The sequence below is a fragment of the Lepisma saccharinum genome, chromosome 5 (assembly GCF_977018435.1).
Source record: "Lepisma saccharinum chromosome 5, izLepSacc3.1, whole genome shotgun sequence".
Classification (NCBI taxonomy): domain Eukaryota; kingdom Metazoa; phylum Arthropoda; class Insecta; order Zygentoma; family Lepismatidae; genus Lepisma; species Lepisma saccharinum.
Window position 1 is genome coordinate 65,232,898 of NC_139233.1, and position 144,179 is coordinate 65,377,076.

Below are 144,179 nucleotides of genomic sequence, written 5' to 3' on the forward strand. Positions count from 1 at the left end.
TTGGAACACTACTCATTTTTATCAATATGACCCAATATCATAGAATGTTGTAGACTTAAACTGAATTGTAGGAGTGATAACATTTAAGATTACAAGATAATATTTCGTTCTATATGACACAGATAACTGCAATATTCACAGTAACATTTAAGTGCTCATAATTACAAGTATAGCAAGAATTTACTGAGGTTGTAATTTGGATTTCACAATAACCACAAACAATTTGCTACTAAATTTGACATTTTGCATTCTAGGCTGAAAGTTGCAACAGAACTTTCTTCAGTGTTTTCGTAACATGATACTTTTCAACGGTTGAAATTAAGGGAGTCCATTATCATGGTAACTATTTGTGGCTACCTGCCACTACATGGTACAAGGTTGATGAATGCAGTGATATTAATGTTGTTTATACACAATCATTGATCATTTTCTACACAAACATTTTTCACTTTCACGAAAAAAAATAATAATAAAGAATCAAATAATATTGGCAGAATTACAAATATTAGATACATGTTATATACAGCAACAAACTGCCACATCGCTAAGTGACGTGAGTGTACAAGTTCTGCTGAGATATCACATCATACATAAAATGTATTGAAGACATTGGCACAGAATATTAATATGATGTGCTGTTTTCGTTTGCCTCAAAGTCTATTTGCTATATACATAGTAAAAAGCTTCATATATTATGGTGATGTATAGTAACAATGGTATAATCTGCTTATATAACATTTAACACATCTATCACAACATAGCAATGGAAAAATAGACATTCCTTTGGATAGAATTCCACCGAGGCAAGACCTGCAGCTGACATATTCTGTTGGCACAAAATTGCATGAGAAGTAAGAACCAGGTCACCCTATGATGTACACTATAGCGAGACAGCTTTCAGCCCGAATGCAACCTTTCGTATTGGTGTGACATCACAAGTTGCACATGTTGCTTGCATGTCACTCAGTTAGGACCACTTTTCCAATAACCCCCCGATCTGTTGGTTGTGTATGTGAAATTTGATTTGATGTTTTTTTTTATTTAGAATCGCTTTGCCACCACTTCTGACTAATTGTGATAAGGATAAGCGATGATATGGTGAAATTGATGAAAGAACACCCATGCCAAGGCTGGAATTTTATATATACACACTGGAGGGGTCCATGTTGCTTTGGTGTGAAATCCTCATGTGGCACATCATTTGACATTTGTGGCTTTGGTTTGTAAGCTCCCTAAGAAGGCATGCAACATGTGGCCAGTGGGTCTCCATGCAAGTGGCCAAACGTACCTTTCAGGGGACCATTTTTAAGTTTGTTTCCCACTTTTCCGAACACAATGCTTTCGTTGCCTCTGTGGAAGAACCTTCCTTCATTGACTAGGTTCCTGAGTTAGATCTAACAGAGGGTGATTCCGTAGCCTATCTATAGTGCATGGGTCTTACCTTGCTCATGCAACTGAAAATGTCACATACTACATGTTACAACTAATGACATTTCTGTTGATGTACTATAAAGATACACAGAGATTTACAAGTTTCTTATATTTGAGAAAAATAGAGTGGGATGAAATATTTGAAATCCTTGCTAGGAAAAAACGTAACATTTTTAGAATTTTTCCTAACAAAGAACCATATGCTACGACAGTGCATTAAAATAACAATGCCATCATTTATTAAACTTTCAAATATTTGTCACTGAGTATTGCAATATGTTTAAATGGATTGTTATCCATTCTGATATACCAATTGTGGCCATTATTCATGCATTGGAAAACCGCTTTGCCACTTCCACAATTTGCCACTTTATGTTTACTGTTGCTTCATTACATCCACTTTATGCTCAGATAGAGTAATAGGGTCCAACAGTTAAAATAGAATTCGAACCACTGTGCAATATGCCTCCACCAGGGATTGAACCCACGACCCATTGATTAAAAGACAAAAACAGCTGCTTCTGTGGAATTGTACCTATCTGCCAGGAAAGATGTCACAATTTTGAAATCTTTCTAAACTTTCTGAAAAGCATGGAGCTAATGATGTGATGAAGCACAAAATATAACAATTCCAACGTACTGACTGATAATTTTTTTTGGAACAAATATTTAACCAGTTTTAAACAAATATTTCCCCTTCAAGTGATTGTTTCTAAATTTCTGGAATAAAGACTGCCATTTACTGCAAATTTCACACATTTATAGTGCAGAAAAAATCGAGAATTAGTGCCTTTTAAACACTATCATTTGGAATTTTCCGACTGTTCAGAATCCCGAAAAAGTGGGAAATACTTTCTCAATGTCCAGAATCAGGAAGGGGATTTTTTTTTTTCGATCCTAGTACCAACTGTTCCAGATGCTGCATTACCAAAATGCTCAGTGATTTTACACTCAAAATAAGAATGAAGTATGTGATTTGAAAGCATTGGAAAGCACATTACTCGTAGGTTATTACCTTATAGCATAAAATACAACATTGTCCTGTATTAAAAATTAATGATATGACATATCAGGTTCTATCAGGTTTTCAAAGATACAAAATGAAGAATTGGATTCTTACTGGTTCCAATTTTATCATACATCAGAAATTGGCTTTGTCACTCTCTTGGAGAAACTGACAAGTTTTTCATGGAACACATACTGAACTTCAATTATACAATTATCAGGTTTTGTTGTTGGTGGACTTGTAATGCAAGAAATTACATTTTCGTAACATTTTCTGTGTCGGTACTAGGAAGATAAAATGAGAATCAGAGAACATAAAATCGGAGGTTCACCATAAATTAGATTTTACGTTTCAACAATTACATTTCTGTTTTGATAGTCCCATTTCTAAACTCGCTAGGAATAAACAGTAGCAGAAAATATGAGAAAAATTAGGGATGGGACGATATGAAATTTTGACCGATACCGATATAAAATTTACCGATACCGATAACCGATATTCTACTGATCCGATATCAAATTAGAAATGGTCCTGGAAGAACCTGAAAGGTTCATTGACCTCCTTAAAAAATGTGTGTTTCAAAGTGACTGCAGTGCAAGAGAAATTGCATACTTAGACATTTACTTTTTAAAAAGTAGGGCATGGAGATTATCCATAAAAATTACAACAAAAATGGCAGAAATTTGCACTAAACTATCAGATATTTATCGATATATCGGATCGGTAAAATAATCGGTAATTTTACCGATAAACCGATATGCCTATATTGGCCGATACCAATAGAGTACCGATTAATCGGTCCCATCCCTAAGAAAAATATTTTCATGAATATGATTTGTGCCAATTAAAAAAGGCAGTGTATTTCCACATTCAAGTTACAAAAAAATATTTTTTTCTTAGGTTTTTAAATTTTTTATTGCCTCAAACTATCTTTTAAATAGATATAGGTAGTAATTCAAAAGATAATGAATGGTGTAATAATTGTGACGTGTTTCAAATTATACTTGAACACAATATTTTATTTTGCAACACTTTATGTTACCAGTTGGCAGACTTATAGCAGATACTAATTGGGTGAAACTTTCAGTTATAAGTCCACTTTATGCACAGATAGTTTAGTGGGATGCAAACACGGGGGTTTCAAACTGCAACCTCCTGATTACAAGGCGATGACGTTACCAGTATGTCATTGGGAAGACATTAACTGGGTCCCAAGATTTAATACATATTAGGGATACGACAGATTAATCGGTACTCTATCGGAAAAATTAGATTATTTTACCGATTTAATATATCTATAAATATATTATAATTTAGTGCCAAATTCTGCCATTTTGTTAAAATTTTTATGGATCATCTTCATGCCCTCTTTTTTTTAAAAAAAAGTGTGTGTGGGGAAAATGTGTACAACTTCTTTCACATTGCATTCACCTAGAAACACATTTACTAAGGAGATCTATGAACCATTCAGGTTCTTCATGAAACATTTAGGATTTTATATCGGATCAGTAGAATATCAGTTATCGATACCGGGCAAAATTTCATCCTGGCTCATTTCTAATACGTATAACAAATATCAAGCAAATGTCTCAAAACATTGTCACAGTCTAATTACCTCAGCAAATATGTAAAATACAAAAGGTTTCTTAAATGTTCACCAACACTGTATGATAAAATTGGATTTTACTAAATGACTGTTGTATTATTCTGATTCAAAGTAACATGGCTACATTAGAATACTTATATTCTGAACAACTACAATGGTCAAGTATCTGCAATTGTGGGAATGGGTAATTGTTATGGTACTGGTGACAGTTCAAACTGATATTGTCTTAGGCCTAATAAAGGATCACTGGAAAAAAGTATACCGGGATTATAAATTGTACTGCTCAAACACCGGCATGCAATCTCTGACTCAGTGCCAGTCACAATATGAACAAGTGCAGACTTGGCACAAGATCAAACAGTTTCCAGGTCTGCTGTGTAACCTACTAAGATATGATGAAAATTTCACAAATTTCGTTATGTATTAAGTATTCACAAATTAATTAATTGCACAAATATAAAGTTCCAAAAAACAAATCACAAATGATTTCCCATTTACCAGAAAATGCCAACATTTGTTGTTTGACTAAATGTCTGCCTTGTTTTGATGACATGTACTCTAAACCAATTCTTGCAATACTTCATACAAATTAATTTATGAAGGTGATTATGATCTCTACGATTGAACATAACAGTAACCTGAAATTGTTGTGGTGGTTAGTGTTGAGTTGAGTTTTTAAGTCCACTTTATGCACAGGAAGGCTAATCGAGACTGGACCTACAGCTTAAAGTGGGATCCGAATCACTTGTGCCCCTCCCTTGATTACAAGGCGACAACATGTGGTGGTTAGTGAACAGTGTGGATATGAAAATGTGTATGTGTGTGAGGGGGATTTAGGAACATTTCAATTCATTCTTTTCGCCTGTCATAGCTGGAGTGAGACTAAAAAAACTAGCTATCTTGTGTATATTGAGAACTAGAGATACATATGTATATTATATATTAACGGTAAGTGACTAGAAAGTTATACATATGGGAAAACAAACTGTTGGGGGTATTCAAGAACCTGAGTTATATCCCAGGTATGGTAGAAGTTTTTTATGATTCTTCAAAATCAAACAGAAAAAATATTACTACTAATAGGCAAGATAGGGCAATAATACCTTAAATCATGGATACGTTTCAGCCTAAACAATCTATTTCATCACCACAGATAATAAATAACATACACAACATGAATTTAACAGAGGAATCTTATGGGCTAAAACATAAAAACTACAGCTTGACAATGGCAAATAAAACATATGTATGGCAAGCAATGTATGGGATACATTCTTGTGCACAGATATATTTTGCTGAACACAATTTGACAACTGAAACATATTCACAAATCTAGATACCATACATGAGAAATATAAAACTGGAATGGGAAAACTGATGACAAATTGCTAAGAAAAAGTAAAGTGTAAGGGTTAGCTGTGTAACTCTTGTGCAACAAATCATAAAACACTCACTGCAATCAGAATTCCTTGAATGCAACACAAATCTCTTAAAGTCAAATAATATATACTTTATAGCTTTTGTAGAATTTTAATGCTGCAGATTATCTAGTTCTCGTTTACACATTTCAAGATGTATTCATATGAAAATTGCAAATGAGTTCTTGATTTTTGTTATTTATCATTGCTTTTCTGCCACTTTTGGCTAATTGAGACGATGAGTACGAGTGATATGATGAAATTGATGAAGGGACACTCACAAAGAACATCCATTCACTGGCTGGAATTCAAACCCAGGACCCCTGGTGTCACAGCATGCTGTGCTAACCACTTTGCCAATGAGGTTGGCTGCAAGCTAGTTCTGAAACACAATGACACATCAGTGCCTTCCACATTATCTGAACTTAGGAACCTTGGCTAGTATCTATTTTGAGTGTGCCTGAGGTAACAGGTCTGGCACATTTGATGCAAAGCTAGGGCTGAACTCTTATCCCCCTTTCAACCAATACTAATGTTCATGCACTGGCTCCCACCAATACAAAATGCTTGAAACTTATTACAATTATGCATTTTGCATGGATTCCAGGATATGTAGATTCCGAAAAGTGAAACATTCCATTTTGTGGGTCAGGCATATGTAATTCAAACAGTTACACTGGTATTGATCAGGATATTTTTAGCTGAACATGAAGATGGCCATTCATTCAGAAGCCAGGGAGTATAATGTCACCAGATTTACAACTACTGAAGATTTGAAACTGCTGGATGTACCATTAGTGTCCGAATTTTGTACAGTACTTTCTCATTTTATGCCACTTTTCTTCCTCTCTACACTTCTCACGATGATGAAATGAAATTGATTTAGGGACACTTAAAAAGGAACAAATACCAGGACTCGAACCTAAGACTATCAGTGGCAAGATTGTGACTCCAACACTCAGCATACTGTAACGAAATGTAAGTCTGTGTGAGTATATATGTTCTCAGTATGAGAACAAATATAAAAGAAATTCTTGAATTCACAAGTGCTGTCTACAATTTGTACTAACCGTGAATTTCCATTATGATCGACACTATAAGTCAGCTCAGGAATTTTAATCCGAGACCAAGAATTATTGTAAAAAATTGCTATAGCATTTGACTGTACAAGCGAAGTTTCCAGAAGTAAATGAAAAGCTCAAGTGCTGGGATCATAATTAATTAAAAATACCTTTGTCATAGAATAAAAAAAGCCTATAACAACCGTGTATAAAGTATTTTTAAAGTTTGGGTGATTCTTTATAAATGTACGAAGCCAATTAGGAGTTAAGATATGATAAGATAATTTTCCGGATGCAATTTCCATAATTATAAAATCAATACGTGCAATTATCTCTGACGCGTGCAGTAAAGCAAGTATGACTCTCTCCTTGTTGTAATCATAGCAAAACTTGGAAAGTAGTTCCTGTTTTAGATTCAAGACTGACTGTAAAAAAACACAATTTTGAAAATTTGCAACTGATTTTCTTTCATATTGAGAACTTCGGATTGAATCTGATGTTGACTGTCGGCCAAAGTTTTAACTGAAGATGTCAGATAACTGATGCGACATAGTATTAAAACTGACAGGCCTGCACTAAAAAGATTAAGTAGATTGAAAAATATTTGCCTTTTTCCCCTGCTGTGTACACTAGTTAAGTTCTGATAAGAATCTCTGCAGTTGGGTCTTACATTTCCTGTATTCAATTTGCATGGAAATATTGAGAAATATCCTTGAGATCCATAAATGCTGTTAATTATAGAGGACAGACACCGCTGCACCTGGCAGCAGCTTCCACCCATGGAGTGGAGTGCTTGGAGACCCTGATCAAGGAAGGGGCTGATGTGAATGTACAGACTTACGCTTCGTTATGATACCCTGTCACTAAGACAGGTTTTGCTGTCAGATAAACATGCTCACATTCTTATCTAGAAAGCAAGTGTATGAATGAACGGACAAGTCAAAATTTTGTTAGCATTGAGGTGGATACAACCTTCCCAGGCTCACTTTGTTTTGGGTTACCATCAGAGTGACCATTCCATCTCGGGCATGAGTGAACAAGAGTGCATCAGCACCAGAACTTACGTCCTCGTACCACCTGTAGGATAATCACAGGTATCCTCCTGTAAGTATGTCCTTAGCACCTTTGAATCGTTATTGTTTTGAACCTCAAAAAGAGGATCTTGGTAGCACAAAGTTACAAGTACGGATGGGACAAATTAATTGGTACTCTATTGGCCAAAGCAGGCATAGGTAAAATTACCGATAATTTTACCAGTGTGATATATCAATAAATAGCCTGTAATTTATGGTAAAAATCTGTAATTTTGCTGTAAGTCATGAATGGCTGTGTACACGTCTGTCATATTTTTTCCCCAGCATATTCACATTTTATAGCACGGTTGGTACAAATGTATTGGCAGGGTGAAATTATATTGAAGACGAACATTTAGATTTGCCCTCTTCATCTAATGCATTATTAGTTATGAACTCGTTTGAGGTTTTCATTTGGATCTGCCTCATATATCCAAAAGAGAATACTGAATCTGCATATTGACAATTCAGTCTTGGGAATAAAAGGAGGCGATAGGAAGTTTAGAAAGTTTTAAATTTTTTTCCCTTAAACTGTTGACCCCATTTGAACACACACTTTCACAATGTCAGTTCACATTAAACAAAACGACAGAATATACATGTACAATTTAGATAAATAGATAGAGATGGCACAAACGTATCCCTCCAGGCAAACTAATATCAAGTAAAGACAGTGAAACAAGAAAACACAAGTTGTTATATTCCTAGCAACTGTGTCATAAACAACAAATGATAAGAGTAGACAGAATGAAGCCAAAATTTTCCTCCTCTGTTCTTTAAGCTGTTTACTAAGTGTTGCAAACAGTGTACACTAAGAAATACGTATGCATGGTTGCACTGAGTATCATTGGCAAACACGTACGGCTAATGGGGATGATGGGTTCTGCAATATCACAACAAAAACACGCACACAAAACATTTCCAATATCACTGGGTACATGTTTTTCATCTCCCACAATAGCATGGTTAATGAAAAATATGTATATATATTTTTCCTGAATTCCATATTCTCAATCACTCATGTAAACTTACAGTTAGCGCCTTTCAAATCATAATCATCTACGCATAAACATGAGAAACCTGCTATAATTACGATAAAAGTGAAAATTTTACTCTGCAGGAGATAAACAATAGCTTTTTATCTTCCTCATATTTAACTGTCACATATGGCATTTCGATATATTGAATCTGTGATAATACGGTTATAATACTCTTGTAGGAAGCTCTGTTTCATCAACATATATATCTATACAAGAGTGTCATTTCCTGGTGGAACACCAGTCCATGATTACTACATAATACCTCCATTTTTAACTTAAACAACACAAAACACTTAACATTATTTTGAAAGCTTTCAGCTTAATCACATACACATTTCAGTCTCATAACTTACGCTGGTGTTACATAGGATATCTACAAACTTTGATCACATTACCATACTGGCATTGGAAGTTCGACATTGAAAAATCTCTGCATACAATGTTAACTTTTAAGTGTGGTTTACATTATGCTATTCACACCAACAAAAAAACATAATTCAGTCATAATTATGTTATTTAAAAAAAAACTTTTACAGGACTAGAGGGTTGTCGTGCAATCTGTGTCATATTACCTTGAATTCTGATCAACAGATGTCATCACATGGTCATGTTTTGAAAGTAAAGATATATCGGCATTCCTATTCTGTCCGTCGGAAAGCTCCTCGTGCATTGGTTCGTCAGTCAGGGTTTCATCGCACCCCATCGTGACAGATCCTTGGCGAGATGGTCCAGAAGACACCATGGATTTCTCGCCCATAGGCTGCGGTTGATCTGACATACTTACTGTTCGAACTGGAGAAGGGTCCGTAGCCATGCTGCCCGGGCTGTCCACCGGCCGGAATGTGAACCCTGGAGAATCGGCACTTGACAATGATTCCGGAGTGCCAACGGAACTTAGAGAGCCTGGGATAGGGCTTGGTGTGGTTTCAAGACTGGAAAGCACAAGATTTTATTCAGCATATTAGTGAGGTTATAATATAGAACTTACCAATAACAACATACAGTAAAACCTCGATTTCACATTTTTCAAGGTAAAAAGTTGAAAAACTTAAAATACATGAGAACGTAAAATCCGGGAAATTTTATATCATTATTCTATATTGGGAGTATGAAGATTGAATGTACAGTCATGGACATTTCTTGTTGTAATGATCAAACTGAAAGTTAATTGGATTGTTACAACCCAGTAGTGTCTGTGACTGTACCATACAGAAAAATGCAAATGTAAAATCAGGGTCCACCATATATACTTTCCAAACACATGCCTTACAATAAGCCATGCACCTGGATTTATTATATATATATATATATATATATATATATATATAAAACTAACTTTAGTCAATATCATTAAGAGTCCTGCACTGCACTCTGTCAGTGATTGTCAGAACTGGGTTGAAGGGAGTGGAAGCAGGGGGATGAAAAGCAATAAACACTACACAGTGAGAAACAACTGTAGCATAATTAAATTAGAATGCCTTGTTAGCAATTTTTCACTTGAAATAAATGCAAATTATAGAATGTGAGAAAATGTTATTCATGTTTTGTATTCTTTCCAAGAACATGTATCATGAGAGGACCCTTTACCCTGCATTCTGTCTTCAAAAAAACTTGACAAAGCATAATGATTGAATACCTATACACAGCCTGTAAGGGATGAGCCAATACTTCCAACTGAGGGGTTTCACTTGATGCTGGACAAGTTAAACATCTACAACTTCGCCACCAGTTGGTGCAACCATAAATGGCATGCCCTGTATTTCTTACATATTTGAGTCACTGTTAATTTGTATGTAATGCAATGTTGTTGCATGCTAATCCTGTAGATTGCAAACCTTGAGAAAATACAATAAATACAACATATTGTATTGCATTCTATTGCAATATCAACAACAACAATATAATAATAAAAAAAAAGGATCTAGAACACTCTCTTTTTAATGTTCCTTCAAATCCTGAAAGGTTGGCCATTAATAAATTCTACTCGTTCTTACAATAGGCATATATGCTCAAAATGTTATTTTTAAAATGTAATAATTATTTGCCAATGCTTTAAATTAAATGTTCTTATTATCCTAGTATTGTTTGTTTTATTTAAGTAGAATATATGAATCAATACCAGTGTACTTATAGACGTGAATGGAATTCAATTTATGTAGGAAACTCATGAGCATCATGATGATACTGGAATTACATTGCAATTGGAATCTCTCCCTGAATGGGATATGAAGTAGCCATGAACGTGAATTTACACAAAAGAATATCACTTTTGTTTGTCTATTAATAAATTTCAAATAAATATCTGGACACGAATTCAAATATGAAATATACATGCAATACTTTAGTCATTACTAATTGTGGGCACAAAATGTATGAGAATATGGAAACAATGCTATCTATATCTACAGTATACAAGAGTTTTCACAGACATTTACACATTTTTTTTTTGACTGTAAAGAAGAATAATCCAAGATTATTCTTGTGAAGCTTATTTATTGTAATTACATTTCTTATGCATTTCATGTTATTTAATTCACTTCACTTCCCTGCAAATAAAGATTAAATGCAGTTTCACACTTCGGTACAAATCAAAAAATCATTAGTGCACACAATGTGATTACAAAATTTTGCATCTTGTTTAAAATATGTAAATATTAAAGTTTCATCATCAAACTGGGAACAAATATAGTAAGTGTGGCTTTGCATTTTGGGTACAATAGTGTTGCAAAATACATGTAAATTTCCAAATTTAACGAAATTCACATGATAATGTCATGCAGAATTTTTGCATAAAATAAACAAACTCTGGATAAAGTACTGGTTGTATTGGTGAATAAATTCCAACAGATACTCCATGTATTGGCTCATAATGATATATCGGCACTGGTTCAACTCTACAATATACCCATGTAAGCTGCACACCCTTATTTTAAAACACCATATTTCTAATTTTAAAAAAAGGGGTAGAAGCAATTTGATTAAATACAGTATATTGATACAATGGAAAATGTATCCATCTTGTAACTTTTTCCTGTGCAAGAAATAAGTGTAACAATTTCACCAACCATACCTGTTTGCCAATGAATGTGGTATCAGAAGCCCTCCTCTTTCCAAGGAGTAGTAACTAGGCCTCTTCGCTGGAGGTGAGAGGTAACCATCCACCTTGTCATCTTCCAGTTCACACTTTCTCTTTACAGCACCCAATGAACTCGGCCTCATGGCAATGGGACTCAGACTTCTCCTTAAAACAAAGACGGCGAGTGAAAGAAAATACTGAGCTACTTGGTACTAAAAACACTGAATTTTTACATTTAAAATAAATGACAAAGATACTGAAAGCCATCGCCCAGCGTCAATTTAAATGTTCCGAAAAATGGACAACCATGAGAAACAATAATGGCGATTTCTGAAATTCAGAAGTAACAGTGTTGCAATAATGAGCAAAATGTCTTTTCCATGTAGAAGTTGCGATGATTTGGTGGCAACCAGATGTACTTATGCATTTTTCATGCCTGAAGAGTACCTGATTGTTGAAGTTTTACATTTTAAAAATGCATAGCGTTTTTATCTTGTCAAGTGTGTGGTACATGTGCTATGATGGCAGACATGCAAATGATAAACTTTAAATGAAAATGTCAATGAGAAAAACACTTGGAGATGTTTTGCAAAATTGTAGACACATTAGAAATTAATATGGAAAATTTACATCTATGATAAATTTTGTTCATTAAACTTGGAAGAAATTCGAGCATTTAATTATATAAAACAATTTGATGTGCAAATCAAGTTTTCATAGCATTGTTATTTCTGAATAGTGAACACTTCTGAATAACAGTTACTTTCACATTCCGCATTGGTGTCCCTTACAGAGATGTTCCACTGTGTAAGATTTTGCACTTTTATGATAGGAGGAGGGAGGGGAACATGAAAATATATATTAATAATATACTCACAAAAACAATAAAATGGAATGGGTGCATGATGACAGCTCATTTTTCGTAGTTCTCTGAAATTAACTTTTAAAAAATCATGGAAAATGCTTTTGAATATGGGTAACCACTGTCAAATGGGTGCTGAAAAATTGATCTCAAACCTAAATATGTTTTAAACTTACAAAATGTCCAACATTTTTGAAAGTGAAAACATAATTCGCAAACTTTGAAAATTTATAGGTTCAAACTGCATTTTTTAATTATCTTAGGCTTATTTTCAGATCAAAATTCCCATTAACTTGAAAATCCTGAAAATAACAGGAAAGTCAGGAAATTTAACCTATGTGTAAAAGCCATGGGGAAGCTGGGGATTTTGATGAAAAAACCTGGGAAAGTTTCTTCTAAAAATATAGTTTGGCAAGTTAAAAGATTCCAATGGTTTAAATTGGCAAAATGAGCAAGAATCTTGCAAAGTGCACTGCATCTACAAATGACCACCCTTCTTCAGGAGTGCTTTAACACTCAATGGTCACTTCTTCACACCATTCATGGTCAGAATGAACAATATGGCTGCCTTTTTGATAATGTATTCAACATGGTGTGAAAAGTACACCGCAGTTTTCATGTTTCCACAGATAAGTCACTCTTACTCCTTTAAATGAATTGTAAGGCAATTCATCCTCCATATTGAGGTTGAGTTATTGTGTTAAGTCCACTTTACGAACATATAGGCTATTTGGGACTGAAGCTATAGTCTAATGCAGGACCTGAACCACTATGTGCCTCCAACAGGTATCAAACCCAGGACCGCTTGTTATACAATGACAATGTTACCATTATACCATTGAGGAGGTGCCTTTCATCCATATTGGAATTAAATGCATATATGGAGGAATTATTATAACACTGGAACTATTGTCTGGTTTGAATGACACTTAAAATATTTTAAAGATATTTTATTTAGAGCATAACTCATGCAACATAACAGCACCTTAAAATACATGGTGAAATATAGGGTACCAAATTCTATGACGTTCGAAGTTTGCAGACAATTACAAGTTGGTTTACAATTAAAACTTTTAACCTCAACTATTAAGAATCCCAACAACCAATTGCAGCCATACAGCTCTACATAACACAAACATCTACTGTGGTACTCAATTGTGATTAAGATCTGAGGAAATTTGCTTTCTCAAATGAAGACTCAAAAATCTCACACATAAGCATGAACTAAGTATTTTACATTTTGAAGCTAAAATTAGACGGAAGCAACAATGACACAGACCCCTTCAGTCCATAAGAAAGCATTCCTATGCATGCACAAACAACAGACCAAAGCTATACGATGTATGTCACTGAGAAACGAGCCCATACAAGCAACACATGCAGCTTATTTATTTGCCTTAGTTCGAAAAGTCCCATTTATTTCTGATGGTTGGTTTCTAAGATATGTGTAAGCTTCCTGAGGGACGTAAGACATTGGCATAACAGCAAAGGCACCCTGAAAATACTACACCTGCACAATTCATGAAATAACAGGAATATCCACTGCACTAACCTTGTTGTGAAAGCCTTCCTTGTAGGACTTGGTGAAGGGCTGCTCCTCACGGCCATCTGCATGCTTGGTGAGAAGCATTGTCTGCCAACACTGCCACTTAAACTCCTGGTCGGCGAGGGTGAGGAACACTGAGGTGGGCATTGTGGAAGGTGAAGGTGCAATGGGTCAAGAACACTGCGTGACATTCGCCGACCATCTCCTTTAACATCCATGTCAGTCTGAAGAGAGAAAGAAAAAAGTTTAAATAAAATTTTACAAATTGGTTATCTTGTGTCACTGCCTCTACACATTATTCACTATAAAGAAAAAGGCTGTCCATTATCACTATAAACTGACCAACTTAAGAGGCTTACAATTCAGGGAACAGAAATATATATATCTACATAAACACTGCTTTGGAGCAGCAAGCTCTTAATTAAACTCATCTATTGGAAGCAATTTGACTCTTCTTAAACCACAAAATATGCACAATATAGGTATGATTTTATGAACGTAAGTTAAAAAAAAAAAAAAAAAAATTATATTCATTGATACTTGCCTACATGAACGATTTTTGTTGTATACACACAAGAAAGCCATACTTTGCTGACACAAGCCTATAAGGTTTGAAGAATTTAATAATGATATTAATATTAAAAGTGAATGAGACAAATCAATCAGCAGGCAATAAGAAAATCTACACTTCTTGTAAATTGAAACATTTCATGACATGAGCTACATGTCAATTAAAGATGATGTACATCCAGGACGAAATATTTAAATACACAGACAGGGTGTCACCACACACCAACAAACTTTTACAGTGCAGTGTTGATCAAAACAAACAACTTTTATTGGCAACATTTTGCTCCTTAAGAGCTAGTATCACCGCTGGTGATGATACCTAAAAAATAGGTTCTTGCGTCGACCGTCTGTGATCGAACAGTCAAGTGTGTGTCATTTAAATTTTACTGAGTTAAAGATCAAATATGAAATTAGTTATATCGTTAAGCCTTTTTTTAAATACATTACTTATTACGTAGTTTTCCTTATCTCAATTTCGTAAAATTCACTTGTTCGCTAATTGTATGTAATAACTTAAATCAACATTTTAAAGCACAAGAAAGCTTCAACTGTTCTTCTACAGCAAAGAAATGAAACTGATCTTATAGAATTTTCTTTAGAATGTCTGTAGCTTTTCGACGTACAGAGCAATGTACGTAAATGTTAACTTCAACTTTTCTAAGCTGGTCGTGCAGGCTGTTTCCCCCTCTGTACCGCTCATGCTCCTCATGAACCCCCCCTCCTCACTCCTCCACATTCCCTTTTTTCTTTCACAATCGGCCAGTCTTCCCTTCAAGTGGCAAGAAAACTGCATGCTGAGAGCTAGGAAAAGAAAAAAAGGCAGGAAAGGTTTTGGGGGAGAATCAATGGTTTGGGCGATGCTTGTAAACAGTTCTTCACTACGTGATATCCTAATACTAAACCATGATGGGGTTGTAGTGCAATGACAACAGCAAACGTTCATTGTCAGTTTGAGATATTTCTGAGGGTCAATGGTAAAAAATACTTGATGATCTGTTATGGAAATAGTGCTATATTTAAACATTTTGAATGTCCATTCAATTTAATTTCGAATTTGACTCTTTTCATGATTTGTAAGTAGGGGGATAAAATATATTTACTTAATACTTTACTATGTTATTTTTTCACCAATTACATATATATATTACAGTCAGACCCAAAGATAAATCACAACGTAAGATAGTTCTGTGTCATCATCCCAGCATCAAATAACATGGGTACCTGGGGAAAACCCTGGGGGTAAAGGCGGTCAGGGGCGTGATGCTGATCACATCACCCCCACTCACGACCAGATCAAGAAAGTGTGGGGCGTTACCCCCACACCGCCTATACGCCTTCATGGCATGGTGCTATACACAGGGGAGCACTTTACCTTTTTTTTTTACTTTTAAGCATAGGTCTTATGTAAAATAAAATACATTAATTATGTTGTTTTTTTCTTTCCCAAAGACATTATTTAGTGGAATAATATGACAGACTTACTATTGATAATGACCATACAAAACACACCATAAAACTTCTTTAACTTTCAACTTTCTGGGGCCGGCCACCGTAGGGGAGTGGCTAGCACATCGCGCTATGATGCCAGGGGTCCCGGGTTCGAATCCCAGCTTGGGCACGGATGTTTGTGAGTGTCCATTCATCCATTTCATCATATCATCACTCATCCCCATCTTCGCAAATTGGCCAAAAGTGGCACAAAAAGCAAAGTAAAATAAGCAAATCAATCAATCAACTTTCTGGATATACGACAAATAACACTATGTAATGTAAGACAAAAGCATTGACTATCAATATCATTGACATAAATCAATGGATACAGTTGCAGCTCTCACACTGGGCAGATGTGATTAGTAGTGAAAATAACTACAAATAGTTTTATACAGGGCTCGAAAAATCCCAGTCGCCAGGTCGCCATGGCGACTGTGATCTTTTGCTGTAATATTGCAGTTTTTTTTTTTTTAAGTTTGCATGTACGAAATTTTGAAGATTCTAAGTTCAAACTGCAGTACAGCTTAAGTTAGCAAATGATTGCTTTTCAATGTTGTGAACATTTCATAGAATCAGTACCTTACTCTTTGTCACCCAACCCCTAATTTTCTGCTTTCTCACATGATTTAGCTATGTTTTGAATACGGTGATGCTCAACTTCTTATAGTATGCACAATTGCTAGTACGGTGGAAGCTTGATAACTCAAACTTGAGGGGGAAAAGATAAAATTGGAGGTATCAAGGATTTTGACTTACCAAGGTTCGGGTTATTGAGGGCCAAAATCGCCGACTTTGAGTTATAGAGGTCTAAATGTTTACTGACCCTTCTGAACATCGGCACAACGTATGCCCAAAACGATTGCTGATCACCTGACATAGTACTTACACACCCTACACTTCGACTTATTGAGTTACTGAGCTCAAACGGCATTCCATAAACTGTACAAAAATTCGTCTTATCAAGGCTTTATTCGAGTTGTTCAGGTAAAATTAGTATTGAGTGTTATGGACAATTCAAGGGGATTACAAAAAAATCAACTTATCAAGAAATTCGAGATGTTAAGATTCCAGTTATCAAGGTTCCACTGTAGGTGGTTTCCTGGCACCTGATTTTCAGAGCTGGCGCCTAGCTCTGAAGAAGATTTTTCAAGCACTGGTTTTATGTGTGTTTCACATCTGATTCTTCTCCATGGAATAGAAATTGGCTATTCGGTATAAATTATTTTCCGTCATAAATAATAATTTATTAACATGTAGACCTAAGCTTACAAGGAATAAAACTGCCCAAGAGTTGCACAAAGGCTAATCGGGGCAAAACCTACAGCCTATAGTGGAATCCGAGCCACTTAATTAAATGTGCCTGACCGTGGATCGAACTCGTAACCCCTCTATTACAAAGCATCATTATTACCGCTAACCGAAGCGAGGATGTTAATTTATAATCTTTCTAATTCTTAACATTTAAGAGTTAGGTAGTTTCTGTAGTCTTTTAATTCCCTAATGTCGTATTTTTGCTCTTGGATGTTTTCAATAACAAAAACAGATGTAACGATGAAAGGATTGAGAAAACATCGCTGACAATTATGTTCATTGCAAATACTCGAATGAGAAACTACAATCAAAAAAGCTGCCTCCCAGGGCGGAGTGGTTAGCACATTGCGCTACGACACCAAAGGTCCTGGGTTCGAATCCCAGCTTGGGTATGGGTGTCCATTCCTCAATTTCATCATATCATCACTCATCCCCCCTCTTCGCTATTAGCCAAAAGTGACAGAAAAGCGATATAAAGTAAACTAAATCAATCAATCACTACAAACAGAAAACAAACTTGACGGTTCTTGAGACGTTGAACGTCCTCCAACTTTCAAAAATTCATTTTTGACACCTATTTCGGAAATTGGAAACACCATTTGCAGAGGATAATAATTGTACACATTTAACTGTATATATAACCTATAGAACCAAATAACGATCTCAGAGCCACTGAATAAATCCACCTACCAGGTAGACAGCAGGTATCATGTCAATTTCGTGAAAAGTTTGGCGACTTATGATTTTACAATTTCTTAGTATCAAATGATCAGTGGCCGTTGTTGATCCAAGCAGATAAGCAGTTGCCCTGCCCTTCACGATTTTAGAACACGTCGTAATAAGGTAACATCTTCCTGAAGTAGGAAATGTACTTGAGCATTGTAATGACCTTTTATGAATGAAAAAAAAAAAAACGTTTTTCTTTTGTTTTGCTCGAAATGCGTCTACTGTACAATAAAAATCTGGGGCTAAGAACTCTTTTCCAATCCTCACTACCCCCTTTATCGCCATTCCTAAAGTTCAAAAGTCCTCTTAGAATTTATTAAAGGAATATGAACCTTCCAAAGAACTGCATCACACACATACACATACAAACAGGTCTTCACTACTTATATGTACAATTATCTGCGGATGTTTGAAAAGTCCTGTAGTAAATTTGCAAATTCGTCATTCCGGTTCAATATGAGTAATATGCATTGGCTGTAAATAGTTTTAATTGTATCAAAAATGCTAAAAGTACACATTTTAGTAACTACACGACTTCCCCAATGATTCCAAATGGCTAACTATTGGAGTGATATTCAGGTGCATTAGCACTGACCTCCGTGATGGAGTGGTTAGCACATCCGGAAGTTCAAATCACGGCATGGATCATCTTTGTGAGTGTCCCTTCATCAGTTTCATCATATAATTCATCCTCATGATAATTTCATCAGGCGGAGCACAAAGCATGACGCCTTAGGGTGTAAGACACATTTTTATTATGTTAAGAAAAGAAAGAACATGAAAAATCATCTCACCTAGGATAATCCACCAACTGCAGAAAACACAAAACAATGTCTTCCGCCTGTTCTGCACATCTGTCGCAACAGGCTGAATAGCTATGCACTACTACAAAACATCGTCATTATTTCCCTAGTTTACAGCACCATACGAGGGTCACTATTTATATTTTGAACCTTGGCAACACTGATTGAAGTTAGGCGCGATTTGACGTTTGCACCGAATCGTCTGGCATTATTGACCATAACGTACTTCAAATGTTTTGTTAATAGCTTCATTTGTGTTGTTTATGTTGATTTGGAGATGGCGCGACAACAATAAAATGGAATTAACTCGTGAACATTTTCGTGCGATGATTTTTTTACGATTTTCGACGTGGATTATCAAGACAAGAGTGCATCGATCAACTTACTTCCACATTTGGCAATGAAGCCCCATTCCTTGCCACTGTGAAAGGCTGGTATAACGAATTTAATCGTGGCCGCCATTCGCTCACTGACGAGATTCACCAAGGTCGTCCAAAATCAGTTGTTGTTCAAGAAAACATTGATGCTGTGCAAAACCTAATACTGCAAGATCGTCATGTGACATACTGTGAGATTGAGGCAACCATAGGCATTAGTGCCACCAGCATATATAAAATATTACATGATCATTTAGCTGTGAGAAAGGTATGTTCTCGTTGGATCCCACACAATTTGACAAAAACTCAAAAAGACGCTCGCGTCAATTGGTGCAAACAAATGCTCAATAAATACAATCAAGGTGCTTCAAAAGACGTATATAAGATTGTAACAGGTGACGAATCATGGATATATTCATATGAGCCGGAACGTAAACAGCAGTCGACTGTATGGGTGTTTCAAGATGAACCCAATCCAACAAAAGTTGTTCGCGCTCGAAGCACATCGAAACAAATGGTCGCCTGTTTTTTCCGGAAAACTGGTCATGTGGCAACTGTGCCTTTAGAGGAATGTAGAACGGTCAACTCTGAATGGTACACAACAATTTGTTTGCCAGAGGTCTTTGGTCAAATACGGAAAACAAACAAACGCCGTCGGATCACTCTTCATCAAGACAATGCCAGCTGTCACACATCTCGTCTAACAACCGACTTTATGAACAGTCAAAAAATCGAATTGATGGGTCATCCGCCATTCAGTCCTGATTTGGCACCCAATGACTTCTTCTTGTTCCCGAATGCCAAGAATAAATTGCGTGGACAATGATTTTCGTCGGCGGAAGACGCCGTTGATGCGTTCAAAAACCATATTATGGAGGTGTCTCAAGAAGATTGGAAAAACAGCTTTGACAAATGGTTCGAACGAATGCAAAAGTGTATTGACCATAAAGGAGAATACTTCGAAAACCAATAAAGCAGTTTTCAATGCCAAATTCCTGTTTTTTCATTGTTAGGCTCAAAATATAAATAGTGACCCTCATACAGGAGAGATATCCTGCTACTCGATGTTATAAACTATTCCCTATATGTTGGTCATAGGCGTGCGCACGGGGGGGATTGCCCCCCCTAATCACGGACGTTCGCAGATTTTTCCACAAAGGGACAAGAAAGGTATTTTTCCATGGAGCATATTACCCCGATACTAGTGCTGTCCCCTCAAAAAACACCACCTGAATTTGAAATTATTGCATTCCTGCATCCCCATTACATAATAATTAATGAAAATTACTATGACTGAAATCTAATTATACGTGTGAAATATATACTTTTAGGTTGACCTTCGTTTTTGAGGTGTGTTCATCCTTGACCCCTTCCAGATGTTCCATGCCCTTATATTATTATACTTTCACCTAGAAATTTAGTGGAGAGGAATATTGTCGCTGTTATTAAACAATATTATACTCTAAAAGGAAATGGCGCAACCACAAGGGGACAGGGGGCATTGTCTTTTGCCTTTTTCCAACCTTGGAAGAAAATCAATTATAGGGGGGGGGGCATACATTGAAGTAAAGGAAAGCAAGACTAGCAGAATCTACTAGTAGCAGGACAAAAGGATGCTCAAGACGGAATTACTTTTCACGTCCATCTTGCATTATTTCTTCCAGACGGCCAGGATCACTTGCATGGAGGCACAGAGTGGCAATTGTCCCCTCGACTTTAAATTTTATACGTGTGAAATATATACTTTTAGGTTGACCTTCGTTTTTGAGGTGTGTTCATCCTTGACCCCTTCCAGATGTTCCATGCCCTTATATTATTATACTTTCACCTAGAAATTTAGTGGAGAGGAATATTGTCGCTGTTATTAAACAATATTATACTCTAAAAGGAAATGGCGCAACCACAAGGGGACAGGGGGCATTGTCTTTTGCCTTTTTCCAACCTTGGAAGAAAATCAATTATAGGGGGGGGGCATACATTGAAGTAAAGGAAAGCAAGACTAGCAGAATCTACTAGTAGCAGGACAAAAGGATGCTCAAGACGGAATTACTTTTCACGTCCATCTTGCATTATTTCTTCCAGACGGCCAGGATCACTTGCATGGAGGCACAGAGTGGCAATTGTCCCCTCGACTTTAAATTTTATACAAATAAAAATACATTTCGTAAAATTTTCTTTCTCGCTTCGCTCGCGGTATCTGCTTTTCTTGGAGTCTTGTCAACTTCCGAGCCGTAGCTGATTGAGAAAAATTGTAAAAGAGAATGCCATGGCGTCCCATGAAATTTTTTGCGCCCTATTAAATCAATACTGTTTCCAACTTTCAAAAATTTGGATCGAAAAATTTTCTTGCTCGCATCGCTCGCAGTTTCTTTTCTCCAATGTATTGTAAATTACCAGAGAGAAGTAAGAACAAATAAGTAATTCAGACAGTTGCTGCTATAACAGTTTAGTTTGGAGGAAAACGAGCGCTCACATTTCAGAGACAATTTATATATTTTTTTCTGTTGGTTTGTTAAGGGGCGGTTAAATAGATTACGTAATGTTTTTAAATAATATGTTAATACCTAGGTGTATATATATATAATATAGGCTACACACGCATATATATATATATTACATCAATGCAAAAAACTAAAACAGTGAGATAAAATGAGGTTCTTCTTTCCAGATCTCACTAAATTTTCAAGGCTTTTGCCCCCCTCCCTTCCCTTATCAGAGGGTCTGTGCACGCTTATGATGTTGGTACCTTCTTCTAATAATGAAAACAAATTAAAAAAACTGTAATATTAAATTAATAATATTAAAATATTAATTAATATTGTTATTACATGAATGAGAAAAAGACTGCATAAGAATAGGAATATAACAGCACGTATTCATTGTCTAGCTCATGAATAGTTAGGATCGATTCAATTTGTATAAAACCAATTGCCCTGGCAAGGTGATTGTGAAAGAGATAAGGAATTGAATATTTATTGAAAAACTAAAAAGGATGTTAGATCCATTTGACGAAAAGTAAAGCTCTTAATTTAACATTTAAACATATTACTTAAGTAGTGGTGTGCATAAATCTTCTTTTATACAGTCATCCAAAGTTGTATGATCCCAATGTAATCCTTCCCTTACAATATGTTTGATGGAAATACCCTCTCTCGATTATATGACAGATGCTAAACAAAACAAGCATATTTACATTATTTAATTTTAGTACTTTGTAAGTCTCTCGTGGAAGATTCGGACTCCCTGGAGACCCCGCCTCCCCATAATAGTCCTTGGCTCGATTAAATGTAAGTTGTATTGCGATGTTCGTCAATGTGTGTTTTTCTTCTTTCAGACACTCGGAAAAAGTGTTTTCTTGTCACAGAAACCTTGGGGGTTGTGAACGTGGGGGCTGCAAAAAAAGGTCTGTTATGGTCAGACTCACCTTCACGAGCAGGGGGGCAGGGGGGAGTAGCAGACAGGGAACCTTGTCATCTGCTTCTTTCGACAGAGCAACCCTCCCTCCAGCAAAGTCTCCTTGTTTGGATGTTAACAATACTCAAAAAACTATACTTTCTATTCTGCCTGTATGCATGCAGTGTAGATTCACAATTACTACTTGTGCTTATTTTTCTGGTGGATAACATCCTAAAAGCAATAATATGCAAGGAAACAGTATCCTAGTCATAGACTCCTGTTGACTGCATACTTGGTTTTACCAAATTCTCCTTAAATCAGATGTGTATGACAATTCATATCCTACATAGAGTTGGAAGTGGTCGGGGAAAAAACCAGGGTTCTTTTCCCATTTTTTTTTCAGAAAAGTGTCTCAAATCAATGAAAATACAGGAGTTGGCAGTATTTTTCCTGTTCCATGGTTTTTGCTTATCTCCCTACTGCAAATTTTGTTGTTCCAACCTTCTATAGCATGGCGCCTTTGGTTAGGCTAGGTCCTGATAGTCACAATTGTCCTACCATTAATTTGTAAGATAACCTTCACCATCAAAATCAATGCATTTGTCCGTAATTTTGGATTCATCGCAATTGTCCTAGATTCGATGTATTTTGGCTGCTTGTTGCAGTGGTTCTCAACCTTTGTGAGACCCCAGCCCAGTAAATTTATTTCTTACGAGTCTATGCCCTGAATCAAAAAATTTCACTATAAAATACATTTCTGATCTTTAAAGTTTATATGGAAATTAATATGCACCCTCAATTAATATCAATATATCAACTATGGCATAATCATAGTTCAATTATGTATAGACTTGCTGTCAAATATAAAATTAGATCTAAATTAGTCGTTAAGTCCTGGGTGCAATGGATCTTTTGCGACCCGGCGGTTGAAAAACACTGGCACTAAAACTGAAGCAGAAGTAAATAAGACTGACCACAAATGAAGAAAAAAAAAATTAAGAAATCTGGACTGGACCTACAATTTGAAATGACATCTGAAGCATTCTGCCTCCACTGAGGATTGAACCTCAGACCCCTTCTTATTACAAAGCAACAGCATTACTTTATGCAAATCCAGAGACCCATTCATGATTATAAAAGGAACCTTCTATCTATAATTTTTTCGGACAGTACTCACAATTTGTTTTCTGTGCTTTACAGACTAAATTAAATTTTAATCTGATGAAGTAACTAACAATCTTGTTAAATATGACAGTGTGGGTGTAACATTGAAGTGACAAGCAACATGGGCCCCTTCAGTCTATAAGCAAGCATTCACCACACATGCACAAACAAGACCGAGGGAGCTTTCAGGCTGAAGTCGCAGATGACAAGCGACGCAGTCTCCTTCAGTATAAAGCAAAGCATTCACTGTACATACAAGAACAACAGACCGTAGCAGCATGATCCACACCATTGAGAAAACAGTATGGTCCAAGCAACATGCAAGTGACATGTTTAGCTCATTGTCGCACTTCGGTTCAAAAGGTTGAATGGATTACTGAGGGTCTGCTTCCAAGTGACACATGTCACTTGTTGCTTCGATCTGAAAGTTCTCTGAGAAAACTGTACAGGCCAAGTGACAAGCAGCTTATGTTGTTTCGGTTTGAAAGGTTGCATTTACTTCTAACGGTTGGTTTCCAAGAGCCATGTGTCGCTTCCGTCTGAAAGCTCCGTTAAACAGGATATATACATACATTCACGTAATACGTATACTTTTGCATATGCATTCTGAACAGTAAAGATTTTTAATTGTCCCGAAACATCGAATATCTTGATATTAACATTTGTTTCATATTTAATGACATCAACATTTAAATTGATACACAAACATGTAAAAGCTTATATTTAATGACATCAACATTTAAATTGATACACAAACATGTAAAAACTTGTTTTAAGTCCATTTCATGATCAGATGTGCTCATCAGGACTATACGTTTAGTTTTAACCCTAGCTGCCCTGGGTCAAATCTAAATATTTTCCTAACGATCTTATTTTCAAACACACTGAATTTATGTTCCTCTTTCAATGAAAGGGACCAAGTTTCACACCCATATAATACTACAGGCAAAATTACTGTTTTGTATATTTTAACTTTTAGTTTCTTAGATATTAAACGAGAAGACAAAAGTTTATGAAGAGAGAAGTAACATGCATTTCTTTAATCAAGCCTACTTTTTATTTCCTGTTTAATATAATTTTCATTTGTTAATAATACTCCTAAGTATTTGAATTTGGAAACTGGTTCAAACGAGTTGTTATCAATAATTAGATTTTGATTATTACCTAACACTTGGTTTCGGCCTGTAAGCATATATTTAGTTTTCTCTTTGTTAACTTCCAAACCTATCTCTTTAGCAGTTTGAAAAAATATTTTTGCATTATTCTTGATTGTATTTATATCATCCCCTAATAAGTCTACATCATCTGCATATGCTAACAACTGAGTCACACCATTTAATTTACATTTCGGATAACGCTAATGTCAAAATCATCAACACAGACATTTCTATGTGGTGGCTTTTTTCTGTTCTTTCCGGAGGACACGAGTTTCCTCATCGGCGACCGAGCATTCCTCTCCCGCAATTCCTTTCGAATCTGCCTGATGGTCATCTCTGACAACCCTGTTGCTACAGACGCACGCTTTGTGCTCTGTGTGATTGGCACCAAATAGTTTCTCTCTTGATTCCCGATCACAGAAATCAATGACTTTGCTCACAATTTCACGCCCTTCACTGTGCACAGTGGCACCTCTCCTCCTCACACTCGTCATAAAACACCAAAATAAATAAAAAGCAAAAAAAAATAAAATAACTTCCAGGCGGTTCTCACGGACAATGACCCGCCAAGAAGAAAACAAGACTTCCTTCTCCACGGCCACCCCTAAATTCTGCAAATGAACCTGACCCTCCCTTTCCCTCTGTGCTCCGTCTCCCTTCATTCAGCGATCTTCTCGTCGGCTGTACATACATTGTTTTCATGTTATGTTTACCAATTTCAGAAGGCTTCATTGAGTTCAATGCAAATTGTATGACATGGTGATTTCACTCGAAAATTGAAGGATGGCACATTTTACTTTGTAATTAAAAAAATTACCAAAATGTCACTTACCATTCAGAATTCTAATATGAGTAACACTTATAACCAGTAAATAACCTTGACTTGGCATGTAAATTGTCTGTCAAAATTTTGTACCGTAATCGCTCAAAATGGCATTTTCGGATTATTTTTTTAGGGGGGGAGGCAGTTTGTTTAACACCTTTTTTTTTTTTTTGCCACTACTTGTGTACCAATAGTGTCCTAATTATTTGAATCTTGAGACTTGAGTAGTTCCAGAAACTTGACACTTAAGAGGATGAGCCTTAACGTTTTGCATTAAAGTTCTCATTATTACAAAACTGGTTAGCCATATTTTTTTGTGTACTACATAAAGACAGCTTCCAGGCAGAATGCTGAAGGGAAAAGATGTTACAACTCCACACGATATATTAGCATACAAGGAAACACAGTATGTAAAAATGAAACATTACCAGAGATAAATCCTCCCAGGATTGTGATATGGTCATGGCAGAATGCAATTCTCTTTCTAGTGCTGCCTCCCTGCCCACAGCATCCAAGCATTCTTCTTGCCTCAGCTGGCTCACACGTGGTGTCATTCTAGGACTACTGGAACTCTGAATCCAAGAAATCAAATATCCATTGAAAGTACATGATTAAAGAAATATGCACGTGTAAAAATTACATTTGAGTCAGTACCAGTGAGAATCAATACAAATTTAATATCTAATCCTGGCAGATATCTGTGCTGTTTGTGTAGTGGTAGCATCGTTGCCTTGTAATCAAGGGGTCCCAGGTTCAATACACTGTGAAGGGACATAGTGGATCTGATCCAACTTTAAACTGTAGGTCCAGTCCCAATTAGCCTTTTTCTGCATAAACTGGACTTACATACAAACTCAAAATCTGGCAACTTGGGTACTCTGTTTGGTATGTAAGTTCCACAACTTCAGCAGAAAAATATATGGATAGTGTCCAATTAACATTGCATGCTAATGTAGAACAATTGTCACTAATATTGAGAGAACTATCAAAAATATAAATGTCTAAACTGAATAAATTCACATTTTACCTTTCAATAAGTAAACATATGCAAATCTCGAACCATATCAGGTGAAAACAAACAGGAAGAACTATCATGTGAGATAACCGCAACACCACAATTATTTTGACGATCAAAAAATATTGAATGTCCAAAAACTATATGCATCAGGCAACTTCAGAATTTATCATCATAGCACAAGCACTGTACATTGTTCAAACCTTGGTAATGATATCAGTGGGAATTAATAACAGTACAGGTACCAATTCGATGCAGCATTGGCTCAACCTTGGAAATAACCTGGGTCCAGAATTTTACTAAAATAAAAATATTTTCTGCATGTAAATATTAGTTTGCAACTGACTTATAAATTCTGACCATGGTAACTAGGGCTTGAAAACAGATTTATATTTTCCATAAAAATACATACAATGTTTTAAGTACGTGCAAAAAAGCTTATAGGCTCATAAAACACAAAAGTCTCAAATTATTACAATATTAATATCCTGGTAAGGATTGTGGCAACAATCTTCAGGGACATTCCAGTTTGTCTGATAGTCTAATCCAACATGAAGTGAACCAATCATAGTTCAGAAACTTGTAAACTTCCAAACTTTACAAAATAATTCTCCTACAAATACATTCAATATGTTGAAAAAGTCAGTAAGCATAATCAAGAAGTTTGTCAAAGTCCATTTATGATCTGAAAGGGATCTGAACTACTGTGTACCTCCACCGGGAATTGAACATGGGATTACTTGATTACAAGGCAACAGCCTTAACATTACACAAATGAGGAGGCCCTTAAGCATAGATGAAACTTGACTCTTAAGTGTAAATATGTGAGCATGTAAGATAATTTTAAAATTTTTGATACACATTAAAAAAAAGAAAAAGCACAAAAAAAATTAACATTATTCACACATTTTTTGCACCTGAAATCCATTCATGTTAATAACGCCTAGCTATTTATTCTGTAATTGGTAAACACTTCATAGTAAATGCATTCTTATTTATTGTTTACATGAGGACAAGTTTCCAACTCATTTAGTTTAAATTCCACCAAAATGAAACTCAGAGTATACTGGTTTTACTTTAGCGTTACTTCTTCTCAGTCAGTGTTTCACAAACAAGAGGAAAAAGTAATCTCACCCCAACACCATGAAGAGGACTGAAACTGGCACTGAATCTCCTTAACCTTGAGTTCGAGAGAACATTAAACGAAGTGTCCCTGGAAAAGAAAATAGGCTAATTACATTTATAAACACTACTTTCTTACATTTTCTTTACCAAAATTTTGACTTGCAACATCTCAGCTCAGTCAATCATCAGGGCAGAAGCGGTTACAAATCAAGAAATTAGATTCTATTATTAGTGATTTCTCCAATTACATAGTTACCATTCGTAAGGTCTGTTCAGAAAAACAAAGATTATTAACAAAATAGTGAAGAATATAAAGTAGTTTTTGACTGCAGATGATATCCTACACCAGTGGAATTTATTTTTAAAAAAATTAAAAATCATGATTTTTATTTAAAAAATCATTTTTGATGATATTTTTATTTAAATCCGATTTTTTATATATTTTTTTATAAAACCAGGCTTAAAAGTGCTTGTATTGTGTTGGGCACCATGCACATACATATATGTTTTTTTATAGAAAGGCTTTTCTAGTAAACGGCCCTATAAAATATTTGAACAGTCTGATTAAAACAAATAAAAATTACGTGTAAATGTAATTTTTTTGTCTCTGATACGAGGGCCACTATTTATATTTTGAGCCTTGGCAACACTGATTGAAGTTAGGTGCGATTTGACGTTTGCACGGAATCGTCTGGCATTATTGACCATAACGTACTTCAAATGTTTTATCAATAGCTTCATTTGTGTTGTTTATGTACAATAAAATGGAATTAACTCGTGAACATTTTCGTGCAATGATTTTTTACGATTTTCGACGTGGATTATCAAGACAAGAGTGCATCGATCAACTTACTTCCACATTTGGCGATGAAGCCCCATCCTTTGCCACTGTGAAACGCTGGTATAACGAATTTAATCGTGGCCGCCATTCGCTCACCGACGAGATTCGCGAAGGTCGTCCAAAATCAGTTGTTGTTCAAGAAAACATTGATGCTGTGCAAAACCTAATACTGCAAGATCGTCATGTGGCATACTGTGAGATTGAGGCAACCATAGGCATTAGTTCCACCAGCATATATAAAATATTACATGATCATTTAGCTGTGAGAAAGGTATGTTCTCGTTGGATCCCACACAATTTGACAAAAACTCAAAAAGACGCTCGCGTCAATTGGTGCAAACAAATGCTCAATAAATACAATCGTGGTGCTTCAAAAGACGTATATAAGATTGTAACAGGTGACGAATCATAGATACATGCATAGGAGCTGGAATGTAAACAGCAGTCGACTGTATGGGTGTTTCAAGATGAACCCAATCCAACAAAAGTTGTTCGCGCTCGAAGCACATCGAAACAAATGGTCGCCTGTTTTTTCCGGAAAACTGGTCATGTGGCAACTGTGCCTTTAGAGGAACGTAGAACGGTCAACTCTGAATGGTACACAACAATTTGTTTGCCAGAAGTCTTCGGTCAAATACGGAAAACAAACAAACGCCGTCGGATCATTCTTCATCAAGACAATGCCAGCTGTCACACATCTCGTCTAACAACCGACTTTATGAACAGTCAAAAAATCGAATTGATGGGTCATCTGCCGTACAGTCCTGATTTGGTACCCAATGACTTCTTCTTGTTCCCGATTGTCAAGAAAAAATTGCGTGGACAACGATTTTCGTCGGCAGAAGACACTGTTGATGCGTTCAAAAACCATATTATGGCGGTGTCTCAAGAAGATTGGAAAAACTGCTTTGACAAATGGTTCGAACGAATGCAAAAGTGTATTGACCATAAAGGAGAATACTTCGAAAAACAATAAAGCAGTTTTCAATGCCAAATTCCTGTTTTTTCATTGTTAGGCTCAAAATATAAATAGTGACCCTCGTACTGTATATACAAACTTACAATGGAAATGTTTCATGAGAGTGTTAATAAAACTATAATAAATTTCAGTAACTTTCCTTTCAGTGAAAATAAAACATTGTGGATGTACTATATAAATGTAACTTAAAATATTATTTTGTAGTCTTTGCAGCTGAATTTTGTTAATTTTTTTGTGATAGGTTTGCAAAATATCAGCTGCTATATTTATTTAGAATTTAATGATAATGACACTATTTGTGGTTTAACATGATTAGTATTTTGTATTATTCTACAGAAAATGTTTGCTGCCCATAAAAATTATTGAATTTTAAATGAAGAGAAATGTAAGTGTTTACAGTTTATATATTACATTTCCTTTTGTATGAGCTTCACATCATCAGTATATATATTTTGCTTCATGTCTTTCTCTTTCTTATGGTCTAACAAACACCATTAAATGAATACATGATTAATGTATTTCAAGAAAAGTGATTCTGATGTGAACAAAAACCTGATGTACGTTATTCTATAAATTATTTATGTAAAGTGAATTTTAAAAAAAATCACCTGATTTAAATCAATCCACCTTGGCAGAAACTGTAATAAAATGTTTCTTAACTATTAGTGGAATAGTAGCTTTAAATATCAAGAATGCAGTCTGCGTGTCCTGCCCGGTACAATATAATGCCCCTGTTGGGGAAAGGGAAAATATCAGGGGTGAGTTTCTATGTAATCCTTGAAATGTATTAACTACTATCGGATTACCAGTGATCAGAACACTACATTTTAAAAGTAGCTTCGCTACAGCTACAGCTACTCTTCCAAAATGTAGCTTCGCTACAGCTACATTTACCAAAAAGTACCTCGCTACGCTACTCATGTGCGCTACTAGCTACTTTTGCGCTACTGCTACATAAAAAAATTAAAAACAACCATATGGGTATTAAAAATCTTCTACTACTGGTAAATAAATTCTGTTATTTATTAATATGGTTCCCATCATTCAATAATTTTGATAGCATTGTTACTTCAGTTACTTATTTTTACTATAGTTTTTGAGAATACCATACCTATGCAAGTGGTATATCAAACCAAATTTGATTTATGAATATTGAAATTAGGGTGTTACCCAAATTAATGATTACAACTATACACAAATAAAATTTGGCAGGATTATGTATTCATGCTCACATCAACATATTTTTCTTGAGAATAAATATTTCATTTTTTATAGACTGATAGGAAGGCAGCATTTTGAATGAAAAGTACCTGGAGCCCTTTGATTACAAAAGGGCCCCAGGTTCGATACCCAGCGGAGGCACATAGTGGTTAGGATCCAGTCTCGATCAGCTTATCTACGCATAAGGTGGACTCAAAACAAAAACTAGGGAAGATGCCAAGTTGGGAGGATGGGATCCTCCTGCTCCTCCATTCCCCACACTGCTCATCATTCAACATTCTTCCTCGTACTTACAATTAGCCGAAAGTGGCAGAAAGAGACTAGATAACAGAATAATTAAATAAACCATTCATCCTCATTGTCATGATTGAGAGAAGTGGAAGAATAGATGAGGAGGTAAACAGAAGAGGACAAATGGGTGGTGGACTATACCAAAGCGTTCGAAGAGTAATATGGAACAGGGGTGTACCTATGAAATGCAAGAAGGTAATATATAACACATACTATGTGCCAGTAATTACGTATGGATTACTTGGACAATGTAATAGAGAAACAAAAAGAAGATGCAGGCAGTGGAGGAAGGGATAGAATAAGGAATGAGGAGATCCGACAGACAGTGGTTGGGGTGAAGCTTCAGGACAGAATACATCAGGTACAGATGAGATGTTTCGGACACATGAAGAGGATGGATGCAGAAAGACTACCAGTAAGAGCTTATAATGCAAAAGGAGTGGGAATATGGCCAAGCGGGAGACCAAGATGTTGGTGAAAAAAGCAGATAGTGGAGAGTGTTAGGAGAAGAGGACAAGATTGGAACCCCGTGGAAAGAGAGGAGTGGTGGAAGACCAGGAAAAATGGAGAGGCTCGACTTCTATGCCTACCCAGCCAGAGGCAGGAAACGGCAAAGGATGATAATGATGAGAATGTCATGATTAGCAAAAGTTACAGCAAAGCGACACAAAAGTAGGAAAAATACATAAATTTGAAAACAATGTATACTTTTTGCAATATGATAAAATATATTTAGGAAACTGTCGTGTAAACCTGAGTGTTCTAAACGTATTGTAATTTTAAAATTTGTGAACAAAAGTTATCGCGAAATGAATTATAATTCCAGAAACTGTATATCATTCTTGTAACAATAATTTATTGCTGGTGAGATTCTATATACTGACGATGATCAAAGCTGTTAACGTACTGAGCCATTTATTGTTGGCACTATTCCTTTGTCAGTACAGTGGAAAATCCATCGCTCATTTTTGCACTGCAAGTTGTGTTTTACACAGCAATTAATGACATTTTGGTGTTTCTTACACCATGGATATCCACAGGATTTGTTCCAGGGGTGAAGCAAACGAGGCACTTTTCCAGCAGTGCAGCATACGAGGCATGTTTCTCTCCAAAATAGCGATGCAGCTAAAAAAATGAAGCTGTTAGCTGGAATATATTCATATATGTCAGTTAGTTATGTGGATATCTGAATTATTGATACTAATTAAATAAATTACGCAGATATCTATAATCTACAATCTACATAATCTGTGTCTTCATGTAATAGACTGTCTTAATGAACCTCCTGCAAAATTAAGGGTATTTGTAGATTTTTTTTGACGCTGTTGCCACATTAAATTCACCTCAAAATGCTGAGAAAAATTTAGCTACAGAAATTTTGTAGCTTCGCTACCGCTACAACTACAATTTTCAAAATGTAGCATCGCTACAGCTACAAATTTTGTAGCTAGCTACTTCTGACCACTGCGGATTACAAATTATGGAAACTAGAGTTTAGACTCCAAGTAAAAATTAACCAGTACCAGAGGTGTCGCCTGAAAGGGGTTCACGGAGAACACGAACTCCCAACCGATAAAACACTACATTTCAATATACTTATTTTACAAAGCAGTTTTTTTTCATTCATAAAGTCTTCACAATGCTTCAAATTTCCTAATTTCTCCAGACAGTTGACAAGAAAAGCTCACCAGGTTAGGCAGTGAAAGCCCGGTGCACATCTGGCACTGTGAATTCCCTCTGCTGTATTCTTCCAATGTTCTAGTTTTACCGAAGAAACGGGAAAAATCAAGGGGGGGAAACTGGAAATCAGAGCACGTGCACCCTCCAAAAGAACACTGTAAACAGATGGCAGCAACTGTTCGGAGAATGCCAATACCGGCGGATGTACGAAGTATTTTATTCTTTCGTTTCGTTTAGCTTCTGTACTGGGAAAAAGTAAGCAGTCGTTAAGATATAATGCAAGCACTGTTTGCGTTGCTATAGTATTTCCTAAGATCGTCGATGTTTTAGCCTAATATCTTTCTTTTCCAATACATGTAACCAAATTATTTTTCGAGTATGCCTTCGATTTCATGAGAACAAAGAAGTGTTTTTTGGTGTCTTCAAAGAGCCACACTCTCTGATATTCTATAAATAAAAAACTTGTGATCCAATGATGATGAAATTTAAATACAGTGCAGTAGGAAAGGTTTTAAATACAATCCTTAATTTTCAGATTTTTTAAATCAGCCAAAAAAAGGTTTTAACCAATTTTGTGAAACATTTTTTTCTTAGTTTGGGTCTTATTTTGAAGTTACTTTCGGCTGTTTTTAAAACCCATTATCATTGTCAATTCACATTGCAAAACCAATTTTTTTATTCAACAGAGTAAAGACATTCATTGAAAGAAACCACACTGCACGTACAGCAATGTCCATTGTTTAACTTTCCTTCACCTTTCTGCCACTTTTGGCTAATCACAAAGATGTAGATGAGTGGCAATAAGATGAAGCATGAAGGGACAAACACATGGGCAGAACACAACAAAAGCTCCACAGAGGATTGTACTGGCAGCATGCCAAAGTCTCATTAGACTGCAAATTACAGTCAAGGGTGTACTACATGGACGAGAGATTTGACATTTGGAGGATTTCCAAAAAGGCACTCCTTATACCCTGTTTTTACAATTCATATTTCATTCAATAATCAAACCATATAAATGTACCTTGACAACACTGAGTCACATATTGGCAACACATTTATTTTAAAGCATACGAAAGTGTTTCTTACACACACAAAATGTGTTTACTTATTCAATCTGATGAACTAAGTATTAGGGGTGTTTTAGAATACTGGACATGAGTCTGAAAGTACGTTTGAATCGTAGAGAAACTAACCATCACTGTTGACAGTTTCATTAAGTATTATTTACTGAAGAAATTATGATTTGAAAAGTAGCTTACATGAGCATCCATGTTTTACAGAAAGCAGCTGTTCTTAGCTTATGTACACAGAATACTGTCAAATGTTTTGTGCTTGAGACCAGATATTAAGTGATCAGGGACAATATTTCAATGGTAAGAGACCTAAACTTGACCCACCTAACAACGAAAACATTTACATACCCATTCTTACACATACGAACGTGTAGTAGGTGGCAGCAGAAGTCTGCATCCAAGACAACAGTAAACAAATGGATGCTTCTGAACAAAGAATCATGAAGAAATGTACAGAATGGAAAAAAACGTTCTCCAGGAAACACAAAATAAGTAGACTCTTGAGGAATGTGTTAACTGACACAAATAGAAATCGAACCACGTGAAAATGGTGCCACATCTTGAAGCGGATTAAAGAGTGAGCTGCACTAGGAAGGCAACTAAGTAAACCATATTAAAAGTAAAATTTTATATATATCTCAACAAGTATTTTACAACTTACTGCAAGGTCCTATGTTCATAGGTTTCCTAAATATTGTATATTGAAATCGGATGATTCTTTTTGATACATGGTGTATTATTTTTCTTTGTGAATATCCAGCCACCACACAAAATCATCAATGCTGAAATTAAAATCACAGTTCTAACCAATCAATTTAACATATGAGTACCAACACAACCAATCTGCAATGGAAAACTCTTTCAACATTCCACCACATACAAGGTTCTCCTTTTTACACAGGTCTTATTTCTACAGGCTTCCCTGCTTATGTAAAAACCTGCCTCAAAGCACTGACATTTTTTTGCAAGAACATAGTTTTCGGTAATTATGCGATATTGCCCAAACACCTCTCACTCATTTATCTCATTAATTTTAGCATTGATACTTACCTATTCTGCATTGTGGAAGATTCTTTAAGGTGAAGTTATGCCTTTGTCCATAAAATAGTGTCAACTTTTCATATTACGAGTCATTATTTGTCTTCCTTGTTCCACTTGGATAACAGACAGACAATATGGCATGCACTCGTCATGGATCATCGTGCGTCGTGCTTGTGTTTTGTTGATTTGGAGTGGGTATGCAATGTTTCAACCTTCTTAACCGAAAAATACCTACTTTCGTGTTCATTATGTCATCACAAACCATTGACGGATAGTCCCAAAAATACATTCACCATAGCCCCACAAACCCTTGACGGATAGCCTCACGAAACATTGACGGATAGCACCAAAAACCATTCACGATAGCCCTACGAAACATTGATGGATAGCCCCAAAAACCATTCACAATAGATCCATGAACCATTGACGGATAGCCCCAAAAACCATTCACGATAGCCCCACGGACCATTTCCGGCAAGTTTAGGTTAGGTTGGGTTAGGTAAGAATAGTTTAAAAAATCTCGTAAAAAAAAGCACATTTGGAAACACTGGCGAGAGCACGTGACTTTCGAAACTTGCGCCATCTGCAAGTACATAATGGAAACAACGACATAATGTTGTCGCTTTACAGAAAATACAAGTTCCTTACATAAAAAGTGATTATTTCTTGTTCTGCAGCATTGAAAGAAAATACCTCGAAGAACTTCGATAATGCTACAGAAACTGATTTTAGTAAGTAGTTTCTCCTGTAAATTTGAAGAAATCCATTCGGGCGATATTGCATATTTACCCAGTTTTCAACTGTCAATGATTTATTTCACAATTTTTTACATTGCTAACGTACTCTTCTGCATTGCGGAACATTTCTTTAGGCGGAATAATGAATTTATAACGAAAATAATGTTTATTTCTTACATTAACGAGTACTTACTGTTGTTCCTTATTTCCCACAAACCATCCACGGGTAGCCCCAAAAACCATTGACGTTAGACCAAAAATTCACGATAGCCCCACGAACCATCACGGGGACGAGGTATGCCTACTAGGTTAGGTTAGGCCTGTTAGGTTAGGTTCCATTAGCACTCCTTTCGTTCAATTTAGCATATACGGACAACATCATGGCGGCAGCAGCAATAGCGCATCGGAAATAGATTTTTGTAGAAAACCACATGCATTCGCATTAAAATGGATCAAAAATACATTCTCGAACATCAACAACACTACAGAAAATGATTTGCGTAAGTACTTTCTCCTGTAAATTTGAAGAAATCCGTCTCCAGTATAGTAAAGTGTTACCGTAAAGTTCCCTGTGCATGTAGAACTGTGCCATGGAGGCACATTTACGGGATGCAGGATAGGACTCCACACATTCTCGATCTTTGCCATCTTGGAGGTCATGTGATCAGCACCTTGCTCCGGATGCCTCCCCCCCCCCAGGTACCCACTGATTTCAGGCTGGGTGAGCCCCAGAGCTACTTAATGCAGGGTCAAGGCCGGAAAAATCCCGACCTTACATCACCCACGCCGGGAATCTAAAACTTTAAGGAAATAAAGGTAACATTATCGTATGAGGGAAACGGATTCCTTCAAATTTACAGGAGAAAGTATTTATGCATTATTTCACCTTAAGAAATGTTCCGCATTCCAAAATATTACGTTAGCAATCTAAAAAAGTCCGAAATATATGATTCGTACGTGTTTACCTCATACGATAATAGTACCGAAATAAATAAAATTTATTGTCAAGATAAGCTATACAATAAATAACAAAATTCAACTTTGCAATGTAAGCAATCATCTGTTAACTTACCGTGTTGTTGTAGAAGAAACTGTTGTCATAGTCGAATTTAATTCATTTATCATTGGTGCACTGCTTGACCTTTTCAAACTCCCACTCGAATTTGAAGATGGTGAATCAACATCCATGATCTTATGTATGAATTCATAAACTACACATATAATCACAACGTTTTTCTATCTTGAAATATCCTCACACGAAGGAGATTTGAAAGTGAATTTTTCGAAAATAGGTCTGCACATTAAATGCTCATATTCTTCATCCGCTTTTCTTGCTAAGTTATTTTACTTCATTCTGGGCTAAAGGTTCTTTATTGCAACACTGCAATCAGAGATGCAATATTCAATAATTTGCGTTCTTCACAAGAGAAAATTATGAAGAACATAGCACACAATATCGTCACGAGGACAAATCGTTGTAATAACAAAAGCTAATTGCATCCAGCAATAACACAAAATAGAACATCAATTTGTTTTTACTTAACGCACTATTGCTCCGCAGACACTGTAACGGAAACATAATGAAGTAAACACTGTTATTTCCAAAATTTCTTCACATTTGATGAAATTTAGGGACACAAAGCTATCAAGCCATTTGTCACTTAACGTTTTGCTTTTGCCTGCTTACCTTGCCTTCTATCAAACAAGTGAACAACGCGGCGCGTTGCAGTATCTCATTAAAAAGCCAAAGTTGGTTTTATGTTGCCTACTTTGCTATTACGACAGGGAAGTTTCATTTATTTGAAATATAAAAAACATACACGCAAAAATGTATAATTTTCTTGTATTCTTCTATTTATCAAAATCTTGATGTCACGTTTCCAAAATTTGCTTCTTTCTCTACGCAACATCCAGAACGGACGATCATTTTCTCCAGGAAGGGTAAGGTAAAGTAAAAAAAGGTAAAGTGTTCCCCTGTGCATAGCACCACGCCATGAAGGCGTATAGGGGGTGTGGGGGTAACGCCCCACACTTTCTTGATCCGGTCGTGAGTGGGGGTGATGTGATCATCATCACGCCCCTGACCGCCTTTACCCCCCAGGGTTTCCCCCAGGTACCCATGTTATTCGACGCTGGGTGGGCGCCGGGGCCGCTTCCATCGTTAGAAAAGTTCCCGGATTTGAACCGGCCGGGGATCGAACCCGGGACCTTGAGCATGGTAGTCAGACGCGTTACCGACTGAGCCACCGCGGCCACCTTCTCCAGGAAGGGACATGCAAGATTTTTTACCGATAATCTAGACTTCTAAGAAAACGGCGTACTCCCTTCCGCATATTCATACCACAGACATGGACGTCCGCAGGATTTTGTCCAGGGAGGGGGAAGAAGATATTTTTTTCAGGGGGGGCAAACAAGGCACATTTTCTCCAAAAAGAGTTCTGTTCCCTAAAAAAAAAAACATTTCTTAAATTTGAATGTAGGGTGATCAAGCAATAATTAACACATATTATTGTGGCTAAAATAAAATTTCATGTGTGAAATACATAATTTTTGGTTGACTTTCATTTTTCAGCCCCCCCCCCCTCTTGGATGCCCATGAGTCCATGACCACAAATTATGACTCAAATATACATCAAGTTGACTCAACCAGAGCGCAGAGATTTAACTCATATGATTTTTGCTTGAACTGGTCTCATTTTTTGGAAAACACTAAAGCAACCTTGATTTCTGACGTCTCTGAGAATACTTTCATTGTAAGGCTAAATGCCTAAGTTATTAGGTCAGGCTAGATAGGTTTAGTTCTCTTGGCATAAATAATAAATTTTCAGCATATTTATGCTAATTGAACCAACGTAACAACAGGCAATCATCACCTGACGTCAGAATTGGGCGTTAAGGAAGACCCTGCTTGAACACATCCAATGGGACTTAACTCTCGCACATAAGTTGATTGTTTGAGTGGCATCGTCAAAACAACTGTTGGACAGATTAGATGCGGGAATTGGCCAAATGGCAAAGAACATGGCGAAAGTGTGTGATTAATTGTTAAATATTTATTTTTAAAAACAGTATATTAATTAAAAGAAAGAGAAATTAAAAACGGTAAGTTTTGTTTAGTTAGTCTGAAAGCATATGTTCACTCATGTATGCTGCAGAGATTTTTTGTTCATAGTGAAGTAGGTTCTAAAACCGGCCGAAGTTCCGATTGTCTAATTTCTAACTAATCATGGTACACACGCATTTTTACATGGTTCGATTTCTATTTGTGTCAGTTAACACATTCTTCATAGTCTTTGTGATTATTTATGGGTGTTTCCCGGAGAACGATTTTTCCATTCCGTATAGTCCTATACAGTGCCGTAGAGCAGTTCTCTGGGCAACTCCTGCAAGTAAAAATATTGGCGGCCCTCATAGTGGCAAAAAATTACGTAAGAATTGACAATATAGATAAAGTCTGTAATTCATTAACAGTTTCATGCATCGGAGACACATTTAAATCCGATATTTTATCTTTCTCGTGGTTTGTACTTACCAATTATGTATTGCGGAACATAGTGGAAGGTGCCAATATGCTTTTTGCACGAAAACAAACACTTTTTCTGCTAAAATAAACCATTTTCCTTAATGCTACGGAAAGCACGTCACGGTGCGATATCGCTTGCTTTGCGAATTGTAACGCTTCTTTTGTTTTCAAATATCAATGTTTCCAACTCTATTGTGCATGAAAGTTGTAAAAAAGCCCCAAAAACCATCCACGGGTAGCCCCACAAACCATTGACGTTAGCCCCAAAAACCATGCACGGGTAGCCCCACAAACCATTGACGTTAGCCCCAAAAACCATCCACGGGTAGCCCCACAAACCATTGACGTTAGCCCCAAAAACCATCCACGGGTAGCCCCAAAAACCATCCACGGGTAGCCCCACGAACCATTCACACGAGGTTAGGTTAGGCCTGTTAGGTTAGGTTCCATTAGCACCCATTTCACCCCTAAATTCATCGAAAAACCATTTTCCTTTCTCGACAAAAAACCGCGCGTTTCTTGAAGAAGAAAAAAAAACTTGCGTTTCTCGAAAAAAATCGTGCGTTTGGAAACCCTGATTCCACTAGCGAGATCGCGTGACTTCCGACGCTAGAGCCATCTGCAGGTACATCTTGGAAACAACGGCATAATGTTGTCGATTTTCACAAAATGCGCAATATTATTACATGAAAAGTGATTATTTATTGTTCTGCTGCATTGTAGGATGAAGTTTTAGGAAGAATATATATCGACGGAGGTTATAAACCTTGGAGAAACTCATTTCCGTAAGTAGTTTCTTGTGTAAAATTGAAGAAATGTGTCTCCGATGCATGAAACTGTTACCTGTAATTCACTTCCTACTTCGGTACTTGTCTAGTAAAGTCCGAACATCTGTCACTCGTTTATTTCCTTACTTTTAGCATTGATACTTACCTATTCTGCATCGCGGAAGATTCTTCGAGGTGAGGTTATGCATTTTTTCCCCATAAAATAGTGTCAACCTTTCATATTACAAGTCAGTATTTGTCTTCCTTGTTATGCTTGGGTAACAGACCATATGGCATGCACTCGTCGTGGATCATCGTGCGTCGTGCTTATGTTTTGTCGATTTGGAGTGGTTATGCAGTGTTTCAACCTTCTTACCCGAAAAATACCTACTTTCGTGTTTATTATGTCATCATAAACCATTGACGGATAGCCCCAAAAACCATTCACGATAGCCCCAAAAACCATTCACGATAGCCCCAAAAACCATCCACGATAGCCCCACGAACCATTCACGATAGCCCCACAGACCATTTCCGGCAAGGTTAGGTTAGGTAAGTATAGTTAAAATAAAAATTTTAAAAAAAATCTCGTAAAAAAAGGCACGTTTGGAAACACTGCCGAGACCACGTGACTTTCGACGCTCACGCCATCTGCACGTACATATTGGAAACAACGGCCTAATGTTACAGAAGATGCAAGTTCCTTACGTAACACTGATTATTTATTGTTCTGCAGCATTGCATGGTGAAGTTTTTAGTTTCCGTGAAAGAAAATACCTTCAAGAACCTCGTCAATGATACAGAAAGTGATTTCAGTAAGTAGTTTCTCCTGTAAATTTGAAGAAATCTGTTCGGGCTATAATAGACAGTTTCCCCTACTACTTATACTCACTTCTTATGCACTCCTGGTGACGTATCTGGAGTTACGATGTGGGGGTCGCGTGTTAAAATTGTACATTTACGTGTAGAAGTTGTGGTAAAACTATCAAAGCCGGGAATTGTCTGTAACGCGTTTATTCTGTAATTGACGACATTCATACTTACTTATTCTGCATTGCGAAAGATTGTTTAACAAGGGATTTAGCGGTAAATTTCTCGTTAGCGGACAAACGGCTGGGTAACATTATAGTATAAGGGAAACTGATTTCTTCAAATTTACAGGAGAAAGTACTTACGGAAATAATTTTCTGTAGCGCTGTGGAAATTCATGAATCTAGTTTTGGTCCATTTTAATGCGAAAACATGTCGTTTTCTGTGAAAATCTCTGTCCGACACGCTGTTTCTGCTGATGCCATTTGCTTTCTGCACGAGAGTACAATGTTCCGTGTGTTAAGATGATGCCACCCCATAATCAGTGTTTCAGCCTTGTCGTGTTTTCACTAGAACATGACTGTCGAGTATTTTTTATTTTTTTTTAACTATGCTTACCTAACCTAACCTAAGCTTACCTAACCTAACCTAACCTTATGGAAAATGGATTTTGGGGCTAACGTCAAGGTATTAGCATAATTTCAAATCCGGGCACATAAGTAGTTGTTTTCCGGTGAACGAGGTTGCAACACTGCATAAATCGACAAAACACTCGCACAACGCACCCTAAACCAGTACGCTATCACGGCCATAATGTGTTACAGATTCGAAACAATAAGTAACAGTAAGTACTCGTAAATAGAAGAAATAGACATTATCTTAGTTAGAAATGCATTATTTCACCTTCAGAAATGTTCCGCATTCGAAAATAACACGTTAGCAATGTAAAGAAGTCCGAAATATATGATTCGTAGGTGTTTCCCTCATACGATAATAGTACCCCCAAAAATACCTACGTAGCCCCACAAACCATTGACGCATAGCCCCACGAACCATTTCCGGTAAGGTTAGGTTAGGTAGGGTCACGTATAGGTTACAATTATTCACCTTAGGAAATGTTCCGCATTCCAAAATAGTATGTTAGCAATGTAAAAAATATGATTTATAGGTGTTTCACTTATACTATAATAGTACCAACGGCTGAAATTTGATAGTTCATTTAATTTGAATTTTGGTACTTACGTATTCTGCATTGAGAAGGTGGCATTTCGCTTATTTCACGGAAATAAGCTCTATTTGAGACATATCGAGTAAGTTTTCTTCGTTTCTTTTTGCCTTCAGTAACACGCAAAATGGCGGTCACAGTTTCCCTACTGTACTCTGCAACCAGTGTTTCCACCCCAATGCACCCAAAAAGTAACATTATCGTATGAGGGGAAACGGATTCCTTCAAATTTACAGGAGAAAGTACTTACGGAAATCATTTTCTTTAGCGTTGTGGAAGTTCCTGAATATAGATTTGATCCATTTTAATGTGAATGCATGTTGTTTTCTGCAAAAATCTCTGTCCGACACGCTGTTTCTGCTCCAGCCATTTGCTTTCTGCATGAGATTGCAATGTTCCGTGTCTTAAGATGATGCAACCCCGTAGCCAGTGTTTCAGCCTCGACGTGTTTTCACTAGAACCACGTGTCGAGTATTTTTAATTTATTTTTTTTTAACTATGCTTGCCTAACCTAACTTAACCTAACCTTACGGAAAATGGTTTTTGGGGCTAACATGAATGGTTTTGGGGGCTAACGTCAATGGTTTGTGGGGCTAACGTCAATGGTTTGTGAGGATAACGTCAATGGTTTGCGACGTATTAGCATAATTTCAAATCCGGGCACGAAAGTAGATATTTTCCGGTGAACAAGGTTGCAACACTGCATAAATCGACAAAAAACTCTCAGAACGCCCCCTAAACCAGTACGCTATCACGGCCATAATGTGTTACAGATTCGAAACAATAAGTAACAGTATGTACTCATAAATAGAAGAAATAGACATTATCTTAGTTAGAAATGCATTATTTCACCTTCAGAAATGTTCCGCATTCGAAAATAACACGTTAGCAATGTAAAGAAGTCCGAAATATATGATTCGTAGGTGTTTCCCTCATACGATAATAGTACCCCCAAAAATACCTACGTAGCCCCACAAACCATTGACGCATAGCCCCACGAACCATTTCCGGTAAGGTTAGGTTAGGTAGGGTCACGTATAGGTTACAATAGTTAAAAATTGGTTTCGAAAGAAATATGCGTAGCCCCACACACCATTCTTGCATAGCCCCACGAACCATTGACTCACAGCCCCACAAACCATTTGCAGAAACGTACCTTCTTCAGTTACAAAAACACGTGTTTGGAAACACTGATCGGGATTACGTCATCACACACGGGCTACATCCACCTGGAAGTAAATGGATGCAAGAGCTTTCGTGCATCGGTCACACATTTATATCGTAAAATAGATGATTTACCAGCAAAATTCAATGAACGGTGCGAGAAGTATAAAGACACTGATTTCGGTAAGTAATTTCTCCTGTAAATTTGAAGAAATCCGTTTGTCCGATACGAGAAATTTACCGATTTTGCTTTTTTTAACGAAATTAGTATCTATTGTCGACATATCGAGTAATTATTGTTTGTTCTTTTCTCGCTTTCTGAACATGCAAAATGGCGGGCAAATCTTGACTAGCATTGTGTTTCAAACAGCAAAGCAGTGTTTCAACCTTCTTAACAGAAAAATTCCCACATAGCCCTGAAAACCATTCCCGCATAGCCCCAAAAACCATTCACGATAGCCCCACGCACAATCACAGTTAGGTTAGGTTGCTTTAGGTTGGGCAATATAGTGAAAAAATTGTGTGTTTGGAAACACCGGGGATTACGTCATCAGATGCTCGCAACATCCGGTTCAAGTACATGGATGGAAATGCAAGCATGGATGAAATGAAGTATGGATGAAACCGCTTTCGTGCATCGGATGGAAATTATTATAGAAAAATACATGAATTAGCAGCCAAATACATTGAAAAATGCGAGAAAACACTTCTACAACCTTCTGAAATTGCACAGAAACTCAATTCTGTAAGTACTTTCTCCTGTAAATTTGAAGAAATCTGATTCCCGGCTTTTATATTTTACCGAAGTTGTAAAATAAAGTTATTTTCCACGATAATTCTCCATATGGCATGTTCCATATTGATGAAACATTGTTCATCGGTTACGTGCTACAAAACTAGGAATTCCTTATTGAAAGTGATCATTGGCCCACAAACCATTCATGGAAGGTTAGGTTAGGCAAGCATAGTTATAAGGTAAAAATCTGATAGTCCCCGGAGACCTATAACTTCTTTGTTTTGTCAATTTTTGACATTCGTACTTACCTATCTGCTTCGCGGAACATTCTTGAAGGTGCATTCATGTTTTTTTGATGAAAGTTATTGCAATTTTGTACACTAGAAGTACTTTTTCCTCGTAGTCTTTCCGCTTGCTTGACACACAATATGGCACGTACACCTTCCTAGGTAATCGCGCGTCATGCTTGTGTTTTGTCGATTTTCATTTGTTATGGAGTGTTTCAACCTTCGGAACCCAAGAAATGCCCGTGAAGAAAGCTCGTGATCTTTTTATTTATATATATATATATATATATATATATATACACCGCGTGAGGCACCTAAAAGTACCACCTGAAATAGCGAAGAAACCAGAAACAGTAGCGATGTGAGGTTTGGGGGAAACAATAATATCAAATGGGGCACGTAAATCGGAGGTATGGGGTGGGTCGAAAAATATCGACAAATGGGGCATCTGGAGCAAAGTCATATTTTTTTAAATGGAATGATATAAAATAACATGCATAATATAAAAGAGCACACGCAGAGAAACACAACGCCGTTGGTCTCATGCATCTACTGCACATAGGAACGAAGATATGGCCATGTGAAAATACGTAAACAAACTAACAAGTGGCCCACTTGACCGTCAGTACCACAGCATGTACAAGTATGAGATGTCGGAAGCCATTGGACAAGATGAAAACAGAACGTGTTAAAGGAAGAAAAAATGCTGTAGACATCGTCAGCACCATGTATTTGACAGTGTTACAGCATAATGAAAATGACCATGACAGTATGTCGAAGAACCACTGCGTAAGAAGCGAAAACCTGTCAAAGTGTGTGTTCAAAGTGGTGGCCGTCAACTGCGATACAGGCAACGAGGCACCCACGCAAAGATCGTTGCACAGAATGTAGCATCTCGTAGGGAATGTCCTTCAGCTTTCCCCACAGGAAAAAGTCTAACGGTGCCAAATCTGGGGAATGAGCGGGCCATTTGACAGGCCCTCCACGTCCAATCCAACGATTTAAAAATGTATTTTCCACACATGCTGTAGCGCGTCTTGCACTGTGAGCTGGGCACCCGTCATGTTGGTACCACATTTCCCTCCTTGTCTGAAGTGGTATGTCCTCCAATAGTACAGGCAGTTCATGTTGTAAAAACTGTATGTATCGGTCAGCATTCAGTGTCCCTTGTATAAAAAAAAGGCCAATGAGATGTTCACCCACTATACCACACCACACGTTCACACTCCATGGGCGCTGGCGTTCCACTTGGCGAAGCCAATGTGGATTTGTCACCGACCAATAGTTCATGTTCCTTAGGTTGACATTTCCATGATTGGTAAAAGTTGCCTCGTCAGTGAAGAGGATATGTGACAAATCGGGTGTGTCGTGTTGTAACATCCATGTGCAAAACCGAACACGGTCCACAAAATCATTCCCGTGAAGTTCCTGATGGAGGGAGATATGATATGGGTGAAACTTGTGTGTGTGCAGAATGCGCAATACACTTCGCTGACTCATCCCAGCATCCCTGGCAATTTCACGGGAGCTAACGTGTGGATTCACAGCAACAGCGGCGAGAACATTTATTGCACCTGCCTCACCTGTAGTTGGCTTGTTCCGCACACGTGCTCGTGGTGTTACGCTTCCGCTGTCTCTTAATTTAATAAATAACTTACCAAACAGACGTCGAGATGGCTGTCGTCTGTCCGGATATCTCTCTGCGTACACACGGTAGGCTTCTGAGGCATTCTTTCGGCATTCCCCATAAATCAGGATCATGTCCACTTTTTCTATGTTTGTGAACACCATAATCTTCGCTCTTACCACTACGACTGCTTGCTATGAACTAACACGATCTCGTGGACCTGCTATCAAAACTTGCTCTGCGTAAAGGCAGTTCTGTCAGGCACCTGAGAAGTCTTTCATGCCGTGGTACTGACGGTCAAGTGGGCCACTTGTTAGTTTGTTTACATATTTTCACATGGCCATATCTTCGTTCCTATGTGCAGTAGATGCATGAGACCAACGGCGTTGTGTTTCTCTGCGTGTGTTCTTTTATATTATGCATGTTATTGTATATCGTTCCATTTAAAAAAATATGACTTTGCTCCAGATGCCCCATTTGTCGATATTTTTCGACCCACCCCATACCTCCGATTTACGTGCCCCATTTGATATTATTGTTTCCCGCAAACCTCACATCGCTACTGTTTCTGGTTTCTTCGCTATATCAGGTGGTACTTTTAGGTGCCTCACACGGTATATATATATAAGATTTTCACATTGTTTTACGAAGATAATTGTAATGGTTCGTGGGGCTATCCGTACGGGAATCGGTGTGAAATGAAAAAAAAAAAATGTTTAGTTTCAAATTTTTGAGTCCAAATTTCCCACCGATTCCGAGCTCCGCCCCCAACTGTTACCACGGCCCCACCTCTGCTCCACTTCAGCTCCCCGGCTTTTTCTATAGACTCCCTGTTAAAGGCATGTTAGAAATTGGCAGTTACCTGCCCCCAAATTTCACCACGCATTCACGACACATCATATTAGTCAAACAGTTACAAGCTTACTTTGTCCTATGAAGGTACCCACTTTTGCTGATTTTTCAAATCTACACGGGACTCTTTTTAAACCGTAACTTTCCACGTCCCTAGACTCTTTTTGAACACTCATATATCCACAGCCCATTCCTTCTAACGAGTAGCTTACATTCACTGCCACACTTTGAACATTCAATTCCTTCCTTCACGATTCCATGTTCAATTACAAAATCCACTGGATCTTCCACACCCGGTACAAATTTCACCACGCAACACGTCATGTTTCTGACTTTAGTTGCAAATCCAGACGGGTCGAAACACTGCATACCCAATGAACATAAACAAATCACAATCACAATGCGTGATGATGTAGGAAGGTGTACGAGGAAGTGTATAGCAAAGGCTATTCTCCGTCGGAGAATTAATTGTCAACAAACAACATGAGTTTCCGCTATGAAACCTTCCCACATCACACAAAACACCTTGCAGATGTTAGACAATGCTACACGAACTTATTACCTTAAGTAGTTTCTTCTGTAAAAATTAAGAAATCTGTCCGGGGACTATCAGATTAGTACCGTTATAACATTTAGTTCGAAAAACTTATAACAATTCCTTCGTAAAACTACGCATATACACCTATATATATAAAAAATTCAATCGGCTTGCTTTCAAATTTCCAGACGTGACCCCTGGTTTTTTACAACAGATTCGTGATTAGGAGCCAAAATAGTATACCGAAAATTAACAAAATTTGAGACTCTCTATATTGTCAATTTGCTCCAAAAATTAGGATGCCAGAGTCTAAATGCTACAGAAACTCATTTCCATAAGTAGTTTCTTCTGTAAAAATGAAGAAATCCGTTGGTACCAGATCGAAGTGTTGCCAAAACAAGAACAGTTTTATTAATAGATAAGCAGTGCTCGAATTTGCGTAAGCATCCTGCTCCACATACTACATCTTGTTCAACTTGATCCATACAAGGGTCCTTCCTTCTATCCTCAAACTCGAACAAGGAAATTCAAAGCTAGGAATTTTCAATTCAAACACTGCAGATCACAAAATCGTAACACATTGGAAAGGAAGAACTAGTTCGACAGAAATGTCCACAAAATTTCAATATGTAAGAAAAGTGAACTTCACGAAATAATGTGTACATTTAACTCATACACTGTTTACCCTGTGTGGCAGAGGAGGCAATAATGGCCCTTAGGTCAAAGGGATAATTGGCCCTGGACTCCACCTCCAACTGTGTTTTGGGGCCCCTTTGAAGAAACGTAACAGGTGTAGACAATGTGGGAAATTCATTTCAGCTCTTATTTCGATATGAAAAGGCTTGGCCCTCCCTGTAAAAATATTGAGTGTGAAGTTACATTTTAAAATCACGTGTAAAACTAACATCGCAGTAAAAGTCATGAATTACCAAGTTTGATGTTTATTGTGTAGCAATAAGCATAGACTAGTTGAGCAACTGAATCTTTCTACTGGATTCATGACTAGACAATTGATGCTACTTTTACAACAAACTGCAAAACTATAAAGGTATGAGATGAGGGATATTTCCTGTCAATTTCTATCTTCGGAGCAAATAAGTTAATTCTGCATTTCGTAGGGGACCCGTGTGACAAGTTACCCGGACTCCTTTGGCCGAGACAATACGCCACTGCTTATTATTGCAGACGTCTTCTTATCATGATACTGGGAACCAGATTTTTGTTTCGTAAATCTTTTCTTTTTTAGCGACACTATATGTGGAATTTCTGAGATTATATAAAATTGCAGGAGTACATTGTGGGGCCCCTACACCTCGGGGGCCCTTCTGCAATGCGGGGGCAGCCACTACACCACTGGTCCTACATGGTCTTTGTTTGGAAGCAGGCATTAGTTTCTTTCGTCTTGGATACAAACTGCTGCCGTCATCTACTTCAAATGCATTGGGTAAGAAGGGGTATTAGGTCCGTAAATGCTTTCGTGGCCCAAGTTCCTTTTGTTTTATTGCAATTTCATCGTGCTACAAATGCAATTATAACATGGTTCAATTTCGATTTACTTATGTTAACACATACTACGGACTTTTAGCGATTAAGATTTTGTTCAATGTATAATTTCATGGATAGGTTAGGCAGGTCAGGTTTGGTTCTCTTAGCATTAAAATAGTCCCTAAATGCATTCTACTAAGGTTCCGATTTACTTCTACATTCATTCCCACTAGTCTACAATACTTAACTATTACTTGTCAATGGAGAATACCTTGTCCATGGGAAGCATGCATGCTTGCATAAGGTAATTTTTAAGGTGTTTTTTTTGAACATAAATTACTTTTTTTTAATCCATACAGTGTTCATCACTTTAAGGCAGGTTCAAATTTCGTGTGACAATGATTTTCGAATTTCTAGAATAATTAGTCTTTCTTCTAGGAGAATTTGTAAAAAATCATAAAACAATCGGAACCGTTACTTCTTTCGTTGTTAGGTGGTTCAAGTTTAGTGTTCTTAACATTAATAAAACATTCCTTAATGCATTCGTTATTAAGTTAGGTGGGTCAGGTGCTTCCATTCCAACACCTGATCACAAAATATCTGGTCTCTAGCACAAACCTCCCTACCCCCTTCGAACCTTGCACGAAAATCTGCTGGAACTGCATATCTGAGACGAACGTAAATCAGGAATGACTGCTCTCTGCAAAGCACTGATGCTCGCGTAATCTACTTTTCTAATCATAATTTCTCTGATAAATAATATTTGGTGAACCTTTTGACTGTGTTAATTGATTTTTCCAAGAGAGATAAAAAATTGACCATTTAACGTGCATGGCCACCAAGCTGTGTTCGAATAGCATTCCCAATGACCTTATTTTTTCCCCCCCAATCAGGTTCCCCACTTTGACACCATGGATTCGAAATATGCTGCTTTGGGAATAAAAAGCCCCGCCAGAAGGGGTCCAGAATCATCAAATTCGAAGAACATTCCTCCTGCCAAAAAGTTTCACTTGGATAAAAGTGCATCAAATAAGATTCCACTGCGTGAGCAACGAAGGGCCTTGCCAATATTTCCTGCCAGAAAGAGGTAAGTCAACCTAGGCTGTTTGTTTGTAATCGTTCAGGCTATTTGCATTTGCTGTGTTAGGAGATGAACAACTACTTGTCGAACCTTCAACCTAACTTCAATAATGATGAACTCAATAATAATAAAAAAAAACAGTGTTCTAATAGCCAGAAAATAAACAAAGTATTAGAAACTAAAATCCAGTGGAAGGCGACAATTTCACAGAGTCGAATTTGTCAAATTTCAAAGCTTTTATTTATTTTGTACCAGTGTTGTGTGGTTGTGTGATTCAATGACAGCCATTTTAAATAATGTGATGTAATTCTTGGAAATATTGAAGCAAAACTGATAAGCTGATGCATATTGTTGCAGTGGCTTGTAACACATATTAATGTTAATTATTATTGTGAGCAAGTTTTAATTTTAATTGTTGCAATTTTCAAGCATCAGTATCATTAGGAATCTGTAAGAGTATTGACATTGATACTGGTATCATGGTATCAGCTCAGTCCTAATTGTGATTTAAATTTTTTTTGTACCTTCTGCTCAGTTTTTTCATGTAGCTACTAATTATTCATTACTGTACATACTTAAATTCAGAAACGTCATACAAACTAGAACCAATACAACTCAATGTTATCCCTCCATCTTTAGAAATGCATATCTGTCCCTATCCTGGGCAAGATCAATCCAATCTTTTCCATCCTTATCAATTTCATTTAGGTCCATCTCAATGTTATCCCTCCATCTTTAGAAATGCATACTCTGGATTTTTTAAATTATACCGTGTAAGGCAAAGTAATTTTTTTTTAAAAAAAAATTTCAGGTTACTGGACGAAGTCCAGAAATATCCAACTGTGATCATGATTGGAGAAACTGGCAGTGGGAAGACAACACAGATACCTCAATACATCCATGAGATGAGGCTGGAGGAGAATGGAATGATTGCCGTCACTCAGGTTGGGACAAACTTTTACCTTTGATATGGAAACCAACCTCTTGTGTGATGATAAAATAAAATAAAAAGAAAGTGGAAAATTTTAGAATATACATTGACTAACTAACTCTCTCACCTTTTTTATGACTGCAGCAACTCAAGCCTTCTATCTGTCCCTATCCTGGGCAATATCAATCCAATCTTTTCCATCCTTATCAATTTCATTTAGGTCCATCTCAATGTTATCCCTCCATCTTCGTCTTGGCCTTCCTACAGATCTCTTACCATCAGGTTTCCCAATGGGAATCCTGTAAACTTTTCTTTCCTTTCCCATTCGTGCCACATGGCCTGCCCAACTAAGTATTATTGATTTAATTATTCTAATAATATCTGGACAGGAATACACATTATCCAGTTCCAAATTATGTAACCTTCTCCATTTACCTGTCTCCTCATCCCTTTTAGGTCCAAATTGTTTTCTAAGGATTTTATTTTCAAATACTCCTAAGCTATGTTCCTCTTTTAATGTAAGCGACCAAATTTCACATCCATATAATACTACTGGCAATTACTATTTTTAACATTCTAAAACATATTACACACACAAACACATACTATTCTGCTTTTCTAAACTTAACACTGAAACTAAACTCCATGTACAACCATCCTCTTAAGATCCAGGACCTGCAAGAGCAGCCTTTTTTTTTGGGTGACGGGTGCTCAGTACATCAAGTCCATTGTCACAGTCTTCTTTTGTCGTGTGTGACACTGCATATGTAAATAAACTAATTATAACACCGGTAAGTCTTGTTCCCATGATATGAAAAACTCAATATGCTGACCAAGGCAGAAATTTATTTCATTTTAAAACATAAACTAAATGTAACGTTTCAACATTCTAGCAAGGTCTTCTTCAGACTCTGTACCAAGTACAAATTAAACAAAGTACAAAACAGAAAGATATATATATACACACAAAAATCACTCCTCTCCAGATATAAGATAATTAGAAAGGTGTTTTTTCTGGAACATTCCAGCAGGTGGCCTTCCCTTGTGAACTGTACTTTCACCTGACAGACGATTTAGCTAAACATTTCCTATCATCTGGAAAGTGGTAGGTCTCTTTATCTCATGCTCTTTTTCCTATCTTTCTTCATTCCTCTTCCATCTTCTGTCCTCTTTTGCTCTTGTTCTTTCCACTCTTTCTAACACCTTCTTCCATTCTTTGTTTATCTTCAGTCTTTTAACTAAATCCCCTGTCAGGTGAAAGTACAGTTGACAAGGAAAGGCCACCTGCTGGAATGTTCCAGAGAAAACAACTTTCTAATTATCTTGTGTCTGGAGGGGAGTGATTTTTGTGTGTATATATATATATATATATATATATCTTCCTGTTTTGTACTTGGTACAGAGTCTGAAGAAGACCTTGCTAGAAGGTTGAAACGTTACGTTTAGTTTATGTTTTACAATATCATAAATTTCTGCCTTGGTCAGCATATTGAGTTTTTCATAAATGAACTGTACATTTTATAAGATCTTTGGGATTATCAATATGTATGTTGGTAATTACCTATTGTGTTTTGTCTTTTATACATGGAGTTTGTTATAAATTGTTAAGTGGCAATTTGGTGTTAAATATATAGTTGGATTATGTGGTGCATATCTTTTAAAATCAACTTGACACCTTGAGTGTAATCTGCATGTGTTTGGATACACAACCCCTTTGTTTCAAGTAGCCTGCTACTTCTTTTCAAGTAGCTCCTCAATTGTCCTCGCCATGCTAGGCCTATGCTGGCTCTCACACCCAGGATGAGAGCACTAACCGTCCAAATATGAAGGAACCCTAACACTGAAACACCTCAATTTATATGAAATAGAGTTGTTTATTTTTGCAAAAGTAAAAAGTAAATGTAGCTCCTGTACATTGCAATGGGGGTAGGTTTCTACGCATTTACAATCTTGGCCATTAGTGTTGGAGATACCACTATGTTTCAGCTCCCCAGATACCACTTTACTAGAGGCCAAGTGAATAAGCCCCCATATCCATTCCACAAAAGATTCTCAGGAATTCCTTGGTCTCCCAAATGTCAGTCAGATGCCCTACCAACTGGCAGTTGAGGTAATACCAATAGCAGTGTATTTATTGATATTTTCAAGCAAGAGAAGTGAATTAATGTCACAAAGTTATTTTTTTTTTTAATATATTTGAATTGCTGTTTGTTTTAGATTACTGTCGGCAGGAATTGATAAATGAATGCAACTCTGAGCAGGCTTCAGTGAAAGAAGTAGAAAGCCAAAAAAGTCGGCAAAAATAGAAATTTTGACTTTTCGGTAAGGGGATAAAATATTACCACTTCTGTAAACATTTATATTTTGGATGCGTGCGACTTACTCACTATCATATATAATCATAAAATCAAAATTTCTTATTTACTTATTTACAGCGAGTATATACTTGTCAAAGACAACGTTTCTGTGGCAACTGCTCCCTTCTTCAGGTCAAAAACTTGGCTTTACGGAAATCCACAAAGCTTCATCATTTAGAAAGGATATAGGTTTTTACGTGGACAGGTTGAATGCTAGGATAACAAATGACTAAAACAGGACTATTCCCACATTTTAAAATCCCTTAAAACTCATATAAAAACTGTTAAAACCCGTGTTACTATCCAATCACAATTCACAATTTAAGAGATTTTGAAATGTGGGAATAGTCCTATTTTAGTCATTTGTTATCCTAGCATTCAACCTGTCCACATAAAAACCTATATCCTTTCCAAATGACGAAGCTTTGTGGATTTCCGTAAAGCCGAGTTTTTGACCTGAAGAAGGGAGCAGTTGCCACCGAAACGTTGTCTTTGACAAGCATATACTCACTGTACATAAGTAAATAACAAATTTTGATTTTATGCTTATATATGATAGTAAGTAAGTTGCACGCATCCAAAATATGAATGTTTACAGAAGCGGTAATATTTTATCCCCTTACCGAAAAGTCAAAATTTCTATTTTTGCCGACTTTTTTGGCGTTCTGGATCACTGTGCAGTGTAGAAAATTTCGAGAATGAAGCACTTTTATACATGACAACTTGAAATTTTCTGAGTGGGATCTCAAAAATCAAGACGTAATTTCCTAAAACCGGGATCAAGCAGAACCCCCGCCTCAATCTCAGTACCTGCATTTCAATATGTCGCACACCCTCGGTTAAAAGAGTTGAAGCCTTGAAATTTCAATAATATTTTCATTTTCTTTACAGCCCCGCAGAGTAGCAGCAGTTACAGTTTCCAAAAGGGTGGCAGATGAAATGAACACGGAACTTGGGGAACTAGTTGGCTACACCGTCAGGTTTGAAGATGTCACCTCACGTTCCACGAAAGTGAAGTACCTTACGGATGGAATGTTGCTAAGGGAAGCCATGGGTGGTAAGTGAACAAGTTGTTGCTTTCTACAGAATTAACCTTCGTTAGCATGTATGGAGATTCTTTGATGAATGAGGTCAGTGTACGGACTGTTCTGCTCAGTGGTGTGGTAATTGGAGCTGAACTGATAACCCAGCATCCCAGGTTTCTTACCACATATCTTGACATGCTGCTGCAAAGGCTGGTAACTGCAGTTGCTTTCTTCCTCCTCCACATGATCCCGTTCCCTCTCACATGTTCATTGATGGAGCCGTCTCGCTACTTGTGCAGAGACTTGTTTTAGTTAACTTGCTCCAGGGATATCTGGGACAAAGTATAAGTTCCTGGGTTCAAATCCCATCAATTGCATCATATCATCACTCATTCTCATCATTGTGATTAGCCAAAAGTTACAGGGAAACAATGCTAAGTGACAAAATAGCAAATACACAATATTCAAAGTTGCACCTGAGAGAATCATTTAATCACTTCTTACCACAATGTTGTAAAAATAATGAAAATTATTGATTTTGCATAATCTCCGGTATCTTTATACTCCTTGAAAGTGTTGCATGACATTTTTGTGGACTCGTGAAGACACTAACACACTGTCGGCCTCCAAGCCGGAGCGATTAACACATCGCCCTACAATGCCAAGTGTCCCAAGTTCGAATCCCATCCCGTCATGGGTGTTCTGTGTGTGTCTTCACCAATTTCATCATATCATCACTCATTCCCATGTTTGCGATTAGCCAAAAGTGGCAAAAATTGGAAGTAAAATAAATCAATGACTCAATCAACACTCTTATGTATGTGAGTTACGTACGTACGTGAATATGTTGTTTCTTTTTTCCTTTCTTTAGAACTACGTTTCGGGGACTAGCTATCCCCTTCTTCAGGTTCGTATAAAAAACTAAGTACTTAACATGGTACCACGTCGAAATGTAGTAAAAGAATTGTGGACAAGGGTTGGTGTGGATACATTTAAGATATTATATCCCCCCTCTAGACGTATTTAAAAAACTTGTCGTTCTCTAAAAACTTGCACAATTACCCTATTCCCATGTTAAAAACGTTAAAAGACTAAAAAACTGTATGTATCACTGTGAACAACTTGCAGGTTTCGGCTTTCCTGCTACACTGTGTTTCCTAATCTACATTAAGGTCACTCTTCCACGAACGCTTTCCTCCCCTTTATTTTCTTATTTCCCCCTCATTATCGCGTCACAAATCCAACGTAAATTCTCGTTCTCGAGCAGCTTGGATAACTTCCGGAGTGACGTGGAAACCGATATTGGGTTCAATCTTCCGGGTTTTATCACATTTTTTGAGGAAATTCATCCACCCTTCTTCTAAATTTCCTTCATCCCTGTTAAGATTATTCTTCCCCCCTCTACACATATTTGCTGTTTCGTACAGTTTTTAACGTCTTTTTTATATTCTAGAATTGTGAGTAATTCGCACCAAACGTACAAAATCCTAATCAACACTCACACTTGCCATAAGTATCAGTCAATATCTGATTAAATTTCAACCAAAAACTTCCCAATAGCACTGGTATAATCTGAAATTGATGTTTTGGTATCAGCTCAGCCCTAGTGGTAATCAAAAGAGAAAAAAGCGAGGTATATCAAGTAAGTGAAAAGATCATAAAATATGCCATACACCTTCCCCTTTCCCTCTACTTCACAGTAATGTGATTTCTCATAGATTCTTAATTTTTTCATGATCTCCAGTTTTGTGTATTGTGCATTCCACTTGCAGTAGCTCTTCGGCAGTAATGTTCCAACTGGCAAATTGCAGAAGTAAAATTTAATGTGAAATTGTGATAACTGATCATTATATTGATAGCATTGAAAACAACTATTTTAAAAGAGGAAGTGTCATGCTATAGTGGGACCACAGACAAAAGAGCCTGTGCATCATACTTGGGTGTGGCAGGGAGGGGTAGAGTGGAGCATGCTTCCTTATGGCCCAAGTTGAATGGTGGAGGGGAAGATGCATGAAGGCTTTTGGCCGGAGGTTCTTTTGTTTGTGGTCGCTCTATACATTTTGAATTTGATCAATAAGTGTGCTTCAATGTTGTGGCTAGCATCAGTCTTCTGTTTGCACTGATTGTACACCAGTACCTCAAGATCATGGTGCTTGCTATTTAACATGACATATATGACGAAAGAAAAGCCACTGAAACTGTGTTACTCAATTTGGATGCTTGGAACAGAAGAGCAAAGAAATAGTGAATCACTTAAGAATTCAGATATGCATAGAGTTTGAAAACACTAAGAATAAAAAATAATCAGGTTTACTATCAGAAGTAAAATGTACCTGAAGATAGACATACTCTTGAACACAAACCTGTAATCTGCAGGTGCTTTCAAATTTCAAATTTTATATGTCAATAGACCTTGGTATAATTTTTACTTCTGCAAGTGATAATTTTTTTTTGCCCAACAGATCGTGTTCTGTCATCTTATAATGTGATAATCTTGGATGAAGCCCATGAAAGAACCATAAATACAGATGTTCTGTTTGGCATTGTGAAGGAGGCTCAAGCTATTAGGAAAAAAAGAGCTCTGGTTCCACTAAAGGTGTGACATTACAAGATGTTAGAAGCATAATTATCTAGGAGGAGCATTCCACTAAAATTAGTCCTATTCCATGTAAAATAACACAATGAATTAATCTGGAAATTATTGTTGTTTTTAATTGCTTTAAAGTTTAAATGTATCTTAATGCATGTAATTTACATATTTCACCAACAAAAATTATTAGCATCTGTAGCATATATGCTGCATCGACAAATGAAGTCAAATTTTGATACATTTTTAAAGTGTCACACATGTAACACATTTCCGTTAATGATTTTCATGCAATCTGGCTGTTATGCTATTTTTTTCCCCCATTTGTTAGCTGACTCCACAAAGTACTTTATAATTCTATGAAATCATTTCATTATGAATATTTTAATCCAATCTCGCGACTAGAACCTTAAATTATGTGTGTGAAATGTCATTACATGTAATGCTAGAAATTTTAATGTATATTTATACACCCTATCAAGTAATATTTTCAGTGAAATCTGTGATAGTCATGGTTCACATTTGTACCTCACCTGCTTGATTTGTAATGAAATGCAGCTTCATTTGTTTGATTAACATGATAAGGTGAAAACAACACTACCTTATTAAAAGTACCTGCATAAGAGGAAGTCCATTTTTGTGAAATAAGTGGGAACCCTCACTAAGTAGTTGAATAAATGTTTCAGTTTTGATAAGTATTAAATGAGTAGCTTTATCTATATCAGTAAACTGTTTTGATTCAAATTTTAAAAAATATATACCAACATGTAAGCAGCACTTGAACAAAATAAGGATGCATTGCCCACATCACCGACCATAACAAAGCATACTCATTGCTGACCATGCATTTTTCATCTGGTTTCAGATTATTATTATGTCAGCCACCATGGATGTGGACCACTTTAGCAGTTATTTTGGAGATGTACCTGTGCTCTACCTTGAAGGCAGGCAGCATCAAGTCCACGTGTATCATGCACTAGAATCTCAGGAAGACTATGTGTTCAGCTGCCTTGTGACTATATTTCAGATTCACAGAGAGGCTCCTGCAAAGTAAGCTCTTGGGTTTTTGTACATTTTTTACTAATTGATTGTTTTAATTTTTTAAGAGTTAATGACTTGAGAATACCTTGAAAATGTAATTTCCCAAAATTTTTGTTAATTTATGCTAGCTAAAAAAATTGACTTGGATATATTACATACTAAATGTATGCAGAGTGAATGAAAGTAAGGAGGGCCAGATGAGCTAAATAACAAATAAAGGGTAGGGGGAAAACAGGTAAGTCAATTTTCTGTTGTAAGTGAGGTAGTGGTGTCATTCTATGGAAGATGAAAGGATGTAACATTTCATACATTTGGCACTTCCATTCTTCAAACCATATGCTTTTCTACCATTTCATTTACATGTCCAGTAACCTTTTGCAATAAAAATTTCATTTTTATTGCGTTTGATGAACATAGACTTCCTGTTTTGTAACTCCCTGACCCTTCAAATAAGAAGGAAGTATAAAACACACCAGACACTGGAAACGTTTGATTTTTTGCAGCCTCATCTTTGGTTTTGTGGAATGGAAGTGAGCATTTGACCTGCAAAGTTGTCACGTCCTCAGTGGAGATACAGTTACTACTGTAAATGTGAATCTCATCAGGCTTGTCAAAAATTGTAAGGTAGGGTGTAGTGGGAGGGTTAGGAATGAGGATGCGGCTTGGTTGGTAAAGTTACTGAATGGATTCATTAGGCCAGGGAGTGTGGTTTGCAGTCATGACTGATATGTAGGCCCTCTCTCTCATCTTTTCCACACTGAGATGTTTGTGGATAATCGCCACCTGGAAGCAGTCATTGATAGGGGTATTGTGACTATTGCTATGGACTGCAATAGTGAAGTTCAGTTTTTGGGTGCAGGAGTAGTGGTGGTTGGTCCTGAGGTTGAGGGCTGTGGATGTTTCCCCTCAGGTAAAAACCACCAGAGTTAAGTAAGGTTTGAGGTGTGGCAGGTTCCTTTGTGGAGGGTAAATTTGTCTGTTGCAATGTGAATATGGAGGGTGTTGGAAGTGATGAGATGGGGCATGTTTTGCACCTTGGATTATTAATTTTGTTAACTGGGGTATATAGTCTGTTTGGTGAAGGGGTATTAAGGATTGTGGAGAATGAGGAGCTGGGAACATGACGTATCTGATTTTCTTGAGGTGGGGTTGGTATTGGGTGACAACTACAGGGGTTTCAGATTTATTGGTGAGACTGTACAAAGCTGCTCAGGATATTTGTTTTGTGACCAGGCTGGAAAGATAACCATGCTTGACCAAGGTTTGGTGTAGGTAGAATCTCTCTTTTTTCCCATGCTAACTGTATCTTCACCCTGTACCAGGCAACTTCACAGGTCGAATGCTCACTTCCGTTTTTGTCATCTTTTATCTATAACAGAAGATGCGGTCCAAGGCTGCTAAAATTTAATTATTTCCAGCATCTGGCGAGCGTCTGCTATTTCCTTCCCATTTGATACATAGACACACACACACATGCACAGATAGCAATTCTTTCTAACTTATTTACCTGAATTTTAAATTTATTATTTTTCTCTATGGCCCTGTGTTAATTAAGTTTCCAGTAGTTTTTGCAATTCTATGTTAATTTCAGAATATGCGAATAACCATATGTATTTGTTTTTTTTTTCAGTCAAGATATTCTTGTTTTCCTGACTGGCCAGGAAGAAATTGATTCAATGGCTAAGAGTATTAAGGACATAGCCAAAGTAAGTAAAGACGATTCTTGAACAGTTGAGGTAATTTTATTACAAATACCATTAAGGAATAATCTTATACAATTAAATTTTTATACATTTTGTGGTAGAAATATAGGTTGTATGATGTAGTGAGTATGAGGAAAGGGTCCAAAAAATGTTTAAAATGTAGAATGTGACAAGTGTATATAGCTCGTAATAGCCACCTCAGTGGTTGGGGGAGTTAAATGCATGCTCAACTCTCAATTCTGGTGTTGAAGGTTCTCAGCTCTTAAACCTTTACAGGTTTTTAGTCCCATGGCCACGTTGAGAGTAGGGATGGAGAAAAATATCCAGATTGTGGAAAATTTAAAATCTGGATTCGGAAAATTTACTATCATTTTGGAGGAATTCGTGTTTTGAAGGAATCTGGATTTTCCAGGCTATCTGGATTATGGAGGCATAATAGATTTCAGTGGGAATCTGGACTTTGAAGGCAGTCAGGGTTCATAATATTTCCACATATTTTTCAGTTGTAATTTGTTAATGAAGCTCTTAATGTGCTTTATTTTAACACTCATCTCCTCATTACATGATCATGTAGGCATACTAGGTTTTGTTACACCACATTATATATTTAAATACAAGCCTGGAACAACAGTGATATTCAAACTGTGAGGTGTGTGAGGTGCCGAAGTTTTACAGGGGAGGTGCGAGAACTTCCAAAAAAGTATTTATTTTTTTCTGAGAATTTAAAATGTGCTAATTCAAATATATCAATTTCTTATTCCTTATTATAGCAACTCATGTTGGTTGTCCAATGGGTAATGTCATCTCCAGTTGCGTAAATAGCACCTTTGCAACCCCTGTGGTGCAAGGTGGGAGGGGGGGGGGGTGCAGTAAGAATGAAAAATTAAGAAAGACAGGTAGTTCCGTATCTATCAATCTCCTCTGAATAGAGAATTATAGCAAGTCAGAATTCATAACTTCAATCACCGGTCGTTGCTCTTTCAGACGTTCAAAGAATGTCACGTCAGTACTTAACAAATCTTCCTGGTTTATTGTAGTTATGGTGCTGATCACCTGGAATGGCAGGGCAATGACCAGAGGATCAGAAGGAGCAATAAGTTACAGTGCAACGGGTGGTGTGGGGTCTTTTGCCTTGAGTCTTGGAATGAGAAGCAACTGGGGAGATTGAGGGATTGAGCACGAATTGATTCTGAGAGCTGTCAGCAAGGAATTTCATCAGTGATAGACAGATATTATCCCGTTCCAACCATGTTGATCATTTAGACTTGAAGGTATAAAATCCAAGTGATTGTGTCTTGCCATTTCCAACTGTGTAGATAGTACGTCTTGCTTAGTACCATCAAGCTTACCATGAGTAGCGAGTGCTCAAATAATGAGGATGAATGATGAAGCGAGTTACATCACCCACCAGAATGGCTAAGGTTCTTGGTTCATCCCACGTTCATGCCAGAATGATACGTAGTGGAGATGCGGGGCACGTATGGTTTTATTCTATTTTATTTCCTTCTCTGTGTTTTTAATAAAATCTTCGAATTATAAGGATATATCGACATGGATACTTTATATATAAATTTCAATTCAGGAAATTTATTTCCAGGCCGGTTAATCGTATCAATCTCCTCTAAATAGAGAATTATAGCAAGCCAGAATTCATAACCTCATCACCGGCCGTTGCTCTCTCAGACATTCAAAGAATGTCACGTAATATCAGTAAAAAGCACAGCTTTCGCCATGCACCCACAGCCATAATAAACAGGGTGGCGACAGACCTGGAAAACCTGGAAAAGTCAGGGAATTTGAGAGGTCAAAAAAAGTCAGGGAAATGTCAGGGAATTTTGCCCTTTTTTTTAAAAAAAAAAAAAAAGAAAACTATGCGATGGAATGAATGTTTTAGGTGTTTGCTTTGAAAGATGTCATTATGTAGCGCTGCATGGGAACAGAAATCTTGTTGCTAAATCTCAGCCTTAACTTTTAGGCCCCTTTTATGCACAACTCAACCACAGCGCCAGAACAGAAACCAGTGATGTGGGGAGGGGAGAGAGAGAGAGAGAGAGAAATTTCCAGAGGGGCAGACAAATTTGATAAGCCTCTAAATATTATGTGGAAAATGCATTCAATTATGATTTTTGTTGTCTGTATGGAAGTAGTAAGGGGGACAGAACAATCAGCAGATGGATGGTGGGGGGAGGGGCATTACCACTGTGGCACTGTCCGATAGTTATTGGATGTCGTACAATGGCATTTTATCGGACATTCTGAAGGAATATGGAAACAAAAAGGGCACTATGCAAACTTGTAATTTGCCGAATGTCATGAATAATGTCACGAAAAAGTAAAACAGAAATCTGCATTGGTAAATGTCATATAAATTTGACAAGTTCATGATGCTCCTAACCTTAAGATCTCTGCAACACTCGTACTGCAATTCACCCCCCCTCCCACCCCCTTCAGTCCTGTCTGTTTAAACTCGTGGAATGTCCAATGTTATAAAATGAAATTATAATAATAATATTAGTTCAAAATAGTGAAATAACAGAATTTGGCATAGAATGTGAATTGTTGGCATTTTTCGCGAATTTTAAAAAAATGCTTAAAGAAAGAAAAATACCTCGAAATCCAACTTTCTTGTCTTTTTTAGACTTGAAGAAAGAAAATGTACCATTTTTGTGTATCTAGAACACACAAGTTTTCCCACATTTTATCCAAGAGAAAACTATAATGCATGTTGTACTTGGAATAATTCCGACAGCTACATTCAATCAAATATTTCCCAGGATTTTCTCAACTTCGATCAGAACAATTTGCACCACAGAGCAAAGTGGCGGGGTTCACACAGAAGCCGCATCATCAGTATTTGTCGCGTGAAAATGGTTTTGAATCACCGAGCTAAGTGGTGCGATTTTGGTGGAGATCAAGTGCTCACCTACCACCACAGGGAAGTCGTACCATCGGCATTTGTCGAGCGAGAAATAATGGAAAGTAACTTCCTCAAAAATCGGTTCCAACATATCAAACTGTCACGAAAATACGTACACCACGTGACCTACAATTAAAACTAATTTAAAAACACCATGAAGGTATAATTATAGGTATATTTGCCACAAAATGCACTAAAATGAAAATGTGAATTTTGGGAAAAATAACACTGAATAGTAAAAATTAATAAATAAAAAAGGAATAACACCAATTTGGAAGAAAAATAACAAAAGATCAAGATCCCTATTGATTAGGCATAAATAAAACAAGAATATCAGTAGTAATTTAAAGCATTAGTTACAGTGACTCCTAATCTAATTTTCAGCATAATCACCATTGTTGTTCTGGGATGACACTAAATTTTGTGTGCCCATGGTATATGTGTCTGAGAACAAAGACTGGGACTATCTGTACTGCAGTGCTGCTGTAAATACATTGTCCTGCCAGAAATCTCTTCAGTTGAACAAGGAGATGAAAGTGGGTACATGGAAGGCCAGGGCTGTACAGGGAGTGGTCCAAGATCTCTCACTTGACATGATGAAAAAGAGCCTGCATGTACTCAGCTGTATGGAGTCATGCACATTGGATTGGCTGCCATCGTCTGATCATCCTATCGCTCATGATGTCTGGTCTGTACATCTCACACTATTACTGGTGGCTCTATGCCAGATTCTGAGCGTGCAAACATCTGATTACCACACATATCTCACAGTCGGTGGGAGACTGTATGAGAGCTGCCATCTTTAACCTAGAACTGTCCTAAAACGGCTGTGTTTTACTGGACCAGATTACAGCCACGTGACACTTCTTCCTGCCTGCATATGCGTGTTGCGCTCCGACCACTATCGCCGCGAGAAAGGCTAAAGAGATTGAAAATTACAAAATTCCTTTTTGCATTAATCACTTCACTCTAATCTAATTTAGTCGTAACTTTAAAAATAATCAAATATATTATTGAAAAACTGGCTGCATATGAAAAAATCCCATAATTCCTCTCTAGCTTGTGAATAGTAATAATTTTCGAAATTCACTCTTTTGCAGTTTGAATGCAAATCCTAGAGAAATGAAGTCAATTTTGTGGAAGTTAATATAGGTACTTAATATACCTGGATCTGTATGGCATTCTTATTTCCATTTGCAAAAACATGAATTTAGTTTATAATTGTCTGGGAAAAATCTAAATTTTGTCCTGGAAAACCTGGAATAGTCAGGGAATTTCATTTCTGCTTGTCTGTAGCCACCCTGAATAAAACACCAGGATCCAGAGCAAACTAATAACAAGACAGAGTCTAACTTCTACTCCATCATACTCGCATATTTAACCTTATACTCGTCTCGAAATCCACTTTTTCTGATGAAGGGAGCAGTGTATGTGCTTGAGAGATTTGATTTAACCTGGTTAGTAACCTGAGAACACTTTGAATTTCTAATTAAATTTACTCTGATAAGCTTATTACCTATCCCCATGTAACTGCCAAACAGATATTTTTAGATGCAATTCCTAATTACAGTTCATTTAAAATGTTTTTCGATGCAACATTTTTATTTTACAGACATAATGCTCCTACTGGCATCATAGCAGCACCAAAAGAAAAAAAAACATGTATCACATATTTCAATACAAACATTACATAGTAATTCTTGTATATAATATGATAAGCGCTCAAAAAGTAATGCCTCACATTTTTTTTTCTCCTTACTGCTTCAAGATATCGAAGTGTCCTGTTCCTCAGTCCGACTGTTATGCTTCCTTAGTTTGTGTGCAGAGTTTCACATTCGACCGATAGGCGGTAGCAGTGTAGCGGTGTGTGACACTCGTTACAAACAGAGAGCAGTAATTGAATTCTTGGTGCCAAGAACGAAAGTGTGGTGAATATTCACAAACGGGTTGTGGGTACACCATTACGAACCAGAGACAAAGAAACAATCGATGGAGTGGCACCACACACAATCACCAAGAAAGAAGAAGTTCAAAACAACAGCCTCTGCCGGTAAAGTGATGATCACAGTGTTCTGGGACATGTTTGGGGTCGTTCTTGTTGATGTTTTGGCCCAAGGTGAAACAGTAAATTCTGACAGGTACATCAACACGTTGGAGCAACTGAAGAAATGCTACAGGAGAGTGAGACCAGACAGAAATGTGAAGGATGTGTTGCCTTTGCATGCAAAACCACTCACGAGCCTGAAAACCACCGAGCAATCGCCAGATTGGGGTTCTCTGTACTCTCCCATCCTCCTTAATGCCCTGATCTCGCTCCTTCCGACTTCTATCTCTTCGGGCCAATGAAGGATGCACTGCACGGTGTGAAATTTGAGGACAATGAAAGAGTGGTTCGTGCTGCGAAAACATGGTTGAAGAAACAGCCCACACGCTGGTACAGGAATGGCATACAAGCCCTTGTTCCAAGGTGGCGTAAGGCCGTAGCAGTGAAGGGAGATTATGTTGAAAAATAACATGTATAGAGGATACATACAACAATATTCTGTAGCATTATCATTAACGTCAATTAAATATTAGCTGAGAAAAAAAATGTGGTGCATTACTTTTTGAGCGCTCCTCGTATGACTGATTTAAATGTATCTGAGTATTTGATAGTTTGGTTTCACTTTTCATGCAATTACAATGAATTTTTCTTTCCTTTCTTAGGATCTGCAAGGGAAATATCCTCAAATAAAAGTATGCATCTTGTATGCTTCCCTACCTTCACATGTGCAAATGGTGGTTTTCAGACCAACACCTCCAGGGTTTAGAAAGATCATTCTTAGCACCAACATTGCCGAGACATCTGTCACAATAAGTGGTGTGAGATACATTGTGGACAGTGGAATGGTGAAAGCTAGGTAAGTTTTATTTCAAAGGAGGAAGCAATGCATATTCTCATTCAATAATTGTTGATGAAAAATGTATAGAAACACTTAATATGTTCCTTCTAGCCAAAACCTGTATCTAGAATGAAATGAAAGAACCTTGGCATCAGACATTTGTTACTTTGTAGATCATGGATGGTGGTCCTGATAGCATGTTGGTTAATGAATTGTAAGGGAGTGTCCATTGATTTTGATTTTGTACCAATTTTAGGTGAAGAACTATACACCGTATTTCAAAAAGAGGAACCCGATTGTAAAAACGTTATAATTATGGAACGATGTGAATGAAAGTTGTGTTACACGAATAGGCGTGGCCTACAATTTTAGGGTATCGCCGCTCGATGCCACTCCGTGTGTTGAACCTGTCCATAACCTCAATCTGTTTCAAGATGGCAACTGCTCAACAAAAGGCTTTTTGCATTCTGCAGGTTAGCAAGACTGAGTCAGTGATTACAGTCCAGCGTGCTTTTCGTCAGTGTTTTGGGATTGATCCACCTTTGCCGAAGAACATTCGTCATTGGTATCAACAGTTTGAAGAAACAGGATGTTTGTGCAAGGGCAAGAGTCCAGGTCGACCTCGCACTTCTGATGAAAGTGTGCAAAGAATTCAGCAAGCGTTTCAGTGAAGCCCACGAAAGTCTACTTGCCATGCCAGCAGGGAACTTGCAATTCCTCATACGACTGTCTGTCATGTGTTAAGGCAACGTTTGGTCTATAAACCATACCGATTACAACTAGTGCAAGCTCTTCGTGTTGGTGATAAAAGGAAACATGTAGAGTTTAGCAATGCTCTCTTAGTGGACATGGAAGAAGACAGATTTTTACCGTGGCTGATTTTTAGTGATGAAGCTACATTTCATGTAAGCAGTAAAGTTAACCGTCATAACGTGTGGATATGGGGGCTCCAGAATCCTCACGCAATCGTAGAGCATGAGCAAGATTCACCAAAAGTAAACTTTTTTGTGCAATTTCTTGCACCAAGATTTATGACCCATTCTTTATTTGAGGAAAAGCACAGTGACGGGAGTGAGCTATCTTGAAATGCTCCAGATCTGGCTTTTTCCACAACTTTATGAAGACACTAATGATTTCTTATTTCAACAGAACAGAGCTTCACCATACTGGCACAACAACATATGACAATTACTCAATGACACACTGTCTCAACGCTGGATAGGGTGCACAGGACCCCGAGACAATGCCCTACACTCTTGACCTCCAAGATCTCCAGACATGACCCCATGCAATTCTTCTTGTGGGGATACGTGAAGGAACGTGTTTTGTTCCACCGTTAGCTCGTGACCTAGACGAACTCAAACACAGGATATCAACAGCAGGGTCTACAGTAGAAGTAGTTACCTTGCAAAAAGTATGGGATGAATTTAGCTATCGACTTGATGTTGACTGTGAGGCTGATGGAGGACACACAGAGCATTGCTAAAACTTTATCATTTTGAGAGTATTTTGCACTTTGTTCCAGTTTTGTAATTTGTTTTCATCACTAAATAATTTTTTTATATATTTGAAGTAAAACTGGTAAATTGCTTATAAAGTAGAACATCGATTTTACATTGTTCAGGGGGATCAAGTTCAAAAAACAAAATGCAGGAAAATGTAAAGTGGAGAAAAATTTCATAACATTTTGCTATGTTGGGACCATCAAGATTGAATGTATAAAGCAGGAAAATGTAAAACCAGCGAATGTAAAATTGGAGTTCCACTGTAATTTAATTGGAATACTCACCTACTAATATTAATCGATATTTTGAAGAACATTCAGTTGTTACAATTTGATGAACTGAAATCTGTTAGTGTCAGTATCAAGGGTATCAGTTCAGCTCTACTGATAATTATTTGAACCAGTTATGGTGTTGATGTTGAACTGATTCTTATATGTATGATTACAGCCAAGTGTGTTACAGGTTCATTGTTAAATATGAAATGAACTATTTTTCAGAAGTCATGTGGTTTTGTTTGCAAAGGAGGGGGGAAAAAATTAAGCCAAAAGTGGCAAGAAAAGTAACTCGGAATTTTGGCAGATGACATATTGAAAAAGAGGTGGTAATAGGATCTGATGGAATGAAGATGAAGGAGAGAGAGAACAAAGAACATCCCAAGAGAATATCTCTCTTCATCAGTACTCAAGTGTGCCTGAAGTGGCAAGAAAGCGAAGAAACTAAATCAATCAATTGAGTATGCCTGAAGCAGGAAGAAAAGGTCCATGAAGTCAGTTGACCAAATTTCAAATTCTGGACTGGGCATGGGTGTTCTGTGTGAATGTCCCTTCACCAATTTTATCTAGTCACTCATCTTCATCACTGCAACTAGCCAAGAGTGATAGAAAATCAACCATAATAACAAAAATACAAGTAAAATATTTATGTGTGTATATACATATGATTATATAATAAAATCACAATGCCATTTGCTACATTCTAAATATATTGTAAAAAATCCTGTTTGTTTAGTGTAAATACCATTAGGTTTTACACTGGTGCAGTTGCTCATATTTTAATGAGAAAGGAGCAAAGTGGTGTGTGCAAAAAAAGAAAGCCCTAGTTCTTGATTTTTTCTTGCATGAAGAAAAACGCAACACTACAGTCTTAAAAAATAAAAATAATAAATCGTTAAAAAGAAAGTGTACCTCTACACTTTCTTAACATGACACCATATCAGGTGTCTATAAGAATATGCATCAACCTCAAGAAGGAGGCAGTCTTGACCTCTGAAACGTTGTTTTGATCGACATTTCGTACTCACACACGTAAGTAATTGATCTTTGATCTTTTTAACGATTTCTCTTTATTTAGCAGTGAGTAATACACACATCACAATATGTTAAAATATAAAATGTCGTCTTCTATAAAACTTTAAAATAAGAAAGAAGAGTATGGAAATTAGTTCAAAGTAGGGCTCATCTGATTCAAACACACTGATACCAATACTTTTTACCAATTCCTACTTATTCCAACATGGGTACTGAACATTATAACAATAATACACTCTATGAGAGTTTTGCTTTAAAATATACAAAATCAGAATAAATTGCTGTCATTTTGTTTTAAAGTTCACTTTTGACACGCATGATGCAAAATTAAAATTAGACTATGCCAAAGTGTCATATAGCATTTTTGTAGACCATGGGAGATTCGTGGACTTCAGAAATGTTCTAACCATTATCAGTAATTAACCTTTAGCCGACGGATCCTTGTTTTTCTCGTGAAGTACAAAACAAAATCGTAACTCTAGAACTAATTGCCCTAGAGAGATGAAATCGGTTTTGTTTTCTTTCATAAAGACAGGGCTTTTTGCAGAGATAAATTTACACATTATGCCTCTCAATAATAAGTGTTAATGGAAGAAAAAGAAGAACAAAATTGATTTTTTTTTTTCAAAACATTGACATACAGTCCCTATGCCCCCCTCAATAGACCAAAGTGAATGAAAAAAATGTATGTAGCAGTGATACATTCCTACAATATGCAAAGATACTTTTTGAGTAAAATAATAACAACAACATATAAAGTGCCAGTTTTGCGAGCGTCGGAACAATGTCCGGAATTTCGCTTCTAGTGTCGGCCCTATAAATGCTGAATGGACCAAATTTGGAGGGAAGCATGACAAAAGACCACAGTATGAAGATATGGATTTTCATGCCGCAACTTTGAAAATAAATGGAAATTACGGCGTTCGGAAACTTACGGAACATTTCGAAACTTGAGCCTTTGCCCCTGGTTTCCCCCAGGACCCTTAATTGTCGAACATTGCTTAAAATGTTGCTTTTTACTCATTCTTACAAGTATATTTAAAAAAAATAAAAAACAGTGGTTGATGAGTTATGACCATTTTTAAAATCTAACCCATAATATTGCAGGGGTAACGAAGAAAAACAAAGGTCCTTTTCATATTTCATTTGTTAATAATAGTAATAATGGATATATTGTTTTGTAATTCAAGTACGTCATACCTTCGTATGTATACTGAAGATAAAAAAAGACAGAACTGAGATATCGTGTGCAGTTTTCAAGAAATGACATGTTATCTGCTGCCGCATGCTGCTGGTCAAAATATCAATCATCCGTCCACAACGGAAATACATGTGAGGCAGTAGCGGCTGCTGCCTATTCGCGCACTCGCACATGCACCAAATAAATGTGCAATGTAATTGATTTTTATTATATTTATTCATTGAAAGCCATTGCTTCAAAATAGCAAATGTTCCCGGGCCACATCACCTTCCATTTACTTCCTTACGTCAGCTTTTCTATCTAACTCGCTTCAAATGGGCGGCATGAACACTATTGGAAAGTGCACACAGCTGCACACTGAAGTGGCGCTGTGTTCGACGGTGGGTAGAGGAAGCGGAAAGACTCTTATGGCTTGGATCAAGGGCTTTCGGACTCACTTCGCACAAAGAATTGTGACGTAGTAGCTACGTACCACACCCCATATACGCCTTCATGGCATGGTGCTATGCACAGGGGAACACTTTACCTTTTTTTTTTACCTTTTACGTACATGCGCTGTTCCCTCTTCGTCGTGTATTGTTGCAATCTTTCCACTGTGATGGAGTCCAGAACAACCCATGCATCATTGCAAATTGCATCATTGCATACGAGAATCTGTAACTTGTACTATTATGTCACTGATTTGAGATAATTTTTGTAAAGGTGCTGGTTTCGAGGATCCTCATCACAATGACTAAAGTGAGTAAGTACATTAAAAATGGTAATTAACTTAAGTGTATGATGAATTGTTTATCTGACATTAAACTTGGATTTCTGATGGGACATATTTACATTGAAGAAAGATAATATACATTATTAAAACACGGCAATTACACAAAATTCTGGCAATATTATTATCCTCTACAAATCATAGCAGTTTATCGGTATAGCTTTGTGAGTGACTTTGTCAGGTCGTCGAATGCTGAATTTTCTACAGATCACGAAAGAGACCAAACAACACATCTTCTCTCTCGTGATCGATTAAAGAAATCACAAGGGTATTTAGATTTTGTAATAAATCTTCTTTTTAAATTTTCATGAAATATAAGTGCTATTGTCCAGTGGCGTAGCATGAGCATTTTGGATGGGAACACCAAGTCCGAAGGAAGGGTAGGCCTTTTTTTTTTTGCTTAAGAGTTTACTTATGGAATTAGCAGACATATGTATTGTCTATTTAAAATCACAATCTCATTGTGTTTATTACATGAAGTCAGCCGGGTTCCGATAAAGCATGATTCATGCTTGTTTTATCTAGAAAATAAGATGCCTCAGTGTGCAACAAATGCTTGGAGCACTGGTGTTTTATACCATTTTTAATTAGATTGCTCAAGTCAGAAACACAGCACCATTCGCAGTATTTTGCTCCACACGTAACTCATGTGTGGCAAAACAGTATTTTATAATCAAGGAAAACTTTCGGCATGACGCAAGTAATTAAAAAAAACTACCTGTATCACAAGCGCCTCTAGAACAACAGTAGACTTCATTGTTGTGGATGATACAACTATTGATTGATTTGGTTTATTTTTTCTGCTTTCTACCACTTTTGGCTAATCGCAAATATTAATATGAGTGATGATATTGATGAAGTTGATGAAGAGACACACACACAAAGAACAAACATGCGTAGACCGGGATTCGAACCGGAAACCTCTGGCATCTTAGCACGCTGTGCAAAACACTCTTGACATGAAAGTGGGTGGATGATCCAACAATCGTACACTCTACTGACGTAACAGTGCCTATTAGTAATTCAGAGTTTCAGACCACTGTTTATTGCATCTTGAGAATGCTGATAAACATTTTAAAAAAATTTTGTCAAGAGATCACACGATGTTAAGAGTTTTGAAACGAATGCTAAACATTTCCACTGGCACAATATTAGGCAATTAGATAATAACGAAAAAATATTTTTTTAAATAAATAGTTTTGTGGGTTAGGTGGTAGAGCAGCCACAGGCTGAACTTCTACCACGAGGACTTTATCAACTTGTTTGACAAAAACTGTTTTGTTATTTTAGTTTTTAATGCACTTCACTGTTCTTGCGATAAATTACACAATGCAGTGGCCATTAAAGATACGTCAGTCAATATTGCGTATTGTAGCATCACACAGCAGAGGCATGAGCACGAAAAACCGGGTAGGAATTCTACTTCTGTCGTCTGCATCGGAAGTACAGCGCCTTGAATCGGAAGGCAGGACAGGTCACATGGCCTCTAGAACCAATCAGGTGCTCCGTACGCCCGCGTATGGCGAGAGCATTTCGCCCGTTCTGTAGAGATCCAACACAAGCTTTCCCTTCTTCTCTCTGCCTACAGGCAGGCATGGTCCTGTACGCCAAACCTAGCCGGCATCCGGCAAGCAAAGACATTAGAGAAATGCTACAACAAGAGCTGTTAGTGGAGCGTTGTAGACGGATCGAGAAAATAGCTTTTATAATGCCATAATGCTCAAACATGTATATAATTAGTCACATTTTACTTTATATTTACAGCATTTACGCATTTTTAAAATTTTAAATCAGGGAACGCCGGGCATATGGGCGTACTAGGATGCTACGCTACTGCTATTGTCTCATTATGTGCACCATAACTTGGTTTGCAAATGTGATTAGCAGAAACGGGCAGGAATAATTGAGTGGGAATAACAACACTTCTTCTGGACGTGAGGACAAAGTGCACACCCATAGACCCAGACCACGAGCCACCACTGATGTGAGGGTCGATGTATCGACCATCCATAAACTAAAGGCTAAATTTGTACATTGTTACAGAACCTTAACAAAACAGGTGAACAGTAGTGTTGAAGACATAATAAATGTAATGAGAGTCTTTTTTTTTTTTGTCCTATAAGTGACACCACGTATGAAGGCCTATGGCTACACAGGTGGAGACCGAAACAATGCTGGAGACAGGCCAACAGTGTTGCCAGATTGCCTGTTACTTATAATGGTGTAGTCTTAGTTTAAGTACCAGATCTTTACTCTTTCTGATCCAGCTATTTCAGCCAATAATCTTACAATGGAAATTACCATCCATAAACTAAACTCTGTTAATATGTAACTTATATAATGCCTTCTATTTCAGAACTCACCATCCAGGAACTGGGTTTGATATGCTAAAGGTGCAGAGAATCTCCCAGGCACAAGCCTGGCAGCGGACTGGCCGAGCTGGAAGGGAAGCTGCTGGACATTGTTACAGAGCCTTTACAAAGCAGGTGAACAGGAGTGTTTCAAGATATGATAAATGTATTGAATGACCTTTTTTGTTGCCATCCTTTACCATTGCAACATTGAGGTGTGAATCCAGAGTGTAAGGCTTTACGGAAAACATGTTATATGTATGTATTAATATTAGTTGTAAGGAGTCTACATCTGCCAGATGAGATTTAGCTCAGTAGTGCTTGATGAATAGATAATTTTGAATTCAAATCAGCCAGTCATTGCAAAACATTACATAAAAATTGAAAATGCTTCAACGTGAACAGTTCTGTTAAAAAGAGAGATGTAGAAAAATTGAAGGGTCAACACCAAACTCCAGAGAAATGAAGGTTTAATTGCAAAATTTTATTCAATATGTAAATAAAAAGGTACAAATAACATGTGTTTTGATGAATGAAAGTGTCAAATGTACGAAACAAAAATAAACATGTTGTAAAGTCCAGCACAGCATCAGCATGGCAGGAAATAACACCTACCTCGCTTATGACAGAAAAATTGACTTAACTTGTTCCTTCCCCTGACCCTTCAATTAAACGGGGTGAAATGTAGTGGAACCTCTATTTTATGATTTACAGAGGATCAAGATGTAAAAACTTGAAGAGCAGGAAGAAGTATAATCTGGCAACATAAAATTGGAGTTCCACTGTTGTATTATAAGTTTGAACTATCAATGTTTCGAGAGGGAGAGAGGAGAAGATCGAAAGTGAGTGACTGAGAGCAAGAAGTTGCTGCTGCAGAATGCAACTTTGCTAATAATAAGCATAATAGTTCAAGTTTGACTACTGACCTTATCTATGGGCCAAGTGGCCAAAATCAAGAATTTGATATAATTTGGGGTACTAATTTTCCTTTATGCCACAGCTATATGGGTGTGTAAGGATACCAAAAAACCATGATTGCAATTTCAAAGTGGTAGCTAATGGAAATGGCAGCCAATCCAAGATTGCGGATGTGGACATTTGAAAAATTGACTATATCTCTGAAACCAACGGTCCGATCTCAATGTTTTTTTGTTGTTTTTTTTTTCAAATGAAAGCTTATATGTCTTCTATATTTAATGTTATCTAAATGTTATCTAAGTTTTTCGATAGGAGCAACCATTAAGTAGTTAATCACAGATTAGTAACAAAAATTTCTTATTTTTTGCTATTAATTTTATGTTTATCATTAATTTATTAATTATCTAGGAAAATGTTCCAAATAAAAATTGTAGCGTAAATGCTTACCTTTAATTTGACATATTTACTTCTTGGTTTTCACCTTAGAATTCATATAAAATGAATTATGTAGTGTGTGCAGTAGGGTGGTCCATTTCTTATGGGTAAAAAAAAAGTTTTAGCAAATACTTTCCACACTTGTTTTTGTTCCTTTACCAAAAAGAAGCATGTATGCCAAAAACTAACCCATACAAAGCATATTTAGAGGTTGTTAGGATCTGTAAGTAAAATAAACTAAGAAATCGCCACCTGGACCAATTGGGGCAACAGATGTGATTTTATTTTAACAATGGTCGGGTTTTGACAAAAAGAATTTTCCTACAGTATGTGACAACTTGTTTAATACTGAGAACCTCCTTAAACTCAGTCATGAAATGCATAACTACTACACCGATGCTATGAAAATGCAACAGCCTAGAGAATCTCTAACTGCTAAGCCTGTGTCAGATATTTCTCGGAAAGTCAGATACAACTGAAGTTAAGTTTCGTGTGCCAGGTGCATTTCATCAAGCTCGTTGGATGGCGAATGCAGTCTTAAATTTACATGTTCCAGGAACAGTTCATTCTTATCACAGCAGACAAAAACGGTGTCTCAGAAGTATGCCTATTTGTAAGTTTCGTCTATGGTCGTTACTGGAATGAAGCTCCCATAGCTGCAAGAGCCCCCTTGAACGACTCCAGTCTCTTTGAACAGATTAAAGATTACCATAATCGTAAGATTGGAACTGCTGCAGCAGCATTTCGTCCCCACCTCTGGTATTTACCTGAACAGTTAGTTGCATTTTCATTTTTTGATTTGGGAATTAGTGATGAGTGTAAAAGGGAAATGATGAAAAATCTTCAGTGACCATCAAAAGTAAAAGCTTTGCACAGATTTGACGGAAGAACTGCCAATCATCAGCATCCACTCCAGTCTTTTATTACAGAGCGCTCAACTGTTCTTATCGATTTGTTACTCAATGATGGACCAGGAAAGGCAGCTCATTTTTAGTAAAGGATCCTTCAGAGTGGCCTACAGATGCAGTTTATATTGAAATGCAAAAACAGGTTCGTCAACTGAAGGTTGTTAACAATTGTGCAGAGCGTGGAATTGCTCTCATTCAAGCATTTAAATCTAGTGTTGTAAAGGATGAGAAGCAAAAACAATATCTCCTCCGGCTGATTGATCTACATAGAAAACAATTTCCTGTTGCTTCGAAATCTAATGTGATGACAATGACTTTGGGAGATTAAAACCCACTATTTGTTTTACTCTCTGTCATACAGAGTGTTCCGTTCAAATCTCCCTAATTTCAATTAATTACTGTGAATGAAGTACGATGAATTGTGAAATAACTGCAACACCAAATGAAAGGCCAGATCTTCAAGTTTTGTTGTCTGTTTGCTCACTATGCAGCGCCACGGTCGCATAAATAGAAATGGCGACTGTTGAACAATGTGCGCAGGCAGTGGTGTGGTACGCTGAGACAAAATCTGTGATTGCAACGCAACAAAATTTCAGACGAGTGTACGGAGGAGTTGCACCTGATGCTAAATCAATTAGGCTGCTGTTTAGTAAGTTTCTAACAACCGGCAGTGTGCTAAAACAATCTGGTGGAGCTCGCCGTCGTGTGTCAGAGGAAAAGGTGGAAGAAATTCGAGTGGGGTTTCCATACCAAATTCTTTGCGACGCGGCTTATCTGACTTCAATTGTTACACAATCTGCACTTTATACGGATACAACCGAAACCGCTTGTGCAGAACTCCATGCATTGTTGTTGGAGGCACATTGAATTGCCTAGGTGCCTGGAGGATGCATTTACTTGGGTTTCTCTAAAACCCCACTCGAATTTCTTCCACCTTTTCCTCTGACACACGACGGCGAGCTCCACCAGATTGTTTTAGCACACTGCCGGTTGTTAGAAACTTACTAAACCGCAGCCTAATTGATTTAGCATCAGGTGCAACTCCTCCGTTCACTCGTCTGAAATTTCGTTGCATTGCAATCACAGATTTTGTCTCAGCATACCACACCACTGCCAGCGCGCGTTGTTCAACAGTCGCCATTTCTATTTATGCGACCGTGGCGCTGCGTAGTGAGCAAACGGACAACTTCAAGTCATGAAAACAAAACTTGAAGATCTGGCCTTTCATTTGGTGTTACAGTTATTTCACAATTCATCGTACTTCGTTCACAGTAATTTATTGAAATTAGGGAGATTTGAACAGAACACCCGGTATATTAACACCAAAAACAGCTGCTTTCTTACTTTTCACCTTACTCCTAAAAGTGATAAATCCTAGCGACTCCTAAATATTCTTCAATTTGGTAGAAATTTTACAGAGGGATAACTTATGTGATCTCAAACAGGGGCAACCTTGTGGAGAACCAAAATTCCAAACTTAAAAAAAACGGACCACCCTAGTCTGCAGTGAATTCTTCTAGCAGGATGTGTCCTTAGTCCTATTTAATTATACATATTGTAACTGGTATTGACTATTGAATAGTATTTTATTATTATATACATGCAATAATATTTAATAATAATAATAATAATAATAATTAGTGTTGTTGATATTATTATTATTTGTTGTTATAGTGGTACTAACAAGGCATGAATTTTGTTTGTTACCGATGTTCATGGAAGAATGATATTGATTGATTGAAATTCAGGTTTTGTATGTGTCAGCAGTTAGGCTTTTTACACCAGTCATATTATATGAGGCCAAGCTGCTTACAATGTATAAAAAAATCACCATGCGTGTGTCTAAAATCTCCTTACCCAGGGTAAAAACCGAGGCTGTACTGGGGCACTCAGCACATATATATATCCCTATGAGCAAAAGACAGGAGAACATACAACCATACAAACGTAGCCTCCCCAATGGCTAAGTGTAACGTTGTCGACTTGCAATCAAGGAGATCCGTGTTCGATACCCTGTGGAGAGGCACAAAGTGGTTCGGACCCCACATTAAACTGTAGGTCCACTCCAGATTAACCTAACTCTGCATAAAGTGGATGCATTTCCCCCACATAAAATATACTTCTCTGGTCCGTCTTCTGTTTTTACAGATGTTTACTTTCTTGAAAGCAGACATTTCAGCTGTAATAACTAATAAAGAGTATGCATGTATGTTATGATGTTATTCTGAACACACTCAAATGTTAACCTCATTTCCACGTACTTCACTTCGGCAACTGCAGTCTTGCAGGCCAAAGAGGCTTTAGCGTCTGAACCTACGGCTAACATAATGCTTTGTAGGGTTGTTTGATTTGAGATTTTGTTTGTAAGTCCACTTTATGCACAGATAGGCTAATATGGAGTGGAGATACAGTTTAATGTGGGATCCGAACCACTTTGTTCCTCTCCACAGGGTATCGATTACAAGGCAACGACGTTACACTAAGCCATTGGGGAGGCTACCTTTGTATGGTTGTATGTTCTCCTGTGTTTTGCTCATAGAGGAATATATATATATGTGTGTGTGTGTGTGTGTGCGTGCGTAAGGAGATTTTAGACACACGCATGGTGATTTTTTTATACATTGTAAGGGGCTTGGCCTCATATAATATGATGGGTGTAAAAAGCCTAAGTGCTGATGCATACAAAACTTGATTTTCAATCAATCGCATACAAAACTTGAATTTCAATCAATCAATATCATTCTTCCATGAACATCGGTAACAATCAAAATTCATGCCTTGTTGTACCACTACAACAAATAATAATAATAACAACAACACTAATAACAATTATCAATTATTATTATTATTATTAAATGTTGTTGCATGTATATAACATTAATATACTATTCAATAGTCAATACCAGTTACAATACGTGTAATTAAATAGGACTAAGGACACATCCTGTTAGATGAATTCACTGCATACACTACATAATTCATTCATTTTATATGAATTCTAAGGTGAAAACCAACAAGTGTAATATTAGTGGGGAGGCAAATGGTAATATATTTGCCTTCCGTGGGATTTTTGTGGTACAATAATGGGAGTTAGTTTTTCTGAAAGGTATTGACACGAGGAAAACGAATATGGATGTTGCCAGTCCCAAAAATTGTGCAGGGGGGTGGGAGGGGGATTCAAAATGGCTGACAACTTGTTTCATCGAAACAGCAATATCTTCATCATTTATACGACTACAACAGATTTTCAAAGCTTTAAGTACTTCTTGATGCAGTTTATACAATTACTAAAATATTGCGAATAATATAAATGTACCTGTTAGCCTCTTACGGATTGCTTAATATTGCTCTTCTCGTTTCCGTTGAAGGGTTACTTTCTGTTACAGAGTATAAAAAATATTTTGGAATGAAACAAAATATTCATTGTGTAGCTTTCATTATTTTATTTTATTTAATTACGCCATCATCATATTGATGTATTTGTTTGTTACCGAAAACACAATGATATGAATTAAATATTATAATAATCTGTTTCAGAAGATTATTACTACAAAGCGTTTGAAAACAGGAGGTCATCCAAATAAAAATAATGTAAAATAATAATTACTTATTAATCAGTTTGACTGTCTTCATATGAACTATTATTCCCATTCCGGTTAAAACAGTTATTTACATCATTGTTGGCTCCACACATTCACACATGTCAGTGCATGGAAAGGCATGAGGTCTGCATTTACATACAAGTGTTGAATATCTACTCTTTTTGCATGAACATTTCACTAGCTCCAGAATGGCCTGTGGGGCGGGTTGCATCGTGGTCATCTGGGGTAGGTCTTTCCCACCCATAACCAGCATCTGGGTGTGGAATCTTCGGATTCGCAACATCATTTCGCTATACCATGGCTTGATAATGTGCTCTCAATATAGCATAGCGAAGAACTGACTGTGTTGGTGGCATTTTCTCTGATTCGGCAATTTTCTTTTGAAACAAGGTAAACTGGACAGCTCCAACATCCGATTTTGCAGAGTTTGGCATGTAAAGTTTACAAACAAAACGTTCTAACACATCAAAAATACCATTAAATGGTGTTGCATCCAATCCCAAGTTTGCAAAAGCTTACAAAATACGACTGACACTATTAATGTCTTCTTCACTACCAATATCTTCTGTTGCATCATGTAATATCTTTCCTATGAGCCATGACTTCATTTCCTTAACACCTAGATTGTCTTTCATTGATGAAAAATTAGTATATGTTGGAGATTTTGGGGTTGGTTTTGTTGGCATACTGCATTATTTCAATAATGTCACACTGTCTGGAATTTCTGTTAGGGCTCTATTGTTTGATGATTTGATCAAGTGTATAGCTGGTGAATTATCATCTGATTCTTTCTGTTGATAAATGGCAAGGGCAGTTGCATGTGTGGTATTCTTCCTATCTAGTATATCCTCCATGAAATCCACGTTGTCCACTGCGAAGAAAATATATCTGTCCTTGATGATATCTGCCTGCACATACACTCCCTGGTTATTTCTGATATCATCTATTATCGTCTCAGCTATTTGTGTTTCACATCGTCGAAGTCGATCGTATCCAATTGACAGACCATAGCCATGTAAAAGCTCAATGACCTTCTTGTTCCTTACAGATTGGTGAAGTGATATCCTACAGCTACTTGCTGGGGCATTACACGTGTAAACTGAATATTTGTAGTTGTTGTACATTTCACTTGTCTCTCATTATATGTCATGGATATTGCAGTTTGTGATATGCTCATGACAGCCTTGTTAACACTTGATTGCTTGCGTTCTGAAGACATATGTTCAACAGCACCACAAATAAGCCATCTGAAAAAAGAATACACTTCTCGTGGCACATGTTCTTCTGTTGCTTCTAATGATCATGTGAATTCCCACTTCTTAGTGTTCATTATAGACTTACGAAGATAACTAGCAGCATCATACAAACTCCTCAAAGTCAAGTCCAAATCTTCATCATCATTCTGTGATGTCATAGCAATATTTCTTTGTGATGGACGGTGAAATTCAATATCTGTAACATTTTTCTGCAAAAATTTCTTAATTTTTTCCTTGTTATAGATGGATAAGCGACATTATTCATAACACAAATGTTTTCATAAGTGGTTTGCACATCAACCACACTCAAGGAACCAGTCTTTAAACACTCTTGAATCATACAGATGAATTCAATCTTCGATGCAGCTTCAGGGGCTGTAGAGATATTGGGTGCACTGATATCAGGACATCGTAGTACACGTGTCACATTATTTGCCCAGCACGGCAAATTGTATGTAATGTCCATAGCGTTACCATCTTCAGGGTTGATTGCTGTATTGAGCTTTATCTGGAGGGCTTCATTTCCACTTTTAGCAATAGCATCACTCAGGCTTGTTTGAGCATGATCAACCGACAGTTACCTGAGGGAATTTGCACGTGTCTGACCACCATTACAGAAGAAGCATTCATCTTTGTTGCATGGAATGCAATGCGAACGTGTTAGTCTTGGTGTGCTGCTTTCCGTCACAGTTGGTTTGCTGGTTTTGGCTTTCATAGCGCTTTTTCATACGCTCCAATTTTCCCTTGTGAGTGACATCTTGATAACAACTTCGGTGCCATGATGCCCTGTTGTCTGCCAGCATGGCAGCAGTCATTCCACGTAGACGAATATTAGATGATACATACTTCACGTTTTCGTATTCAGCATTCTCTTGCACACATTGTAAAACCTTTTCATGTGTGGTGGGGTTTGTGATTAGTCCTTCGATTAATTTCTGTTGACATATTATACACAGTGCATAGTTGATTTCCATTTTTAGCCTCGTTTCTGGTTCACTGAGATCCATCTGAAAAAGAAAGTTTTTTTAATATTTAATTATGCATAACATGAGCTTATTAAAGCTTTTTTAAAATAAATATGTAGCGTTACCGCTAGTCTTTACACAATTCACATTATTTCTAATAATCGTAGAAACTGCATCAAGAAGTATTTAAAGCTTTGAAAATTTGTTGTAGTCGTATAAATGATAAAGATATTGCTGTTTCGGTGAAACGAGTTGTCGGCCATTTTGAATCCCCCCTCCCACCCCCCTGCACAATTTTTGGGACTGGCAACATCCATATTCATATTCCCTGTGCCAATACCTTTCAGAAAAACTAACTCCTATTATTGTACCACAAAAATCCCACGGGAAACTACATGCTCCCCCACTATATGTCAAATTAAAGGTAAGCTTTACGCTTTAATTTTTGTTTGTAACATTTTCCTAGATTATTAAGAAATTAATGATAAACATAAAATTAATAGTAAAAAATATGAAATTTTTTGTTACTAATCCATGATTAACTACTTAACGGTTGCACCTATCAAAAAAACTTAGATAACATTAAATATAGAAGACATATTAAGCTTTCATTTGAAAAAGAGGATCTTTGAGATCAGATCGTAGATTTCAGAAATAGTCTATTTTTCAAATGTCAACATCCACCATCTTAGATTGACTGCCATTTCTATTAGCTACCACTTTGAAATGGCAATCATGGTTTTTTGGTGTCCTTGCACACCCATATAACTGTGGCATAAAGGAAAATTAATACCCCTAAATTATACCGAATTCTTGGCTGGCCCATAGAGTATTAGGCAATGTGTATTATGTTGCTTTAATATGATTCTGTTTTACAGTATATTTAATCCTTGAATATTTTCTCCCACAGGAATTCTCCGCAATGTCAAAGAACACCATACCTGAAATCCAGAGATGTAATTTGTCCACGGTCATTCTTCAGTTGTTAGCAATTGGGATTGACATTCAGTCATTTGATTTTATGGACAAACCACCAAGAGAGGTAACTAAAATTGCAATTAATATAAAGCTTACATGTGTAAGTTTAAAAAGTGCATTAGTGGAGGGTCTTTCTTGTTATTAAATATCATAATAATAATAATAATTAATTTCCAACTCATGTGTGTAAGTAACTTAACATTTTAGTCGTACTATCTAATTCATGTTGTTTACCAACAATGTGCACTTTTAAATAGAGAGAAACTCAGTACTCACTTTTCCATGAAGTGTTTTTTGGTTCTACAACAGTAATTCTCGAAGTGTCCTCTGCATGGACTCCACAGGGGCTCTGTGGCAGTTTACATCAAAAATCCGTTGTTAAACTTTCATACTTCCTATGTCGCCCAACGACTAGTTTTGAGCATCTGAGTCCCTGCCAAAACTTAGCAGGCAAAAGGAAGCGCAACCATCATATGGCTGGCGATAGTGTGATGTCGGCTCGTTATGTTTGATCTGCACTTCTGAAGAGGCATTCTTTCTTGCTTGATTGTTGGAATTTAAAACACATGATTGCACCATAACATTTACTCCAGTTTCTTACCATCTCTTCAGTTCATTTGGGAAAAGTGTCTAATCAGAAGTCTGAGAACCACTGTTCTACATCAAAGTAGCATGGAAACCAAATGCCAAAATAGCTGACAAACTGAACATACACAAATGGTAATTCCCCCTTGATAACCTGGGTATGTATGACAGAGTGCAAGTGCAAGGCACATTACATCAGCAGATGCATCAGATCAATCAAAGAAAGAATCCAGCAGCACCTAACAGATGCAAGAAAAGCCCAACCACTACTGGACTTGTTAAGCATATCAAATACAATTGCCATAAAATCCAAAAAGAGTATGTCAAACACACAGCACACACACACACACACACACACACACTCATTCATATAGACACTAAAATAACACATGCCATCATGCACTTCCTGCATGAACTAAATACTGATAGTGGAGAAGCACACCATGCATGGCTTACCCTTCTACAGAGGTTAACATCGGGAAACAAAGAAGGACACGGGTGCAGCAGACAGATGACAGCAGCGCAGCTAGATGCAATCAAAGAACTACAAACAATAGAAGCACACCATGCAACAGTGTAACAAGTTCCATCAAGGATGGTGGAAGTGATCACTGAAATTAATAGAACAACCAATAACAGCTTCACAGAAAAGTGAGTACTAAGTTTCTCTGCATGGGAGCCCTGGTGGTCTAGTCGGTAGGGTGTCTAACTACCACACGGGAGACCCAGGTTCGATTCCCAGGCTTGGTGATCTAAGGTCAGAATTTTTCTGGCCTTGTCCTCCACATAAAGTGGCTCCGGAGATCACCCAGCCTAAAATCAATGGGTACTTGAGGGCAACCCTCGCCGGAGCATAGTCCTGATCACATGACCTCCAAATACACACAGGGTGTAGATGGAATGAGACCAAAAATTGCAGTGGACTGTTTTGGCTGAACTGATACCACTTTTAATCAATACCAAAAAAATGGTGAATAACTGGAGAATGATAAAACTTCCGGAGAATGCACCTGCATCCTTTGCGAGTATTGGATGTTTATCGTGATGTAGTTGGCGCATGTACTGTAGTGTTAGTGTTAGCAAGAATGGTGGCAAGTTGTGTGTCTTTATCTGTACGACAGCATTGTATAATTAGATTCTTGCGAAGGAGAAGGTTTATCCAGCTGAAATTTTGAGAAGATTCCAAGCACAGCATGGGTAACAAACAATGTCACATGCAATAGTGTACGAATGATGTGAACAGTTTGGCAAAGAATGATAGTTGGTCACAAATGAACAGCATGGACCCGTTCGTTCAACTTGAACGTGTTATTCATGTGGATTTTTGGAGAAAGGATCAGAATTAATGCCTAGTATTACTGCACGTTGATGAAGTGTGCTGTATGTAATGCCATTTGTCTGAAAATGTAATTTTTCACCATAACAATGGCCAGCCTCATACAGTTAATTTGACAGCAACAACTTGCCAAAATACACTGGGAGGTTTTGTTCCATGTCCTTACACACTGGACTTCAGGTCAAACACTGACAATAAAGATGTCCTGCAGTGGTTACGACATCAATCAACTTCCTTCTATGCCAAAGGATTCAGGAAACTCACACAATGATGACAGCGATGCCTGGATGCTCAGGAGGTATATTTTGTAAAACTGGCCTAGTTTGGTGCTTGTAGGACTTCCCAATATTTTTCCTAGAAATTAAGTTCCAGTCAACCTTGAATGACCCTAGAATTTACACATTTTAAGATGTCACTATTCCATTGAAACTATATCATGCCAGCTCAATGGCTCAGCACATTAAGCGGTCAACTTTCAATCTTTCTATTGAAGTTCCTCAGCTCAAGCTCCAGCCTAGGCATGAGTGTTTTCTGTGAATGTCCCTTCATCTGTTTCATCTAGTCAGCATCCTCATCGTTACAATTAGCTCAAGTGTCCAAAAAGTGATGTAAAAAAATAACTACAAAACAGTATCAGGTCAGCCCTAGGCAATTTGCCTACTACAGTGGAACCCCGATTTTACGTTTTCCAGGAGCCTGTAAATATAAAACGTAAAATGTGGGAAACTTAAAAAGCGGGAAAGCATAAGGGAGGGGTGAAACTCAAGTGTCGGTAAGAAACAACTTCACAATCAACTTTTAGGGGGTATATTGTGTCAAAAATAATTCAACAATGGTAATGAAGTATGATTATGAATTTCTAAGGGGAAAACAAGGAAGATCTGCTGTGAAAATCAGTGACGGATTAACGTGACCCACTTTCGAGGGTAGGGACGGTGATGACTGCTTCTATCTGCCACCTATTAGGTTATATTTATGCTTCTGATTGTGTGGGATCTCATTTACTCTGTAAACTGGTAATTAATTGCTAGTTTTATAAGTATTGGGTAATTGGAGGGGGGGGGGGTTGATCATTTATAGTTGGACGTCAAGCATCTTTATATACGGTAATCAAAGTTTCCTGGATTCAGTTCACAGTGGAGACATGTAGAATGATTCAGATCCCACTTTAGCTGCATGTGTGTCCAGTCCCGATCAGCCCAGCTGCATAAAGTAAACTGAAAACGAGCTTTGTCAAAGTTACGCATTTTTTGACATCACTTCTTCTTCTTTCCCCTTTTGCCTCATAGCGTGGGGGTTGCCTCTATCCACTCCTTCCATCTCTCTCATTCCTTTGCCATTTTCTTCAATTCTCTTATTCCTTTTCCTTTCTTTTGTCCTATTTCTTCTATTCCTTTTTCGAATGTCTTCCGGGGTCTATCTCTTGTTCTCCTTCCCTCTGTTCTAGCTTCCATAAATTGTTTTGCTTTTCTATCTATCTTCGTTCATTCTTACCACATGTCCGAACCATGTTAGTTGTCTTTGTGTCAGTTTTTCTTCTATTGGCTTCTGATTTAACTCTTCTCGGATTCTTTCATTGTGTACTCTATCTCTTCTTGTCTTACCAACTATTCTACGGAAGCATTTCATCTCAACTGTCGTTATTTGTCTTACTTCTTTTCCTCTTACTGGCCAGCTTTCAATTCCGTATAATAGAATTGGTTCCACTACTGACTTGTATACTTGTAGTTTAGTTTTGGTGTTTATTTCCCTTTTTCCAAAAATGGTGTGGCTTAGTTGGTAGTATGTATGCATTATTAGATTTCCTTACTCTATTCATCACTTCCTCTTCTATTCTTCCTGTCTGGTTTATGGTTTATGATTGTTCCCAGGTCCTTGTATCTTTCTGTCTGCTCCAGTTCTATTCCAGTGCATGTTATATGTATTCTTTCTATTGTCTCTTCCGTTCTTCATATTTGCATCACTTTGCTCTTACTTGCGTTTGCAGTCATTCTTTTAGCCGTTAGCACTTCTGCCCATTCTGTAACCGCCTCTTGTAGCTTGTTCTCTGTATCTGCTATTAGTATTATGTCATCTGCAGATACTAATGCTTGGCAATTTATCGGTCTCATATTCTAATTACCCACTTTTGTTCTTGCTGTTCTTCTTTTGCATATTTTTAGAACTTCATCCATAAATACTATAAAGAGTAGCAGGGTCAAACTATCTCCGTGTTTCACTCCTTTCTCCAACTTAAATGTGCCTGACATCTTTCCATCCAATCTTACTATTCCTTCTACTCTTTTATACGTAGATTTTATTACTCGAATGAGTTTTCCTGGAATTTTTCTTTTCTCTAATATTGCCCATATTTCTTCTCTGTGTATAGAGTCAAAAGCAGCCTTTAGATCTAAAAGTGCTACGTTCATCTTTTTTTCCTTTTTCTAAGTATTTATCACATATTGTTCGGATGGAATATATGTGATCTTGTGGTTGCCTCCCTGAATGAAAAGCAGCCTGTTCTTCTTCCATATCCTTTTCTATCTCGTTCCTTAGCCTTACTTCCAATATTCTTGAGCACACCTTAAGTGCCACGGTGGATAGTTCTCACAGTTGGTTGAGTCTCCTTTCTTATACAGTGGTATAATAATGTTCTTTTCCCATTCTACTGGTAATTTTTCTTCTCTCCAGATCTTCTGATACAGTTTAGTCATTGCCTCCAAGAGTGTGTCCATATTTTATATATTCTGGAGCTATTTCATCTATTCCTGCTGCCTTTCCATTTCTTACTCTTTTCACTGCTTCATATACTCCTCCTATTTCAATTTTCTTTACTAGCTCTCCTATCTCATTCTCATTCTTTTCCTTATCCTGCTCTTGTATTCTTCTTCTACTTCTGCCTATTTTTTGTCTATTATGCATTCCAATCCTCCCGTCTGCTGTTATTATGCCTTCTTCCTTTTCAAATTTACTTTCAACATATTCTTTCCATGTTTTCAACACATTTTCAATTCGCATTTCCAGAATATTTGCTTTGTTTCTTACACTTCTTACTGTTCTTCTACCTTTTCCTCTTATTCCTTTTATTATGCACCAAAATCCTTTGTTATTCTCTTTGTATTGTGATTCCACTTCTTCTCCAAATTCTTCCCATGTTTTGCTCTTTGCTTCTCTCACTATTCTTTTAGCTGCGTTTCTTTTTTCTAAATAATCTAATAGGTCTTCATCTCTTCTTGTATTGATATATTTTTTCCATGCTCTTTTCTTCTCCTGTACTGCCTTTTTCACCTCTTCATTCCACCATCTGGTTCTTTTCCTTCCTGTATTTACTCTTTTCTTCCCACATACCTCTTCCGCAGACTTGAGTATTACATCTTTGATTTTTTGCCACATTTCCTCTATATCTTAATCTTCAAATGTTTCTTGCTTTAGTCGTTCTCCTACTTTATTCTGCTATTTTTGTTTTTTCTCTTTTTTCTTCAATTCTTCTGTTTTTATTTTGTAATAGGTATTTTTATTTTCCGTCTTCATCCCTGTGTAAAATCGTGTTTCTGCTACCAGCAGCCTGTGCTCGGTTCCAAGTTCTGCTCCTCTTATTACTTTTATATCTCGGATATGTTGTCTTATTTGTTGTGGGTATATTATATAATCTATGATGCTTTTGCCATTTCTTCCTTCACCTTCAAATGTTACTTGATGTACTGTTTTATGTTTGTAGAAAGAGTTTCCTATCAGCATTGTGTTCTCTATGCAAAAATCTATGATTCTCTGTCCATTTCCATTTTTAATAATTTCTCCTCCATACTTTCCTAGTGTTCCGAATCTACTCAAGTGATCATTTCCCACACTTCCATTTAAGTTACCTATAATTATAACTTTTCTTCCTCCTCTTTCTGCTTTTTCCAATTTTGATTGTAATTCTGTGTAGAATTCTTCCTTGTCTCTCACATTAGAATCTTCGGTTGGTGCATATACTTAAATCAGTGTAATCTTTTCTTCTAAGTCTATGTCTAGAGTTATTATTCTTGAATTTACTGGATCCCAGCTGATTACTCTTCTGTGTATTTCTTCTGTTACTATAATTCCTACTCCCTCTTTTGCTCTGTTTCCAACTGGTACTCCTGAATATCTCAGTACATTTCCTCCTTCAAGCATTTTTTCCCCATTTTCTTTCTTCTTTACTTTGCTTATTGAAAGTATTTTTATTTTGTATCTTTCCATTTCCTTGATTACTTCTACTTTACCAATTAATGTTTTGATATTCCAGGTTCCTATTCTCGTTTCCTTATTCGTGCGTTGTCTTTGTGAGATCTGTCTAGGATTTCCGAGGCATATATTTCTTCTCTGAATCATCATCTACCCCTATGCGAGTGATTAGCCCAGCGATAGGGGGCCTTTTGGGTGTTTAGTCCTTTCAGCCTCAAGGCCATGGCTGGTTTTCTGTTGGGGTTTTCTCCCTTAGTCTTCTGAGGATCCCTCCTCGCCACTAGACGGAGGTTTTCCCAATTTTAATTACTTGGGAATTTAGTGCCCCTTCCGCCATCTATACCATACCAAAGGACTCCTTCTTTGCCGCATCTGCCGTTGGGGTCTTCGCCGTTACCCTGACTAGGGGCCCTTACAAGATACTACCATCCGGAGCCAGATGAACCAAGTTTTTATTTTTATTATATATAAAGTAAGTACTCCCCTGTGTATAGCACCACGCCATGAAGGCATATAGGGGGTGTGGGGGTAACACCCCACACTTTCTTGATCCAGTCGTGAGTGGGGGTGATGTGATCAGCATCACGCCCCTGACCACCTTTACCCCCCAGGGTTTCCCCCGGGTACCCATGTCATTCGATGCTGGGTGGGCGCCGGGGCCGCTTCCATCGTTAGAAAAGTTCCCGGATTTGAACCGGCCGGGGATCAAACCCGGGACCTTTAGCATGGTAGTCAGATGCGTTACCGACTGAGCCACCGTGGCCATGACATCACAATACGGGGAATTGTTATCAGTGACGTGCTTGTGATTTTGGAAAGGGTTTGGTGAGGGCAGTTACGTATATATTTTTTAATAGTCATCCCTCATTTTGCATCTTTTCCTGATTTTGACGACCCCCATCAACCCCTCCTCTGGGCATGCCACTGATTGTTATTTAGGTCCATATTAATCGATGATTTATTGTTGGATTTAGCAGTCTTGCGGAGGGCAAAGATCCCTTCCACCAATAGTTTTCCCGTAAATAATGTGTCTCCATTTTGTTTTTTCCATCCACGTTTAATTTCGCGATTTATTTTCAACACATGAATTTTTCCCAAGAAAAGTATCTAGTATATTATTATTAGCATCATGTGCATTTCCTTTCTGCACTGTTCTGTGTTTTCAAGATGTTTATCAGAAGGCAAATCAAGAAGAAAATTAGCTTGTCTTTTAACTCTTCGCTTTGTGTCTGGTGCTGGTGTTTCATACTCTTCAAAAGCAAAACAACCTTCTGAGGGTAGATTCAAAACAATGCAGTTTGTCTTCCCTTTACGATGATGGATGAGTCATTGCTCTGGAGCCAGGAGACAAAACGAAAACACTGGCGCCGGCTGCTCACTGCCCGCAGACACCACTCCGACCAGCGATAACGGGAGGGAGGGGAGGGAAGACGAACAAGGGGTGGAGTGGCGCCAATGCAGCTGTTGAAGAAAAGTCTTATCAGAAGTGTGCTCATTCCTGGCCAAGTTGCAGAAGGAAAGAAGGGGGAGATCACTGCTTTAAGCTCTCCTATGTTGTCACCTCAATGCTACTGACATACGAGCAACATTTTCAATGCAGATAGAGGCATTAAAAAAAAGAGAGAGAAATGGGCTGAATCATGCGCACCAGTGGCGGATTAATGAGCTTGCGGCAGAGGAGGGGAGATGCGTGACTTTTCTTTTATATTTGTAGAATGTATGTATGCAGGAGCAACTGCTTAATTGTAAACCGCAGAGGAAAGGAGACGGGACAATAGCTTTTCGCCTTTATGCTAATTGATTGTCTCTTCCACACGAGCAAGATAATCAGGGCAGAAAGGGCAAACGCCCCCCCCCCCAGGAAAAGAGAAAAAGTGAAGATAAAGTTCCCCATGCACTTTGCACCATGCCGGGATGCATATATAGGGGTGTGTGGGAGATGATGTGATCAGCACCATGCTCTGGCCACCTTTACCTCCCTATTCTTCGATCTCTGCCAATTTGGATGTGATGTGATCAGCACAATGCTTGGGCAGTCTTTACCCCCAGGGTTGCACCAAGGTACCCATTTATTTGAGGCTAGGTGAGCTCCAGAGCCACTTTGAGGCAGCTTAGATCACCCACCCTGGAATTCAAACCCAGGTTTCCAATGTGGCAGTCAGACGCCCTATTAACTTGGTGACCACAGCTCCCCATCGAATGAGAAAAAGTATATAAATATATGCTCTTTTGGCCGAAATAAACATTTTAATGGTATTTAGATGTGCAATAAATTTGACGGCTCCCAGAGAATATTGCCACACCCCTAGTTCATCCACTCATTTTTCCTGACTCCGTCACTGTACAACACGCGAGTCACATATTCTGTATAAAAGAAACCATTCTCTGCCCCACGCAGAATAATACATGTGTCCGAACTTGGCTTCCCACTCCCCCAAACAATTGATTTGACAATACAGTGAATAAAATATCGCTCACCTGCCCATATAAAAAAATAATCACTTTAGCTTACGCATTTTCAGTTTCATTCTGATGACCAAATGACATAGCATTCGCGAAAAAAAACTTCAGATTAAAAATAATTTACAGTGAGATATAGACTAGGTCCAATCGTATTTCCTTAGGAATCTAAACGACTTCCCATTAAAGAAGTAGTGCTGTTCTTATTCAGTATTGGATAGCGGAGGTTGGCAAACCCTTCTTATTAATGCTGCAGACTAGAAGAAAGAAAAAGTTTTCACAAACAAGCCCCCCCTCCCTGCTTTTATTTTTTGTTCCCATCAACTATGAAGGATTCCTTAAATCTGTGTGAGCAAAGAAGGGAATGGTGATCGAATCCTGTCGTCAATTTTCCACTCGGAGGGGGGGAGGGCAAACTTCTGTTTTGTCCAAATTGTAAGGAAGGCACCATTTAGTGAGAATCGGTTTGGCAACAGTGTGCTTGTCTGATCCTTAGGCAGAAGAATCGGCCCATTCTGTCTTTACCGGGAATGCAAAAAGTGCTGTTTTCCCTTCCTGTCCGTCAAGGAAGGTGCGACAAATGCAAGTTGTACCCCCCTCCCCCATCTTCTATTGACCATGCCTCTTTGCCCCCCCTCCTCTCGCACGAAAGCTTGATACTAGAAGTTCAAGGTCGCATGGTGAATGAAATGGCTGCAAAAGCAAGAAAAAGGAGGGAGAAGTCACGTAGTCAACAAAACAGGTTACTGCCAAATGTTAACACATCACCAGGGCTCGGAAAATGTATAAAGCGGAAAACGGGACTTAGAGCGAATGTAAGATCGAGGTAAACATCCTATTATTCATCACGGCCTTTTGGCGGGGCCTGACTGGATGAACGTATTAAATGGGAAAACGTATAATGCAGAAACGTAAAATCAGGGTTACACTGTATTACATTTGCTTGTGACTGTACTTCTTGAGCAGCTGCTAATGGCTATTAACCAATTTTAATTCAACTATGCATTCTTGAATAATAAAATAATTCAGAATTGTGTAATTTTATCTGAGATCAGACCTTCATTTAATAAAAATAGCTAGTAATGATCTCCCACAACTTTACCAACTTCATTGTTTTACTGTACAGATAAATTTTAAATCCCAAGGCAAGATACCACTACAGTAATCATTTATCATTGTTCCATGCATATCATACCGGGTGTTTCAAATGACCCTAAAAAAATATTTAGTATATTCACAGTAATAATTTGTATATGTTATGATTGACAAAAGTGTAAAATTTAATTTTTGGCAACCTATAATCCACATGAAACGAAGGAGAAACCTCTGTACGCACAAAAGGTTTTGGTATGGTGGTGTATCGAAACGTGGCTTGATTGGACCTTTCTTTTTTTGATGGCTATGTCACATCAGAAAATTATTTGCAAATGCTACAGGAATACTTCATTCCTGGTTCTCGACGGAAACGTCCAATTCGTCAGCAATGGTTCCAGCAAGACGGAGCTAGGCCGCATACAACTGAACCTGTCCTGACAATCGCTACACACATTTATTTCAAAATGGTTTAGAGTGGCCTCCAACTAGCCCTGATTTAAACCCGTGAGACTATTTCTTGTGGGGTTTCCTAAAGCAGGGAGTTTTCGAACGACAACTGCGATTACTAGATGATTTGAAAGCAAACATCGAACAGTGTACTGCACAAGTTAGTCATGCAACCCTTGGTCAGGTATTTGACAACATGTGCAACCAGGTGCAAGAAGTGATAAATCGTCAAGGTGGACATTTCGAACATGTTTTCCATTAATCTTTTGCATTTTCTCTATCAGATTATGTAATTATTTTTTTTATTATTAGTTATCATAAATATTTTAAAATGCCATTTGAAATCACGGCGTTTCTGTTGAAACACCCAGTATTTAAACTTCAAATATGTTATTTCAGGCTATTGTTGGAGCTCTGCAGCAACTTAAACTCCTTGGAGCTATTGAGTCTATAGAGCAGCCTAAATTAACTGAACAGGGTAAACAGATGGCACAGTTTCCACTGGATCCTCGATTCAGCAAAATTATTCTTGCTTCCAAAGACTACGAATGCACGTATGTATTCTATCACTTTTAGCAATTTAAAATTCATAACTTGTGCTTTAGATTTCTGCTCTATGGAGTCAGTCAAATATGTGATGCCATGCAGTATGATGCAACCAGTATGTGTAAATTATACCTAATAATGATCCAGAACTTAAAAGCTGTTAACATTATCTATAATTTGATTGAGAAATTTGAAACATCATGTCAATTTATTTATGAACAAAAGTAGAATTTTTGTTGTGAAGTCAAGTAATGGCAAGCGAGTCTGTGGTAAGTGGAAATTGTTGCATGCATTTGTTAAACTTTTAACAATATTTATAGCATGCAGTGTACAATTAAATACACTCCATAGAGTGAATACTTTCTAATTGCTGTTTTTTTTACACATAATTTTGTATACTATATCATTTATATCTATATCTCTCTCTAGCATTAATTATTAAACCTGAAGGTTTATGGCTGCTGCAACACAAGCAGCATAGCTCTATCCTAGGCAAGATCAATCCAATCTTTTCCATCCTTACCAATTTTCTTTAGGTCCATCTCAACGTTATCCCTCCATCTTTGACTTGGCCTTCCTACAGGTCTCTTACCATCATGTTTCCCAACAAGAATCCTGTAAACTCTTCTTTCCTCCCATTTGTGCTGCATGGCCTACCCTTCTAAGTCTTCTTGAGTTAATTATTCTAATAATATCTGGTCATGAGTACATATTATGTAGTTTTAAATTATGTAACCTTCTCCACTCACCTGTCTTCTCATTTCTTTTAGGTCCAAATATTTTTCTAAGGATTTTATTTTCAGATACGCTTAATTTATGTTTCTCTTTTAATGTAATGGACCAAGTTTCACATCCATATAATACTACAGGCAAGATTACTGTTTTGTATATTTTGACTTTTAGTTTCTTAGATATTATACACGAACATAAAAAATTATGAAGAGAAAAGTAACACGCATTTCCTGAATTAAGCCTTCTTTATATTTCCTCTTTAATATCATTTCCATTTGTTAGTATTATTCCCAAGTACTTGAATTTGGAAACTGATTCAAACGAGTTATTATCATTAATTAAATTTTGATTTTTACCTAACACTTGGTTTCGGCTTGTAAGCATGTATTTAGTTTTCTCTGCAAATTTCCAAATGCATTTTTTCATCGATCTGTTGACCGCATAGACTTGACTGCTGTTAAATTTGTTTTGCAGAGAAGAAATCTTGAGCATTGTGGCTGTACTTTCTGGAGAGAGCATATTTGTCAATCCATCTAACAAGCAAGAAGAAGCTGATGCTGCTCGTTGGAAGTTTGTTTCTTCAGCAGGAGACCATATGACATTGCTGAGTATATTTAAGATGTTCAGTGGCATCAAATCGAAAGAGGTGAGTTATATAACCAATAAATTTAGAGGACAGGAGGGTAAAGCTAGTTGTATGCGTAATGTACTTGGCAAGTTCTTATCTTCGGAAGAAAAAAAAAATGTAAGAACTTTTGCATATTAATTAGCCTTATACTAGGGCTGAGTCGATACCATGGGTATCGGTAAGTATTGGTTGAAATTTTTGCACCGATACTGGCCGATACCATGGGTATCGGTAAGTATTGGTTGATATTTTTGCACCGATACTGGCCGATACCATTGTTTTTGAGTCACTAGAAGTGGGGCCAAAACGAAAATAAGTTTGCTTTCAAAGGTTCGTTCAGTTTTTCCAACTTACCTTTGGTTTTGGAAAAAAAAATAGTTGTGCATTTGTTAAGTGAACCTGTACTCAAGTTTCTGTGAACAGCAACTACGTGACACAAGGATCCTTACGCAGATAAGACTCACGGTCAAGTATCTTGCAAATCAAGGGTAACTTGAAATTATCCCTATAGGAGTTTCTTCGAAGTCTACCAAGCTTTGTTCCTAAAGATGCGGTATCATATAAAAATAATCCCAATGAGGTTCCGGTAGCTAACGAGGCACCTGGTGTATTGTGGACATCTCTCTCTTTAGAGACCTCCCACAGTCAAAACATTCATTGCCCATGTGAGTGGTGGACGTATCTCATACATAGCACATACTATATATTCCTGGAGATTCAAATACCTAGGCTAAACCCTCTTTTCCTTTCCAACTTTAGACTTTTGTTCTGATTTGTTTGTCCAGACTTGGATAACTGGGTTTCATCAGGCGTGTTTTGGTGGTACAGGGAACGCGACAAAGGAATCATTTTCTTTGAACGACAGTTGATGGCACTTACTATCTGGAAATGTAGTGATGTGTTTGGATTTCCTTCCACGCGAAGCGATAGAACTTTGCATTTTTTTTTTAGAAATTATTTTCCGATTTTTTAGAAATTATTTTCTGATAGTATATTATATCGAAAGCAAAGTCACATCGGAATATCACTGTACTAAAGTCGATGCCTGATACAGAAGCAAGAGACTGGTAAGTTTTCATTCTCTCCTTAAATTTTGTTTACTAATTTTTATTCTTTTTGATAAAGGACAAAAAAGAGACAAGATTTTTCACATTACAGCTTTACTGTTAGTTTTAGACATCGTGTCCAGGGCTGGTAAATCGCTAGAGGCACATATTTTTGGTAAATAAAAAAGCAAAATTTCAGTACAAAAACGGAGTCAATTTCAGGTTCAAAAGCGGTAAATAATATAAAATATCGGTGTTATAGCGGTGAAAAAATGGATGAAAAGTGGTATATAAAAAGACATATTGGTTTTAAAATTGTGAATATAATCCTAAATTTGATTAAAAAACTACATTTATTCCACAGAATTAACATTTTACTTCTAATAGCACATTTATGTAGTTATCAGAGTATTAAGTTCATTTCTGTGTAAAGGAGTCCATTTTTGCTTCTCCAATATTAACAACAGAATTAATTTTCCGGGAATTGCATAACTCTCAGGATAATTCAGACCTCAGAAGGTGTCGCGTCGCTGAATAAACCCTGAATTTCGTGTTTAAGAGTTAATTTCGCTTTTTGCAGTTCATTTCGCATTATTTCGTGACAAAATATGGTCACAAAATGCATCTCACACCTTTCAAAAACATAAAAAATTAACACTACAATGTGTTTTTTCAAATTTCGTTTTTTCGTCAAAAACGAAATATGCATGCCCCTATAAATCGCCAATTATTCTTGTATTCATGGATGATTTAATGTTAGTTTGGGAAGAGTGATCCCTTACTTTTAGAGGAGGTTGAAGAGGAATGATCTCATTTTTCAACATTGGGAGAAAGGGGAACAAGGACTATGATTACCTCGCTCTTATCTGCACTTAATATTTCTCACATATTTGAAACATCTGATCGGTTGTCACTTATCTAAAAAAAAATACTGTAAAGTTGAGATGCATCGTTGGAAGAGAACATCGTTTGGTGGGTTAATTTATTCATCGCCCCTCGTCAGAAATGCATACATATAAAATGTAATAATAATAAAAATTACACACACATACGTATAAAATTATGCTTTTTTATTTTAAATTGAAATTATACAAGTATCGGTATCTTTCCATGAAAGAACGAAGTGGTTCATTCATCGCCTTAACCCTTAAATGCCAGATGTGACATACATGTCACATGTAACATTTGTCACGCATCTCACTGGTCCTTTAGGCAGGGTTGCCCTGGTTTTTTTGTTTTTCAGATTAAACCCAGGCAAAACTGGGTTTTATTGGGTTTTTTCAGGTTATGTTTATAAATACATATATTTTAAAAATGAAACACATTTTTCCCTGATAGTAATATATTGGAACATTCAATTTGTATTGTTATAGTTCACTGAATCAAAAACTATTTAATATTTTCTGTTAACATCATTAAGAATTGACAATCAAGGTCTCACACCTTGAAATGATTAAACTAAAAACATAAATAACCCATGCCGCAACAGACTATTTAGGGCCAAAGCCTACCTACCAACTGTCGGCCGCACTCCCACTTGATCCTACTCTTATGGCGGTGATGTGTCGTCAGCACGACGAACCCCCAGTCGTCGTCGTAGGTTTTCATAACCAGGTTATGCTTCTCATTCGTAGCTCCCCAATTTAATCATGATTGTGAGTGGTTCACCAGTCTCATACACAGGCCGAAATCTCAGGAGATTCATACCTGCACACGTGCCAGAGCCCAAAGCATGACCGCACAGCCACAGCGTGGGACAAATGATTAAATTATCTAAAATACTATGTTCTGAAAAATTTGACCAACAGTTTGATTCTACTCTTGCTGGATGGCGTAATTGTTAATATATCTATGATCAGTTTCCATGGTTGGGCAATGCAATACTATACTAATATTTGATAGCTGTGGTGGTTTAGTCAACCACCGTGGTGGAGTGGTTAGCACAGCATGCTGCAATGCCTGGGGTCCCGGGTTCGAATCCTGGTTCGGATGTGGATGTTTGTGTTTGTCCCAATAATAATACAGAGAGCCGGCCCCTAGGGCAGAATGGTAAGCACATTGCGCTACAACGGCAGGGGTCCTACCCGGGTTCAAATCCTGGCCTGGATGTTTGTGAGTGTTCATTCATCATATCATCGCTCATCCCCATCTTGGCAAATTCGCCAAAAGTAAAATAAAGCAAATCAATCAATCTATCAATATATGAGGGGCATTCAAATGAAAACAGAACACCCACCATAAAACACATTCCTTGCAAAAGTTGGCAACACTGTTGTTACGTATCGATACTGCCATCTGTAGGGTAGGAGAAATGCATAGTGAAAACGTGTGGTTCGTTTCTTGGCTGAGGGTGCTGGAACACGCGAAATTCATCGTTGCATGTCTGCAGTGTATGGCGAACACTGCATGTCTCTGACAAGTGTGCACGAGTGGCAAAAGAGATTCCACGAAGGACGCACATCACTGCAAGACGATCCGCACCCAGGACAGGCCCATCGAGCCATTACGCCTGATGTGATTGCGAGGATAGATGGTCTGATCTGGGAAGACTGACGAATCACAGAGGAAGAAAGTAGTGTTCAGGTTGGCATTAGTCATGGCTCTGTGCATGCCATTATCAAAGATCACATGCAGTTCCGAAAAAATTGCGTGCAGTGGGTTCCGCATCAACTGACGGAGGGACAAAAGATTGACAGAATGACTGCATGTCTGAGTCATTTGCAGCGGTACCACGAGGAAGAGTATGTGTTTCTGTCACGTATCGTCACAGGGGACGAAACGTGGTGCCACCATTTTGATCCCGAGAGCTAACAGCAAAGCCAACAATGGAAACACGTCGATTCTCCCACACCAGAGAAATCCAAGGCTGTCCATACGAGTTCCGGTAAGGTCATGCTGAGCTTCTTCTTCGACTGCAAGGGCCCTCTGCTTGTCGACTTCCTAGAGTGTGGAGCCACAATCAATGCGCAGCGCACTATGCAGACACGTTGCAGAAACTGCGACGTGCCATAAAGTCAAAATGCCTTGGAATGCTGTCGGACGGAATCATCCTTTTGCATGATAATGCCCGTCCCCAATACTGCAAATCTGGTGAGGGATAAGCTTCAGACATTTGGCTGGGAAATGCTTGAACATCCTTCGTACAGCCCCGATATTTCCCCTTGTGACTTCCACATTTTTGGTGACCTGAAGAAAGACATTCGTGGACGTCAGTTTCATTCGGATGAGGAAGTGCAACAGTGGGTGAGGGTTGTGGATCTGTCAGCGACCTACCTCTTTCTACAAGACTGAAATTGATCGTCTCGTCTCCCAGTGGGATAAATGTCTTAACACTTGTGGCAATTTTTTTTGAATAAAACAAACTCAATTGTCTCTTTGTAGCGGGTGTTCAGTTTTCATTTGACTGCCTCTCATATAATACAGAGAAAATAGTGAAAATTGAGAAAATAGAGAGAAAAAGGGGGATACTACTGCTTAGGGGTATTACTTTTATTACAAATGTAAAAGAAGTAGACAGGCTGGCTGACTGTCATGCAGAACACCCAGGTTCGAATCTTGGGGTGGGTGATCTAAGGTCGAATTTTTCCGGTCTTGTCCCTGCATAAAGCAGCTCTGGAACTCACCCAGCCTCAAATCAATGGGTCCTGTGGGGGGATAAAGGCAGCCACAGTTTGGTTGTGATCACATCACCTCCAAAATCGCCGAAATCAAGAATATGTCGGACCTACCCCTATATCCCCTGACTGTGCCTTCACGGCACGGTGCTATATGCACGGGGAACTTTACCTACTATACAACATATGGTAGCTGCACACACACTTTTAAATCTGCTTCAATACAGTTTGTTCACAGTTGTGTTTTCTCATTATTTTTGTGGATATTTCAAGTTTAAATATTTCCTCCGTGTATTAACTATGCCAAAATTATAAGGCTGACATATTTGACTGACTTCATCCAAATGAAATACCATATCCATCCTCCAAAATATCTGGTTGCTATGAAACTAAAACAGTTCCCATGGACAAAACATTAGTGCCCCCCATTTGGATCCCAACATACATACCCACTATATTGTTAAAAAATTATTTGTCATGCCATAATTTTAGAAATGCCCTAAAATATTTAAATCTCCATTCTTTATGCCCAAAAAATGTAGTTTAGGCAGATATTTGAAAGTGGCATCAGAATTTGTAGCTACCTCACAATATAAAGAATCAATTTTTCATCCACCAACTTGAAATGCTTTCAACAAATGCAAAATAAAATCATTCCCTGGTGTATCTATTTGCAACATGAATTTCAGCTTAAAAACTTGAAATTTGCTACAGATATCGTGGTCTCAAGATTGGTGACTTTCCCCCACCCTAACTAAACCACACACTATATTACAGAATAATGCTCAAGTAATGTCCTAATGTAGCTGTGACTTGGTTTTCTTAATCTATGAAAATCAAACCTCAAATATTTGCATAACTTAACCTTTTGATGCCCAAGACCTTTTTCACAAGTAAGCCTCTGGGTACCGAGCCGATTTTGAGCAAAATGCAGAGTTTCAATTAAATGAGTGTAGATCAAAAGCTAATTGTCCTAGAGAGATGAGTGATATACCGTTGTACGCGTAATGAACCAGAGATTCAGACTATATGAAATTTTTGCAAATTCGGCGTATATGTGGCAGGGGGGAGGGGGCTAACTCTCAAAATTCCAAAATTTCAGAAAAAAAAATTGGTTTCCCCACCCTCCTCCCAAGAAAAAAGTACATGACAGTGTCGACATGCACATGGAAATGATCGCTGACATGTAAGGAACACAAAAATATTTGCATTATTATCATATGACCAATGTAACTTGAGTTTTACCCCCAAAAGGAATGGTCGGCACGCCACTGATTCAAGCTTCAAAATGCAGCGGTACCTTGAAATGACTATAGCTCAGAAACTAAATGCCCTAGAGATATGAACGATATACCGTTGTACGCAGAATGAATCACAGATTTAGACGATATAGAATTTATGCACATTCGGCGTATATATGGAGGGGGAAAGGGGGGAAATCCCCTGAAAATACTTTTTTTTTAAAAAAAATGGGGTTTCGCCCCTGCCCCCCCAAAAAAAAGGATATGAAAAGTTCAAAATGCACATAGAAATTATCGCTGGCATGTAAGAAACAGAAAAATATTTGCATCATTGTCGTATGACCAATGTAACTTGAGTTGTACCCCCAAAAGGAATGGTAGGGACGCCACTGATTCAAGCTTCAAAATGCAATAGCTCAGAAACTAAATGCCCTAGAGATATGAAAGATATACCGTTGTACGCAGAATGAATCACAGATTCAGACGATATATAATTTATGCACATTCGGCGTACATATGGAGGGGGAAAGGGGGGAAATTCCCTCAAAAATACTTTTCTTTAAAAAATGGTGTTTCCCCCCACCCCCCACCCCACCCCGAAAAAAATGTCAAAATGCACAAAATGCAAAATTAATGCAAATTTGGTGTATATTTGGAGGGGGAAGGGAGAAAACCCCCAAAAATTATTTTAAAAAATTGTCACTTCACCCAAAAAATGTCCTTGCACTTGGGCACAAAATGACACCTACACACAACATTCACGGAAGAAAAGCTAGAACGTAGTGACAAATGAGCGCCAATTCTTGCAGCTGCTTGAAATTCTATTTTTAGACAATGCTGGGTAACCCCTTCTCACAAAGCAGATTCAACAACCAGTCTTCCCCCTCCCCCTGCTTGCACCCTCACGGAAAACTTGCATTTTGACATCGGATACTGATAAACAAGCTTCCTTCGAGGAGGGAGTGAAAAGCATTGCTTTAGAACAACAAAGTCGGTCTTCCTTTGTCGGCAAAAAATTGACCTTGAAAAGAGACGCAAAAGAGAAGTCCCTTTTCCTGCCTTTCCCCACCCATTTTCATGAAGACAAAAAAAAATGAAAAAAAACATTTCTGTTAAATACATGTGTTAGGAACAATATAAAAAAATAAAATCGAAATTCTAGCCAAAAATAGAAAAGTTATAACGTAAAAACTACGACCTTGACACAGCGTCTCGATCGAGACGCTTGGTACCCCGAGGGTTACTTTTGGGTATCTCGTTCGAGATGCTTGGGCACCAAAAGGTTAGAGCTCTCGCAAGGCATGTTAAATCAGTCTGTTGTCTACCATCCTTAAACATGATGACAAATTTTTCTCAAATACAATATGACACCAAACCTTTTAAGTTATTTTGTAATTCTAAAAATTGCAACTCAAAAGTTTTACATTTATGGCAAAATGTATGTTTGCAATTTTACCAAGTTTTACTGCAAAATTGCAGACCGACGAATTATGAGGCGCATCCAGAAAGTATGTTTCCCTATTTTTTTCCCGTGAAAGTAAACATAATGAGCCGTGTAAATTGCGCATGCGCAGCAGAGCTAAGACGTATCAATCATATGCCAGGCGGACAGATCCCGCCCGGTGCCAGTAGCGAGGCAGCGGTGGTCCGAAGTGGAAGCTCGTATTCCTTCTCCCGCCGCATGCCAGTAGCGAGGCAACAGTGGTCCGAAATGGAAGTTCGTATTCCTTCTCCCGCCGCATATGAGGTTCGGTCGGTGATAAAGTTCCTGAATGCACAAAGCATTGCGCCAATTGACATTCATCGTCAGCTCTGTGAGGTCTATGGGCTGAACATTATGAGTAAGCAGATGGTGCGTCGCTGGTGTCGGCAGTTTTCGGAAGGTCGTCAAAGTGTCCATGATGAAGAGCACAGTGGTGTCCGTCCCTCATCACTGATGATCTGGTTGAGCTGGTGCGGCAGCGCATCATAGAGAACCGTCGCTTCACGATTACGGAGTTGAGCAGCCTTTTTCCGCATATATTGCGATCTGTTTTGCATGAGATTGTCACGCAGCGCCTGCTGTTCAAAAAATTGTGTGCCAGGTGGGTGCCGAAAAACCTGACACCCGAACACAAAATGAAACGTTCAGGAGCAGCACTGACATTCCTGCAACGGTACCATGATGACGGCGATGATTTCCTCGACAGGATCGTCACGGGCGATGAGACGTGGATTTCGCACTTCACCCCGGAAACCAAGCAGCAGTCAATGCATTGGCGGCATAGTGGATCTCCGGTCAAGAAGAAATTCAAACAGACGCTGTCGGTACAGAAAGTGATGTGCACCGTGTTTTGGGACAGGAAGGGCATTTTGCTCATTGACTTCCTCCCCAGATGTGAAACGGTGAACGCTGACCATTACTGTGAAACACTAAGGAAATTGCGACGTGCCATTCAAAACAAGAGGCGTGGCATGCTTACTGCAGGTGTTGTGCTCCTCCATGACAATGCTCGTCCACATACGGCTCGGCGCACAGCAGCTGTTTTGACGGAATTTGGCTGGGAGATGTTTGATCATCCACCTTACAGTCCTGATCTGGCTCCCAGCGATTTTCACGTTTTCTTGCACCTCAAGAAATTCCTGTCCTCCGGTGAGCGTTTTGGCAACGACGAAGTGCTGAAGACGTCTGTCACACGCTGGTTCCATTCACAGGCGGCAGAGTTCTACAACAGTGGGATCCAAAAGTTGATACCACGGTACGACAAGTGTCTCAATTCTGGTGGTTGCTATGTTGAAAAATAGCTGAACCTTTGCTGTACCTGTTGCCAATAAATGGTTTCCTGAAACTGTGTTGGTTTTTTTTTTAAAAAAATAGGGAAACTTACTTTCTGGATGCACCTCGTATAATCTACAATGACTGAGTTTAGTTCCTTATACTCCGAAAATGCATTGTAAACAGTTTTGGGGAGAAAGAGAGCATGGTATAGAGTGTGCGTGCAACATGAGGAAAATCAGTTTTTCATTCACCATCTTGAAACACATCGTTCAGTTTCACTCACATGTAATACCATTGCTGTCTGTCAAGTTTTTTAGTTGCAGGAACATGTTATCATGGTCATTAAATAGATGACTTGTCTTTCTTTGCCCATCCACCCCACCCATGCTCCTCCTAAATCTTGCATTATGTTTCGATAATTTCATTGTGAATTTACAGTGCAAGTGATGTCGCAATGCTCCTGAAAGTTTTATGCACAAAGCTCGGAATTGTAGTCTCTAAAAAGGTTTGAAAATGTCAAAAATAGTCAAAATATGAAAGTATACGTATGCATTGTATTTACTTGAGTACCCCCACACCCCCTATTTTTAAAGGAAAAAAGAAATTGTGGTAGATTATGAGAGTAGTTTTTCTTGTATGTACGCATTGCTTGCATTGTAGAATTATTTACGGTTATTACAAGCTTAGGAAAACAGTTTTTCGTTGTGACGTTTCAGGAGTACACACGCTCCTTTCATCAAATATTTATTTTCATTTTGACTAAAGATACAGTTATAACAATGGTTAGCAATTTTTTAAACAAAAGATAAGATAACAGACATTTAGGGTCAAGACCTACCTTCTGATCCAACCAGTTATGGGAGTGACGTGTGGTTAGCACGATGAATCGTCAGTCATTGTTGGTTTCCAGGTTAGACTACTGATCATAGCTCTACAATGTTGGGTGGCCACCGGTCCCATACACTGGCTGAAATCTCAGGAGAAAAGTTGTTACATTTTAACCTCAGGAGTCTAGAACCAGCTTGAATCCTATAGCCTGAGCACAAAGCCTGATGCCTTAAACCAAATGGCCATGGTGTGGGACACACAAATTTATTCTCATGCTTTATTTTTTAAGAAGGAATTTTTAATATAACACAGACATGTATTTCTATAAACTAAATAAAAGATTAAAGCAAAAAATCGAGAAGAAAATAAGAAAGTTAATAATAAAAATGTGTAATAAGAAGAAAGAACTAACATGAATAATTGAGTTTGAATTTTGTTTTTAAATGCAGTTATAGGCTAATTGGGACTGGACCTACAGTTTAAAGTGAGATTCTAACCATTTAGTACCTCCTCTATCTATTGAACCTGGAATATCTTGATTTTATGCGGATGATGTTACCACTATGCCATCAGTGAGGCTTACTAGAATAATCAAAACCAAGATGGCCATCCCAACTTCAGATCCGTCATATTTGTTTTTTTACGTGAAGAAGAGTATTGAAACAATGAAAATATTGTGTTAAGAAAAGAAATCAATTGCCACAATGAGTAATAATAATAAGCAGCGATTAATCGCATATTCGTTTATTCTTAAATTTGTATGTTTACCACTTTATTAAAAGGCCAATGATATGTTAATGCAACATTTTTTTTTTTTTAAGTCAGGCAAACTGTTTGATTCCTATCAGCTTATACACGTTTGTAAATTGATGTACTAATTTGCCAAATATCAAATCTAATGATATATATATCATTAAATTGTGTGTTTTTGATCATATCAGAAGCAGTTGCTTGGTTTTATTATAAAAAATATTTTTCATGGCCCTGAAGTGATTGAATTTTGTGGTGTACTACTTCAGTTGATAACATTTAAGATGAAACCATCTAAAATGTGAGAATTAAACCATTAACGTCATTTCTGTGCTTTCAAAAAAATGTTGCATTTACGCAACATTGGCCTCTTGCATGATATTTGTTCCATTGTCTGGTACAGCTGACTAGGAACTGAGTCATTCTTTTGTAAAAAAAAGACAAAGTAATTGCTCCTGCAACAAGTCAACATGTCCATTATCTTCCCTTGTGAAATTGTGAATTTTCAAACATTAAATACAGAAAGTTAGTGAAATAAAAGTAATAGTTTTACAATATAGCAATACATGGTGTACGTGTCTTCTCAGATCTGACTATTGATTTGCCTGAACACGAATCGATATGCAATAAGATTGAAATAACTAACTATTTAAATAGCTATTGAATTTTAGGATCATTTATAATGTTAACCTAATGCAGGAAATAAAGAAGGTACAATTTATTATCAATCTGGCTATCTATTTTTATCTTTGATATTTCCACATTTATCCGACATAAAATAGCCAAGAAAACAAAAATTTAGGTTGTATGAGAAATACATCCCTAAAGGCCAATGTATTAATGCAACATTTTTTTCTGCTCTTACCAGTGGTCCAAATTGTTTTTATGCTTAAATTTGTTCAAATGGGGTCACACACATTGCAAAACTCCTGGTTGTTTGCAGTGGCGTAGCATGGACATTTCGGGTGGGAACGCCAAGTCCAAAGGAATGGTCGGCCCTTTCTTGCTTAATAACGTACTTATGGTATTAGTCGCCACAGGTATTGTTTATTTGCCTGAAGTCAGCTGGGTTTTCAATAAAACATCATCCATGCATGTTTTAGCTAGACAATTAGATGCCTCACTATGCCAAAAATGTTTTGAACTCTGGTGTTTTATACCTTTCTGCATGACGCAAGTCATTAGAAAACCTACCTGAATCACAAGCACCTTTGAACAACAGCAGACGTCATTGTTGTGGTTGATCCAACTACTCATTGATTTGGTTTATTTTACTTCGCTTTTCTACCACTTTTGGTTAATCGCGAATATGAATATGAGTGATGATATTGATGAAGGGACACTGACAAAGAACACACGTGCTCACGCTGGTATTCGAACCAGGAACCTCTGTCGTCTTGGCGCACTGTGCAAAGCAGAGTGGATGATCCAAATATCGTACACTCTACTGACGTAACAGTGCCGATTAGTAATTCAGACCACTGTTTATTACATCTTGAGAATGCTGATATACATTTTAAAATAATTTTGTCCAGAGACCATTTGATGTTAAGAGTTTTCAAATGAATGCTAAACATTTCCATTGACACAATATTAAGCAGTTAGATAATAACGAAAAAATACAATAAAAAAAAATAATAGTTTTGCGGGTTAAGTGGTAGAGCAGCAACAGGCTGAATTTCTACCACGAGGACTTCACCAACTTACTTCACAAAAACTGTGTTGATCTTTTAGTTTCTAATGCACATTGCTGTTCGTGCGATAAATCATACAATGCAGTGGTCATTAAGAAGCAGTATATTTGGGATTGGTAAAGTTACGTCAGTCAATATTGCGTATTGTAGCATCACATACCACGAGTTGCATGAGCGCGAAGAGCGAAGAACCGGGTAGGAATGCTACCGCTGTCGTCTGCTTCAGAAGGCAGGAAGGGTCACATGAACCAATCACGGTAGACCTCTCGTACGCCAGCGTAAGAGAGCCCATTTACGCGCGTGCTGTAGAAATGGAAGCTTTCCCTCCATAAAGGCAGCAAGGAATATAGGAGTCCTGTACGCCGAACCTGCTCGGTGTCCGGCCAGGAAAGGCATTGAAAAGAGATGCTAGAACGAGTGTTGAGAGTGGAGCGTTGCAAGCGGATCGCGAAAAATAGCTATTATAATGCCATGAAGGTCAAACATATTTGAAATTAGTCACGTTTTACTTTATAATCACAGCATTTTAGCATTTTTGAAATTTTAAATCTGGGAACGCCGGGCGTACGGGCGTACTATAACGCTACGCCACTGGTTGTTTGTATGTTATTTTAATGGCTGGCCCTTAATGAGTTAAAGCAGTGGTTCCCCCAAACTTCTTCATTTCACGGTGCCCTTAGTGTCTCAAGATTGTTCCGTGGTGCCCAAGTCAGAATGTAGGCCTATCTAACACTTGCAACGCTCAGTTAGTGTGATTAGGGTGCTTGCCTTAAGTTAAAAAATAAACACAGGTTTCAAATTCAGAAACATTTTACATATAAAAAGTAATAAAACCACGTGTAGACTAACAAGTGTCATTTCAGTGAAAATATTGGAACATTTTGCAGCACTCCTGTAAGTCAGCCACGGGGTGCCACAGCACACACTTTGGGAACCACTGGCTTAAAGTTATTCTAACAACTTTAGCAATTTAATAGTTTACATGAGTACACCTGAAACTTTTATGCTTTTCTTTTTGTGCTGAAATAATTTGTTTATTCTTATATGCACATTGCACATTTTATTTAATCTCAATTAATATATGGATCATTATAGAATTCCTGGCAACTACATTATTTCCTGATAAACAAATGGTAACTCTGCAATGTCAGAATGCATGTCTGAAAGCTTGTTGGATGTGCTTCTGAATGCCAGTGGTTTCAAAGGGTTTTCAAACATGTATTCTGATATTGCAGTGTTGCCACCTGCTTATCAGGAAAAAATAGTTGCCATAAATTCAACAATGACCCATGTATATATATATGTGTAATTCTTTATTTTTTGCAGATGTGGTGCCATGAAAATTTCTTGAACGTCCGTAATCTTAGTTACGCAAGTGAAGTAAGATCTCAGCTGACTGACTTGTGTCACCGAATGGAATTGCCCATTAAATCGTGTGGCGAGAACTTGGATCAAGTGAGAAAGTGTCTGATCACAGGGCTCTTCATGAATGTTGCTCAGCTTCAAAGAGAAGGACAGTATTTGTGTGTAAGTAGCATTTACATTTATGTTAAATGTGGTGTATATGCAGTGGAACCCTGATTTTACGTTCTCCAGTTTTACATTTTCCTGCATCATACATTCAGTGTTAATGGACTCAATAGAGCAAAATGCTTCAATATTTTCCGGTATTTAAATTCTTTCAACTTGGTCCCTTGAAAGATGTAAAAACGAGGTTCCACTGTATTCATTTATATGTTAAACTAAAATTATTTTGCCTTTTTAGTAGCGATGTGACAGATTAATCAGTACTCTTATCAGTATCAGTTTATTTGTGCAATACTGTGCCATTTTTTTATAATTTTTATGGATATAAATATATAATCTTCATAATCTGTTCCACACATTTTTAAAAAGTACATGAAGAGCAGGAATGAAATTCGCCGCAGAAAAGAGTAAGGGCTAATAATGACAAGAAACGGATCCATCAATGTATAAAGATGGACGTGGAAGAGTTGAGGGTAGTGGAGAGTTTCAAATATATAGGAAGAAAAGATGAGGAAGTAAAAAGAAGAGAACAAATGATAGGTGGACTCTGTCAAAGCATTCGAAAATTAATATGGAACAGGGATGTACCTATGAAATGCAAGAAAGTAATATACGAGGTGCCCTGTTGGTCCCAGAACACAGTTGCCATAATTTTTCGTGCAGATGGAGCTTGATGAACTTTTTCGTCTTTGGTGAATTTGAATGACACCACTGCATCAATTGTTGTTTGGACTCGACATTGACGTAAGAAATCCATGATGTTTTATAAGAACCGAATGGCAACAATGATCGGATCGTGCCTGCGCCGTAACATCACATGGTCCATTAGCTATACAGCAACCATACTTTCACTAGTCAGCTGTTAGTTATCGTGTGTGTTGGAGCATGTTAAAATAGCTGCGTGCATACATAATCCCACCAGGTGCGAGGTCCATTCTGTGATTCGATTTCTTCATGCCAAAGGACCAAATGCTGCTCAAATTCATCGAGAATTATGTGAAGTGTATGCTGACAGTATAATGAGTGAAGGAAAGGTGCGGCAATGGTGTCGCACATTCAAAGAAGGCCGTACAAATATCCACGATGAAGAGAGGAGTGGAAGACCGAGCATTCAGACTGACGTTTTGGTGCAGCTTGTGAATCAAAAAGTGCAAGAAAATCGTCGCTTCACCATTAGCTCCCTAGCCAACGAATTTCCAGAAGTTTCTTCATCCACATTGTTCCGCATTTTAACAGACACATTAGGATATCGGAAATTGCGTTCCAAATGGATCCCCAAAATGTTGGCAGACGTTCACAAAACTAAACGAGAGACATCAGCATGTGCCTTTTTGAATCGCTATGACTGAGAGGGTGATGATTTTTTACCCACATTTTTACAGGTGACGAAACGTGGATTTCTTACGTCAATGTTGAGTCCAAACAACAATCGATGCAGTGGCGTCATTCAAATTCACCAAAAGCGAAAAAGTTCAAGCAAGCTCCATCTGTTCTGGGACCAACAGGGCATGCTTTTGGTAGATTTCTTGGAACCGGGGAAAATGTTCACATCGCAAGCATACTGTGAAACACTTTCCAAACTCAGACGTACCATACAAAACCGACGACGTGGAATGTTGCATTCAGGAATTGTGCTTCTCCATGACAACCACAGACCACGACAGACCACACACAGTGGGGGTGGTGAAGCTCCAGGACAGAATAGATCAGGCAGGATGAGATGGTTTGGACACATGAAGAGGATGGATGCAGAAAGACTACCAGGACGAGCTTATAATGTGCAAGGATGAGGAATAAGGCCTAGGGAGGGACCAATATGTCTGTAAAAAGAGCAGATAGTGGAGAGTGTTAGGAGAAGAGGACAAGATTGGAACACCATGGAAAGAGAGGAATGGTGGAAGACCAGAAGAAACTGGAGAGGCTTGACTTCTATGCCGACCCAGCCAGAGGCAGGAAATGGCGAAGGATGATGATGTCTAAATATGAAGCTTCTTTTGCATTGCTCAAGCTTGGTTCATCTCATAACATACATTTATTAAGAAGATCAATGAACAGTTTTGAATTTTATATTGGATCATTAGAATATAGGTTATCAGTAGGGCCCGGAACTTTATGTTCTATAAAACTGTAAATTATGTCGTAAAAATTGAAAAATTTCATAAAAAATTTAAAATATGTCAGAAGAATGCAGAAATATTCCCAGTAAAGCCAAAAATATGCATAACAGTACTTTCAAATTTCTTGTTTTTTGGGAAATCAGTATCTTCCAGGGAAGATTGACTAGGGTGGGGCTGGGGTATTAAATGAAGTCATAATTCCTTTAACCGAAGAATGTAGTGGGAAAATTCTGAAAATATTGTGAGGTTCACTGCAATTATACTAAGTTCCATTTACTATTATGTCAGATTTACACCTTTGTGGAAACTAAAGCATAATTGGCAGCTCGCTACCACTCTGGTATATCTAGGCAATGAATACACAAACACAACTTTTTAAGGCAGATCTTAACAATATAGAATTTGAAAAACAGCCTACAAAATTTTTGGCTGCAGAAGTTACACTAATACATTCCACAATGCACTTACAATCTTGCCACAGAAGTTACGGTTCGTAGCATTCTATTCACTCGCACTGCTGCACACTGATACATGCCTGGCTCAAACGGCAAGTAACCTTGAGACTCCTATACTCGATTGCTAATAGAGTTAGGGCTGTAATGTACCAAATGTGCCCGCACAACAATGACTGAGAACATTTTTCCTCAATAATGCTCACACACACACAGTTATCATTTATCGGTGGGATATATATATATATTTATTATTGTTCTAGACGGCATCTGCTTTTAATTTCTTTGTCCGTAATTTCCTTATCCTGCCATCGATAATATAAACTATCTGTTGTGTTAAAGGTATGAAGAATAAATGATAAAATAACCAATTATATGCAAGACAATTACGAAATTATACAGAAATATGTCTTATTACAATTTTGAGAAAATTTTAAAAATATGTTGTTAAAATGTGAAATTGGTAAAATATGTCAAGACATGCCTTATCAAATTTGTCTATATCAGGTGATTTTCATCAGATACGTAAAGATTTCACCTTATTATTCGATCCGATGCCAAATAAGTTATATGTTATAACATAAAGTCCCGAGCCCTAGTTATCAGTATTGGTACATTTTATATCGGTATGGGTCAAAATCATCCCATCCCCACTTTTTTAATGTGATAACAGAATTTTTAGCCACTTTAAAATTAACTTCGATGTAATTATTACAAACGATACTAACCTTGTCGTAAAGTTGTTATACTAAATCTCGCTAAGTTCACATGGCTTCTTCAGGAATATTTTTTTTAACAGCACTTTCAGGCTGCAGTCTTAAAATGCAAAAAGTATAAACTTCACCTTTTACATGTACTACTACAACAATTCTAACCTTCCTATGGATACCTGCGTGTATATTTTAATCGCTGCAGTCTCCAACATGAAAGTGGTGCTCCAGTTTCAAAAATTATCTCTGAAGAAGCCAAGTGAAGGTGGTGAGATATGGGGTAACAACTTTACGGCAACATTTTATAATATTACAGTGTTGGCATATGGTGTGAGCCAAACTTTTGTCACTTGATGTAAATGCTTGATAATCATTCTTTTCTGTATAAAATAGCAAAGAAAAACAGGTGCACTAACGAGCAAGAATTAAACATTATGTTAGCAATATGCATGATGTGCTATAATAAACATCATGAAAATATTGTGTGGAAAGAGTTTCATATTTTCACATTGTTCTTATTCTAGTGATCAATTAATTTCGAAGGGCCGCTGCCTTCACAGACGTGATAGCTGTGACAGTGGGTGTAAAAATACAAATCTTTTTTCCACACACCAATCTAAATGTTTTACTTCAGACTTAAGACTACACTTGTCATTATATTGGGTAGAAGTTAGACTTAGAACGGAAGATAGAGATGATTAGTGTTACCCATTTGCATGACAGATGTGTAAGGTTGTTATCAAGAATACCACTTCAGCTTACAGTCATCCACTCACCTGTGCAACAATTTTACATCAAGAACTAAAATTAATGCATTTTATGTTTAAATAATAATTGAATGATCTCAAAACTATGAGGAAGATAATAGAAGAAGTAATTATAATTTCGAATTGCCTACTTTTGTATGCATTTTGAGGAATAAAATGCTCACTTGAGAAAAGCAACAAAGCCAATGAGGTATACAAACTTCCTAACAAACCCTAATAACTCTTTGTCTCGAGCAAGTCTTGCTTCCTATTCACGAGGAGACTTACCTTTTCACACTGTTTCCAACTTTTGAAAATATGAGCAGAAGATCCTTGCTCAACATTTCAGCAATCTCAGTAATTACCAATAACTGTGTTACAATGTCAACTGAACTTCTGTAGGCATTATAAAGAAGTAGACCATTTAAAAACACCACATCATGGCCACACAAGAAATTGAGGGAAAACAAACATTGTCAATCTTCAGCGCTCAAAAGTGTCTTCTATTGTGGAACGGACAAGCACTCAGTCAGTGGATAAGATAGTTTATAAGAATGCCAATAACTGGTGATGGATGCTGACCTGATTTACATAAATGAAATAAATATCACTGGAAACATAACTCTATGCACATGATTTGACTCCAGCACAAATGACTTGTGTATATATATAATTTAAAGCATGACAATATGAAGGACATATCTTAATATAGGATGCATTAAATTTTATGGCCACATTGGTCTTTAACGTAGTACACCCTGGACTTTATTTTGCCAGGCTCTGTGTGTGTTGTCCTGTTTTTGGTCCTTGTGTGTGCTGAGTGCCCCTTTACAGCCTCAGCTTTTAACGAAAGTCAGAATATTTTAGTAACACAACACTGCAATTATGCTATTTTAGTTATGGTAAGGGGCTGGACCCCGTATAATGTGACTGGTGCAAAGTAGCCTAAGAACTGACGCACCCAAAATTTTAAATTCAAATTCAAAATTAGTCTTTAATGCATACAACTAAGATGCAAGGGAGATCTCATTTTTTAACTAATGCTTACATTCATTCTTGTTTCAATTCATACCTTTCGAAATGTACTCACAAACATTATGCTAATATACAAAATGCATAGATATGTGTATTTTCCTTATTTTGTGTTGTGTTTATGCTTAGCTATGTTATGACCGTGAGTGTGTGGATGAATGATATGATATAAAATTAAGGAAGGAACAAACACAAATGAATACCATGTCAGGACTCAAACATAAACCATAGATGGGTTAAAAACAAGGTCAAAAATATGTTTTGTGAAGAATTTCATGCCTTTTTTTTTCTTTCTTTTAATTATCCTGTATTTGATTCTGTACCTCCTCACTTCAGTCTACAGGTCTCGCTAAGATGATATCTATGACTGTCAAATGTTAGTCAACATTAGAGATAGTATATTTGTAGACTCCTGGCAACCTTTTAAATGCTGTACAAATGTTGGGTCCCATGGGCTTTTTGACCATTGAAAGAAACCATGGAAGCGTGGGTGCAGGCAGTACCAAAATAACAATGGGGATAATTCAGGACTGCCTTGAGAGACCCAGAATAATCAAAGAAAAGCAACAGCATCTTTCTGCAGAAAGTGGAGTTTCTGGCCATGGGAGTGGTCTCAGATCAAAGATAGTTGACTTGAAAAAAAAATCATGCATTGCATACCCAGAATACAGCCCACTGCCAATGAATGCAGCAGGAAAAACCTGTCCAATCCCCATTGCTTTCCCCAATTTTTTTACTCTTCCCTTCCCTTTTTATCCCCCAACAACACACCTTAAACATTCTCTTGAACAACTTGTACATGAAGATCCTGATGCAAAGCCTGTTCCTCATTTTGTTCCTCTTGACTTCCTCATATTAGCATTTCACCAGGTAGTGGATCTCTAGGGAACTCACCCCCGGTTTATCATCTTCGACCATCCATGTACATCAATGTGGTATATGACCCAATCAACAGTAACTCTTTGTCTTTGTGATTTTGATTTTACGTGCTTCTCTTACAGATTGGAAGCAGACAATCGGTTGTTATTCATCCTTCATCTGTGCTTTCTGGAACCAGGCCTGAATATGTTCTTTTCACCGAAGTTGTCCATACAGGACGATGTTTTTTGAGACAACTGTCCCTTGTGGATCCTGATTGGCTGATGGACATCGCTCCAGAGTATATGAGGCAGCACAGGCTGAATAGGGATATAAGATGAAAAGACCAAGTGACTTCATGTGGTTTTTGAACAATATATGTGATTGACAATGAAACTAATCAGGCAGTCATGTACACTTGCAAGGAAATTAAAAAATGGAGTGTTTTGATAAGCATTCCATAACTTTGTACATATTTTTTAAAATGAAATTTTGTGATACAAAACAGATTTTCAACCCACTTTTTTGTACAAAAAGTTCACACAAAAGATTTAAATATATGACTAGGTTTATTGGAGACCTGAACTGCAGTATATATTGTCATTTATTTCACTGGCAGAATGCTATACTCAATATTGTCTGTGGGGTATAAGGGGTGACCCTTTCTCAAGACACCCAAATGTCAACCTCACTTGCACGTAGTACACCCTGGACTGCATTTTGCAGACTAGTGAGACTGGCATCTGAACCAATGGCCAGTATAATCCACTATGAGATTTGGTGGTGTGCCCTGTCCACATATGTTTGTGATTGTCAATTCATCAATTTTATCTTATCCCCATTCATCTCATCTTTTTGCAAACGCAAAGTAAAATAAAACAAATCCATCAATCAGTGCTGTCTGTAAGTCCAATCAGTTGTGGGATTATTTTATACATACACAAAATGACAAATGATTAGTAGAGGCATGCAAATTTAGTTTTTGACGAAAACACGAAATATGAAATAACATGTTGTAATATTAGTTTTTCATGTTTCTGAAAGGTGTGAGGTGCATTTTCCTACCCTGTCTTGTCACGAAATAATGCGAAATGAACTGCAAAATGCGAAATATGTTCTTAAACATGAAGTTTACTGTTTATATACAGACGCGACACTTAAAGTCTGAAGTATCCTGTGAGTTATGCAATTCACGGAAAATTGATTAATTCTGCTGCAAATATTTGAGAAGAAAAAATGGACCCCTTTACACAGGAATAAACTTAATTCTCTGGTAACTACATAAATGTGCTATTAGAAGGGATAAGTTTATTTTGTGTAATAAGTGCAGTTTTTAAATCAAATTTAGGATTATATTCACAATTTTAAAACCAAAATGTCATTTTATATAGCACTTTTGATGTGATTATTCACCGCTGTAACACCGAAATTTTATTTTATTTACCGCTTTTGAACCCGAAATAGACTCTGTTTTTGTACCGAAATTTTCCTTTTTTTATTTACCAAAAATATGTGCCTCTAATGATTAGTGTTCAAAGTGCTACTTTTGCTATTAACCTTTGCTTACCTGAGGGTGGGGGGAGGGCTCTCAGGCCCACCACCTGTTCTTTTTATTTATATATTTATACTTTTAATATTTAATATTTTTATTAAAAATTGAAAATGAAAATAAATTTCATTGTTACCTTGGGTGTTCCCCACGTTTCTGCATTTCTTTTGTTCAAAATATCCTAAACTTAATGTACGAGGGTCATTTTTCTTGTTGTGGCAACACTGTTGGTATACGCTTGTCAGTTGTCGCTGGGATAAAAGACAATCGGGTCTTGTTTAGTCTTGTACTACGGATTGTGTGTAGGTGTTTGGTGCTGAATAGTATTGTTGTGTGGTAGTTAGAAGACGTTGAAGTGAAGTGTGTGTATAATGCCACCCTGAATGCGTGAAGAACTGCGAATATTCATCAAATTTCAGGTTGCACGTGGATGCAATGCACGGCAAATTCACAAGGGACGCGAGTCATGTGGGGACCACGCTTTACCGTATCGTACTGTTGCTAGATGGGCCAAGGCATTTGAAATGGGTCATGAATCAGCCTGGAAAGAACATGGTGGTGGGCATACTCACACGGCAACAGATCCACACCACCTTGATGCACTTTGCAGATTACTGGAGAATGATCGGCGTATTTTTGTGTGTATGTACAAGGTGTTGGAGCACCCACCTTATTCTCCTGACATGAGTTCCTGCGACTTTTGATTTGTTTCCCAAGATGAAGGAACTGCTGAGGGGGAACGCTACCCAGTCGGCCACAGGGTGGTCTCTGCACACACACTGTCATGAATGGGAGCTATCAATGGCATCCAACGAGTGCCAGATGTTTGGAAACGTGTTCACGCAGCAGGTGATTACATTGAAGGTTTGTAAATGATTCCAGGTATGTATCTTCCTTCATGTCTCTTTCTCATACATGTTGCCACTACAAGAAAAATGGCCCTTGTAAATAGTGGCAAATTCACATATTGAACCTATTAGACACCCAATTAGGTTGTATGTTTCGACATGACACTCGTGTCTGAAGTAGTGTACAGTTGGTTGGAAATTATGGTAACTTTTGTAATTACTATGCAACTGCAATTATATAACCAAACAAAAAATAGCATTGATGCAACATTAATATCTTTCTTCAAGGTTTAGTGAATGGTAAAATATGTGTGCGATACTATTGCAATAATTGGTTTCATATTTTTTGTTAATGATGGTAATTTTTGTAACTATTATATTAAATGTATAATTACACCTATATAAACAACAAAGAAAGCAGTGATTCAATAACAAAATGGTTTCATGAATTTTAGTGATAAAAAAGATGTGAGCATGAACCCCCCCCCCCCCTCAGTTAAGTTAGTTTCTCACACTTCACGAATAAGCTAGGGTTATGAAAAGACAAATTGTGCCACACTGTTAGATACATAATTAAATTAATTTGTTACTGTCATTTATACTTGACAAAACAGTTTCATTTTCTACATTTCTAAAATAAACTAGTAAGTACTATGGTTCTAAGTTCTTAAAACATTATGTGAAAAATTTGTTATGTGACTTATTGCCAATCTGTACTAGATACTATATTTTAGAGATAATTCACAATCAGAATGAATATTTGATGAATAAATTCTGAAAACAAGATTTGTTATGTTAAATCGTCACATTTTTTGATGCATCAACCTCCAAATTTCAAATTTTGTTGGTGATTCATGGTCTGTTTTCATGGTTATAGCAAAAAACATACTCATCAAATGTTAAGTAATTTCATAGAAACATGCCAACAAGGTGAAATACTGAAGACATAAGTACAGGGTAAAAGTAAAGTAAAGTGCTCCCCTGTGCTTAGCACCATGCCATGAAGGCGTATAAGGGTTGTGGGGGTAACGCCCCACACTTTCTTGATCCGGTCGTGAGTAGGGGTGATGTGTAAGTACAGGGTGAGGCAGACAAATGGGAAGATTTAAAAAAAAATCACAAAACATAGAGAGAGCAAATATTAGTTATTTTTTGAACATGAATGTACTGTACATGAGTGGAAATTACTAGTGTACCTAAAAAATGTTAATTTTTTTAAAATAGTGTCCGTAAGATGGCTGGTGTTGCACACATTGTTGGAGTCTCAGAGTAAATCCACCCATGACGTTGCGTAGCATCTCCAACGGAATGTTGTGGACCTCTTGCCGAATTCGCTCCTTCAGATCATCCCTGGTTTTTGGAGAGTTGTCCTTGAATACTGTGGATTTGAGGTAACACCAAAGGAAAAAGTCAGGAGCCGTTAAGTCAGGTGAACGGGCAGGCCACGGAATATCGCTGAATCTGATGAAGAGACGACCAGGAAATGCGAGTCTAAGCACATCCATAGACATACTTTCAGTATGGCTAGTTGCACCATCTTGCTGGAAGAGTGTTTCTTGATCTGGGCCATAGTCATCGAGGGCAGGCAGGAAGAAGGTTACCAACATGTCAGCATAATGTCCAGTGTTTACCGTTACCATGTTCATTTTCGAAAAAGTAGGGGCCCCCCACTCTCATAACCCCCAACCACGCCCGCCAGCCATTCCTGAAATCTTCCTGTTTGACTGCCTCTCGCAACGTCATGGGTGGATTTACTCTGAGACTTCGACAATGTGTGCAAAACCAAGGATGCCATCTTACTGATGCCATATTAAAAAAATTGACAATTTTTCAGGTACACTAGTAATTTCCACTCATGTACAGTACATTCATGTTAAAAAAAAAACTAAGATTTGCTCTCTCTATTTTTTGTGAATTTTTTAAATCTTCCCGTTTGACTGCCTCACCCTGTATAAACGTCAGAATATTCTAAAATTAAATAAAATTACTACCAAATATATATAGTACCAAAAAGTGTGGCTTGGCTTGGTTTGAATATATGAATCTGACATTGAGTAGCAGTGATCCACAAGCTAACATTAAAATTTCTTACGATCGTAGGTTTGTAACATGTGACAAAGTATGATAAGTCACTTTAGACGTGGCTTCTTCAGACAGAAATAAGACATAAAACAAAGATTTTCTTCATTAATTTGTATCAAAAGTTAATATCCATTTAAGGGCCTGAGGGAAGGACTTCCGCTAGAGTCGTTTTCACGTTCAGAAGAGACAACGGCGCTTATGGAGAAACCGCACAGTGTTGCCAATACAGCGCTAGCTCATGTTGCCGGGAAATGATGACCTTCCTTCACAATGAAGGTGTTACATATTTTGTATATATAATGATAATTATATGTAATTATTAACATTAATATTATACTGTGAACGTTACAGTTACCCTTTTTACTATGATCCATTGCGATCACTACACACGCGAGTGTAATGCACGAATATGACACTTCAGAAATCACTTAAAAAAGTAAAAATCACTGAGAGCTCACACAACTGAAAACACTTTTTCGGGAGAGGGAAAAAGTCTAAACAGACCAAAACAGATCTCTCACTCAAGTAAGGGTACCCTGGCACATGGGTTAGATTCAAGTTGCAACCCAAACAAACAAATGAGTTACGGCCCACGTGAACTGATAAGATGTGAATGACTCAAGCAAGGCATGTCATATTTCTATCTTGAAGCCCCATATTTTGTCACGTGTTGGAAAGCCTTTCAAAGGTTAATATGGTGTCTATGAATTTATGTGTACGTTGGAAACTGAAAAGTGATCTTCATTTCAGTATTAATGTCGACAGTAATGTAAATGAAAACAACGAGTATTTGCGACAGCACTAATGTTGCTCACAACAGCAGCATTGGAAATAATTGTCAATTATTAAATTTAAGTAATTTCAATTCTATTATAACAAACTGCATGAAGTTCATATTTTTACTGAATGGAAATAAAATAACAACTGGAAAACTTGGTGGTGATTAGCCGGAATGCTGCGGTGAGTCAGCTCAAGATGGCCAGACAACGTCTCCTTACTTCGCGTGCGGTTCGGGTTAAAAAGAAACTCCAAATGCATGGAAGTAATATTTCTGGGAACCTTTGAGTGGTTATAAAAAATAATTTCATTATTTTCTCCACAACTTTGTCGCTGGAAGTTTTTACTTGGAATTACAGAACAAAAAATGGCCAGCGACGACATTTTCTACTGCACGAATATAAATAATCTCCACATACTTTATTTGAATATTTTTTAATGCAAATATGCTTTAAAGTATTGATAAATTCTGAGTACCACCGTCACCTATGACAATTAAAAAACAGTGTCAATTTTTTTCATAATGAAAGCTTCAATTTTACAGCATGTTTCAACGTTAGGAATGAAAACAATGTAAAAATTGTGTTTTCACAGAAAATTTGCGTTTTTAATTTATCTAAAATTATGTAAGCAAGTTACCAGTTTTTTGTGTTCACCATCGTATTCTCTACAAAATTTCCTGCAAAACTGCAGGTACCGATTTTACTTAAGCTAAATTTGTAAATCCAGAAATTTGACAACAGCGCGCTCGTATTTCCCATAAGAGCCCATTGTGTCTTCTGAACGTGAAAACGACTGTAGGTGGTCCTCTCTGTGGCCACTGCGAGCACTATTGCCAACTTAGCTCTTTTTTTTTTTTTTTTTTTTTTTTTGGAGCCATTTCTTGTGGCAGAGTGGCAGAGTGGTTAGCACATCGTGCTATGGTGCCAGGTATCCCAGCCTGGTCATGGATGTTTGCGAGCTTTCATTCATCAATTTCATCATATCATCACTCATTCCCATCTTCGCAAAAGAAGCGAAGTAAAATAAAGCAAATTAATCTTTCATGCATCATTTAGCTGTGAACAGCGCCCCCTTCCCCACTATGCTGCCATCACTGGCTCTGGCCCACAAAGACCAAGTTTTGCCATAAATATACATTTTGCATGTGATATTGTTATATTGGCTGCCACGCCCCCATCCCCTTATCTCCCCAGCTACTTTTCATTATAGAGCCATGGCTGACGTGAAGATGACATAATATTGTCATACCAAATATATATAGTACCAAAAAGTGTGGCTTGGCTTGGTTTGAATATATGAATCTGACATTGAGTAGCAGTGATCCACAAGCTAACATTAAAATTTCTTACGACCGTAGGTTTGTAACGTGTGACAAAGTATGATAAGTCACTTTAGACGTGGCTTCTTCAGACAGAAATAAGACATAAAACAAAGATTTTCTTCATTAATTTGTATCAAAAGTTAATATCCATTTAAGGGCCTGAGGGAAGGACTTCCGCTAGAGTCGTTTTCATGTTCAGAAGAGACAACGGCGCTTATGGAGAAACCGCACAGTGTTGCCAATACAGCGCTAGCTCATGTTGCCGGGAAATGATGACCTTCCTTCACAATGAAGGTGTTACATATTTTGTATATATAATGATAATTATATGTAATTATTAACATTAATATTATACTGTGAACATTACAGTTACCCTTTTTACTATGATCCATTGCGATCACTACACACGCGAGTGTAATGCACGAATATGACACTTCAGAAATCACTTAAAAAAGTAAAAATCACTGAGAGCTCACACAACTGAAAACACTTTTTCGGGAGAGGGAAAAAGTCTAAACAGACCAAAACAGATCTCTCACTCAAGTAAGGGTACCCTGGCACATGGGTTAGATTCAAGTTGCAACCCAAACAAACAAATGAGTTACGGCCCACGTGAACTGATAAGACGTGAATGACTCAAGCAAGGCATGTCATATTTCTATCTTGAAGCCCCATATTTTGTCACGTGTTGGAAAGCCTTTCAAAGGTTAATATGGTGTCTATGAATTTATGTGTACGTTGGAAACTGAAAAGTGATCTTCATTTCAGTATTAATGTCGACAGTAATGTAAATGAAAACAACGTGTATTTGCGACAGCACTAATGTTGCTCACAACAGCAGCATTGGAAATAATTGTCAATTATTAAATTTAAGTAATTTCAATTCTATTATAACAAACTGCATGAAGTTCATATTTTTACTGAATGGAAATAAAATAACAACTGGAAAACTTGGTGGTGATTAGCCGGAATGCTGCGGTGAGTCAGCTCAAGATGGCCAGACAACGTCTCCTTACTTCGCGTGCGGTTCGGGTTAAAAAGAAACTCCAAATGCATGGAAGTAATATTTCTGGGAACCTTTGAGTGGTTATAAAAAATAATTTCATTATTTTCTCCACAACTTTGTCGCTGGAAGTTTTTACTTGGAATTACAGAACAAAAAATGGCCAGCGACGACATTTTCTACTGCACGAATATAAATAATCTCCACATACTTTATTTGAATATTTTTTAATGCAAATATGCTTTAAAGTATTGATAAATTCTGAGTACCACCGTCACCTATGACAATTAAAAAACAGTGTCAATTTTTTCATAATGAAAGCTTCAATTTTACAGCATGTTTCAATGTTAGGAATGAAAACAATGTAAAAATTGTGTTTTCACAGAAAATTTGCGTTTTTAATTTATCTAAAATTATGTAAGCAAGTTACCAGTTTTTTGTGTTCACCATCGTATTCTCTACAAAATTTCCTGCAAAACTGCAGGTACCGATTTTACTTAAGCTAAATTTGTAAATCCAGAAATTTGACAACAGCGCGCTCGTATTTCCCATAAGAGCCCATTGTGTCTTCTGAACGTGAAAACGACTGTAGGTGGTCCTCTCTGTGGCCACTGCGAGCACTATTGCCAACTTAGCTCTTTTTTTTTTTTTTTTTTTTGGAGCCATTTCTTGTGGCAGAGTGGCAGAGTGGTTAGCACATCGTGCTATGGTGCCAGGCATCCCAGCCTGGTCATGGATGTTTGCGAGCTTTCATTCATCAATTTCATCATATCATCACTCATTCCCATCTTCGCAAAAGAAGCGAAGTAAAATAAAGCAAATTAATCTTTCATGCATCATTTAGCTGTGAACAGCGCCCCCTTCCCCACTATGCTGCCATCACTGGCTCTGGCCCACAAAGACCAAGTTTTGCCATAAATATACATTTTGCATGTGATATTGTTATATTGGCTGCCACGCCCCCATCCCCTTATCTCCCCAGCTACTTTTCATTATAGAGCCATGGCTGACGTGAAGATGACATAATATTGTCATACCAAATATATATAGTACCAAAAAGTGTGGCTTGGCTTGGTTTGAATATATGAATCTGACATTGAGTAGCAGTGATCCACAAGCTAACATTAAAATTTCTTACGACCGTAGGTTTGTAACGTGTGACAAAGTATGATAAGTCACTTTAGACGTGGCTTCTTCAGACAGAAATAAGACATAAAACAAAGATTTTCTTCATTAATTTGTATCAAAAGTTAATATCCATTTAAGGGCCTGAGGGAAGGACTTCCGCTAGAGTCGTTTTCACGTTCAGAAGAGACAACGGCGCTTATGGAGAAACCACACAGTGTTGCCAATACAGCGCTAGCTCATGTTGCCGGGAAATGATGACCTTCCTTCACAATGAAGGTGTTACATATTTTGTATATATAATGATAATTATATGTAATTATTAACATTAATATTATACTGTGAACGTTACAGTTACCCTTTTTACTATGATCCATTGCGATCACTACACACGCGAGTGTAATGCACGAATATGACACTTCAGAAATCACTTAAAAAAGTAAAAATCACTGAGAGCTCACACAACTGAAAACACTTTTTCGGGAGAGGGAAAAAGTCTAAACAGACCAAAACAGATCTCTCACTCAAGTAAGGGTACCCTGGCACATGGGTTAGATTCAAGTTGCAACCCAAACAAACAAATGAGTTACGGCCCACGTGAACTGATAAGACGTGAATGACTCAAGCAAGGCATGTCATATTTCTATCTTGAAGCCCCATATTTTGTCACGTGTTGGAAAGCCTTTCAAAGGTTAATATGGTGTCTATGAATTTATGTGTACGTTGGAAACTGAAAAGTGATCTTCATTTCAGTATTAATGTCGACAGTAATGTAAATGAAAACAACGTGTATTTGCGACAGCACTAATGTTGCTCACAACAGCAGCATTGGAAATAATTGTCAATTATTAAATTTAAGTAATTTCAATTCTATTATAACAAACTGCATGAAGTTCATATTTTTACTGAATGGAAATAAAATAACAACTGGAAAACTTGGTGGTGATTAGCCGGAATGCTGCGGTGAGTCAGCTCAAGATGGCCAGACAACGTCTCCTTACTTCGCGTGCGGTTCGGGTTAAAAAGAAACTCCAAATGCATGGAAGTAATATTTCTGGGAACCTTTGAGTGGTTATAAAAAATAATTTCATTATTTTCTCCACAACTTTGTCGCTGGAAGTTTTTACTTGGAATTACAGAACAAAAAATGGCCAGCGACGACATTTTCTACTGCACGAATATAAATAATCTCCACATACTTTATTTGAATATTTTTTAATGCAAATATGCTTTAAAGTATTGATAAATTCTGAGTACCACCGTCACCTATGACAATTAAAAAACAGTGTCAATTTTTTTCATAATGAAAGCTTCAATTTTACAGCATGTTTCAACGTTAGGAATGAAAACAATGTAAAAATTGTGTTTTCACAGAAAATTTGCGTTTTTAATTTATCTAAAATTATGTAAGCAAGTTACCAGTTTTTTGTGTTCACCATCGTATTCTCTACAAAATTTCCTGCAAAACTGCAGGTACCGATTTTACTTAAGCTAAATTTGTAAATCCAGAAATTTGACAACAGCGCGCTCGTATTTCCCATAAGAGCCCATTGTGTCTTCTGAACGTGAAAACGACTGTAGGTGGTCCTCTCTGTGGCCACTGCGAGCACTATTGCCAACTTAGCTCTTTTTTTTTTTTTTTTTTGGAGCCATTTCTTGTGGCAGAGTGGCAGAGTGGTTAGCACATCGTGCTATGGTGCCAGGCATCCCAGCCTGGTCATGGATGTTCGCGAGCTTTCATTCATCAATTTCATCATATCATCACTCATTCCCATCTTCGCAAAAGAAGCGAAGTAAAATAAAGCAAATTAATCTTTCATGCATCATTTAGCTGTGAACAGCGCCCCCTTCCCCACTATGCTGCCATCACTGGCTCTGGCCCACAAAGACCAAGTTTTGCCATAAATATACATTTTGCATGTGATATTGTTATATTGGCTGCCACGCCCCCATCCCCTTATCTCCCCAGCTACTTTTCATTATAGAGCCATGGCTGACGTGAAGATGACATAATATTGTCATACCAAATATATATAGTACCAAAAAGTGTGGCTTGGCTTGGTTTGAATATATGAATCTGACATTGAGTAGCAGTGATCCACAAGCTAACATTAAAATTTCTTACGACCGTAGGTTTGTAACGTGTGACAAAGTATGATAAGTCACTTTAGACGTGGCTTCTTCAGACAGAAATAAGACATAAAACAAAGATTTTCTTCATTAATTTGTATCAAAAGTTAATATCCATTTAAGGGCCTGAGGGAAGGACTTCCGCTAGAGTCGTTTTCACGTTCAGAAGAGACAACGGCGCTTATGGAGAAACCACACAGTGTTGCCAATACAGCGCTAGCTCATGTTGCCGGGAAATGATGACCTTCCTTCACAATGAAGGTGTTACATATTTTGTATATATAATGATAATTATATGTAATTATTAACATTAATATTATACTGTGAACGTTACAGTTACCCTTTTTACTATGATCCATTGCGATCACTACACACGCGAGTGTAATGCACGAATATGACACTTCAGAAATCACTTAAAAAAGTAAAAATCACTGAGAGCTCACACAACTGAAAACACTTTTTCGGGAGAGGGAAAAAGTCTAAACAGACCAAAACAGATCTCTCACTCAAGTAAGGGTACCCTGGCACATGGGTTAGATTCAAGTTGCAACCCAAACAAACAAATGAGTTACGGCCCACGTGAACTGATAAGACGTGAATGACTCAAGCAAGGCATGTCATATTTCTATCTTGAAGCCCCATATTTTGTCACGTGTTGGAAAGCCTTTCAAAGGTTAATATGGTGTCTATGAATTTATGTGTACGTTGGAAACTGAAAAGTGATCTTCATTTCAGTATTAATGTCGACAGTAATGTAAATGAAAACAACGTGTATTTGCGACAGCACTAATGTTGCTCACAACAGCAGCATTGGAAATAATTGTCAATTATTAAATTTAAGTAATTTCAATTCTATTATAACAAACTGCATGAAGTTCATATTTTTACTGAATGGAAATAAAATAACAACTGGAAAACTTGGTGGTGATTAGCCGGAATGCTGCGGTGAGTCAGCTCAAGATGGCCAGACAACGTCTCCTTACTTCGCGTGCGGTTCGGGTTAAAAAGAAACTCCAAATGCATGGAAGTAATATTTCTGGGAACCTTTGAGTGGTTATAAAAAATAATTTCATTATTTTCTCCACAACTTTGTCGCTGGAAGTTTTTACTTGGAATTACAGAACAAAAAATGGCCAGCGACGACATTTTCTACTGCACGAATATAAATAATCTCCACATACTTTATTTGAATATTTTTTAATGCAAATATGCTTTAAAGTATTGATAAATTCTGAGTACCACCGTCACCTATGACAATTAAAAAACAGTGTCAATTTTTTTCATAATGAAAGCTTCAATTTTACAGCATGTTTCAACGTTAGGAATGAAAACAATGTAAAAATTGTGTTTTCACAGAAAATTTGCGTTTTTAATTTATCTAAAATTATGTAAGCAAGTTACCAGTTTTTTGTGTTCACCATCGTATTCTCTACAAAATTTCCTGCAAAACTGCAGGTACCGATTTTACTTAAGCTAAATTTGTAAATCCAGAAATTTGACAACAGCACGCTCGTATTTCCCATAAGAGCCCATTGTGTCTTCTGAACGTGAAAACGACTGTAGGTGGTCCTCTCTGTGGCCACTGCGAGCACTATTGCCAACTTAGCTCTTTTTTTTTTTTTTTTTTGGAGCCATTTCTTGTGGCAGAGTGGCAGAGTGGTTAGCACATCGTGCTATGGTGCCAGGCATCCCAGCCTGGTCATGGATGTTCGCGAGCTTTCATTCATCAATTTCATCATATCATCACTCATTCCCATCTTCGCAAAAGAAGCGAAGTAAAATAAAGCAAATTAATCTTTCATGCATCATTTAGCTGTGAACAGCGCCCCCTTCCCCACTATGCTGCCATCACTGGCTCTGGCCCACAAAGACCAAGTTTTGCCATAAATATACATTTTGCATGTGATATTGTTATATTGGCTGCCACGCCCCCATCCCCTTATCTCCCCAGCTACTTTTCATTATAGAGCCATGGCTGACGTGAAGATGACATAATATTGTTATCTGGGAATACTTTTTTTTCGATTTCATATAACCATTGGTGGATTATTGAGACGAGTGATGCCGCCAGTTCTAGACTGTAAAAACTAAGAATAAATTGCCGTCACTTCAAAGTTAACGGTAATATCAGCTTAACCTGCTCTCTTTGACACCTAACATTAGCCTAGGAGGCACTTTATCGAGCCTTCAAACATCTAGGTTCTTGAAAGTCACTTTTAACTCCATTTAAGGTTAAATTTAGCTCTTTATGAGCATCAGGTTTGGGAACACTGCAACGGAGAGGAGTTGTGCACCGGAGAAATACATTGAGCTTATGGCAGCATGATTTTATTTGTTTTCTCAGGAATATCAAACATCCAGTGGCATAGAAATGTACACGAGCGGAAAAAAGGATACGTTGAAAAAGTTTTTTGTAGTTGAAAAAGTTGAAACTCCCATTTGTTTAGTCGTAAATTGAAGTTGATTCTCATAAGGAATACATGTGTTTCTGTAAACACATTCATCTTATTTTTACCCATCGTATCGCTTAATAATCAACTTTAATAATCCATTTGCAACATGTGGAGAAATTCATATTCTCAAATTCTGATGGGGTTTACTTAAGTAGCAGTGCCCCTTCCAATGATATTGAAATAAATACAACTGGTGCGAAATTGTCACTTCTCCCCTTAAACTGACTTTTCTAGCAAGCACTTTCCCATCATCATCAAGTGTATAACAGTAAAACGTGAAGAATTTACATTCAATTTCAGTAGCCCACTGTACTGACTGGAGAAGTGCAATATTGCTCATAACATTGTAGGTGTCTCTTGGATTATATTTATGATAATCTTGCCGACATTTTAATTTTGCTTAGTGCAATTATTGATACAAAATTATACAATAATTCTTATTTGGAAGTTGTTATTTTCTTTGGTAATGTTTCAGATTTGTTTTCCAAAAAGGTGTGGAAGAAATAATTAGACAGGAATTTAAAAAATTGTTTCAAATAAGAATGAATACTTTGGTTTGTACTATGTCAAGTATTCATATGGACCTGTAAAAATAATATTCATTTTCCCAAGGGCAATACAAGGAACAAGACTGTTCAGTTAGCCTCAAGGAACACTGTACGCAGATTTGTAGTAGTTAAGCAACAACCCAATAAATGTCTGTGGCAAGTTTTCCTGAGTGATGGGCCTTCCCGATGCCATAGTGGTTGTACCATTGCCTTGTAATCAAGGGGTCCTGTGTTTGATACCCGGTGGAGGCACATAGTGGTTCGGATTCCACTTTAAACTGTAGGTCGTCCCAAATTAGCCTTACTGTGCATAAAGTGGACTTAAAACACCAAATCTACCTAGGTATCAATCAATCAATTTTCTTCAATGATGGAACATACGTATATCTAATATATTTATATTTGATTCGAACAGGTGTTCTCGGGTTACCAGCCAGGATAAATTGGAGTTGGCTTCCAACGTTTCGAGGGCAGATATTGCTCTCATCTTCAGGGAATGTAAAATTGGAGACCAGTGTGGGTTTATATATATGACTATGATGTGGCAGAGTTTGGACTCTGTATTCCTATTGGTTTACTCTGGATCCTGGTGTTCACAGTGGGGGGTGTCTTGTTCTTACGGATAAGTGGGTTCCAGGCGTGACTAAGCTGGAGTCCCACGTCCCTGTTGAGATTAGTGCTTTCCCGTGAGATGGCTATGGCTTCCTTTACCCGTCGGTCCTAGTAACCGGCACATTTGACTATTATTTTGGTGTCAGCAAATAAAATCCTTTGTCCCTCGGTGATACTATGTTCCGCGAGTCCTGACTTTTCCGGTTGGAATAAATGGATATTACGTTGATGTTCATTCTGTCGCTGCTCAATGGTGCATCCCGTTTGGCCTATGTACGGTGTCCCACACTCACATGGCATTCAGTAAATTCCTGGAATGTGGAGTTTCAGGTCATCTTTGACTGAACAGAGTAGGGTCTTGGTTTTCAGTGGCGGCTTGTGAATGGTCTTCACCCTGTGCCTGGCTAGAATTCTGCTTAACTTACCGGAGGCGTGTCCGACGAATGGTAAAACTGTTACAGCTGGGTGTTCCTGTCCTGTTTTGCTACTGGTGGATGGGGTGTGCGGTGCAGTATCGGTCCTTGTAAGGGCCGAACATGAGGACGAGGCCCTGGTCTCCAATTTTACATTCCTTGAAGATGAGAGCAATGTATGCCTTCGAAACGTTGGAAGCAAACTCCAATTTAACGTGGGTAGTAACCCTAGAACACCTGTTTGAATCACGTCGCCAGGAAAGCTACAATTCCTATTTTATATTTTATGGTTATAAGAGAAAGAAAATTTGGGGCTTCTACAAGAAAAAACTAGAAATGATAAATTGATGTTACTTATAAAGAGAAAAATTTCCTCCAAGACATAATGTGGAAATTATCTTTCATTGAAATGGGACCAATGCAGGAGTGACTATCGCCTGACCGGTCAAACTACAGATACACATGATGGAGACTCTCACTTTGATGATGTTCATAAAAGCACAAACTGGAAATAGTTTCATGCCTCAACACAGATGTCACTAGTGCAAATATAATGTGCTTAGATGTATGGGATAAACAAGAATTGAATTGTCTTACTCCTTGTATTGCTTTCTTATTTTCCTTACAAAGTATCTTTGTATAAAAGATTTTTAAAAAATGACTAGAAGTAGGAAGTAGTTTATTTTAGAAACCAAATATGTGATTAATCCTTACATCTACCCAGTCCCATATTATCAACACAAGGTACTCTTTTGTACAACTTCTCAAACTTCGAGCATGACTCCTCTTGATGGCATCAGAAAACTTTGAGAACAAGTGTTGCAAAACATTGTCAATTGAAATTCTCTGTCCATCATCTAGACCACTGTATGACATGCGTTCAATAATGTCACCAATTTCGATTTCCTCTGGGATGCTCCTAGGGGTAGGTACCACATCGAACACTGATATGAAAAATGTTTTGACAGTCTCCAGGATCAAATTTTTAAGAATCGTTTTTGCCGAAACCTCATGATCAGTTTTCATGCTGCTAACTTTGTCCACATCAGAACTCTTGGTGTGTTGAGATGGAAACATTGCTGTGTTGACATTTGCCATTCCTCCATTTGCAGAATTGTCCTGTCCGGTATTTACGTTTTTGTTGTACCACTGAATAGCACTCGATACCAGCTTCAAAACTGGATCATCCTTTTTAGCAAACCCTAGCATATTAAGTGCTAGAGGTATAGCATCCTTGTGTTGCAACAGAGAAAGCAAATTCACCCCATCTAGAGGATTGGTTTCGGTACTTCTCTTCATGATAGAGGTTTTGGACCCAATACTCTTCATAAATATGTTCGAAACATAACAAAAACCAAGTCCAATTTCTCGCACGTTTCTTGTGTATAACTTCGCGAGCATCTTCCATGCCTTGCTTAGTCCAATAGGTAATGCCATTTGTTCTGGGTGCGGTGATGGTGGTGGAACATATTTTTGCTTAGAGAATGTACTCAGAAAATTTTCGAGGAATGACATCAGTTTCCGTGGATAACTGCCAGATATTCGTTGCTCTTTTTCCAAATCAGAGTTTTCTGATCCAGTGTGGACACTGGAAAAAAAACAAAAAAAAAAACAAAACGTAAATAATCAAAATGTTTTGTGGTATTCATATATTAGATATGCATCCAAGCAGAATAGCAATAATTAATTCTATATGCAAATTAATAATAACCACTGCTAATCTGTGTGGCAGAGCAGTTAGCATAGTAACCTATACCACAAGGGGTCATTGGTTCAAATTCTGGGTAAGTCATGGTCATTTCATCATGTAAACTAGAGATTAGCAAGTGCAATCAAAAAAAAATTGCAATAATTTCTTAATCCTTTCTTCTCCTGCCATTCTAAAAAAAGAACTACATTCATTTATATTTTTTTGTAGTTTCCCATATGGAACAAAGTGGCAATCAATGGTATTTTAAAATAACTTAATGGATTAGGCAACAGTCATGATCAGGGTTGTTAAAGGTCCAGGAACCCATCAATTCTAATGGGTTCTATTGGGTTCTGCTGCAGGACCGGAACTTTTTTTCTCGCACAATTTAAATTCGGTCCAAGTTGCGTATTGTTTCATTGAAAAATGGTTCCTGGACAGAATTTTAAATGTTCCTGAAAAAAGGTTCCTGTACCATATTTAAATTGATGCAGGGAAAAAAGGTTCCTCGACAGTATTTAAATTGATGCAGGAAAAGAGGTTCCTGGACCAAATTTGTAATTGATCCAGAAAAAAGGTTCCTGGACCCAATTGAAATGCTTTAAATATGAAAAGGTTATACACTGTCTAGAACTCATTTACATTTGCTGATTTTCTCTCCCAGTCCAGGATTGAATTCATTTAAAATTCCTGGACCAGGGTTGACCGATCAAAAGTTGCCTTCTAAAAATGTCCGCGAGTACTATTTACATTGGAATGTCACACTGCCCTTAAAAAAAACGTAGTGCAGGGATTAAATCAAAATGCTGTTGTTCTCTCGTGAGTCAGGTTCAAAGTCCCTTGTCGAAGAGTTACTGAACATAACGCAATGGACTAGATTAGTGTGGCGTCACATTGAGTTTAAACAAACCCGTCACGTGTTGCTCTGGCATACGATCCAGGAACTGCAGCCAATAGGAGCCGTCGATGAGGTAATGTGAGGCTGCTGTGTTCCCAGGAGATATCACAACAGGGACGGGCAATCTGCTGCAACCAAGTGTAAGAACACGTGCGAGAGAATGGTCTACATGGAGAGGGGTAACGAGACTGCAGTGTTTGCATTTTGCCCATTTCTACCTTGTACCTTAGATTCTCGAGACATCCAGCACCTGGATTAGTCTTTCATGCTCACAAGTGGATAATTGTTTAACATCAGGTCTGTATTCGATCCAAGTTGCGTATTGTTTCCTTTCAATACGGATCTTGGACCCTATTTAAACTGATTCAGGAAATAAAGGTTCCTGGACCGTATTTAAATTGATCCTGGAAAAAAGGTTCCCAGACTGTATTTAAATTCATCCAGGAAAAAAGGTTCCTGGACCATATTTAAATTCATTCAGAAAAAAGGTTCCTGGACCATATTTAAATTCATTGAGAAAAAAGGTTCCTGGACCATATTTAAATTCATTCAGAAAAAAGGTTCTTGGACCGAATTTAAATTCATTCAGAAAAAAGGTTCCTGGACCATATTTAAATTGATCGGGAAAAAAAGTTCCTGCACTGAATTGAAATACTTTACAAGTAAAAAAGGTTCTTTACGGTCCAGAGCCAATTTACACTTGCTGATTTTCTCTCCTGGACCGGAATTGAATTTATCTAAAATTCCTGGATCTTTAACAACCCTGGTTGTGATGGTCTATTCGTTATGGAGTCTGACTGCCAAGCAGGAGACCCAGGTTCGATTCCTGGGATGGGTGATCTATGGTAGTAATTAGGAAATTTTTCCAGCTTTGTCCCTGGATAAAGAGACTCTGGGACTCACTCGGCCTCAAATTAATGGGTACCCAAGGGCAACCCTAGGGTAAGGGGGGGTTTAATGGTAACCGGAACATGGTGCTGATCACATGACCACCAAAGTGGCTGAGATCGAGAGTGTGTGTGGGGCCCTAACCTCACATCCCCTAAATGTTCCTTCATGGTGCTATATGCACAGGGAACTTTTACCTTACGTCAATGGATTAGGCTTTACAATGCAGAAAACCTGGCATGATTCTCTCATGTTTTAAGTGCTCAAAGTTTATTTATTTATTTATTTCGTCTTCTTTTACATGGCGAAGTTAAGGCTGTGGAGCCTTTTCTTCCACTTGACCATGTTTACAAAAAAATTGAATATGAAGTAATTAAAATATTGAAAAAAAGGAAGAAGAAAAAATATATAAAAAAATTACAGAGAAATAAAAAATACAAAGAGAAATTACATATAAGAAAGGTAATCTAACCTATAGATACGGACACACACACTCACACATACATATTTTTGCCCTTACACACGTACAAGCAAATACATAACACAACACTTACTTAAGCACAGTCCAATATTACACATACTTAAAACACAGTCCAAAACGGTATACTTTGACGATAATTCATCTTAACTATTACTCTAATTCATTTTAGTGCCTTACGTCCTCCTATCATTCTCTGCACCCGCCATATTAATAGGGAAATCAAACATTTAATTTTCATTGTATAACATGTGTAACTTTAACAATTTTTTGAACGTCACAATTGAGGAAGAGACATGAATTTCAGGTGGCAACTTGTTCCAAAGGCCTGCTGAGGTAACAGTAAAAGAATTTGCATAAAAGTTGGATTTGTGGAGTGGAGTGGAATGGACAGCAGAGACCTTTCGCGCGATCTGGTGTTGTGGCTGTGAAAGTCGGAAAGATGTTGAAATCGGTTATAGAGATATTGCGGGTCTTTTATTTGGAGGATTTTGTACAGTAAAATTAACTTATGAAAATTACGTTTATCGCTTAATTTAAGCCACTCGACCTTCGCAAAGTACGATGTCAAATGGTCTGAATATTTTAGGTCGAAAACGAAACGAATGCAGGCATTTTGAATTCGCTGCAGTCGTTTAGCTTGCTTGTGATTGACATCCAAGAAAGCAATGTCGCAATAGTCAACAATGGGAAATACAAGAGACTGGACCAGTTTAAAGTTGGGTTACATGACTTTTGAAACACACTGTATTGTTGAAACTTGAAAAATGTAAACCTCATTTCTGACTGCATTTAAAGGAATGGTTATGTATTGCTGTTACATTCTGTTCCAGGCTATAAGGGCTGACCTGAAAAGGCACTCAAATGTCAACTTTTTTTTCCCACGTAGTACACCCTAGATTGCATTCTTGCAAATGAGGTTCTGGTGCTTGGACTCGCAAGCCAGTATAATCAATCCTCACATTGTCCTCTTGCATGTGTGTTTGTGATTGTCCTTTCATGAATTTCATCTTACCACCATTCATCCTCATCTTCACAATTAGTCTAAAGTGGCAGAAATGCAAAAGGAAATAAAATAAATCAAATCAATACATTCTGATACAAAGTGAATAAAGTCTTATAATAGGTTTTAATAGTTCCACTTAAAACCCTGGTTAAGCCTGAAAATTTCTCTAAATTAATATGGTCTGCCTTTTGAAAACCATGATTTCAGTTTCTCTCGTCTGTTCATGCCTTTGTGTTAAGTCAAACTTGACCTGCTTCATAAAGTGCCAACCCAAAAGGGAAACAATTCATTGGGTGATGTGTGGTCACACACAGTATCCCATTCCACTGTTATTCAAAATTGTTTATTAGAGCCCTCTACATCCTCTTTTCAGTTAGCTCATCAATTGTTATGATACCAGGTTAACAAACAGAAAAGTGGAAGAACCCCTGAAGATGCCCAACCTCCACCCGCATACGAGGTTTATTTTTTAATTAGGGGCCGTTTTGAAATAAAACAAACCTTCCAAGGGAGAAATTTAATTACCTCTGTGGCTGTTCATATGTACATTCAGCTACTTCTCAACGTAGTTCCCATAGTTGTTGAGACACTTGTTTTAGCGGTAGATGAGCTTTTGTAGACCTTCATCAAAGAAATCTGCCGCCAGGTCAGACAGCCAATCCGCCACGGTCTGTTTGGCTTCATCGGTGCTGTTGAATCGCTTCACAGCGAGGAAAGTGTTCAAGTGGAGGAATAGGTGGTAATCACACGGCTGCATTAACTGTTTGTCGATTAGGCAGAAACACTGTCAAACGGCGGTTGGCTCGTATCACGCTTTCAACTTCATGCACCAATGAGTCCGTTATGATTGAGGGGCGTCCTGATCGTGGTTCATCGTTAACATTCGTGCGACTGGCCTTAAGCAGACGTACCCACTTACCCACCTTGCCTTCAATAATGACATCCTCATCATACACCTCAGGCAACTGGCGATAAATGTTTGCCGCTTTCACATTTTTCGCGGTCAAAAACCTGATCACTGATCGTATCTCACACTCGGCGGGATTTTCAATCACCTGCACCACTTCCATTGTCCACCACAACCACACTAAGCGTTTCACAACGTGCAAATGGCATCTGTTTACGTGCAAGGCATGTCGGTAACTAATGCACATGCGCAAAATGCCAAGCACGCAGTGTTGCCAACGTGAGCGCAAAACAGCCCCTAATTAAAAAATAAACCTCGTACATTCAGGGGTATGTGATTAAGCATGGGACTTCTTGTGCCTGAGATAAACACTAACCATCTGATTATGTTGCAGGCCAAGGCTGGTGATCAGATTTCTAGTGTTAACACCTCACTCTCCTTAAGTTCAAGTACTTAAGACGGTGACCCAATATTGTGAATTCAAAGTAATGAATAAATTTAGACGATACATGGGTAGGATTATAATTACATTGCTAATGCTAAACTTGTATAACCATTTCTCAGCCAAAATTGCATTGAAATTAATCTCTACAAGTATTAGCTGGTAGATTTTTGTCACATGGGTTTATTAGTAGGGGCACATATTTATGGTGAATAAAAGATCAAGACTTTGGTACAGAAACTGGATATTTTGGAATCAAAAGCAGTATGTAAAATGGTATTTTGATGTTAAAGTAAAAAAATAAAGGTAAAGTTCCCCGTGCATGTAGCACCATGCCATGAAGGCACATTTAGGAGATGTGGGAGTATGGCCATACATATTCTCAATGTTGTCCATTTTGGAGGTGATATGACCAGCACTCCACTCCAGCTGCCTTTACTCCCCCAGGTACCTATTAATTCGAGGCTGGGTGAGCCCAGAGCCACTTTGTGCAGGGACAAAGCCAGAAAAATTCCAACCTTAGATCACCCACCCTGGGAATCGAACCCGGGCAATCAGACACCCTTCCAACTGGACCACAGCGGCTTTAAAGTTAAAGTTGGTGTTAAAGTTTTAAATGTAATCCTGAGTTTGATTTAAAAACTATACATATTGCACAAAATAAACATTTTCTTTCTAGTATCTCGTTTATGTAGTTATAAGAGCATTAAATTTATACCTGTGTAAAGGAGTCCATTTTTTACTTCTGAAATATATATATAGCAGATTTCCATGATTTTCATAACTCTCAAGATAATTCAGACTTCAGGAAGTGTTGTGTCAGTAAATAAACTCTAAATTTCATGTTACAAGTTTATTTAGCAATTTTCTGTTGATTTGACAGCATTTTGTGACAACACATGTTAGGAAAATGCACATTACAGAACATTATTTCACATTTCATGTTTCTGTCAAAAATTAAATATGCATGTCTATTTATTAGTAAAATTGCCAATAATTCAGCTGATCAGATATATCTACAAATATTATGCAATTCATTGCACAATTCTGTCTTTTAGGAATATGCAGGTAAATTCTTGTACCCTGGATCTTTAATTTCTACTTATGTAATTTCTTGTTCTACGACAAAACCCATTGCAATAAACTGGTTACATACATTAAGAACCCAAATGAACCATTAAAGTTGTTATTGGTTTGGTTAATACATCATTTGGTCTACCTTTAAAAAATGTTACCTGTGTGAAACTTGTAACTCAGTCATCAATTCTGCTATATCATTTATAACATTCTTATTAATATAAACTCCTAATCCATGTTTTTGTAAAATAAATTTTTGAGGAAAAAACCTCGAGTATCTTGGTTAAATACGTTAAATAGGTGAAGGAAATATTTTTCTCCTTGCTGGATAAGCAGATTGAGTGCCCATCTCGTATGATGATCAAGTGCCAACTAAGCACGAGTATTTCCTCTATTCATTCTCATTCTCACAATTTACCTATTGCAGATCTCACATTCCATTTGATGGATGCAAAAGTAGGATGTGATTGAAAATATTCTTCTCAATTATGTGGATGAAAGGAAGGAGGCCCATAAGAGCTCACATAAAAAGTGAATGTGGTTTCCATCTTTCTCATTATATTTTCTTCTCCATTATGATATTTAGAAGCTTTTCTAATATGTTATATTTCTTTTTCATTTTTCAATTCTCTGAATTCACAAATTCTCTGCTCAAGGAAGAAAAGCAAAATCAGGAAATGTTTTTAGAAATTTTGAATATTTTTATTTTATGTTCAAAATACATTGCCTTGGGTAGCCAGTATCCTCATCACCCCCTCCCTCCCTGACAATTATCATGATTATGTGGTTAGCATAGCATGCTATGAAACCAGAGGCTCCAGCATAGAAATATCTAAAACTGAAAGAAAGTTTCCATCTTTATTTCATGGTGCTATGTCCATCTTCATCCTAGATGCCAGAAGGCATCAAAATTAATTAGAATAAGGATTATACCTGTTAGGTGGAAATTCGGAATTTCACCTCTTCAATACTGCATTTATTTATTTACTGTGATGTTTCTACCTCTTTACTGTAATCACAACAAAGATGAATGAAAAATATATGATAGGACAAAGATGAGAAACATTCATGGCTTTGAGTTGGTGTTTTAAGTCCACTTTATGCACAGTAAGGCTAATCGGGACTGGACCTACAGTTTAAAGTGGGATCCGAACCACTTGTGCCTCCACCGGGTATCGAACCCAGGACCCCTTGATTACAAGGCAATGATGCTACCACTGCGTCATAGGGGAGGCCCTGAATCATTCATGGCACCAAAGCAAAACAACTAACTTTGTAATTCATTCAAAATTGCCCAAATGATTTTGCACAATAAATGTAAGGATGAGTTGAAACATAGGAAGAGTAGCACCATTTCCCAAATACCATGAAAATTCAATTTTTTTTCCTACTATAAGTAGGATGATTGAAACCACTATAAAGTGGTAGAAAAGTAATGTTAAATAAATAACAATTAACAAAAACAACACTATTTTACACTGGAGTGGTTTTAAATTAGTATTTTGTCATTGCATGTTAAACTATGTATCAATTCATGCCTAGTCTAAAGTAGTTAAAAATATAGCAAAATTGAATTCATTGAATATTTCAAGCCTAACAGAAAGGTAAATACCATAACAGTAGAAATATTGTAAAATTACCTTTCAGTTGTTTCAGAAGTCACTCCTTTTTCTGTTGCATTTATCTGTTTCCAGTCTCCACCGCAGACTTGATGGATTATCATGAATCGCCTTTTGTATAATGTTGACTGTTCACTCATCACTGGATAAGCCTAGAAAGTGAGATATGCATGTACTTAAGACTAACATTTAATTATCATTACACGAGGTATAGAAAACGCAGTTGTAAACATCTTTTAGTGGTTTGAGAATCTGGCCAATTAAATAGTCTGAATTGATAACTACAGTTTTTTCCTGTAGTTTACGGTTATTACAAGCATAAGAAAACAGTTTTTCTTTGTGATGTTTCAGGAGAACATGCCCGACCCTGTGGCCGAGTGGTTAGCACATCGTGCTGCGACGCCAAGGGTCCCGGGTTCGAATCCTGGTCGGGCTTGGTTGTTTGTGCATGTCCATTCATCAATTTCATCATTTCATCACTCATCCCCATCTTCGCAAATTAGCCAAGAGGCACAAAATGCGAAGTAAAATAAACTAAATCAATCAAATCAATCAATCAATCAATGTTTCAGGAGAACACATGCTCCTTTCATCAGACATTTATTTTCATTTTGACTAAAGATACAGTTATAACAATGGTTAGTAATTTTTTAAACAAAAAGAATCCGTTATATAATGGATGTTTTCAATGTTACATTGTTGTAATATAGCAACTTAACTGTGAAAAAAGCAGTCTGTTTTATTTTTATTTCAGATTTTTTAAAATTATGAATCCCAAATATCATCAGGTAATTCAAATTCATCATTGTTTTCACAAAGTCTCTTGATGTTTTCTGTTACATTCAATTTTAAAGATGGTGGCTTACTCCATTTGTGAAAAAGAAAACTCCATACTGGATCTATGTTACCATTTTCATTGTTTAATTTATTCCAGTGTTCTTCTGCAATGAACAAAGCTTCCCAGACATTCAACTCTGTGTTTCCCGTTAATCTTTTTAAAACCCTTCTCTTTTTAATCAAATGCTTCTCTTCGATGATATGAGTTGACAAACCTGTTCTTGGGTTTAGATTTATAATGTCCAAATCGTGTTTGTGCCATCTTATTGCCATTTTCCTTGCTGTTTGTCCCACATAATCCTTCGAACATGAACAACTTATATTATATATTCCTGTGGTTTCCACATCTGGTAGAGAGTTTCTCATTTTGAATTCATTAAATGTACATTCCAATCTTCTTGGTGATTTAAAAACAATTTTGAAATTAAAACTTCTAAAAATTTTTGCAACTTTATGTGAGAATCCCTTGTGGAATGGAATTCACACAAATTTCTTTTCAACAGATTTTTCATATTTGTCTGTATTTCTCTTTTCCTTTAGTTTTCTTGCGACTTGTTTTTTGATTTGGTTTATTCTGTTAGTGTGAAAGCCATTTTGTTTTGCTATATTAAAAAGTCTTTCTTCTTCATTTTTGATATCCTCATTATTAGAACATAGTCTTTGTGCTCTCAGGAAAAGAATTAAAAATATGTTATCCGTGTTATACGCGAATGTTCTGAATTGGCATTGACATATTTTTCCCCCGCTAATTTTTTCCTATGGACTGATGTTTGAATCGTTGAGTCAGTTGTCTTAATTTGCAGATTAAGGAAAGAAATTACATTGTTATTCATGGTTTCGCAAGTGAATTTTATGCGATGATGTGATTCATTTAACAATTTAAATACATCCATGATGGTGTTCTCATTTTTAGCAATAATTAGCACATCATCTACATATCTGATGTAGAGTTTGATATCCGCACCTATCACATTAACAATTGGAGATTCTTTGCAATGAAGGAAAATGCTGTAGATGATTCCGGATACTGAATTTGAATTACCTTTTGATATTTGGGATTCATAATTTTAAAAAATCTGAAATAAAAATAAAACAGACTGCTTTTTTCACAGTTAAGTTGCTATATTACAACAATGTAACATTGACAACATCCATTATATAATGGATTATTTTTGTTTAAAAAATTACTAACCATTGTGATAACTGTATCTTTAGTCAAAATGAAAATAAATGTCTGATGAAAGGTGCGTGTTCTCTTGAAACGTCACAAAAGAAAAACTGTTTTCTTATGCTTGTAATAACCGTAAACTACAGGAAAATAATTCTACAATGCAAGCAATGCGTACATACAAGAAAAACTATGATAACTACAGGTATGATTTTTTTCCCTGTGGTGGGGATATGGCAGGTTGAGTCGCAAGAACATAAGCAATACACATTTGAATGGTGGTTACAAAAGAAAAATTAGACTTCGGGTAAAAACTAATCATGATCAATTGTTTTTCAAACTCATCAAAAACTTTGTTCAGGAGTGAAAAGACATTCCAGTTCAGAAGTCTGAAAGAAAGCAAGGGGGTGGTGGGTTTTTTTCTTATGGAGAGGGCTTATGAGGATCATCCTTTCTGGCAAGATGAGATGTTATGGCATACAAAAAATAGCATCGTAATATATACCAAAGGAGTCAAAAGATTGTGCAAAAATGAAGGAGCATGTAGAGGTTGAATATAACCTGCCCATACAGAACCTGCAGTCTGGTGGTGTGCATCAAGACTTGTGTCTTGTCTGTTAACCTTTGTTTGTTACTCCTGCATGCAAAGACTAGTGGGTAGTGTGAATTGCTGAGCTGATTAAATGACTGGATTACTTTGGGTAGGGGGGAGGGGGGTTGCATATTAACAGCCTCATTTACAAGACACCATTACATGGTCCAGAACCACCTTTAGCCAAGATAATTGCACCATGTGAAGGAGTTCAGGAAGTGCATGCATGGGAGCATTTTGGGAGCATGTGCAGCGGTTTCCTTCAGTGATGCAATACCTGAATTCAATGTGGTGGTCATCAGTTAAAACGTGTCATGTTTTGCATGGGTGGAGCCAGACAGTTTTTAAGGGGGTGATCAGCCTGCTGAAAAACTACTTTAAATGGCATTTTTAGTAGGAAAATGTAACAAAAAAATATATAATAACTTTTTCTTTCAAGAAAATTGAAGTCCAAATAGGAGTTCTGACACTAACTCTCCTTTGGTGTGCCTATGAATCTCATGTGTGTGTTTGTGTGCAAGTGTGGCAAATTTGTGAAATAAAAATAAAAAAAGTTACTTTTGTGCAATCACAGGATTTTCAGTCACCATAATTTATGCACTTAAAGTTGATAATTGGCTAGTTAGCATCTTTTTCCTAGATAGAAATTGCAATTGCAATTGCAAGGATTAGAACAAACTATTTTACACTGCATACTATAATGTTAGATGCAAATCATGTTTCATTTTTTAAATGAAATTAATCGAAAATTCAAGTACATGCTGATACGGATTCCGATAATTAAATTTATACATCAGCTGAAATAGTTAAATTTGTTTGTCCATATTCACACAACATTACAATCTATGTATTTGCATTGCTAGTATTAACAGTTATATATTTTATGTACTTCATTATATCTCCTACAACACTACTATTATGAGATAAAATTTTAAAAAAATGGCTAAGCTTTTGAATCACCTGGTAAATGATAAATCTTGGCAATGAATGTATCAAACGAGTGAATTACAAAATAGAATGCATGAAAATTTAAATTTCATAAATTTTATGCATAATATGATAACCATACACAGGTTGAACAGTGTCGGTTATGAATATTGAAAGAACTAAGACTGGAATGGTTTATAATACATATCACAAAAATCCATTATTGTTATATGATATGCCTGCAAATAATTTTCTTTGGGCAAACTGCAGTAAACGTCCTCAAACTAATCACTTTTTCTTTTATTGTAATCATTACTACCATTATGGAATTGCCATACGAGTTCAGTTTTTCAAGCATCCAGAATATTATTTCAAGTTTGTCTTTTGCTTTGTATCTTAACACATATTTGAGTATGTTGTGTGTTGACAAAATACAGTGCGTTCCTCTGCCTGTGCGTCTGATGGCAGTCCGCTTGGCAGATGGCAAATCCCGGCATATCATGTATGATATCTCCACAACGGAAACCGCTAGCTTCGAAATTACTTCAAGTTCTTAGAATTACAATTACAATTACAATCAAAATAAGCACGTTAATTGTCAGAAGGGATTTTAGAAATGTCCTCGTGCATCCAAATATTTTTGGCATGTTTTTAGGAGATTTCGTGGAGCTTTGGTAACAAGACATGCTAAAAGGGCACTTTAGTTTCCTTGCAGTTCGCAGCAACTGAAACACATGGCTTTGCACATTACTTGTGAATTTGATAATCTCATTCCATTTCAGTAACATCGCGATTTCAGTTCAGTCATATTTTTAATGTGGTTACATGTTACAAGTGTTCTTGTGATTTTCTATTGTTTTATAAAGTGTTTAGTGTTCCAAGTGTAATTTGTGTTTTGCTATAGTTTTAATAATGGCACATACGTACACATTACAAAAAAAGTCCATGCGAAACCTTGTGAACAAATTGAGAATGAGAGTCGGTTAAATTTCTGTAACTGGATTATGGGGAATGTTAATGGTGTGGTAATTGATCCATGTTTAATATTATTCTCAGACGAAGCATGGTTCCATTTACGGGGATCAATGTGACCTTTCTTCCATTGTTGAACTCGTTATGAAAAAGGATATCTAGCCTTTGATAAAATTTAATTTTCTTTTAAAAAACTCACTATCCTGTAATATTTTTATCACATTTTGATCACAAGAAGTGTCTTCATCTGTCCTTTTTCACCAATAATGGGAGCTTTTGTTCCATTGTTGTACTTTCTAGGTTTCGGATTTGAAGCCGTGTTTAAATTTAACTTTCTTTAACAGTTTCGCATTTCTGCAATGTTTTTCTCACATTTTGATCACATGTTGTGCCATTTCCCCATTTTCCGCCTAAAGATAATCTACCGATTCAGTGTGCATGGCTACATGTGCATAAGTGTTTGGTGCCTGTTTCGTGACTCGAACCCGCGACATCTCAATCTCTAAACTGTCCCGTTCCTCTTTTGTCACCCTGGCTTATTGATTAGGATTAGTTAAGTGTTTATCTATGGGGGAAATTGAAACAAACCTCCACACATTAGATGAACTGAAGGAGGATATCAGGAGAGAAACTCAAGCAATTTCAGAAGCTGAACTGTTGCGGGTAAATAGAAATTTCCTAAAAACATGCCGAAAATGTGTGGATGCACAAGGATAACATCTCCAAAATCCCTTGAGACAGTTAACATGCTCATTTTGAATGTAATTGTAACTGTAATTTTGAGAACTGGAAGTCATTTCAAAGCTAGCAGTTTCCATAGCAGAGATATCACAAGCGATATGCTGGGAGTTGCCATCTGGCCAGCCACCAAGCTGTCCGCCATCAGGCACACAAGGGGCAGAGGATCGCACTGTATATGCTAAATAAAGGTATCTTGTTTCACACGAACTGAGAAATGTAATTAAGTAAATAACATCAGTTTTGTAGTTAAACATTTAGTAGCCACTGTAGCCCAGTCATTAGGGCATCTGACTACCATGCGAGAGAATCGGGTTCGATCCCCGGCGGGGGAGAACCGGGACTTTTTCAACCTGTTCAAGCGGCTCCGGCGCCCACCCAGCGTTGTATAAAGTGGGTACCTGGAGGAAACTCTGTGGGGTAAAGGTGGCCAGGGGCTGATCACATCACCCACAGCTCGGCCGAGATCAAGACAGTGTGGGGCCCTAACCCCACACCCCTTATACACCTTCATTGCATGGTGCAAAGCACAGGGGAGCACTTTACTTTTCTTTTATTTAGTTAAACATACCTCATTTACGCAGATGATAGCACAAACATCGTAAGCTTTTGGATTATCACATTCCACGTCATTTTCTGGGTAGTATGCATCTGAAATAAGAATTGCAATTATGGTTACTTTCTTTGTTTATCTTCTTCAACTTTTAATATTCAAGAAACAAAGATGTCAGATGGTTAAATAACTTTCTTGATTGGTACATTCATTGTAAAGTTTTGTAGTTCAATTCTATGTATATGAAGAGGAAGAATCTGCTACTCTTAAATGTAATGACGGGTGACTAAAACATTGTAAAGGAGATAAATTTAGATTAAACTAACGAAAAGTTTGCTTTATATTTTAAAATAAATGATTGCACTTTATAGTGATTATTTTGTGATTTTTGCTATTTCAATATTTTTCGGTCTTCATTGCATAAAATAATGGATTCAAAACTATATTTTGTTGAATTTTTGCACTAATGAAATAAATATACATCATAGCTAAAGAGGAAAGAAAGAAACAATTTCATGATGTACATCTGAGGGTCAGCATTTGCCAAGCAGCTTTTCATTGGTTGACTCGTAGTCAATACATTGAGTACTATTACTGCTGTTTTCTGTTTTTTTTACAGGAGTCTGCAACTTTCTTTTCAAGTTGCTCCTCAATTGTCCTCACTGTGCTGGGTCAACACCGAAATTTTGGACACTCCCACCATGAATCAAACCTGGGATCACTCACATCAAAGCAAAGAGTGTTTTAGCTATTTGGATGTGTGGGAGCTCACACATCATAACTAGATTCCATAATCAGGCACTAATGTTGCATGCAAACTCCCACTCAGCATGAACCAAATGGATGTCCTATTTGATTGTTTTGATACTAGAAATACTCAAAATACAATAAAAAAATATTGATTCAGCTCTTTGCACTAGCAGTGTATTCTTTGAACTTACGAGAATCATATGAGCTTCCATTGAGTGTGTCTATTACATAAACACCACAAAGACAATTCCTTTCGGATGATGAAACTGTTGCTGTAATCAATACCAGTAGCACCAATAGCTGCCATAATCGGTGACCTGAAATGTAATCATACACTTAATATCTATAATACTTTCAGATTAAAGCATTAGTGAAATATTGGAACAACAAAAATTAATAATTACAATAAGACTTGATAATGAACTTGGGGGAGGGTGTAACCAATCAACCCCCATGGAAATCACCCCTTTTTGTATACATTTTTGAGGAAAAAGCTTTACCACTTAATATTATGATTACAGTATTTCAAATATAAAGTAATATGTAGGTCTTCATAAAACAAATTATACAATATTATACACAACAATTATAAAATAATTATACAATTATACATATTATAGTATACCCTTCTGAGTTTAACTAGAAGAAAATTTCCAGAAATGAAGGTAATCAAAAACTGAATATCGGCACATATGACGCACCCTGTTTTT

The 144,179-nt window shown here is 37.4% G+C and overlaps 3 protein-coding genes across 3 annotated transcripts in view; 1 reads left to right on the top strand and 2 right to left on the bottom strand.

Moving 5' to 3' along the window:
• Positions 1-5,561: 5,561 nt before the first annotated feature.
• LOC145987849 (P2R1A-PPP2R2A-interacting phosphatase regulator 1) lies at positions 5,562-37,635 on the bottom strand. Its single transcript, XM_083122594.1, has 6 exons — positions 37,016-37,635; positions 28,087-28,165; positions 26,366-26,509; positions 14,126-14,343; positions 11,706-11,876; positions 5,562-9,567 (listed from the first exon to the last, which is right to left on the bottom strand). Exons 1-6 carry the CDS (start codon positions 37,129-37,131, stop codon positions 9,204-9,206), a joined length of 1,092 nt encoding a protein of 363 aa, XP_082978720.1. The 5' UTR covers positions 37,132-37,635; the 3' UTR covers positions 5,562-9,203.
• Positions 37,636-38,915: 1,280 nt separating this feature from the next.
• Positions 38,916-113,885, top strand: ath (ATP-dependent RNA helicase DHX33). The gene is made up of 14 exons (XM_083122595.1): positions 38,916-39,045; positions 49,851-50,044; positions 50,850-50,982; positions 54,218-54,383; positions 56,814-56,947; positions 57,804-57,988; positions 59,610-59,685; positions 65,306-65,499; positions 72,620-72,749; positions 81,609-81,740; positions 92,184-92,338; positions 93,537-93,708; positions 106,948-107,148; positions 113,207-113,885. Exons 2-14 carry the CDS (start codon positions 49,869-49,871, stop codon positions 113,402-113,404), a joined length of 2,052 nt encoding a protein of 683 aa, XP_082978721.1. The 5' UTR covers positions 38,916-39,045; positions 49,851-49,868; the 3' UTR covers positions 113,405-113,885.
• Positions 113,886-128,611: 14,726 nt separating this feature from the next.
• The window catches only part of LOC145988057 (uncharacterized), a 16,420-nt gene continuing 852 nt past the window's right edge, over positions 128,612-144,179 (bottom strand). Inside the window, exons 2-5 of the mRNA XM_083122893.1 lie at positions 143,661-143,786; positions 142,738-142,817; positions 136,954-137,084; positions 128,612-129,515 (exon numbers count right to left, since the gene is read on the bottom strand). Of these exons, the coding sequence (XP_082979019.1) occupies positions 128,612-129,515; positions 136,954-137,084; positions 142,738-142,817; positions 143,661-143,786 (1,241 nt within the window). The remainder of the gene's footprint in view (positions 129,516-136,953; positions 137,085-142,737; positions 142,818-143,660; positions 143,787-144,179) is intronic.

Excerpts from the sequence above, each read along its gene's own strand:
- LOC145987849 (XM_083122594.1), bottom strand. The coding sequence starts at position 37,131 with ATGGATGTTGATTCACCATCTTCAAATTCGAGTGGGAGTTTGAAAAGG. Across the intron at positions 26,510-28,086 it reads GTCCTCTTCATGGTGTTGGG|AGTTCCAGTAGTCCTAGAAT; the intron begins GTGAGATTACTT and ends TCTTGGATTCAG. Across the intron at positions 14,344-26,365 it reads CCTGGGAGGATTTATCTCTG|ACTGACATGGATGTTAAAGG; the intron begins GTAATGTTTCAT and ends TTCTCTCTTCAG.
- ath (XM_083122595.1), top strand. The coding sequence starts at position 49,869 with ATGGATTCGAAATATGCTGCTTTGGGAATAAAAAGCCCCGCCAGAAGG. Across the intron at positions 50,045-50,849 it reads ATATTTCCTGCCAGAAAGAG|GTTACTGGACGAAGTCCAGA; the intron begins GTAAGTCAACCT and ends AAAAAATTTCAG. Across the intron at positions 72,750-81,608 it reads ACAGAGCCTTTACAAAGCAG|GAATTCTCCGCAATGTCAAA; the intron begins GTGAACAGGAGT and ends TTTCTCCCACAG.